The 144,179-nt window shown below is 40.1% G+C and overlaps 8 protein-coding genes across 19 annotated transcripts in view; 6 read left to right on the top strand and 2 right to left on the bottom strand.

Annotated features, from left to right (window-relative positions):
* Positions 1-20,640, top strand: part of LOC145446386 (proton-coupled zinc antiporter SLC30A2-like) — a 22,832-nt gene extending 2,192 nt beyond the window's left edge. The window contains exons 2-10 of the mRNA XM_080324671.1: positions 6,136-6,350; positions 7,496-7,636; positions 10,800-10,946; positions 12,162-12,315; positions 12,773-12,915; positions 13,294-13,409; positions 16,288-16,393; positions 16,456-16,590; positions 18,179-20,640. Coding sequence (XP_080180797.1) covers positions 6,136-6,350; positions 7,496-7,636; positions 10,800-10,946; positions 12,162-12,315; positions 12,773-12,915; positions 13,294-13,409; positions 16,288-16,393; positions 16,456-16,590; positions 18,179-18,348 — 1,327 coding nt within the window. The 3' untranslated portion in view covers positions 18,349-20,640. The remainder of the gene's footprint in view (positions 1-6,135; positions 6,351-7,495; positions 7,637-10,799; positions 10,947-12,161; positions 12,316-12,772; positions 12,916-13,293; positions 13,410-16,287; positions 16,394-16,455; positions 16,591-18,178) is intronic.
* On the bottom strand, positions 1,673-5,283 carry LOC145446387 (uncharacterized). 2 transcript variants are annotated; one of them, XM_080324673.1, is made up of 5 exons: positions 4,772-5,283; positions 4,411-4,573; positions 4,063-4,123; positions 3,086-3,251; positions 1,673-2,161 (listed from the first exon to the last, which is right to left on the bottom strand). In XM_080324673.1, exons 2-5 carry the CDS (start codon positions 4,411-4,413, stop codon positions 2,089-2,091), a joined length of 303 nt encoding a protein of 100 aa, XP_080180799.1. In that variant the 5' UTR covers positions 4,414-4,573; positions 4,772-5,283; the 3' UTR covers positions 1,673-2,088. The 2 variants fall into 2 exon arrangements, with proteins under 2 accessions (XP_080180799.1, XP_080180798.1); XM_080324672.1 differs by lacking the exons at positions 4,411-4,573; positions 4,772-5,283 and having other exon boundaries at positions 4,063-4,387.
* A 1,535-nt stretch (positions 20,641-22,175) lies between the features above and the next one.
* Positions 22,176-54,632, top strand: LOC145446376 (multiple PDZ domain protein-like). Of its 3 annotated transcripts, XM_080324650.1 has the most exons (33): positions 22,176-22,485; positions 22,553-22,631; positions 22,687-22,783; positions 25,535-25,632; positions 28,330-28,404; positions 28,467-28,565; positions 30,411-30,539; positions 30,596-30,728; positions 30,780-30,831; positions 31,926-31,993; positions 32,063-32,229; positions 32,297-32,450; positions 32,953-33,099; positions 33,175-33,319; positions 33,571-33,659; positions 33,726-34,026; positions 35,415-35,550; positions 36,953-37,114; positions 37,179-37,347; positions 37,806-37,932; positions 38,005-38,104; positions 38,958-39,159; positions 42,689-42,904; positions 43,606-43,814; positions 45,513-45,621; positions 45,688-45,842; positions 46,001-46,141; positions 46,246-46,396; positions 50,130-50,235; positions 50,294-50,416; positions 51,055-51,130; positions 51,624-51,842; positions 53,412-54,632. In XM_080324650.1, the coding sequence occupies exons 1-33, from the start codon at positions 22,466-22,468 to the stop codon at positions 53,643-53,645; spliced, it is 4,488 nt and encodes a 1,495-aa protein (XP_080180776.1). In that variant the 5' UTR covers positions 22,176-22,465; the 3' UTR covers positions 53,646-54,632. The 3 variants fall into 3 exon arrangements, with proteins under 3 accessions (XP_080180776.1, XP_080180775.1, XP_080180777.1); XM_080324649.1 differs by having other exon boundaries at positions 30,596-30,831; XM_080324651.1 differs by having other exon boundaries at positions 22,415-22,485; positions 22,694-22,783; positions 30,596-30,831.
* A 3,011-nt stretch (positions 54,633-57,643) lies between these two features.
* On the top strand, positions 57,644-65,468 carry LOC145445824 (uncharacterized). The gene is made up of 12 exons (XM_080323965.1): positions 57,644-57,915; positions 58,208-58,326; positions 59,504-59,665; positions 59,734-59,880; positions 59,942-60,316; positions 60,384-60,562; positions 60,621-60,891; positions 62,363-62,597; positions 62,662-62,829; positions 63,259-63,368; positions 63,804-63,953; positions 64,262-65,468. Exons 2-12 carry the CDS (start codon positions 58,227-58,229, stop codon positions 64,423-64,425), a joined length of 2,061 nt encoding a protein of 686 aa, XP_080180091.1. The 5' UTR covers positions 57,644-57,915; positions 58,208-58,226; the 3' UTR covers positions 64,426-65,468.
* Positions 65,469-70,015: 4,547 nt separating this feature from the next.
* LOC145445827 (uncharacterized) lies at positions 70,016-71,842 on the bottom strand. The gene has a single exon (XM_080323968.1). The coding sequence runs from the start codon at positions 71,773-71,775 to the stop codon at positions 70,048-70,050; it is 1,728 nt and encodes a 575-aa protein (XP_080180094.1). The 5' UTR covers positions 71,776-71,842; the 3' UTR covers positions 70,016-70,047.
* A 25,715-nt stretch (positions 71,843-97,557) lies between these two features.
* Positions 97,558-106,913, top strand: LOC145446435 (dual oxidase maturation factor 1-like). Of its 6 annotated transcripts, none has more exons than XM_080324723.1 (11): positions 97,558-97,717; positions 99,058-99,194; positions 99,253-99,426; positions 100,479-100,536; positions 100,807-100,941; positions 101,001-101,132; positions 102,195-102,348; positions 102,420-102,634; positions 103,434-103,568; positions 104,199-104,257; positions 105,115-106,913. In XM_080324723.1, the coding sequence occupies exons 3-11, from the start codon at positions 99,262-99,264 to the stop codon at positions 105,268-105,270; spliced, it is 1,209 nt and encodes a 402-aa protein (XP_080180849.1). In that variant the 5' UTR covers positions 97,558-97,717; positions 99,058-99,194; positions 99,253-99,261; the 3' UTR covers positions 105,271-106,913. The 6 variants fall into 6 exon arrangements, with proteins under 6 accessions (XP_080180849.1, XP_080180853.1, XP_080180852.1 ...); XM_080324727.1 differs by lacking the exon at positions 97,558-97,717 and adding an exon at positions 98,262-98,676 and having other exon boundaries at positions 99,257-99,426; XM_080324726.1 differs by lacking the exon at positions 97,558-97,717 and adding an exon at positions 98,264-98,676 and having other exon boundaries at positions 99,260-99,426.
* A 5,078-nt stretch (positions 106,914-111,991) lies between these two features.
* On the top strand, positions 111,992-120,926 carry LOC145445829 (neuropeptides B/W receptor type 1-like). Of its 3 annotated transcripts, XM_080323971.1 has the most exons (11): positions 111,992-112,369; positions 112,431-112,475; positions 113,129-113,264; positions 113,338-113,500; positions 113,868-113,966; positions 116,258-116,497; positions 117,072-117,398; positions 118,041-118,212; positions 118,884-119,011; positions 120,399-120,488; positions 120,554-120,926. In XM_080323971.1, the coding sequence occupies exons 1-10, from the start codon at positions 112,315-112,317 to the stop codon at positions 120,480-120,482; spliced, it is 1,449 nt and encodes a 482-aa protein (XP_080180097.1). In that variant the 5' UTR covers positions 111,992-112,314; the 3' UTR covers positions 120,483-120,488; positions 120,554-120,926. The 3 variants fall into 3 exon arrangements, with proteins under 3 accessions (XP_080180097.1, XP_080180099.1, XP_080180096.1); XM_080323970.1 differs by having other exon boundaries at positions 111,993-112,369; positions 120,399-120,926; XM_080323973.1 differs by lacking the exon at positions 112,431-112,475 and having other exon boundaries at positions 120,399-120,926.
* Positions 120,927-121,054: 128 nt separating this feature from the next.
* On the top strand, positions 121,055-140,434 carry LOC145445823 (dynein regulatory complex subunit 11-like). Of its 2 annotated transcripts, none has more exons than XM_080323964.1 (22): positions 121,055-121,202; positions 122,647-122,737; positions 123,211-123,297; positions 123,363-123,512; positions 123,579-123,698; positions 127,337-127,528; positions 128,024-128,095; positions 128,152-128,214; positions 128,863-129,008; positions 129,695-129,779; positions 129,844-129,981; positions 131,009-131,084; positions 131,149-131,297; positions 131,792-131,848; positions 132,632-132,766; positions 133,227-133,356; positions 133,422-133,621; positions 134,940-135,088; positions 135,164-135,276; positions 138,616-138,764; positions 139,110-139,199; positions 140,249-140,434. In XM_080323964.1, the coding sequence occupies exons 1-22, from the start codon at positions 121,192-121,194 to the stop codon at positions 140,366-140,368; spliced, it is 2,523 nt and encodes an 840-aa protein (XP_080180090.1). In that variant the 5' UTR covers positions 121,055-121,191; the 3' UTR covers positions 140,369-140,434. The 2 variants fall into 2 exon arrangements, with proteins under 2 accessions (XP_080180090.1, XP_080180089.1); XM_080323963.1 differs by lacking the exon at positions 140,249-140,434 and adding an exon at positions 139,692-140,052.
* Positions 140,435-144,179: the final 3,745 nt, after the last annotated feature.

Raw genomic sequence — 144,179 nt, 5'->3', positions numbered from 1 at the left:
TTTATAAATTATTAGAAAGTAATGCACCGCTGAATTTAGTGCCAACCTTTGACTTGACTCGCGAACGTAACATATCAATTCGTTGCTTTCAATTTATAAATTAATAGGAAGTAATACACTGCTGATGAATATAGTACAAACCTTTGACTTAGCTCGCGAACATATTTTCTGCCTGTCATTCTCAGAAAATAGTTGCATATCTGTGACGTAGGCCCTCCCAAGTCATTAAAGGTTAGGAACCGTACATAACTGGATTTTATTCTCCTAGTCAACACATTAATTTTTATTTTATCGGAAATATCAGACATTGAATACACATTTCAAAACAACGGGGTTTTGAGTATGAAATGAGAGATTCTGACCCCAAAAGGCCACCCGCTGGCTACGTCACACTGTTAGCAGTGTTGGCTTTGAGCGAGCAATGCCTATGCACAAACATCGTTCAACAGAACACCGGCATCTCGATTCGCCCAAAACCACGACACGTGTTTCTAGTTGTTCGGCAACCTATATATTTTTTCAAATGTTAAACTAGAACTACTGAATTTTCAAAATCCGCAACTAGAACTAGAACTAGAACTAGAACTACTCAATTTTCAAAATCCGCAACTAGAACTAGAACTATACTCAGAAAACCGTTAGTTGGTTGACCATCAACTAACAAAATTTTTAGGTTGTACACTAGGGCTGTTCAAAAATAACTTTTTTTTCCTGATTCCAGCCATTCACTGATTAAATTGTCAGGTTGCCACAACAAAGGCTGCACACCAAATTTGGTTCAATTCGAACATGTCTAAGCGTCGGCAGAGCCAATTAAAGTTTTTAATTTACTACGTGAGATTAAAAAAAAAATTTCAAATTTTTCTCTCAACCCCATGAAAATGTTGAGATGTCTTCGAAGACCATGTTAATAAAATTTGAGTCAATTCCAACCAGTAGAAGCGGAGTTATTTGAGTTTTTCGTTGATAATTCTCGGATTATCCACCAATCAAGGATAATTGGAGAATTATCAACGAAAAACTCCAATAACTCCACTTCTACTAGTCCGAATTGAGTCAATTTTTTTTTGCATCGTCTCTGAAGACAGCTCAACAATTTCATGGGGTTGACAGAAAAATTTGAAAAAAATTTTATTTCAATTTTTCTGTATAAATTAAAAATTTTAATTGGATCCGCGGAGCACTATACTTGTTAGAATTGAACCAAATTTGGTGTGCAGCGTTTTTTAAGGTAACCTGGCAATTTATTCACTGAATGGCTGGAATCCAGAAAAAAAAGTTATTTTTGAACAGCCCTATTGTACACGTCTTGTCGCACGCAGGAAGGTCCGGTATCGAAATCGAAGCCCCTTCCTTCTGAAATCCTGTATTAAATCTCGAATATGTATGAACTCCATTTGCAATTAAGCGAATGACGCTGTTGTGTTGAACCTAATAACAATGTGATGACACTTTCTGTAATGCGAAGTCTCGCGTTTTAAAATGGCTTAGAAAGGAAATGGCAGCAGTTATATTGATTTCTGTTCATTCACAGTTCAGTTTGTGCACCAGTAACCTGTAGTTACACTGTTAAAAAAATACCAGTAAATTTACTGCTCAAATAGCAGGCAGCAGTTTTACTGCTATTTGTAAATGTAATTACTGCTTCCAGAAAGTCAATTAAATTACGGTGTTATAGCAGTAAGATTTATTACTGGTTTGCTAGTAAATTTACTGACTAAATGTAAAACTAAATACTGATTCCAGTAAGATTTATTACTGGTTTGTCAGTAAATTTACTCCCTATTGTAAAACTAAAAACTGCTTCCAGACAGTCAATGAAATTACGGCTAATAACAGTAGGATTAATACTGTTTGCTAGTAAATTTACTGCCAATTTGTAAAGCTAAATACGACTCTTTGGCGCACTTCGGAATCACGGCACAATCACAGTAATAGTATGCCCGGTTTGCTGGTAAATCCACATACAATTTCCTCGACTCCTAGACCGGGTCATAAACCCACACACTAATCATCAATTAATGATGCAGCGTCGAAGCATTTATTGATATATTCATGGAGCTTTTTTCAGCAACTTTGCAAACTTTATCACTTAAGGGTGAACGTCAGTTTTCTTCTTTTAGATGTCTTTGAGCCCTGCTCTGCGATCCCAGCAAAGTACCTATAAATGAAATAGGCTGGATATTACTAACAGGCACAAAGAATCAAAACGATTGCCAGCTGATAGTAATAGTGTATTCTAGTACAATTCATGTCAGGGGTGGCCAACCTTTTCAGCCGAAGGGCCGCATAAGATTTTCAAACCATTGCGCAGGCCACTTCAATATTGATAACCTTTTAGTAGTCGTCGAATTAAGAGCGAACCGGATTAGGTAACGGCAAAAACGAGACTTATATTACAGCTCATCAAAATCGATAGCAATTATGTTATTAAAATCCTGAATACATAGCCGCGTAAGCGCAAAAATTATTCAAAGTTAATGAATGAATTCGGTCAATAATGATGGCACTTGAAATATTGTGGGTCGCCTCTGTATAGAGCTAGGCTCATTTGGCTTGGCAAGGACTGGGTTATATTCATATTTTAGTCATCAAGATCCTGCATTTCGCAACCAGGCTGATCAATTTTTTGTTTGGCCTCGCAAGTTCACAATACATCACCTGGGTAATTAATTTTTGGAAATTATAACTAACTTCAAGAATTACTTAGTGGGCCCCTCTAAACCTTCTCGCGGGCCACGATTTGCTCATCCCTGATTTACGTAGACCAGGGTTGGCTAATTTAGAAAATTACACCGTGGGTCACTCTCACGGGCCCGCGATTTGGCCATTGTGAAGCACTTCTACACAAGTACTCTAGTGGTTATGGGATGCATCAATTATGTAATTGATTACTTCTACTTGAGTAGCATCAGAGACTGCTTGGGACAAGAATTAAAGATAGAAGTTGTTGTCTTGTAACGCATATAAAGGTAGGCATAGTCGAGATCAGAACGTGTTTCGGGGAGTCCAGGTGCATAATTAGTATCAATTAAATTTAGTATAATCTGTTTCAATTGTGGTCTCCCTCTCACTCATAGCTCACCTTTGCATGAAATCCAATGCAGCTGTTGCTTCTTCTGAGTACTCCATATTGAAGACATAGAAGCAGGCGAAGAAATAAGCTACTGCAGAGTAGAAGGATTCCGTCGAATAAATGGTCGATTTTTCGGCGGTTATCAGAAACTTGTCTGTACAGTGGACGGTCGAGCCTAAAAATGCACGGGTATTGTAGTCAGATTAGCATCCTAATAAATCATACCAATTTAGAGGTGGTTGTGGTAAACCAGTGTTGGGATGACTCCAGTCAAGACTTGATTCGAGTCATCTTTTTGTAAAACTTGACTTGACTCGAGTCAATTTGTTAAAACGACTTGACTTGACGTATCAGAAATGTGGATTGACTCGTGACTCGGATCAAAATTCAGGAGTCAATTCCAAGTGATAAAGTTATCGGTGTCGATGAAAATAAATGAATCTTGCATATGTTCGGATTGTTCGCGCAACGCTGGTGTAACCAGGGACAGCTACCAATCATTCCATTATGGTGTGTTTTACTGAGCCGCCATTGTTCTCTCGCAAATAAATTGACCACAAACGAAGTGTTCGAAGCTTACAGTTTACTTTGTGGTAAACAAGTAGTAAATTAATTTATTAGCAAAATATCTGTCTCTGTTCGGTACGACAGATATTTTGCTAATAAATTAATTTACTTGACCATTAACCAAACATATTGTTTTATTGAAAATGAATTCGACTATAGTTTATATACTCCTCAACTATTGGCGCCTACTTGAATTGTGTCATATTAGTTAATATTAATTGGTAATGTGACTTGACTCGCGACTTGACTTGAATCGACTCGAATCACCTCCAAATTGTGATTTTTATTAGATACATTCCCGCTAACTTTCCACGCTAATTCCTAAAATTATATAGCGCATGCTGACATGAATTGGTGTAATCGTAAGTATAAAATGTCACTTCCAAAACTATTGCATTGCAATCTAAACAATAACTTACCGATTGCGATCAAGAACGGATGATTTGGAGCCTCCTCCACAAAGTCTCCTTGAACACTTTCCTGAAAACAGATATGGATTGGATTATTACAACACACCTTCATTGACATCATTTGGACTTGTTTGATTGTTGGAGTCATCTATCAAACAATGGTAAATGGCAACAAATGACTGCAATGATTCGACTACTCGAATCTGAATCAATTATTATTGTAATTATTTGAGTTGAGTAGGAGACATTTTTTCGTGTACTGAAACTATACGCGTCTCTCCACTGAAAAGTGAAAGGTAATTTATTAACGAGAATTATAAACTAACAATTATGAATAAAAGAAGGCTTTTTGCTTACCATTCGCCTGAATATTTGCGAGATTGGCTCATCAAAGTATGAACATAGTAACTAGTGCATGCCAATAGAAGCCATGTATGATTGCGATTGAAGCATTTTGCATATTGTCGAAATTCTTTCCATTGTGGTGACAACCCTCAGTGACTTCACCTTTTTCAACGCCCTGAAGAGAGAACGGGTTCCTTTTATAATAGATAACAGTAAGATAGCTGTCTGCAAACATTCACAACTGAATATTGAAATAAAACGAATTTTGAGCTTTTGTCTGCGACAAGCAATATAATCACGACCGAGTCTGGGGAGTCATGTAGTGACATAGCATTATCTATATCAAAATATAAGGATAGCTATTTATACTTACGTTTGAATGAGGCACCATAGCTACTGTCCATCATGCGAATGATGTGTTCCTTTCCATCAACCCTACCAGTATGCTTGGAATAATGTGCAAGCATATACTGATCTTCCTTATTCTATGAAAGAAACCCTTCTGTCACACCCGCAACTGTTTGCCGAGAACAACCGCTGTATCCCGTCGGGCAATTCTTAACCTCAATCTTCCTCGCTAATCCCCTGGGATATCGAACAAAAGAACTATCGCTGGCTTCCCGCCTGATGAAAGTCACTCAACTATGACAGTTGCGAGTTGAGTGACTTTGCACCTGATTAGCTCCTGTTATTAAATATAAAGATGACTATAACCCTTAAAGTCGATGTACCACCATACAATCTATTCTTAAGCCTACTTGGTGTTAGAACGGCTGGCCTACTGAAATTATGTCAACATGAAACTATTGACTGTTGCGATATTGAATTCCTATATCTATAAATGCATATTTTCAAAATGTTGATTGTCAGCAATCTCTGACACGACGTGCTAAAATCGTACTCGCAAAATCGTAATACTCTACGCGTTTATGTAACCCTATTGTATATGGAATTACAATTTTATCAAAATCTTTCTTTTTTGGCCACAAGAAATGCCCACCCATACGTGTGACAAATGAAATAATTTACGGATTGATTCGGTGAATCGAATTGCGATCTCATGTCCGTAAATGAATACGGCGGAAATAACAGTAAATTTCGTTACGACCACGCATGTAAACTCGTTTACTGCTCAAAAGGTGTAAATTTACGGATTGATTCGATGAATCGAATTACGATCTCGTGTCCGTAATTGACTACGGCTTCAATAACAGTAAATTTCGTTACGACCACGTATGTAAACTCGTTTACTGCTCAAAAAGGTGTAAATTTACGGATTTTTCTAACAGTGTATGTATTTGTTGCGTAGTTAGATGTGTAATGCGGTAGATTTATATGCTCAAGTGGCCATGTTAGTAGACTGTTGCCACATTTACTTCACAGCGTAATTGTTTAGGCACAGCTACGAAGTTTTTCTGGGATTTGATGAATTTAGTCGATAAAATAGTAACAGGTCACAGCAAACCCGCATCACGGCAATTGAATATAGTTTCGAAAATCGAACGTGTTTGTATTTATGTTGTTTGTCATTAACTGCTTAAATTATGCGACCGGTAACTAATACCTAAAACACTTTCAATACTTTTTCATACCATCATTTTGTACTTCAGCTGGTATAATAGCTTCAACACGTTTTGAGAATGGCTACTTCCACTTGTCATTAACTACGGCTACGGGGTTACTTCTATACTTCTACCCGAGCTACCTTAATCACCTATGACCCGGAACTATCTACAGACAGCCGCGACGAGAGTGCCAGTCGGGATGTGAAGTCACCCCATCGGGCAGCCAGGCAGAATCCAGTTTCACGTCCAGGACTCCGCTACAATCGAGCTGCGGCACTGCTAATAGATACGGGGCTGCCGAAAATAAGGATAGCACATGCTCATTGCAAGAATCGCATGAAGTTGGCAAGGCCGCATCCGAACATGACCTTCATTCCAACGATTCCGGTAAGTTGTCATCAAATGATCACCAGGGCAGAGCACAATGATCCGAGTACTCTAATCTGAATCGGGTTTTAATTCTCACGATTTGCGCCTCGCAGTAAGAGATGATTATTTCGAGTACTGAAATAATACGACGAAAGCTACGTTTTCGATAGTATTTTCAACTGTGGAAGCCTTGAAACCTCGATTGGTTGTACCGCACAGCATACACGGAACATGTAGTGCATGTTAGCACAAATCAGATATATGTGGAATAATGATCAACCCACAGCATTATTGTCACAACGTGCACCTAGTCGTGACGTTGCCAGCAATACTCAACTTCGTAGGCCATCAGGATATCGGTTGGTGATATCGATTAGTGCAACAATGTCTTTCATACTTTTCGCCCACACAAGAGCCCTATTTAGACTCGGGGGTTCGCTACGATCACACGAAAGGCTTGCAACCAATGCGAATCATGTTGAAGTAATCATCCTTTGACAAGCAAAGCAATGCTCAATATCATCATATTCAGCGTAATGGCGTCATTGTCGAGTTGACTGATATGCGACTGAGGACGTATTCTATGTTCCCTGAGGTCGACTCCAAAAAATCATCTGTAACAAGACTGGCCTCGTTCAGTTAGTTATCGGTATTTGAATCTCAATCTCGTATATATTATATTCATCGATTACCGTGTGAGGTTTCTGTTGAACCCTAGAGCCTATTACTTTGGTGAAAAGGATTTGTGATTTATCCAAATCTTAGGTATCCACGTATGTTTTAGCATATAATTTCCTATCACATCTCCTCCTCGCTATTAAACAGATAAAATCACTGTTACCGGTATCCGTTTTTAGAGAATTTATAAGCAGAAAATATTTCATAGGCATATTGACAGGGAAAGTAGTCTGTAGAATTTGTCCATATAGTATTATCTCCTTTTTCGAAGCGAGCCCGATATGAGGAATAATAAATCTGAAACGGTTGAACGCTATATAGACGAATACATCTATATTTCAAATGGGCATAAGTTGTCACAATATAGACATTTTAACTTGTAAGGAAACTCACATCACTGCTCTATAAAATTTGTCGGCACCGACTATATAGAGTGCTGACTGCATATTGTAAAAGTAATTCTCATTAACCCGTTTCCATTGCAGATTCCGAGGTAGAATCGGAACACTGCCACAAAGATTCCGATAGTCGAGAACGAAGGGACGAAGAGAACCGGAAAAAAGCCGTCAAAAAACTAACCATCGTCATGGTTTTGAGTCTTTTCTTCATGTTCGGAGAACTTTTAGGTGGGTCAAATCGATTACCAACGACCGATATGCAGGCATATATAGTTCACTGGTTCACGAACCGCAGCTCAGGAATTTCGCTGTGCAAACGTGTTTTGTCGCTGCTTACCAAGTCTTTTCAATTATTGTCGACCTTCCTAATAATGATTTTCATGCAAATCTACTTTCTCAAGTATCCTTATTTTTGACATAACCAAAATTTTAATTTTGGCTGTCTCGGCCAGAATTGGACAACTAGAAAGTTTTCTGCTTTTCAAAATTGGATTAGGAGTTATAGCTACATGGATTTTCCGAATTAGAATAAAATTATAATTGTTGCTACAGTTTTTTCTTCCAGATTAGATTAGAATTAGAATTACTGAATTCCCGAATTATAAAAGAATACAGAATCGTTCAACTTCCGTTCATTCGAAAATGGGAACCATTAAAGTCGTGCACATAGCGTGAGATCGAATAGGCCAGGGGTGGCCGACCTGCGGCCGTAGAAGCAAATTTGTGCGACCGTCGACACGTTATTCAATGAGTATGCGTTGGCGGCCGTCGACATGCAAATTGGCTTTTTACGAATTCACTCCGGAATTGTTGAGAGATTTTAATTATTATTGAAATTTTCGTCGCGCTGCGCGCGATTCAATGCGACTACGATTTTCGACTTTGATATAGTAGCGCCCGTTGCAATCTGAGCAGTACACAGTACAGATGTGAACAGCAGAGGAAAATGATGCGCCTGTTATAGAAATACCATTTTGGAATCGTGAGGATTTGTTTCTGGTACGTCTGGGTGATTCCAATATCTTTCCACTATAACGACAATCCTGATGGGAATTCAAGAAATAACAGCATGTAACAAAGCGACTAATAACAAACAATTGGCCCACCGGAAGATCCATCATCATTTGTAACTTGCCCTAAATTTTCGAAAACACTCCCTCCATCAACTCTATACCGGTGAATCTGATCACATAGACCGAGAAAGGATATATGTTTGATAGGAACATATGTGAAACTGCTAATATTAATGACGAAATTCATATGTGAATATTCAAGAAATTTCGTGCCTGGCGGGCTGGCGCGACCATAACGAATCCCACTTACTATTCATAACAGGGCCACTCACGATTTCCGCGCGTATACTAAGCTAATATGAACAAATAAATCTATCCGGAGTTCACCGGAAATGGACATGGACAGTTTAACATTGGTATTTGGCGTCCAGTTAGGCCATTATGAATATGCTCTGGAATGCGGCCGTACGCTGCGTGAGCAAACGAAATGCGGTTGTGAATAGCAGAAAGGTTGGTCACCCCTGAAATAGCCCAACAGGCCAACTTCCGTTTCTAAAGAGGTTGATTTGTATTTGTAAATATCGGCGTCGTGACGTCATTCAGATGTGAAAATGCTTGTCTGACGATGCTCACAAGCCAGTCATAGTTCGTTATGACACTGACATACAAATAGTGTTCTATGTATGGACGTATGGGAAGTCGAGCATGGTGTTTTGCCTCCTTGAATCGATTATACGCATGTACTGCTGAATAATTTCCCGCAGTAATTAGCCCTATACTTCAGCTCTCAAGTTGTAGCAGTTCAAACATAGCCTTTGAGTTAGCCTTGGGCATTAGGGTTCACTCAAGTTCACTTGCATGTCTTCCACTCTTGACATAAGTTCCGGCTGATTTATGCCATATTAATACATGCTGATGCGTAGATTTATCATAGAGAGTATTGATGTCAGTAAGTTTATGGCGTCGACAGCTTTCATTTGCATGATTGTGTAAGTAATTATTTCTGTGTAATAATTCATAGATGGTGATTTCGGGATGGTGTGAACCTCGGAAAGGTTCAGGTTCGTGTGAACGCGAACCTTTTCGAAAGGGTATGTCACATGTGTGAATGCAAATCCGAACCTATGGCGTCACGTGACGTCATATTGCTAATTTCAAACCTACATTTCAGTGAAGTGATCTATTATTGTACAGTACACGATACCTAGCGACGACTCGGGCCAGATTTTGAAACAATGTTGAAGTACATGCTGACTTTTTAAACGTCGACAAATGTATCAACCGGAGCAATCAAATGCTATAATAATCCCATAAAATCAATATTTTACGTCGCTTTGCCAACAATTTGGACGAGGACTTGCTAGGTAATATATGCTTCCACCGTAACGGTCTGTGCCAGACCGGACAATGTATTCGGCGTCTGACTATTGCTACATTGATATTGAGTAGAGTGTGAAACGGGTTTCTATATTTGCTTCCGATATCACCCCATTAACAAGTTATACAGTAGCCAACACCCCAATTTCACGGATTTGGTTTTTATGATACAATAAACATATAAAATCAAGAGAGATCTAGCACGCCTGCTACATTTTTTACATTAGTCAACGATGGATTCTTTATATCAAATTCGGTTGATTGGTTGAATAAGCATCATTCGCTGACTACCTACAACATGTAGCGTATTTCGCTCTAGACGTTGTGTGATTGCGGGTCAAGCTCACAGCAGAGAGTCACTAAATATTCACAAACGGAAAGCTGGATATTTCGATCGAAGTAATGTAGAATTTTTGAGATTGGCAAGGTGCATGCTCGTTATTGTTGATTTTTTATGTTGTCGGCGCCATATATAGAGTGACCCGAAGTTAAAATCCAAATAATTTCTACCTTAAATGTAATAATGACGTGAACAATTGTAATTTGTGAAAAGGGTTCACAGTGCAGAACTTACCAAGGTTCGTCTGTGAACGTGATCCTCTAAATATCCGAGGCTCACGCACAGAACGCGAACGTGAACCTCCCGTTCACACCATCCCTAGGCCTGTACTTTTGTTTTTCGGACTAATCAAGTTTTGTCCTTGGTGGTTTTACGATAACGAGTTTAGCTAATAGCCCGAAAAAAAATGAAGTTTTTCAATAATAATTCTTGGATTACCAACGGTAAAAAAAAACTTTCAAATCGAAGATTTTCCAATCCAATAGCTTCTCCTCTACCACTTGCAATTGAGCCAAATTTGGAGTACAACGTTATTTTAGCCAACCTAAAAATTTTAGCTAGTATTCGCAAAAGATAAATTTTTAAGTAACCTTATGGTACATACTTCTATCGCACACGATCAACAATCACAAACCGTTACGGCACGCGATCAATTTTGCAGGCGGCTATTTTTCGAACAGCTTGGCCATCTTCACGGACGCGAGCCACCTTCTTGCAGACGTGAGCAGCTTCTTGATCAGCATAATCGCGCTCAAGATGGCGTCGCGACCGTCCACGAAGCGTTTGACCTACGGCTGGCACAGAGCAGGTGTACAGTTGTCGGTTTGGTTTTCTGCTCATATACACATGTACCTTACATATATATCTGCGGGCGTTTCTACTCAAGACGTAGTAGTAACTTCATTAATTTTACTTGATCACAAGTTGAAGTACAAGACACGTCAAAGCTACTTCACGTGGATATAGAAAATGGAAGGTCTGAGAAGCATCCAAGTAGTCTAGAAAAACATATTTGGTCGTTGGGGCGCATACTTTTAGTATAGGTAATCTGGTGTGGGCACTTTCGGAATTACAAGCTGTATCTTTGAGCGGCTATAGCGTACATGACTAATGGCACTACAAATAGGTACACAGTTACAGTTGCTATTTCACGCCTTCCTATGACAAATTAATTCGCGAAGGGGATGTTAACTGATTATAACGCTAGTTTCTATTTTTAAAAATCCAAAGCTTACAAACTAAGTACTTTGGCTAAGAAACAGCTCACGTAGAAGTGGAAGTGGTCCTAAAAACATACCACTCAAATATACCAAGTATAGGGAAGACCTTCCTCAAATATACCAAGTATAGGGAAGACCTTTTTAACTACTTCGGAAAAATGGTACTGCGTTGCTTTCCAGATTAGCGTATTGTATAGCAAGGTGAAAGTTAACGACAGGAAACCATGACATGAACATGAACATGAACATGAACGGCATGAAAATTTAAATACGGCACTGCGTTGCGAGTAGCGTGTATAATTTGAGAGCGCCATAAAGCGTATTGGTATGGTTGAGGGCAGTAGTTCTCATCCTTTTTGTTACCGCATATCATGCCGATGTTGTTGCTGAGTACCGACCAATCATCGAAAAACTCAACTTTACTCCAAATGTAGATATAATTAATTATTCACATTGGTGGATTATCAAATTAGTGGACCCGGAAAATTCGAAACAAATGCGGCCCAGCTAATCCACCCCCGCTTATTGATAGCACACTAATAAGGCGAAATTAATGTGATGGTTACAATTGCTATTGCAACTTATAAAATATTTACCTCTGCATTCGATTAAGACATTTCTTAAATTAGAAAGAATACGTTAACGATTTGCGGAAACTGTAATTTTACTTGAAAAAGAAATGCGTTTGCTGTGTACCATTAGATGAACACGTACCACAGTTTGCGAACCATTGGTTAAGCGCGATTAGTCATCGTCGCGTCCCCTTTTCCTGAATATTCCGATTTTCCTTCCCGTAATTCTAGAGGTCATGAGCGCCATCGTGAGTGTCGTTTCCATCTGGGTGTTGACCGGGATTCTGGTATACCTGGCGGTGATGCGACTCAAAGAGGACGAATACGATCTCAACGGACTGGCTATGATAATTGCGGCGCTCTGCGGCTTGACTTTCAATTTGATGTGAGTTATTATACTATATATATACGAGAATTTTAGTTTCGATGCTGTTTTCCAACGTGGGTGGCTGTAAACCGGGGTTGGCCGTATCGCAGCATATGAAACGTGTAGTACAAAGCTATACCCACATTGGTGGGAATGACATATTTACGAAGTCGTGAACAACCCTCATCGTTGTAACAAAGTGCTATGAAATAGGTATGATTGAAAAAATACAAACTGATCCTTACTGTCATGTAGACTGTCTTTTTATGAGACTACTAGAATTAATGGTGTGTAACAAAGCGAAGGCTATAGTATTTTCTATGACGAAACTTTTGGAAATATACGAAGTGCGGTTTGGAGACACACCAGAAGCAATGTATGCTTGCCGCGAAGCCTTTACCCCGCAATATTTGTATTTTGACAGACAGTTGCACAAGTACACATTTACATTTTCTTGAATGTCACTTTCGTCTAGAAATATCTGCGTACTCAACCATGGTCACGGGCATGGCCACGGTCATAGCCACGGACATGGTCACAGCCACGGTCACAGCCACGGACACGGTCATAGCCACGGGCACGGTCATAGCCACAGCCACGGACATGACCATGACGAAGGTGAGTCCATTTATACACTGGGCATTTCCCATACAATTGTTGAAAATAGCGATGCATATCAAATTTCGCTCATTTTAATCCGTAGAAGGAGAAGTGTGTGTATTTGGAAAGTCACAGAAACTATATAGAAGTGAAAAATATTAGTTGTCAAATATAAGGCAATGCATCAGGGTTCCAGGTGATTACGAACATCAAGACTTATAGATAAACATTACTTCTTGCTCACACCTATTGAACAACAATAACGTCTCTTCTACGGGTCGCAATTGCGGTAAATTTATAAAAAGGTGTTATTTGGGTAACCCTACTGGTACCGATGGTAATAACCGGATTTTTTTCGAGTGACGTGATTGATGATCTCTCTGTCTTTATCCGCAGGGCATCAGAACGATGTGAACAAGAACGTTAACGTCAGAGCCGCCCTTGTCCACGTTATCGGCGATTTATTGCAAAGTGTGGCGGTGTTGATCGTGTCCATAATACTATATTTCAAGGTAATTATGATAGTATATTTTAAGCTCAATTCGAGCTAACAGAACGTCAATTAGATTAGATTACGCTTGAACCGATTCGTGAAGATCAAATTACGACGCACCTGTTAACCCGGTTCTGTCAAGGTTTTGATGCGATTTGCGCAATTGCGCGATTTCAAATTGAGGCGCGGTTGATAACGCGACATTAGAATTCGCAACTGCAATGGTCAAGCATCGGCGCAGTCGCTATTATATTCATACCCGGGCGAAGTGTAGGTAATTTCATCTAATCTAATTTGTGAAATGTTTCAAAGCTCAAAGCTTCTTGAAAAGGTGGGTGTCTGATTCCATAGACAACTCCTAGTCGCTTCGACATCTTCCTGTCTTTTCATTGTATCGCATTTTTTGTGGTGTATTGAACCGATAAAATTGCTAATAAACCAATGATGATGATGAAAATACTACAGGAGAGCTGTACAGCGCGAAACGAGCCGGGTGTGGTGTACGCAGGCATTTTCCATTCTCGTGATTAGGAGAACGAACTTTGCTATGACATGAACTTGACATGATTTTTGTTGTTTTTCGTCCTAATTAGGATTTGAAATCAATTTCCAAGAATTCAGTAATTCTAATTACACTCTTATTTGAAAAAAACTGGGTAGTTATAATTCTAATTCTAATCAAATTTCGAAAATCTGAAAATTTTCTAGTCCAATTATGGTTGTCAGTGAATCGTACGTATCGTACGAACTGAAATCGGTCGAAAAAGTTCGTTAATTAGGAATTGAAATCAATTTCCAAGAATTCAGTAATTCTAATTACACTCTAATTTGATAAAAAATGGGTAGTTATAATTCTAATTCTAATCAAATTTCGAAAATCTGAAAATTTTCTAGTCCAATTATGGTTGTCAGTGAATCGTACGTATCGTACGAACTGAAATCGGTCGAAAAAGTTCGTTAATTAGGAATTGAAATCAATTTCCAAGAATTCAATAATTCTGATTACACTCTAATTCGAAAAAACTGGGTAGTTATAATTCTAATTCTAATCATATTTCGAAAATCTGAAAATTTTCTAGTCCAATTATGGTTGTCAGTGAATCGTACGTATCGTACGAACTGAAATCGGTCGAAAAAGCTCGTTAAGTCAGAGCGATAATGTCATGACCGTCACCGCTTCGCCCAGCAGTCCGTCATATAGAAGTTTTGACATCAGGGCAACATCAACATTCAACAAACATACCCGCGCGCGTGAACTATGGAACTTTTGCGAATTATGGAGGCTTTCATTATTCATGGGCGTAATTGCACCGGGCATTTCACGAACAAATTGACACCGCGTGCTGTACAAATGAGTAAATGACGCACGCCGGCGCGTACGACGGCACGCAAACGGTTATCGCGCGGGGATCAGACGTAAAATGTCAAAACCACTTGCTCTCGGACTACGGAATATTACGCGAACTGGCCAGATGACATTGGCGAGGGGAGAACTGTTAGCTATATCTGTATATATAGGGTTGCATTTAAACCAATTGGTTGATTAACACATATTTTAAACAGTGTTTTAAACAAAGGCCTTAAGTTGTATAATTATGCCATAATTTACAATGGAATAGTATATTCATATTCAAATAAACCCGAATATTTTCGGCTGACACTCGTCAGGGGTAATCGTCAGAAACTAGTAGAGAATTTGAAAGAACATTGTATATCAACAATCGTATCACAAAATATGACGTCACCAGCATGAAATTTCAAACGAGAGAGCGTTCAATGTACTATTTTCAGGTGGTACACGAACTCTTTTTGTCAACATCTTTTTGTGATACGATTGTTGATATACAATGTTCTTTCAATTCTCTACTAGTTAATGACGATTGCCCCTGACGAGTGTGTAGCCGAAAATATTCGGGTTTATTTCTATATGAATATACTATTCAATTGTATATTGAAGTTCTGAACCTCCAAGAAGCTCTTCAATTATGCCATAATTGTGTTAATACTTTTCGTAATACATTTTGTACGAGTCTACGGACGATTACCACCCGATATAACCGACGTATAGGATATGGGATGGTTGGAAACCTCAAAATAGTCGGTTCAACAGCTATAGTACGTAGATATTTCATCAAAGGAGCTGTATTTACCCTATATTTTAAATTGTCAATGTCAATCAACTACGACGTCACAATTGATTATCCCTGACGTCATGGCTTGAAAAATACAATGAAATCATGTTTTTAACAGGGGTCTTGATTTAAACATGTTTGTTTTAAATTGGTTTTAGTTTTAAATGCAACCCTATCTGTTAGATATATAGATCTGCCGTCGCGGTTAAACAATTGTTCTGAAACTCGCTGTGAAACGCATATAAGCGATCTTCCCAAAATCACACGTGGCATATACTCCCACATGATCAGTCTAGTTGCCTCTAAGGCGATGGGATTTGGATGGATCGTGTAATATATATGGTAGGTGTTCATTGTTATTAGGTATTAAGTGTGGAAGGGGGGGTTAGTAGTAGAGTACACTCTCAGAGAAAAGGTGGGTATTTTCCCCTGTGAATAACCCCTGATATACCGGTGTGAATATACAGTACCCATGATACGCGAAACCAAGAATAGAAACCAGTACATTTTAATCCACATACACAATCTTCGTTGGAGTGCATTTTGCGGAATCACCGTAACTGCATCACATCGCGCACTCGCATTGATCAAACAGCTGTCATACCATCACCGGTATTCTCTTTACGTTATACATTCCCCAAGTCATGTTTTGTGAATGAGTTTGGAGGGAAGTTTTATGTTTTCGGGCAGAAGATGAGTCACGGAAGATGGAAATGAAACCGTTATAACTGAAATATGCATGTAACATTCAATATCCATTTGCAGCCGGAATGGAAGATCGCCGACCCGATATGCACGTTTATATTCTCTCTAATTGTTCTGTATACCACGTTTTCGATATTGCGCGACACCATGGTAGTGCTGATGGAAGGTATGCGTTCAGCATGAAAGAACGCCACTCTTCAATATTAACGATTGTACGCTCACATTTAGGAACGCCGGCAAACATCAAGTACGAAGAAGTCTACGACAGGCTCCTGGTACTTGAGGGCGTGGTGGCGGTGCACGATCTCCGCATCTGGTGCCTGACAACCCAACAATGCGTTATGTCTTGCCATTTAGCGATCGGTAAAAATTATTTACGATATTTTATATCTTACAGTACTATACAGATAGGTTATTATAGGGCTGCAAAACGTAGTGTTAAAGTTTTTGGCATTGCTGGGACAAGGCGTGGAATAGGTCTGCTGCATCTTGTTTCTAAGAGGGAAAAGTAATAAAAATCAGTAAGAAAACTGACAATATGTCACTGTTTTATGGGCAGGACTCCAACTGCACGTAAATGATAATTAGTATTGCCATGAGCGCGGTTGAGCTGCGATTACACGCAATAAAAATGTCGATTGATGCGGGAAGATGCGTTGATAACAAGTGTCGCCCTCGCGTAGGTGCTGCGAAATAGAATTGAGTTCGACAGCGGTGCGGTTTCATCAGTCACCGTTGTTAGCCCTTTGACGCCCCTCAACGATCGACATTATTTGTATCCCTCAGCTCGTTGTCGTTATAGTCGACAAACGCCGCGTTAAAATGCAATTGCGACTTTGAATGTGACGTCCGGTTAAAACTTGATCGGGACTGCGTTGAGCATTGAATTGTAAATCTAATATGTGAAATGGTTGAAATGGTCAACATTTATGCAACGGAAGGTAATTGTGGATTGTGCAAACGTTCTGTTCACGTTAATAGTTGTCATACGATCGAAGACAATTCAGAAGATCGCGTTCTCGGACGACGCATTACTGTTCTACATTGTGAAACTATAAATAAGGCTTTGGACAGCGCAGATAAAAATTACAGACATCTTTACCGAAAGGATGACTGCGCGATGTGATATATCTGATATTGGTTACGTTCGAGGTTGTAATAAATGAAGCTTCGCGCTTGAACATGTACTTGGTATTAGGACTACAGTGAATCGCTGCGGGAAGTCGATTTTCGTACCTTCGCGCGAATTGAATAATGGGAAACAGCGGGAAAACGAAGGGTACGGGAAAAAGCGGAGTACGTGCCACAATAACTACGGAAAACGATGGAAAACCAAACGAACCACAAAAGACGTCGATCAAATCCACGAAGATACTTTCTATTTTCGACGGGTGTTTATAGGGTTGCATTTAAAAGAAATGGTATTCAAAACAATTTGTTAAAACACGTTTTCAACAGTGTTTAAACACAGGCCTTTTAAAAAAAATTGTGTGTTTTTAAGTTGTATAATCATGCCATAATTGTGTATATACTTTCCGAAAAACATGATGTATGAGCCTACGGACGATTACCACCACCCGATATAGCCGACTCATGTGATATGGAATGGTTAGAACCCTCAAAATTGTCTGCTCAGCAGCTGTAGTTCTTAGATATTACATCAAAGGAGCTATATTTACAATTGTCAACGCCAATCACTATGACGTCACAATTGAATATTCCTGACGTCATGGCTTAAAAAAACAATAAAAAAACATGTTTTCAACAAGGGCCTTCTTTTAAGTATGTTTGTTTTGAATTGATTTTTGTTTGGAATGCAACCCTAGGTGTTTGGAACAGCGCACCTGGCGAGGCTGTAACAGGTGTCACACATTATCCTGTAACTAGCTCATCTAATATTCGGTGTGTAGGCACATGTACTGTATTCATTATTATACAACCTTGATTGCAGACAAATCTTTCAAATCGGGCTCGGTGTTGCGGCAAGCGACGAAGAAGCTGAGATCCTACAACCTGCACTCTCTGACCATACAAATCGAGACGTTTTCGGATGACATGAATGGGTGTAAAAAGTGTAGGTCTATCGGCAGCGAGGACGCCGTTGACTTGCAATCAAATTGATTACGTTCACGCTTTTCCAAAGCAAGCTCATTCACGACTAAGAATTCGAAATGGTGTTTAGGTTTGATATAACCCTGATCATATCAGGTCGTCATTCAGGAATTTCGATTTCCACGCGTGGTACGTTTGTGCGATACTATGCCCCTCGTGTAAAATTTTTCATAAAAATTGCAGGGCATGGCGTGCCATTCTTGTCTGAAGTTCGATTTCTTGGTATGCGTACAAGATAAATTTCATCATGTAATGAATTGAAAAGTTAAAATCGAGTTCGACGGTCATTTTCTCAACTCCATATCCTATACCAGTGGTTCTCAACCTTTTTGTCGTCGCCCTTTCGGACCGTCACGGACCCCGCGAACCCCCAACGAAATCTTTGGTCAAATTTATCTCAATTATCGTGCAATCGTCATATTTCTTGTGCACGTGACAGCTGTAAGGCTTAGTGATAAACAGCAACTACATGAATTTTCCTGGTAATAAAATCAGACTATCCATGTAGAAATTGGGTGGACATCTAATACTGGGTATCACCGCAACAAATATGGCCCCAAATTTGACAACCAAATTTTTATTTAACGAACATATGACGTCAAACCTGTTCATTTCTCTTCCATCAGCTTATCTTGAAGTTATTATGGATTATGGTTTTTAATATCACTGGAGAAAATGGATTTTTTAAAAACATTTCGCAGTTTAAACATTTCCGTGATTGACCTTACTTATCCAACTTTGTTCCACAATCTCCGACAAAACATATCCAAACAGCAAATGTTTGTAACAGTAGGCTATTGGCAGTTTAGCAATTGAAATGAGTCTGCACAGTAGAACATTTCATCTCATACGGCCATTCTGTTGATGTGAGCTCTGGAGTTCTACTAGTAATGAAGCGAAAATGCCTCGTGATTTTCCGAATGTGAAAGAATAAAAATGATGTTGTCAACTATTTTGAGACTTCGCGGACCCCCTGAAAATGCTCAATTCTCAATCCCCCGGTTGAGAACCACTGTCCTATACTTTCTAGTTGCAGTACCATGTAGTGTCCCAGGTCGGATACAATATTGTTATTATTTAAACTTTCGAAATGGATGCCAAGTCGCTCATTTATTCAATGCTGTCAAATCCAAAATTCGATTACGGTACAAACTCAAATCCGTCGAACCATTTAATACATTAGCGTAAGTTGCGTACCCTCTTTCTGCATCCAAATCGTTTGCTGTCCGGTTTAGGCACTGCCCGCGAACACGTTCTGTCGATTTTTGATTTGTCCCTTAGCATTTACGTTATTCATAGTAATATAATATATTACGTAGGGTGCCGTTATAGCTGTTTTATGTTGTATTGACATTTGTCTTGGTACTTGAGCACGGAGATTCGACGGATTTATTTCTGTTTCTGTTTTTTTGCGTTCGCAGAAAAATCGCCTCGCACTGTGATTTCATGCATAGATGTTATTTATCTTTATTTTTGAAGCGTATGTTGTTTGTATCTCGAATGATTATTTTTGACGTGACGCAATGCAAAAATCCGACTCCGAATAGGTTGCACTCCAGGATTGTTCAAAAAACTTGTATTTTTTCAAATTTTACAGACCATTTCGGAGAATTGTTAGGTTGCTTATAAAAACGCTGCACATCGAATTTGGCTCATTCTCAAATAGGAGCTATAAGAGTAAAAAATTATAAGCAAATTTCACGGCCCACCCTCTAGAATCATTCCGCTGTCTAAAAATACGATCGGTAACAAATTTAGCTCAATCCATTCCGTAGAAGCGAAGTTGTTGGAGTAACATAGCTATATGATATAATTTTCCGCCGTAAATACTATTTTTAAACAGATCGATTTTTTACTCTCACAGCTTCCCTCCTACATGAGCCAAACTAGATGGGCATCGTTTTAGCCCATCCAACAATTTTATCGGTTAGCAAGTGAAATTTGAAAAACAGTTGCAAAAAAACGTTTTCTGATATCCACGGTCTACCTCGAATAAACGTTCTGAGACTGTTGGCAACTACGCAGTTCTATTATCTAAATGCGTATGCTGAAACGTCAACGAAGTTGGTTGGGGACATTTTCAGTATGCAGTGAACAAAATCGTCAACATTCCACCCCCCCCAAATCGTCATCTGAAATTCGATGTCATTTTCCATGTTATCCGTTACGCTCCGGTGCCATAACTGCTTTTGTTTCACCCGCTGTGATGTCTTTTTAATGTGAAATATGTATGTTCCTCGTGAAAAGCGCCGCGACAGATTGTAGTGGGATCAAGGTTGTCCGAAATACATATACTATACATATGTTCACATATGCGACACGGGCAAGTGCGGTTATAGATTAGTCTCAGGCGGTAAGTTGTTATTGCGAAAGAGTAGCCTGCATGCTATGCAACTGGCTAGGTGTGTTTCAAACTAGTTTTGCGTATACCCGCGTTTTGTGAAAAATTTCATCGTTTCAAAACACCACAAGACTGCGATACAATCAAAATATAGGTGTGAAAACGACTTGAAGTAGTCTTTGAAATCTTTGACACCAAGCCGGTCCTAGAGATGATGTAAAGAAGAGGCATGCACAGTGCACACTGAATGAAAAGTACAAAGGTGATACAAAAGGGCTTGCGACAAAACGAGGTGGAGTGTGACGAAAGGCGAGATCCATATGGCATATGTCAGGTCGTGGTCCGGTGAACTTGAGGGCTGACTAGTAGGCCTATTCATTCAGTAGAAATTGCGTTTACAATTACCTAGTTTGCCAGTGTCGGTTAGTCTTCTAGTATGATTTATTGGATTTCAGAATTTCTTGAGCAAGCGGTTCTAAAAGTGTGTAGTTAAGATGAACTCATTCTAGTATATGTATCGAAGCGGGAGATATGAATAATACGATTCATAAATATTTTCATATCCTGTTGCTAAGACTATTAATCCAAATTCGAGGAAATATAAAACACTTAAAAGTACTGGTGTAAGTTACGTGATACGGCTGATACCGCTAGCGCGCGTGCCACCAGGTATTATATATCATAATAATAAAGTGGCAAAGCCTATGTGTCGAGTAAGTCATGCATCGTTTGCGATTCCGGCTAGGAATATGCCGCATAGAAAATGTCAAAATGACTTTATATGTGTTATCACTAGGGTTGCATTTAAAAGAAACGGTGTTTTAAAACACTTTGTGTGTTTTAAACAGTGTTTCAAACAAAGGCCTTTTAAAAAAGATTGTGTTTTTTTAAGTTGTAAAATTATGCCCTAATTGTGTAAATACTTCTCAAAAAGCATGTTGCATGAGCCTACGGACACTTACCACCCGATTTGACCGACGTATATCGATATGGGATAGTTGGAACCCTCAAAATAGTTAGTTCAACAGTTATAGTACACATATTTGATCAATTGTCAATGTCAAATCATTATGACGTAACAAATGAATATTCGTGACGTCATGGCTTAATAAAAAAAATGTTTTAAATAACGGCCTTGTTTTAAACATGTTTGTTTTAAATTGATTTTTGTTTTAAATGCAACCCTAGTTATCACAGTACCTTTGCATCATGGTTGAATGCGGCCGGTGACAGCTAGCTCCACTGGAAAGTGCCGAAACGACTTGGAGTAATCTTTAAATCAGACACCCATTTTGGTATATTGTGGTTGTAGGAAGACCACACTGTCGTATCGAGATTCGGCCTACAAATATTGAATGAATTTGTGGACCGATACGCTGTCCTATCACAGCCCGGTGCTGGCCATGAAGCTTCCGTTTGCGCGGTCGTCACAAGGAGGCTATAATTGATAGTGTAAGTTCCCGATTGCCTCGTCAAAACCTTACCAACCAACATGCACTTCCAGGCTTCCAGCAATCACGTCATTGTAACGCTCTGGAGATCATCCAAAAGCGGATAATGTTATTTGTAGCGGTATCGTTGCCTGCGGCGAATGCTTGAATAGTTGATTTGGTTTCTCGAATGCTACGAAAAAACCCGCAGGGGCGCCCATTTCCTTTGCAGATTAGATACACCAGTACAGCAAACCACCCTCGAGCTACGTCTAATCAAATGTATTCTTCTTCGTGATATAGATGCGGTTTGGTTGCTGCATAGTGCATATAAACATCAAATAGGCTTGTAATAATGAAAGCCGTCACGAAAAGGTAGGTTGGGAAGCTTACATTGCGCTGTATGCAAAGACATGGTTGCATCTGTTTATATATTTCTTAGTTGCTGTTGCAAGGCAATACGGAGGTCATCAGTCGGAAAATTGAGAGTTTTGGTAATTATAAGCAATATCTTGTTATGGGTAAGTCGAAGTTGGGTGTTCGCATTCGCTAGCAATGTTGATAATTCCAAGAAAGTTTGCAGGATGTGCGATATTGAGCCTTGGAGTATGGCTTCGTTTCATTGACGTGACGACCAAAGATTTCTTCTCTCGGTTTCCACCAATTGAGACAGGTACTGAAATATACGATTTTGTTAATAACTTCGGTAGGCCAGGTTTTATACGAAGGTTTGTATCAGTGGTTCTTAACCTTGCCCCCAGCGCCCCCCAGGGGGCGCTGGCGATTTTGAAGGGGGCGGAAACGCTCAGGGGGCGATATGGGGGGCGCTGGACTCAGGGGGGCGGTATGGGGGGCGCTGGAGAAAAATGGCTTCGCAGTAGATGATGTGGTGATAGGACATATCCTTAATGACTATTCACAGCAAATTAACACCGAAAACTTCGTTACATATTGCCTTCAAAATACATATAGGTTTAATTGTCCATGGGCGCCTAACTAACTGACACCAAATGTTCCTGTCTTGGCAATCTGAACCCCAGAAGACGAATTCCATCTGGCAGGGAAAAATTTTATGTCAGTGAAGAAATACCAATCTGAAATCGTGTGCGTCTTTTAGTTTAGTGCGATTGGGCGACATGGATATTCCTGTTGGGCGATATCCCCGTTAACCGATTCTATATTTTTTGATATTGCAGACAGGGTGTCACGAAATAACATCATGCAACGAAGTCATACCAACGGGTTCGCCTGCCCGAATATGTCTAATTATTAGTAACAGGCCCTACAGTTTCCAAGAAACCTCACAATGTTTGCTTTAAGTTTTGTTAAGTCTGCGCACACGCGACAACTCACTGCGCTGACCCCTGGACAACAGTGCGTAACGACTAAAAAAAGGTAATAACTTCGGAGTTGTTGTGCGCAACTTGGATTTTCTGTGCGCAGAGACCGTGTCAGCACTGCGCAGGTGCGCAGCTTAGAGGGAACATTGCACCGCACTCAGCTCTACCGGTCAATGTGTTTACGTGAGCAGAGAGAGGATAAAAATTAATCTCAATTTACATGCAATTATCGATGATATTGACCAATTCAATCATTAATTAGTGAAATTTTTCGCGCTTAGCGCGACTATGCGAGAATAGCTGCCTCAGTAAAGGGACACCTAATGTAGATACCTAATAGGCTATCAGCAAATAGAGGATAGCCTAATCGGGGTCTGGGAGTGAAGTCCCCCGGAAGCTTGTTTTATCACCCGATGGGGGCCCAGGACCAACGTTTTTTGTTTGGTTGGGGGGGGGCTGACGAAGTCCTCTTACGGCCCTGGTAACGAATAATTGTACCTGCGGACACGCCCGAATATGTTTAATTATTAATTAAGTGCCCTTTATTTTCCTATACAACAGCTCACTCAGTGCTACTGGTAAATCTGATTACGTGGGCTGAGAGGATAAAAAGTTTATAGTGACTTATATATGTAATTACCACCTATTCATTGATGCATTATAAAAAAAATTTGGTACCTAGGGCGACCAGGCCACACAAACTTTGCTGACCATCGAAATCGCGATATGGGGTTCGTGGGGGCGATGCCCTCAGAAGTTCGGTTTATCACGCTATGGGTGCACAAGGCATTCGTTTTTAGGGGGATGACGAGGTGCCCTCCCTCTTATTCATTGTCTTTATTACATTCCTTACATTATGAAGTTGGGGGCGCTGGAGCACGATTATTTTTGAAAGGGGGCGCTGGAGGAAAAAAGGTTAAGAACCACTGGTTTGTATCAAGGGCGCGGCGCTGAGTCTGGTACGCAATAGATTTCAACAACGAATTCGTAATACAGTCGACACCACTTAATTCAGACAGTTTGTTTCCGAGCACTTTTAGCTTGTCAAGAAGAGGACGGCTTTGTCCAAGTAAAGTGGAAAATCATTTGTTCGTTTCATTGTCGTGCGTAGAGGACTGGGAGTAGGCCTACACAACGCATTCAAAATACGGAACTAGGTATAATAAATTGATTGCAGCTGCACTATACTGCAGTAATTGGTACAGATTGCATAAAACGCACATTAGTTATACCTTCAGGTGAGTTGCATCGTACAGTATTTCGATACCTAACCATTCAACAAGTACAGTATTCTCTAATACTGTGTAACACACGCATATAGGCATCAAATAGTACCCTATCACCAACGCAACTGCCGAACGTTAATAAATCGTCTTTACCTTTTTCTTCTCTTACTCTAGTGAGTAATTTCACTTCACTGCTAAACCTTTCTGCACTAATCTATTCTACAAGATGCACGCAATGCCACCCAATTAAAAGCGACTATGAAGCTGGCACGGCCTTGTATGAGTTCATTGTCGATTGTTACTGCACCGATCATCATTTTCCCACTATAATCAGTGATATTTTAATCACTCATCCTGAGTTAATACGAACGAAGTACTGTTTATTGTGCCATTAACCTAACGATAGGTATCACGAGCCTGTGTCCGAATTAAGCGGATAATTGCCCGAATTAGCCGCCATTTTTACGTGTAATTTTAACTTTTGTTCCGTTCCTGAACATTTTGGCCGAATAAAGCGGTTGTCCGGGTTATCCGTGCCCGAATTCTACGGATTCGACTGTACTATTTATTTATCTATCATCACAATTGACATCTCCATATACTGTATATAAAATACGAACTCCTGCTCATGCACCTATTTATACATTGACCATATACCCGTTCACGTATATAAAACTGATTCTGAAGCAATATGTATATATAGCTCGAGATCTATTATGGTCCGACTACCGACCAATAAAATGCGGATTCAGGCTGTTGCCAGCCAAACAATTATTGCGTGATATAGAAGCTCGCAATATCTGGATCTGGACGGACAAGCGGCTATATACCGATAGCATTGTTTTCGCTCTTTTACAGCTATGGTCGCTGTGATGTCAATGTCGATTCTGCTACTTATGGTGTCTTGTTTCGGAGCATTTGCGGCGAATACCAAAAGAGAAAGTTTGTTGGCCGTAGTAAGTTTGTGATATTCGCAATGATGTGTTTGCAAAATATCAGTAGATGCCGGTAACATCGTGCGGTATAAAATGATTCAACCGTTCCGTCGGGTAAAATGATTTTAAAGACGTTATGACGGTTGTGCCACACCACATTTAGCATATAGCAGTGGCGGCTCGTCCTATAGGGCAACTGGGGCATTGCCCCACCTAAAATTATGTTAAATAACAATTCTTACCATTTATAGACGCACAGCAATCTATATATACCGAAATCACAGCGAAAATCGTATTCTTTTTGTCCTTTCGCTTGTAAATGCCCTATATAGCGAAGTCTCTGCGAAAATCGAATTCTCTTCCGTGTTTTCGCTTTGCGAATGCCTAGCCGGGGCACGCCCCAGTAGCGCTCATAACAAGCTTTCACTGTCTATTCTCTCAAAGCCGCGCACAATAAAGAAACGGTGATTTACTCTCTCCTATTCATAAAATTACCGAGCAACCGGGGCAACATAGCCTAGTTGCCCTTAAGGTGTGATGTAACAATCGTATCTATATCTGAACTCGGTTACCGTCGTATGCGTGGAGTCGATCTTTGCCGGTATAGGTCGATTTTGATGGTGTTTCACTCCATGATAATTCTTGAAACTTGGTATGTCATGTCGTGATGGTGGTATTTAACACTGTCTCAAGTTTTAGGGTTTCTACTCAAAGTTTAGGGTAGTAATTCCGTTTCCGAAGTTGAGTGTGTGCTGATCCGTCATGTATATCGCAAACAGATTTTACTCAAAAGCCGGTATTGGTGTCCATTGATTTTGACGATGTTCCATACCGAGATCGGTCATGACATTTGGTACGGTAAGTCTTAATGTTAGTATCGAACGCTGTACCAAGTTTCAAGTTTGTCACTGAACTATGTTATTTGTAATTTCGTTTCCTAAGTCGAGTGAGAGCTGACTCGTCATTTATCGCAAACATATTTTACGCAAAGCCGGCATTGGTCTCCATTGATTTTAACGATGCTCCTTAGCTAGATCCGTCATGAGCTTTTGCATGGTATGTCTCGATTTTAGTATCGAACGCTGTGCCAAGTCTCAAGGTTGGAACTCAATGATTCAGGCAGCAATTTCGTTTTCAAGGTCGAGTATGGTAGAGATGTGCGCTGATCCGACACTTATTATAGCCTATACCTAACGCATTGCGGATTTCACGCAAAAGCCGGTGTATCTGTGTTAACGCTAACTGTGTTCCATACTGAGATAGTTGATGAGATCATGAAACAGTTTACTAACATCCTCGGTTTGCATTCAAATATTTAGTTTTATTTTATATTCTTCAATGTCAATTTCACCGTGAAATTGTGGCCTTCAGACCATTTGCTTACAATTACAACCCCTGTCAAGCGCGATAGCTGTTTCGTTTTCGATGGCGGCTAACAGCTGATCGCTTGATCAGCCTATTCCTCAGTAAATTTTACGCAAAATTCGCTGTTGATCTGTTCGTATTAATTTTGACAGTGTACCATACCGAAAACGGTCATGAGGCTACTTCTCGATGATTTCATGTAACAGTGTACCAAGTTTCCGGCTTTCAATCACGTATTTATTCGGTAATATATTTTCCAAAGGCGATTTTGCAGCAGACATATAGACACTATAGACTGTAAGCCGTATGTCCGTATGACAGTCTCCAGCCTCAAGGCCAAAATCTCCTATGCTGTACCGGAACCGAATTTCCGAGGCTGCTATCCGTAGTTCTTCAGAATGACGTTTTGTATTCAATATGACATGTCCAATGTATGAGATAACAGTTGCGTATGTGTCCGAACTCGTTGACCTTTCCCGTTAGGCTTACGCAATCTCTTGAGTCATAGTCATTTCCATTTCTGCAGATAATTAGTCAGGTGTAGTGCGAACATGAACCGTGTCGAATCTTTGTTCCGCACGCCGTTTACGCAGTTACCACACTTCAAGTCACAGCTCACCAGCAGACCTCTCGCGGCACATACGTTAAAATCATTGTTGTCGTTCGTGTTACCGTACCACCAAGTTACTTGTTTACTTTGGAGAACGCCATTGTGACGTCATCTTGATAAAAAAGTCGCTTGCAGCCCTTGCCCCATCACCCGATATTGTCACGCGCCGCCACTGGCATATAGTATTTACCCTATAGCATCAACTAGCGGTGGAGTTTCTGCAGTCAGTCGTGTGTGAGATTGCAGCTACATCATGAAATCTGCCTCTTTAAAAATCGATATTTACCATATCCTGTGAAGCCGAGTTCGCACGGGAAAAGAACGACGTAAATCACGCCGAAAAATTTCCACTTATCAATTCATGAGCAGATCGTTGTTGTTGATCAATATTGAAGGCCCTCTTCCCTGCCAGTTATCTTGTACAACACCAGTACTTATACTGCCTATTTATAGATGTCCTTCAGCTGGCCTCAGCTCAACGTAAACATTTCGATAATTTAGATGAATTATAAGCTTAGCTAGCGGTTTGGGTAGCAAATAGTTTTCCCACATCATGGTAGTTTTATTAAGTCCGTGCGTTCTACACATCAAAATGATATTGTCGATTAAATCTACAATGAGTCCATTTTTATTTCAATTATACGTTTCCAGCTGCAGCGTAGATGCTGAGCGCGCGATTTACCGCACTCCCTAGATTTTAATTCCGATTCAAATAATCTCAACGTTTGGTATCTCAATTTTAGTATATAGCTGCGGTTTTCGTGATATCACTTGCCGAAGTTACTTCGCTTGCGGTCTATTCGTCTAAACAACGCGAGGTCAGAGACTTGTATTTCTAGACGCGTTTGAACACGTCGCTATCGAGTATTTCTTCACACAGATTCAACAAGATTTTTCGGATTGGTTTGAGGAACATTTCCGGAAATTCTATTCCAAAGCCACAATTCACCAGAATGTAGTGGAACACATACAATCGAAGGTAGATATGATATATACAGTGGAACTCTTTATGGCGATATCTCACCATGTATACAGCCATTAGCCAACTATGTTTAATGATGAAATTTTTAGCAATAAATTGAATTGAATTAAAATTCGGGGATTTTGGTACCGCTCACTTTTGGTCGAATTTAAAGGGAATCAATCAATTGCTCATTTCATGATCATTGGTCAATTGGTCATGCAAAAATGCAGGCGATGCACTTATATGTAATGAGTTCCAGCTGCAATGTACTGCAGTTATACCGTCAGGTTAGTTGTATGTACAATATTTCTATATTAAGGTATTCAACAGATGCTGTATACCGGGGGCGGGCAACTTCTCCAGTCGGCGGGTCGGATATAGGAAAATTAAGTACTTGGCGGGCCGGATTGCTGAATCGATGCATTATTCGCCAATTTATTCACATATATAGAGGGAATAAATCGTATTTAATGAATGTATTTTAACGACAGCAATGTCACTTCAAAACCATTGCCGTGTCTGAAATAGGGCGTCAAGGGAAGCTTGAATAACTGTATGACGATGCCGCATTTTATTCAACAGCAGTAGCTAAAAATCTGCTTACTCTGTAACATTCTGTTTTACAATAGGGACGCAATGGTGTCGAATTAAAAGCGACTATGATGCTGGCACGGTCTTATATGAACTCATTGTCAATTGGTACTGCATGGGCCATTCTTTTCACCATTATCACTCATCTTGCGGTATAACGAACGAAGTACTGTTTATTTCGTTATAACCAAACGATAGAAATTTCGAGACTGTGTCCGAATTAACCGGTTTTTTTTACGTGCATTTGCAACTTTCGTTCCGTTCCCGAGCATTTTAACCGGACAACTCGGTTATCCGTGTTGTCCATTGTCTGAATCAAGCGGAGTTGACTGTATTTAATTAACACAACCCTTATAGAATGTATATTGTAACAGGCTACGTCATAGTTGTATTTCATTTCGCGATCTGGAATCGCGTACATCTTTTGCGATGTTTCATATCTCCTAAAATCACATTGTTGTTGTTGCGTGATATTCATGGTGTTTCGATTACTTTGGTCATTTTACACCAGGCCGATATTCACTATTATGTTTCCGTATTTATCGACCTGTATCACGGCTAAACTTTTTAAGACACCGTTTACGGGGATCACGAGGCGAGGAGGTGCCTAGATAAACCTCCGACTAGGGTTGTATTTAAAACAAATGGTTGTTTAAAACACGTTTTTTAAACAGTGTTTTTAACAAAGGCCTTTAAAAAATTGTTTTTATTTTATTTGTATAATTATGCCATAATTGTGTAACTACTTTCCAAAAAACATGTTGTATCAGCCTACAGACGACTATCACCCTATACATCCGATGTATACGATGCTGGATGGTTGGAAACCTTAAAATAGTCGGTTCAACAGCTATAGTACGTAGATATTTCGTCAAAGGAGCTGTATTTACCCTATATTTTCAATTGTCAATGTCAATCCACTATGGCGTCACAATTGAATATTGGCGACGTCATGACTTAGAAAAATATGTTGTAAACGAGGGTCTGGTTTTAAACAGGTTTGTTTTACATTGATTTTTGTTTTAAATGCAACCCTACCTCCGACACTTAGGTAGGAAACCTGAATCGACCTTTGTCTGACTGGAACCCGCAACCCATCATGTCGCAGCCGTGGAACGTACCACTACGCTATCTCGCCAGAACTTAAATATCCAGTCGGGCCCCCCCTCTATAGCTCGATTTGTCGCTTTATTTTGTCGCCCGTACATTTACTGGCTGTCCAATACGTATACTCATTATTACTCATCATCTTGTGGTCGACCTCTACAGATGAAATGTTGCGGTTTGAACGGTAATCAAGACTACTCATCAATCCTGGGAAACGATACAATCCCTAACAGTTGCGTCAGTCAAGTGAAAGTCGCGGAGGATATTTTTCGACCGGAAATCTATCAAGCGGTATTTTCATGATCAACCATACCACGAATGATACATACAAACATGATCATTTTCAGGGATGTGCTCACAAGCTAGGAGAACTAATCGGGTGGCTACTGAAGGGATGGCCCCTACCTTTTGCTGCGTCCCTTATGTTTGTTTTTGAGACGATTGGGGTCATTTCGAGCGCCTTGCTTCTGCAGCACCTCGGTATTGATGTTGACGTTTCTAAATTTACATTCTTAATATCATCTGAAATAGTTTTAAGGCGAACTCTTGGCCGCGAGGAGAATGAGAAATCCGGTTTGATAGAGTAAGTGTGATCGATGTTGTTGTAATTGCTCCGTCGAGTATTGCCATGCAGTTTGTGCCGTCGGTTTGCTATTTCAGCATGAGATGCACTCGCCTCGTGTGCCATTGCCCACTGCCCTGGATCGCCACATGATGAAAAAACTTGCTCTCGGCAAATTGCTCCATATATCGATTCCTTATATACCTTAACCATCCACGTCATAAGCATGGGTTGAATTTCGGTGTTGACCTTGATTTGAATATCGTACCGTGACTATTCAAATAATACCCCAAATCAAGATAACTTGAACTTAGCTTAAGTCTAGTAAGACAATGGTGATCGGGCCTTATTCGTCGTTGTTGAGGTTCAACCATAGTTTGGTTCAGCTCTCTCGGTGCATAAGACACGCCCTAAATCCACCCTAGCCTGTCCTTGATCGTATATGCAGGCTCAGAGAAACTATATATACAATAATTATAGATACCATACATTCTGCATCCAAGTTGTATTTTCTATAAAGATATCTGTTACAGATTCGCGATTTATTTAACTATAATCTATTGATATCGAAACAACGACTAACTGTGGTTTGAGATATGCGGATCCGGTAGCTTCACTTATACCAGTTGGAATTGAGTCAAATTTGGTGTGTAGCGAATTTTAGGCAACCTAGCAATTTAATCAGTGAAACCCCAGAATATGGAAATAGTTATTTTTAACAACCCTGGCCATATGGTTCACATCGAACAATTACAGTCATATAATTACATGGTGCGCACCGTGCACTGTGCAAGTGTGCATGAACTGAACAATTGTACATCTAGAATCGAATATATTAATCTAGTTGGGCAAAAACCCCAAGAACTGCTGCATCGCCAGTCTTGTAGTCAAGCTAAAAATGTTCTGTACATACTTCCCCCTCTCTCTCTCTCTGCCTCTCTCTTTCTCTCTCAGCGGTAATGACAGATTCAGAAAGGCAAGGGTATCAAATTCCTCAGCATTTGAATCACGTCACTTTCTCACTGAAATTACAGCCCATTGGATACGCTTGTCGTTTATCGCTTACGCGACTTATATATAAGTCCTCCGATGACGGTCTTATTTGCAATTTTCAGCTCGTCAAAAACAAAGTATTATTCCAATCACACAATCTCTAAAAGACTGGGCAAAATTTCTATTGATGGTGAGAATTTGTCGCTAATCATCGGCAGTAGTGTCCAAGCCACATCCTGACCGTCGTTTTTCTGCACAGATCTGCCGCGACCCAAGTTATTTAGAATTGTGAGATCTCCTACTGACGAAAGTTACGGATTCGATATAGAATACAGTATGGCAAGGAATTGCTACGTAATTGGAACTGTTGCAGTCAGCTCCAATGCGGAATACGCCGGTTTGAAAGAAAGCAGCCAACTTGTGGAGGTCGATGTCGCCATCGGAACTTAGGCGGGATGTCTGTTGCAACGCGTTTTGATTAAACTTATTCCAGATGAATGGGGCGATACTTCAAGGTTTAGCAAGAGATGACGTGAACGATATGATAGAGCGAAGCTCGGTCGACATGATGATGGTTGCCTTGGATGAGGTTACGGAAAGCGTGTACAGGAATCACAAGATATTCTTGAATTTGAAGAATCTGGAAGGTATATTACATCAAATTCAACAAATTCTTCTTCTCGAAGAGATCAACTCGCCCATGTCACAAACGTAAATATATTTATGAGTATATACTAGTAATCGAGTCAAACTTTTAAGACGGAATCGATATTTGGAACCTAGATAGTATGTTATATTGCAGCCCAAACTACGAAAGGCAACATAAATTCTTACTGCTTCGGGATTTACTAAGTACATTTCATTGTTCCAGTGACCCGGGTTGTACCTTGTACTTGTAACTGAATGTATTATACCGACCTTCGATTAAAATAGGGTTACCATATTTTGGAAATCTGAAAAGAGGGTACTTTTTTGAATTTTCAGAGTTACAATACTGGAGTAAAATCCGGAAAAATGGTAGATTTCTTCCCACTATATAATTAACCAAAATTTTCAAAAAAGAGGACAAGTTCTCAAAAAAGAGGACGCATGGCATCCCTAATTAAAACAACTCCTACAAATCTTACTTTCAAATCTGCACGTAACCAGGCTCAACCAACAGCAGCGATTACAAGCCTCGTCTTTGCAAACTCATAAAAGATTCGAACGGATTTGGCTTCCATCTTCTTTACCTCGAAGACAGAAAAGGCGAATATGTCGAAGATGTGACTCCTGGCAGTCCTGCCGACAAAGCGGGTAGATTGCGTTATATCGCAGAAGATGGTAAATATTGTTAGCACCAAATTAAGGTAAATTATTTCACGAACGCAGGACTATGTGTTGGTGACCGCGTTATAGAAGTGAACGGCGTGAATACGGAAAAGCACAAGGCCAGTGATGTCGTGAAAACAATTCGCTTGAGTGGTAATGAAGTCAGTCTATTAGTTGTGGATCCAAAGACTGATGGATATTACAGGTATACAATTTAACGCGAATAACGATGGCGTAATTTTATATATGGAGTCATATTAGCTCGATTATATTATCTGCAGCCAACTCGAACCGAATCTGTAAGGTGTCATATGTGTATTCTAGTAGACTTTTCTTTTCATGACTCGGCGAAAATCTGAGGTTCCCGAAGGCCTGCTGATTAGCGTGTGTGTTCTCAGTGTTGTAAAGGTCGAGAACCAATGCTTCATGTGTGATTAAACAGCGTGATCTATTTAGGAAAAAGGGCGTGACATTGTCAGCATCGCTTTCCTCTAATTACTTTGACGGAAGAACATCGTTAAGTACTATGGCCCCCACTAGAGCAAGTAAGCATTGACCAGTTAAAGCCACCATCTATACACGCAACTCAACCCGATCTTGAAACGGCACAGGCAAAAACATCCGCGCACGCGACGTGAAACCCAGATACTGCAAATTTATCAAGTCCGAAACGGAGGATTACGGTATGTACGTCGTGATAGACAACAACCGAATCGGACAGGTCGTCAGATGGGTGGACTGCGGGGGACCGGCGGATCGCGCCGGTCTACGGATCGGAGACAGGATAATCGAAATCAACGGACACTCCGTCGAGTACGAGTCTCACGAGAAGCTCGTCAAGTGCATTTCGAACCACGACAGCTACCTTCATTTCATCGTTGTGGACGAAGATTATGATAAAGTTTGTAAAAGGTATGGTTTGTATGTGTCGCGACTGAATGCACAGGTGGTCAGTGGTCACTGATCATTAACGAAGTACTCTAACTTTTCCAGAGTGGTTTCGACGTTATACTACTTATTTTGCTTCAGGGTTTTCAGTTTGAAAAACGGTTACTTATACTTGAGTATAATTTTTCGACGATGCGTCTATACTTCGGCTTGAGTACCAACGATAGATACTTTACCGACCTGTGCTTGTTGAACGTACCCAAGTGGCAACTTTGTCAGACGACTTCTGATTCTACTTGATATAGACTTTTAGGTGAAACTATTTACTCCGTGAACTTGGATATCGTAAATTAAACAGCAGTTTTGCGATATTTTAGTATCACCCTTATCAGTGAATTTGTCATAACAACTGGTATAAACGGCCGCGTATCACGGGGACTGTTTATTAGGGCTGTTCAAAAATAGCTTTTTTTCCTGAATCTTGATGGTTACGTGATTAAATCGTTAGGTTGCCTTAAAAAACGACGCACACCAAATTTTAATTCATTCCAACCAATAATCGCTGATTTCGTACAGTTTGAAAATTTTGAATTTACCCAGTTTCTACTGGTTGGAATTGAGTCAAATTTGTTTTGCATCGTCTTTGAAGACAGCGCAACGATTTCATGGGGTTAACAGAAAAATCTGACAAAAATTTGTTTTGCATCTTTGGGAAAATTCAAACTTTTCAAACTGTACGAAATCAGTGATTATTGGTTGGAATGAATTAAAATTTGGTGTGCGTCGTATTTTAGGGCAACCTAACGATTTAATCACGTAACTAGCAAAATTCAGAAAAAAAAAGTTTTTTTGAACAGCCCTACTGTTTATATTAGGATATTTGCACCTATGGTAGCCACCTCCAATTAACTACAAGCGGTATACGAGCCCGCTCGACCAAACCTACTTTTGAAATTACTTCCTTGAGTAGGCACTTCATTGTCTGTATTTCCACTTGAACTTGTTTTACATGTCTTGGAAAGCACTTACTCTACTTGTAATTAGGTATACATTTACCACCTTCTTCTACTTGATTATAAACGATGGCTAACTATACGACCGCACCTCTGTGTGTTTGTTTGTGTTATTCATGGTGTTTGTCGACTGCTATGGTCATTTACACCAGTCCGATATTCTTCATTTTCATTACGTTACTGCCAACTTGTAGCACGGCTCACTTCTAGGCTTCTATAAGACACCGCTTACACGGCTGAGATGGCGGGAATGAGCCTAGATAAACCTCCAACACTTAGGTAGGAATTCTGGAGTCGACCACGGTCGGACTCGAACCCGCAATCCATTGGTGATGCAGCTGTTGATTATACCACTACGCTATCTCGCCGACCGCAACTGTGGTTGAATATGTTTTGCAGAAATAAACCAAGGCTGTGTAGAATATTCAAAGAAACAGCCACTCTCGGATTTTGCGTTTGCTACGACAAGACGAAAGAAGGGCATTACATCGAGGAAGTCGAAGAGGGTGGCCCAGCGGAGATGGCAGGTTTAAAGGTAAGAGCACATTATACTTTTAGCCACCGAAGGTGGTCACTGGTCTACAACAAGGTATACTAGCACTTTGTCAGAGTACCCTAGTCGCCTACTCGTACTACCCACTCAGACCAGGGGCTCTCATCCTTTTGGACCTCGCGGGCCGGTAAACTTCAAAACAAATGTACCGGACCCGTGAACCTTCAAAAATAATAATTATCCTGAGAGCTCTAGCTTGATTGTGAATCTTCCTTTTTTCGTTTCCTATAGCATCTGTTATGCTGGGTGGAAATTTAACGAAGTTTGTTTAAAATTCTCCGTATCGTTCACCCATATTACTTACCCGAAACGAGTTGTAGGCGACTTTTAAATACTCTCGTATACAACACTTCCACCATTGTGGCGTAAGCAAAAAGTAGACCATTGACTCTCTATATCACGACACCATTCAGAAGAAATACGTTCCGAACTTATAAATCAACTTAAAAATTGATGTTTTATTCCTCTAATCCAATTAATGGAAAAGCGTCTTACTTCTTGCATTTTGGAATTGAGATATAAATTTCTACATATTTCGCAGACCGACAGGAAACTTGTTAAGGACCGGCACCGGTCCGCGGACCGACGGTTGAGAACCACTGTTTTACACTGCTTCCATTTCTACTTGTCCAGTGCTTTAAGCAAAACTACTTTTCATACTTTGGATTTTGAAAAGTAGAACGTAGTTTATGGGCATGTTTGTAGAGATTCTTGAAGGTACGGAACTTCAATATCCAATTGAATAGTATATTCATATTGAAATGAACCCGGATATTTTCGGCTGACACTCGTCAGGGGTAATCGTCAGCAACTAGTAGAGAATTGGAAAGAACATTGTATATCAAAAATCGTATCACAAAATATGACGTCACCAGCATGAAATATCGAAAGAGAGAGCGTTCAACGTACTATTTTTATGTGGTACACGAACTTTTGTTGACAGAGTTTTGGTTAGTTGGTAAATACCCAAAACGCAAATTATTATATAAACCGTAGGATTTATCCCCTGTGTCACGATAACAAAATGTATATTTGAATATTGCCACCTATTTGCACAGTCGTTAGTCATTTGGTATTTGGTAAGACACATCTTGCTATTTCGAGGGTAGCCGCTCCGAATAGCTTCCTAAAGTATGCGATTCCGGGACCAAATATACGTTTTGAAAATACTTACTTGAGTGCTTTTCTGACTTTCCTTTTTTACTTCTACTTCAAGTAGTTTTGACATGTCTTGAAAATCGATACTTGTAATTTAGATGGGGTAGAAATTAACGTCGTCACTTTTACTTCTTATACTCGACTAGCAACGCTGAATACTTTGACCCCATCTACCAACAACACTCTCGATAAATTGTATTTGCAAGATTCTACATTAAAATTTAAGGTAGGAGACAGGATCATTCACATCAACGGACAGAACGTGGAGCGCCATCCGTATCAAAAGGTTTTGAACCAATTGCGAGCCTGCCAGGCGCAAATCGTCCTGCTGGTGATCGATTCGAAAGCAAACAAACATTACAAGAAACTGGCCGCTTTTAAAGCCGAAGTATGTGATATCAGCATTTGAAGATTAAATCCATCATAAAGTCGATGAATTTTGGTGTTTTCAGGGAATGAATGACGCAGATTACGATACTATATCATTATCCGACGAGCCAATATTCCTACAAGATGATGGCGATAAAATCTCTCTGTCTTCGGATTTGATGTTTGTCAGTAAGCGGGATTCCCTAAGGAGTCGTCAATCACAGATATCGAAATCTTCCGCAGCGATATTTGGTAAAGACACCCGTAATTTGATCTAAATGCTGCGTTTTGATTTAGTGCAAATGATATTATAACCTATTGGATTGGTATTGTACCGCGGAAATTATCCGTATGATACCAACTGAGAAGATTACGCTCCGTATACTTATAAATATAGAGTTGAGTCTTTATGATAACAAACTACGGGAGGTTGGCAAACATGTTTTACTAACTTGAACATGAGGAAACTCCTTAGAGACGCAACTTCCCTATGTTTACCCGTACTGTAATCAACATAATCGAGCATATGTAATTTCGTATAACTCGTGGTAGAACAGCGTCGGTCACTATTATCCTAATACGAATGCTAATGTTCGTTTTCACGAACAGTGGTCTTGACACATTGCTTCATCTAATAAACGAATTAAATCACAAATGCATTAAAAATCTCTAAGGCCATCAATGTTGATCGCAACACCATTTTGTAACAGGTGACAGCAGCTCAGTGATACCAGAAAGACAAAGCTGCAGAAATATAGTTATCCTAATATCAAAATACGAAAAAGCGGGATTTTCATTGCATCTTGACAGAGACCGAAATGGAATAATAGTGAAGAAGTGAGTTAAAATGCAATCTTCTTAACACATTCCCTTATAGTACAAGAAGTCAAAACCCAAAATCATGTTCAGTTTGAGAAGCAACGGGCCCGGAGAAAGGGCTGGCTTGCAAGAGGGCGACCGTATCATCGCCATTAACGGTTTTAAAGTGAACGGAATGAGCTACGATGAGGTAAATTAAATAATAGTACATTCATATTGAAATGAATATTCGGATCAATATGAATATACTATTCAATTGTATATTGAAGTTCTGTACCTCCAAGAAACTCTTTAGATGAGGTAAATATAATTGCACACCAGCACCAGCATAACATTCTTGAAAAATTCAAATATACTGTACACTGTAGACCAGAGGTTCCCTACCTGTGGGCCAAGAGCCTTGTTAAGGCGGGGGGGGGGCATGGAAAAATTTAAAAAAACTATAATCTCCAAGTCTACCATTACCATTAGCAATTCTAAGCGGGGCTTGCAGCTTCTAAGTATGTGTTCTAAGTCTACGTGTGACCCGCTGTCTCAGCACACTTCTGTAATATTTGAAGAGCTTCTTGGGGGTACAAAACTTCAATATGCAATTCAATAGTATATTCATATTGAAATGAGCACGTATATTTTCGGCTGACACTCGTCAGGGGTAATCGTCAGCAACTAGTAGAGAATTGGAAAGAACATTGTATAGCATCGTGTTTCCGGTCCTGTAGTGACCTTGCGATCATAGACAATACTGCTTGATTGCTTGATTTTTATTAATTAAAATTCGGATACAATCAATTACAACGAAATAAGACATGCACTTCCAATCACAGACCTATGCAACTGATTGACGAACACAATCCACGGAAAGAAGTAAGCCAATTTCCGTAATCAGAGCCTAGACACCAAATGTCTTGAGCAATCACCACCAATAACATGTCACCGAATTAAAAAAAATAATAATAAAAGAAAGTCTACCATTTGGGAATTTATTTTATACAATTTCATTCTAGCAAACGCGTATAGCAATAACCACGCAATGATTATGTCAGGTACTCGAGAGAGTTGAACGTGGCGGCAAAAACTTCACCCTCACGGTCGTGGATGAACTGTCGGATGACGTGTCCGTGAAACACCGTCCTTTCTTATACCGGATAGCAAAAGATGAGGGCGGGTACGGATTTTATTTATGGCACGACGAATACGGGCATTATGTGGAAGACGTGACCGACGGAAGCCCGGCGGATCTCGCAGGTATGTCTGGGTTACCATTCTATACACCTGGAATTGGTCTATGTGTATGTGTAAGTGTAAGTGTATGTGTATGGTTTAAATAGGTCTCCAGGAGTGGTCAAACTGCGGCTCGCGAGCCGCATGCGGGTATTGAATGATTGCACAATACACATACGTTTCGCCTTTTCGCTAAAGAGGTTTAACCATATTATATACTGATGCGCTTTATCGCGTATTAACAATATGCGTGTTGTTTTTGTGTTGTTTCTTTCCTTGTGGTTTATGGAAAATTTGTATATTTAGAGCGGGTGTGGGCAATTATTTTCCTACGCGGGCCAATTGAGCAGTAGAAAATTCGGTGGCGTTCCGAGTGAAAATTTTCAGCTATATTCTCCAGCGTATTTTAATTTTATTTCTAAAATTACATAGTTATTAAATGCTGCTAAGTGAATGTGTTGATATTAGGTAATAAGATAGTGGCGGTTAATTAAAAAATATGTATTTGCCGTCATGATTCTAAACAATGTTAATCATGATACATTTTTAACTCTATTTCAACCCCAACCCACGTTCGTCTATTAGGAAACTAAAATTGCTTCTCAAACTGTTCTAGACACGCTCTCCTTAATGATAGTGAAAAATTTCACGCCCCCACCCCCATCATGAGATCACAACATATTAGAAAGAGCAACCAGCATGTTAGCAATCCCGACGGATAGTTCGATGGCATGGAAGGTTATGGTTGTTGATGAGATAATTCCGTAATATAAAAGTCGGACAATACACAGAGCAATAAAGTATACGCTTGGGTTAAATCGCATTTTCATTTAACTTCAGCTTCGCGCCTCTCTTCAGATGCATTCACGCCCCCAGTTCGAAAACCACTGCACTGAAAATGTATACGGGATAGCACAAAGCTTGTCTTGGTTGCTGCATTCCGAGCAGTGTGCAGCTCAAATACCCTTGATGTTGAGCGAAGTTAGCAGTTTTTCTTGAATTCGCCGAGTGTTTCGTGCTCGGCAAAAACTGAAAGGACGGGTTTACCCCTAACTCCAGCATACAAATATTTAGTGCTCCAAACCATCTTTGAATTTCACCTTTCGACTTTCTCTTTTTGACATGTCCGTCCATCTTTAAAGATGATAAACATGATGAGTCATATAGTAATCGCGAGCACTGATTGACTTGTTTTTCGATTCAGGATTTGGAAACTCCTCGCGTAACAATTTGAAACACGTACCCGTATAATGCGTACTGTGACAATGGCAACAAAGAAGTTATGACCTATACTATATGGAAATAGTGATTTCTTGTGAATTCAATTGTTACTCATACTTTGCCACATTGCCAGATTGCCTTTACTTTGAATCTGATTAGGCATGCGGGGTACGTAGGCAGCGTAACATTGTCATGTTAATGAACAGGCTTCAAAGTAAACGAATTTCCTGTTTAGTTGATACAGCCTATGGTTTTAGTCCACGCATCAGCATTCAAAAAGCAGGTTTAATGTTATGAATTTCAAGCAACCTTCCGCGGGCTGCACTTTGCCCAGGCCTAATTTAGAGGAAGGTGGCACTACAGACAGGGTTGGAAGTTTGCAATTGAACTCTGGAATCGAGTTCACATTAACGTATCACCCGTAACAATGAGTGCCTGCTGGTCATCAATCAATGATAACTCATTGTGTTCAACAATGAACTTGATAATTAATACGGCTCTTCCATTTGAATAGTGAAGGCCAGCAATCGCCGCAGAGTTTGGCCAAGTAAATGTTGTTTAGGTCTAGATTACCGAACTGAAATCTTCCTCAAATTCTCATTAGCACTCGAAGGAACTGATCCGCACTGCTTAAACGTCATATCAGCCTGATTTCAAACACCTTGCTGCCCAGGTGGAGACGCATCGTATCACCCCACGATAATAAACTTCATTCGATAGCCTACATTTCATCGTTACGTCATAAATTCGTAATTTTGGATTTTTGTGCTGCGGCTCTTTTGAAGATAAGATTTTCGATATGCGGCTCGCGCATGATGCACGTCTGCCCATCGCTGTTATATACTTTGTACCAAATACTCTGATGGGTGGCGACTGACTCTGAAGCAGTGTTGGGATCAAGTCACTACCTTCGAGTCACGAGTCATTTCGAGTCATTGCACATTTTGACTCGAGTCAAGTAAAGTCAATAGATTTTCGAAGGTGACTCGAGTCAAGTCAAGTCACTCGATTTCTGGAGGTGACTCGAGTCAAGTCGAGTCAAGTCAAGTCAAGTCACGAGTCAAGTCACAATTCAAGTCAAGTTGCCTTTTCGAAGTATGAGGCATGATTACGTCATTACATTTTGCGAGCTGTCTGAAATACGGATTGCATGGTCATTGATTTTGAACAGATGAACGAATGTAGAGTTAAATATGCACGCAAGAAGGCATTGTATTGCTCACATATACGTAAAACTGCTAATTGCATAGCCCCGTTTACAGTTACCAGCCGAAATAGAGAATAGAGAAAGGAATTGATAAGATGCTATACATCACCCATTTACAAATTGATATGATACAATTCGAGCCGGCGCCAATGGCTGAGGACTATATAAACTATATTCGAATTCAATTTCAATAAAACAAGAGGTTTGGTTGAGGTAAGACAACAGAAATAGACATTTTGCTATTAAATTACTTTACTGTACTCGTTTACGACAACGTAGGCTGTAAGCTTCGTTCACTTCGTTTGCGGTCAATTTATTTGCGAGAGAACAATGGAGGCTCAGTAAAACTCACGATCATTGAAGGATAGGTCGCTCTCACGGGTTACACCAGCGTTTTGCGAACAATCCGATGATATGCAAGATGCAGCGATTTTTATCAACACCGATGACTTGATGACTTGAAATTGACTCGTGAATTTTGCTCCGAGTCACGAGTCAATCCACATTTCTGATACGCCGAGTCAAGTCAAGTCAAGTCATTTTAGCAAAGTGACTCGAGTCAAGTCAAGTCATACGAAAAAGGTGACTCGAGTCAAGTCATGACTCGAGTCATCCCAACACTGCTCTGAAGGCCCGTCGGCGTCTCATATAGTCTGCGCTGAAATTTTGTCATGTATATGCTCTCTTTATTTATTTTGGTGAGACAAATACTATCTATTTATCTGTTATATTCCGAAACTACTTTCCCCATTTCGTTACCGAAATTGTAAAAAGTATACAGTTTTGCCTTAAAACTGTAGAATTAGTCCAAGTAGAAGTGTAATTCCGGTCTATAACCATAACCATTTTAGCCAGTAGTGTAAGTATATAAGCAAAACCTACTTGAGTACTCCGAAAAGGTAGAAGTACTTCGTTACTGACAATCTCTGATTCAGATGTGGAGCTTAACTATAAATTAGCTTGGAGATTAACATAGGCTACTCCATGGTGCGTCTAAGGTCGGAGCCGTCGAGCCCATTCGTATAATGATATAGATCTTTACGTTCTCTATTGGATGTCGTCATAATCTCAATTACAAAATCTCATCCTCCTTACACTCACGCCGTCAAACGTTACGCTTTACAGGTATGCGGCCTGGCGATCGTATTATCGACGTGAACGGAGTTAACGTGGAAGAGGAGAACCACGAAGACGTGTTTTACAGAGTGAAAGCGAGCCTGAACGTAGTGACTCTATTAGCTGTGGATCAGAAGACGTTTACTTTGTACAAGAAGCATCAGATTCCAATCAGTGTTTTGAGGGCCGAGACAAACTTCTCTGGTATTACAACAACCGTAAAAGGTGATTTGGAAAATATATCGTCTCCTCAATTACTCAATTTAAAACTGGGCAAGCTTAAGAGATATGGTATTACGACCATCGCGTGGATCCAAAGTTGCTCCGAGTAATCAGCGTTGCTACCCAATTAGAAAAAGAAATATCGTAACAATTTCAAAGACATGTCCATACTAAAAGTAGATGTAGGAAATGAAGATATAAATATTTTCAGTTAAGTGCCTTCAAACAGTAGATTTGGTCAAGGGGTCGCACGCGTTTAACAGTTAATCGGAGAAGACCTCTTTCGAAATTGCAGGATGCATCATCGTTACTTGCGCAAGATAACCAATGGCCCTGCATATAGAGATGTAATCACCGAAAATGTATTAAGTTACCGTGATGCAGTGGTAGTTTCGAGCAGTTGGTATAAGAATTTTGCCGTAAATGTGAGTAGAAGTACTGTAAACACATAAGCACTTCAGTAAGTAGTGCAAATAGGCAAAAATGACTTGAATATACTTGGAGAAAGTAGCAATACGTCGTTCAAGACGACCACTGGGTGTATCATTATACAATACATAACATTATAGGCCTATATCATATGATATATGTCCATCTCCATGTAAGACAAATTCTGGAATTCTCTTGCCTCAATGTTAGTTAATATACCCGCATGCTGGTCGAGCTTTGACAGGGAGAGTGTGAAAACAAAACATTGTTTTCAGATTCGGAAAAGCGCAGACCGCAGAAAACCCGAATCGTAACTCAAGACTTGGAATTAAGCCGCAGGCGCGGTGTGTTCGGCTTTAACCTGGCGTTTTCCAATGCGTTCACGAGCGACAGCGGCAACATTGGATCGCACATCGTGCATTGGGTCGAAGTAGGAGGGCCGGCTTATGAGGCTGGTTTGCGAGATGGCGACAAAATTGTTGCGGTAGGATGAATAGCAAATTTCATATTGGTCGGGCAAAATCGGAAATGTATTTGGTTGATGCCATGCCTTTTCACCCCGATCTTTGTTGCTATGACTTGCTTGCGTGCTGGTCACCTTGTGTCATTACATAAGATTGTGACATGAAGGTCTGCGCTATTGCGTACTTCAATTGACATATCACATTTGATGATTGTATCAAAGCCCCATCCCCCAGCACGCTGTTGCGCTTCTATTGTGTAATAGTATAGGGTGAACTGGGACCTATGATATATCTTAAGTGTCCTAGGCATCTGGTCAACGCTTGGTATAGGCAGGTAGAATGATAACACATAGACTACGCTACACCAGCAATTGTATTTATTGAGGACAAATTTCAGCAGTACCGTATCACATAGGCACGAGATTATAGAGAAATCGGAGTCCCCCTATGCACTCCCACGTATAATCTATATTACAGGGGATTCAAATACGTATCTTCGGATCTGATTTGAACTTGCCACGAGTCTTGTTGCAAGCGTATCGAAACTTAACAAAGTTTAACTCTAAAGCTATGTCCGATTAGATCCATTCTTCGATTCTTCTTGTCACAATTGTTTGTTGGCGCAATAATCATAGCGGCATTCCTATTATTCATGTGTTTGGCACAAAGTCGGAGCTAACAAACGAAACCAGTCAGAGACTACAACGCGAATGAATGTTTATCGCGGCCTAATCTTGTCTTTGTTGTTGGAAACTATACTTTTGTAATGTTGCGGAATTTCTGTCAGCGCGGCTGCATCACTGGTTTACGCGCAAGCACGATCAGCACAATTTTGGGCGCTTATAACATCCGTGGACCACCAACCAGAGTAAACCACTTTATAGGTTTCCAATACCTGTGTCATCGACTATCCTCATGGGTGGTCAAATTGCTGTCAGCGTTACTACTGATATAGAAGCAGAAATAATAAGTAACGACGTGAATTTCCACTCAATTGCAAGTAAAAGCAGCAATATCAAAGACATGTCAAAACGACTTCAAGTGGAAGTCGAAAATGAAAGGTCTGGAAGGAGTTCTAAAAATAAATTTGGTCGCGGAGACGCGTACTATTAGGTATTAATCGGAGACGACTTCTCTCAAATTGCAGTGACGCAATATGACTAATGAATAATGGCACTAGAAATAGGCGTATTTTGTGAAATTCTATTCACCTGATGGCGTAATGCAAGGGGATATTTTCCCAGTTGGTGTGACAATCTAAATCAATTTAAATAATACAAACATATCTCGAAACTACTACAAAGTGTTGAAAGTAAATAGTTTTTCCTGAAAGACTGATAAGTAGAATTGGAAGTAGAATTCAAAAGCACAACCACTTGAGCGAGTAAAGTGAAAGAACACAAAACTTACTTGAGTTCACCGAACAATTGAATAAAATATTCAATTGTGTACTAAAGTCCTGTACCTCCAAGACTCTCTTCTCCGAAAAAGTAGAACTGTACCTTATTACTGACCAACTCTGCCAGTAGCTTTGTCTGTACTGGTACCACCATCCAAAACAAGTCAATTCCCATAACGTCAACCCGAAGTCTTTCGCGATTGCAGGTGATGTTCGCTGATATTTTGCGCTTGATCTGTTGGCATATCACTCCGTTATTGGATTTCCAATGTTCACTGACTCAGTCAATTAAAAAATCAAATCCGTTAATTTTCATAAGGTGTCCGGAGCCGATGTCAGAGACGAGGACCAGGATCAAGTGCTCGACCGTATTAACGATGGAAATAAGCAAACAATCGTCCTCACAATACAGTACGAAGAGGAGAAAGGTTGTTTAGATTTACGTGATTTGACTATACTTGTTAAACGGCATCAAAAGAAATTTATTCGCTCAGAATCTCACGATCCACACCTCGTAACAATCACGAAAATAGACGGAGACTTTGGATTTCATCTATGGTTCGATCAAACCGGACACTACATTGAGGACGTGACCATTGGCTCGCCCGCCGACAACGCCGGGTTGAAAGTGAGGGATCGGTTGATCAAGGTCCGCGCCTTCACAATATTGTTTCTCAACACTCATACCGAGTCACAAACATCCAATTTTAACCGAGTAATAGCCAGTATCACGATTTCGTTGCCAGAACGGTGACTGCTCTTTATCGGTCAACGGTATTAACAACGCCGCGTGACGAAATGTTGCAGATCAATGATGAGAGCGTCGAAAATTACACACACGCAGAAGTGGTTGATGCTGTACGTAATAGCGGGAACAAAGTGCGGTTTCTCGTGTTCAATAATCACAATGATACCGCCGTCGACTTTTCCTCGCCTACAGAACTGACGGTAGGAATGTGTAATTGAATTTATTACGTTCCCTGATTGAATACCAAATTGCCGGCTACCCGTTCAAGCACGTCTTTAATTTCTTATGCGCCGCTCGATCGCAGTTGCTGAAAGAGAATGATACGTTCGGCTTCACGTTGTCTCAAGACGAAAACGGCTACCATTTTGATTACGTGGCGCCGCTCTCGCACGCTGGCAGGACGGGGATCTCTGTCGGGGACAGATTGCTCGAAATAGATGGGAGAACAGTCACCGGTGGGCATGATCTTGTAGGATTTTACACTTTCACGTAATTCGGATTTGGGATGTATTTACGAGCGTAATTCCAGAGGTGGTAAAGATGTACTTCTCATTTTCGAAGTGCACAAGTGGCGAGAAAGCGTAGTGGTATAATCCACAGCTGCAACACTATAATGGGTTGCGGGTTCGAGTCCGACCGAGGTCGACTCCAGAATTCCTACCTAAGTGTTGGAGGTTTATCTAGGCTCTTCCTTGTCATCTCATCCGTGTAAGCGGTGTCTTGTAAAATCCTAGAAGTGCATGGGCCGTGCTACAAGTCAGCAGCTACGGAATAAAAATGAAGAAAATTGGACTGGTTATTATTATTATATTCTTTATCCACAGTAAAATTGGTAAATACACACATAATCCGGGGAGCAACCTGCGCGTGTCGCCGTTTCCGGCCTTGTGCACCACGGACAAAATATGTTATCAAGGATTGAGTTTTCGTGCTCTGGGACATATGCTTATAATAAATTTCAAACTATATATACAAGTTACATGAAATAATAAACTCGGCGACCGGCGTAAATAATTGCGGCATAGTAAGTAAATTGGTTAAAGTAAGCGGTACATTGAGCCTGGTGTAAATGACCATAGTAGTCGACAAACACCATGAATACCACAAACAAGTAGGATTTACCTTTTTGCGCTATTTCCTCGTGTGGTTGTGGCTTCAGACTACAGTTTTCAGTTTTTAGGCTAAACTATAGGCCTGGAACACTTACTTTTGTACTTACCCGGAAATCTCTACTTGTACACGTCGTTGATTCTACTTCTACATGGGCACAAACGATAAATATTTTGACGACCTCTGCCTAATTCCGAGCAAGGCATGTCCAAATCCAAGGCCATGATCTGTAGTGAAATTCGCTCAAGAGCGGCCTCACTATTTCGGATCATAGATCTATCCTTCAATCCAATCACTGATCCAGCTCCCCCGCGTAGTGAAGTCCGGAATCAGTCCGGAAACTTTTAAAATAGCCAAATCCATCGGATCCAAGTCCAATGAATACTACACAGTCTGCACTCCAGATTACCGGACCGTAAGCTGACATATTTATTTTTCATCCGCCCACGAATGCCATTTTCTTCGCTTGTCTTTTTTGTGTTATCTTAACTTTTAATTCGTTTTATAATGTACTATTGTGCATTGTAGATTTTTACATGCCTTTTATTTACATGTTTTGGGCTAAGGGGTGTTTGATAGAAAGACATAGTACAGCAGATTCGTCTCCTTCCCATCTTTTCAGATCATCGCAATTTCGAGGTGTTTTGAAACGATGATGTTTTTAGTAAACTGAACTGAAATCTGCGGTACGTGTAGTTAGTTGCCTACAGGTATTTCGCCATCTCTTCAGTTATATTCTTAGAGTTCTTAGCCTGGGACCTATGGAGCTTTGTGCGCCGTGGACTATCTCTAGCTCTAAGGCAGGGGTGGCTAACCTTTTTGCTATTCACGGCCGCATTTCGATTAGTAATGTAGCCCGCGGCCACATTCCAGGGCATAATGAACAAACTAAACGCCAAATACCCATTTTAAACCGTCCAGTGTCCATGTCCATTTTCGGTGAGCTCCAGACTAATAATTTATTCATATCGGCTTACTATACACACCGAAATCGCGAGTGGTCATGTTATGAATAGATTCTTGGATTCGTCATGATCGCGACAAGGGCGAACAATTTTCATATTCACGAATAAATTTCGTCAGTTCATCATGTTTGTAGTTTCACATTTCCTATCAAACATTTATCCTTTCTCAGCAAGGCCCTTGTTTAAAACATGTTTTTTTATTAATTTAGTTAAGCCATGACGTCACGAATATTTAATAGTGATGTCATAGGGGATTGACATTGACAATTGAAAATATAGGGTAAATATAGCTCCTTTGACGGAATATCTGTACTGTTGCTGCTGAATCTACTTTTTTTAGGGTTCCAACCATCCCATATTGATATATACGTTGGCTATATCGGGTGGTAATTGTCCGTAGACTCATACAACATGTTTTTTGCAAAGTATTTACACAATTATAGCATAATTTTACAACTTAAAAAAAAACAAATTGTTTTAAAAGACCTTTTTTTAAAACACTGTCTAAAACATATTTTAAAGAATGTGTTTTAAAACACCGTTTGTTTTAAATGCAACCCTAGACGCGTTACTTCCCCTAAACGCGAGTAGCGCGAAAATTTTTTACAATTCTTGATCGAATCGGTCAATATGATCGTGAATTGCACAAATGTTGCTTTCAAATTTTCTATCCTCCCTGCTCACGTAATCAAATTTCCCGGTAGAGCTATGAATGAGGTGTCTTGGAAACTGTAGAGCCCGTAAGTGATAATTATACATATTCGAGCGGTATAATAAATTCATTACATGATGCTGTTTCGTGACCTCCTGTCTGCTATACCAAAAGATATTGAAATCGCTCAAACGTACTAAACTAAAATACGCACACGATTTCAAATCGGTATTTCTTCACTGTCAATTAAATTTCTCTTGAGGGTAGGCATTTGTCTTGTGGGGATCAGATTGCCAGGACAGGAACATTCGGTGCCAGCTATTTAGGCGCCTATGGACATTGGACAATCAAACATATAGGCCTATGTACATATATCGAAGTTTTCCGTCAGCATAAGAGCAGTCCTTTTCGGCCAATGTTTTCTCGCCGCCGATCGTTCTGCCACACTTCTTAGAGTCGCATGTTACATGGACCAAAACTGTGTATGTATCGGTGCGTCGTGGCGCGGTATTGACCGACGCCGAAATGCCCCTTTTGCATAAATCATGCGTATTTTTTCTTTGGGGGGGGGTGTACCCAATAACCCAGATATTTGGCAACATTTATTTTTTTAAAGTTGCATAAATTTCTAAAAAAACGCTATAATTTATGCTAATTTACGAACTAATTTTGGGCCCCCTTCGAGCTCTCCCCCCCCCGCAATTGGGGGGTTTGGGTTGCGGCAGTTACGGTCCTGGTGGGAACGGCAGATTTGCAGCTATATAATTCTCTCGTTTTATTTGGTAATCATATTCTAATGGCTTTGTTTTCTTACCACTCTTTCGGTGAACACTGCACAGTTCATTTTGCGCACCAGCAATCTCGGCAATGTATTACGGTAGATGTATACTGTGTAGTTAGGGCTGCATTTAAAACAAATAGTGTTTTAAAACACTTTGTTTAGAACATGTTTCAAACAAAGGCCTTTAAAAATTGTGTTTTTTCAAGTTGTAAAATTATGGCATAATTGTGTAAATATTTTCCAAAAATACGTGTCGTATGAGCCTGCGGACAATTACCTCCCGATATAGCTGACGTATATCGATATGGGATGGTTGGAACCCTCAAAATAGTCGGTTCAACAGCAATAGTACAGATATTTCGTCAAAGGGGCTATATTTACCCTATATTGTCAATTGTCAATTGTTAATGTCAATCCACGATGACGTGACAATTGAATATTCGTGACGTCGTGGCTTGAAAAAAACAAAAAAAGGATTTTTGTTATAAATTGATTTTTGTTTCCAATGCAACCCTATGTGTAGTTTAATGTGTATTGTCGTGGATTTTTTGCGGGTTCCTCGAAAGCTTGTAGATTAGCGTAAGTGTTCCGCGGGTTATTAAAGGTTAAGAACCCCTGGTATACATGCATTGCCTAGAATTTAATTGCGCGTGCAGCCAGCGGAATGTTATATTTTTCAGAGATGAGCTACGAGGAAGTGGTGGATACGGTGCGGCAATCGCGATTTGTGGTCACAATCACCTTGATCACTGCAAATAAAAGTTTCGACTGTCAAGCCGATTTAATGTAAGTGTCGTATAGGGTCGCATATATAACCAACTCCATAAAATTGCGCTCCTCAAAGGAAACCAAATTCATCCAATGCGAAAAGACTGGTGGATACGATTAAGCGCGGATTTTTGTACCAGAAGCAAATCAAGGCAGACACAGAAGACTTCGAAAGGCAAAACGAAAACGATTGTGACGGGTAAATCGACGTTTTGTGATGTCATTCTTTAATTGAACCGTGAGCTTCAAGGACACCGCTGACTAGATGTTACGGAACCCAGTCCGTGTACTACTATATATAGTCATGTCGAAAGCGATGCGATCCCTTGATATTGTAACGGGAAATAATTTGGCAGCTAATTTCCCCGGCGTCTTTCCTTTGAATGCGTTGACGATATTTCGAGCCAGACCCTTATATAACGTAATATGATCACGAGAGCCACAGTGATCGATGCATACTTGTACAACTAGATAATTCTAGTTGTTGAATTGGTCTAATTAGAACGAAATGCCGGTAATATATTTCTAATTTGATTTGTGAAATGTTTCTATGTTCCGAATTTTAATTCGAGTCTATCTGGTTTCCTGAAAATGCTACAGGACAACTGTATAATGTATATAGTGAGACACGATCCAAGTTTGGAGTATACGGACATTTTCCATTCTCGTGCTTGTTAGGATGAGCTCTGATTTGACATAAACTGAACTTGATTTTCGTTGCATTTCTTTCTGATACGGACTAAAATTCAATTTCCAAGTTTTTGCGAATTCAGTAGTTCTTATTCAAATCTACTTTGGAAAAAACTGTGTAAGTATAATCATAATTACAATTTGCAGAGGTCAAGAAAACCCAGCGTTTGCATCGGACATCAACGAGAATATACGTGAAGATATTTCCGTGGGGGAATTCAAGGCAAGAATATGTTTTATAGCAATTGTAGTCATAGAGAATATATCGTCTTACAACTATCATTGAGATATACGTTAAATGCATCTGAAATAAGCACTAAGGATTTTAGAGGCTAATTTGATGCCATTTCCGTTTCATAGTCTACATCTTTTCAAACTGTATGTATTGCGAATTGCGAGCAGCTACCTTAGGGTCGGCAGGGTTGATGTGCCGTCGTGATAGTTAATCCACGCGATAACCGAACACCTACTTATCCGAAGAGCTTCTTGGAGGTACAGAGCTTCAATATACAATTGAATAGTATATTGATATTGAAATGAACTCGAATATTTTCGGCTGACACTCGTCGGGGGTAATCGTCAGCAACTAGTAGAGAATTGGAAAGAACATTGTATATCAACAATCGTATCACAAAATATGACGTCACCAGCATGAAATTTCGTGAATGAGAGAGCGTTCAATGTACTCAATGAACACCTACTGATCGATTGAATAGGGGAGGATCTTGGACGAAAGATTGTTGCCTCGAGCAGCATCGCAAGCTACGATGAGAATATATCCCCGCACTGTCTGTCGCACGAAACGGAGATTGTTTCGAAAACCGAAAGTAGGAAGTTACATGCGACAGAGAAACCTGAAGGATATTGAGAGAAGGTTTGGAGATGGCGCGAAGAAAATGCAGCCCAAAGATCTCAGCTGTGTGAAATACTCTCGGGTATGTCGCCTACTAAACCATCGGTGCACGAAGCGAGTGTGTTTTCATAAATAGGCTTTCGGCAGCATTTCAAACCCAAAATGAAACAATACGTTTGTCATATAACAACGGCATACTAATTACTGTATCGTGCTCCAAGATCACAGTAATTCTCATCATCTCATGAGTACTCAAGTACTCGAATCTTAATCGAGTATTTATCCTAATGATTCGATTCGAGCAGTGAGAGATGACTTTTTCAGGAACTGAAATTGTAAGCATGTCACTACGAGCTAATTTATCAACGAAAATTCTAGTTTCCAACATATTTTCAACTGTAATTCACAATTCATCGTAATAATTCGACGTGGACATTATTTCCATACTAATGTCTTGTCTCGGAATGCGAAGAACATTCGAAGAAAACTGTTTGAAAGAATTATATTTATTTACCTTATGGTCGATTGATTCTACTTCACAACATTTGCCATCATTCCATACAGTCCTGTCATCACTCGCAATTAAGCGTGTAAGAAAGTACATGTTATGGCATCACACTGATGCAGTTAAGGATCTATACTGCTGTATAACTACCCCATGTAACTTCCCAGCTAAATATCGATCTAAACCAGTATCTAAATTCAGCACTGGAAAGTACTTAATCGGTAATGTAGGAAAATCCGTTGTGACGATATAACGTAAACAAAGATTATCAATTACGTATGTTTACTTCGTGTAGCTCATTGTTTATGGTTGCATTATGTACGAACTTATGCTTTCCATACGGCATTGGACAGATTCGCGATGTCTATAGGTGTTGATTCGCAACGGAAGGTAGTTGATACCTTGGTCGTTGAAATTTCAACGGGCTGCTCAATCAAACAGACTTAATAAGTGCTCACAAATAAATCAAACATACTATCGTATACATCCTTATTAAGGTATCACATTAAAGACACATTATTCATCGGCCAATATTGAATTCAGTTGTAAATAGCTACCGTTAAATATAACATTATTAATATCACTGTGTCAAATATATTTGTTACAGCTATACTGATAGATTCACAGACCCGTTCGTTAACCTAAACAAGAATTATACTGTAATTCCAAAAAGCAATGCCTATTATTATACCGCCGCGTGTGTTATAGCGTGGAGATTCCGGTATTGTCACGTAGACAAGGATCGTAGCTTATATTGCATCCTATATCAAATCTATGAGAGCGATTATGTCCGTTCGATATAGTAAGTCCGACCCAATATTCTTTAAAACCTGACATAATACCATGCTCCGAAAGTTTGCGCCAAAAGTCTTCAAATCCAAACATGTATTCATTGTACTGACTAGACTAGTGATAAGGGTTTTCGCAAACAATAATGCTGAGTGCATTTGCTCCTCCTCATCTCTTCAGTGATGTAAAGCTTTCTTTTGATTATATTATCCCAAGTCACGTTGTTGTCGTGAAATAGATATACGATCGGTGCTATCCCCTTGTTGTTTTGTTGCGGAATATTTTCATCTTCGTCATCGATAAGATGACAGATAAGCTGCGATTAATTGCGATTATCATCATTGATACTAATCTCAGGACGCCGGTTCAAGGTCGAAGGAACGGCGAAAGAAGCATTTTCATTTGGTCACGTCATCGCTATCGCAGAATTGGAATTTCGAGGAGGGAGATTCCAGATGTTCGGATGGAAGTTTATTTACGAACCACGCCGTGCCTGTCCGTCAGAGCGATCGCGTCGAGAAAAGCGCGAAAGGCGAATTTTCATCGAAAAGCGCAAACCATCCCACTACGCTACCGAAATCCCCACAGTGATTACAAGTGACTTTCTCAGCTAAAAGACACAAATATGACTTGACTCTGTATGATTTGAATGTGGCGAATACAGCGTTTGAGTTTCGAAACCCCACTATCACGAGCTACAGGAACGGACAACGTACTAAACAGGATATCTAATGGAAAACCGAAACAAATTTTGAGTGTCTCTCGCAGAATTTTATTTCAACTTTGCCGCGCGAGGCCAATTTTGACGTTTATAGTCGTCAGAAGTCATATCTCGCCTAATAGTATGCGTTGCAGTGGTGTTTCGGGAATTTGCGCGTGGGAAACTTGACAGATATATAGCTGCATTTGTGTATTTTGCTGTCCCGCGCATAACAACATATTTGTTGATAAGCATCTCTTTAAGCAGTAGAAATGATAGTTTCGAATTAATTTAGAGCGTCGGAAAGATGTCACATCAGTTGTTACATATAGTTTACATTTGCGCTCGTTTCCGAAGGTGATATGATATTGAATTATTATTTTTATGTTGTCTAGAAGAAGAAGCAATCTCTTCGCCGCGATTACTCTTGACGGTGACGTCATATATGGTGAATTGGTGATACGTTTGTTGATATACAATGTTCTTTCCTATTCTCTACTAGTTGCTGACGAGTGTCAGCCGAAAATATTCGAGTTTATTTCAATATGAATAGATTATTCAATTGTACATTTAAGTTCTGTGCCTCCAAGAAGCTCTTAGCTAGAAGTTTCCGGAACAGTATCGTCTGACTTCTTCTTATTTTGCAAGGCCAATTTGGTTTTGGCATAATAGCTTTGACTTTACTTTAAAAAATGTCCGCTTGTGGTATGTGGGTTATATGATATGAGTTTACATCGTTGTATAGCATCGTTTCTTGTTATAGTATAGCATACATATACGTGCATGAGGTGAATGATTCTATAAATTGTGGTGATTTTACAAGTACTGTTGTTTTGCATAAATTTGAAGACGAAAAATAGATCCGTATATGTTTTGGATGTATGAGGACTCCGTGATTGTTACCACCATTTTGCTTCAGAGTTATGCACAATTGCACATATATAGTTGGTTTCTTACACTCCCTGTAACACGGACCTCTCGAATTGGATGGCTGAAAGCACTCGACCAAAGGATCGGAATTTTGCGAGATATGCTATCAAGAGCGCTATTTCAGTCTCGATTGTAAATGCTAAATGAGACTAATCGTATAATCATATATCAGTACACGATTCAAGTGTGCACCGTCTTGATATAGTAACAGGGCTTGGTTTCACTAATTCTGCTAATCTTACTTCCATTATCAAAGCAACCACCCTAAAGGCGAATATTTGAGTTGTTTGTTTGGAGATGGTCATTTACCAAAAGCCGCTTAAGAGTCTTTAATTTTCATCTATTTCTGTTGGCAGTTGTGGCGCGGGGTGTAATCAAGTTGCTGATAACTGAATATTTAGTGGTTTGACTGATAAATGCGGGTTCGTTACTAACGAGCAATTGACTGACTGATGTTATACTTCGGAAGTCCAACCTTTAATCAGGATCTAGAAGGGCGAGTGCCGTCCACGTGCAAATTGGCAATTTTAATTTAGAACACAATTTAAAAGATCCTTTCCATAACACGGGAATCGTGTAATTTGCATGCCACGACTGGTAAACTCACGTCACATCTAGTTAGCGAGAATTAAGCGCGCAACGATTCGTTTGGGATGCGCTCATGTCGTATACCTGAGACTTGTCGCGTGGAGTCGTTAAATGCTTCTGCAATATATATACACTCATGACGCATACCAGGCAAATGGCATTTCTTCTTCCGCGTCTACGTATGCTGCAGCTTATCGCATAAAACATCCCTTAAAAGGGACATCGTCATCATTGGTTGTTGTAACATATCATTAGCTTTACCATCATCGCGCAAACCGGCATCGGCTTTCTGGTTTAAAGAGCTATTTTTAGTTATTCCTATACTTCGTCACATTCCGTTGTCCTGCACATCAAATAACAACGTTGTATAAGGAATTTCCTATGTAATGTCACGGAAATCATCTCACAACAATCGCATATTGCTACAAACGGTTTAATTTTTGTCTTATCTCCTCTCCTACGAATGATGAAAACTCGTTACAGTGCCTTGGCCGTTATATATTTTATTTATAACCAGGGGGAGTGTGTAATGAGAACTAAATAATATATCTTTTCAGCCCCAAGCCTCACTGAATACAATTTGTGAGATGCAAATTGATTGAGTTATTGGTAGCGTGCTGTTACCTCAAAACATGGTCACTGGTCAGTTTCTGCTCAGCCGAAAATATTAGAGTTCATTTCAATATGAATTTACTATTCAATTGTATATTGAAGTTCTGTACCTCTAGAAGCTTTTTAGAAACTAGTCTGTAATGTCAGTAAACGGCTAAACTCGTGATGTGTTAAGAGTTAGCTTTTCGTATAACCATAGCATCTAATTCGCCGTAAATGCGCGCATTGCTTTCTTCATATTTATTCATATCTATGATTTCACTCACCGCGTCCGAGTTGGTCGCAAATATCTTACAATCAGTACAAGTTTTGGGAAACTGTATGGCACTACTGTGGCCTATATCGTAAAATAGCAATCCATCTTCCGTATTAAATGAATGTTCTGCTAGTACCATTCATAATTTACACAAATTAGATTTGCTGCAGAGATAAGTAATAAAGTCTATTTAAGCTAGCTACAGGGCACACTCCATAATGAACACAGATATTCAGCGCACGCGAGCCTTCTTCCTTTTCGGTCAATTTGCGGTTTGATGTATCATCCTTTTTTCGCCGCGGTCATTTCACACTTACGTTTATGAGAGGTCTCACCTTTCCTCTGTAAGAATCATTATGCCCGCTAAAATTAATTATAGCAGTTTATATTCACGGGCGACTCGAGTCTGTGAGGTGCTATGAAATATAAATAGAGAGATAAAGGAGCGAGTCCAATACATTTATGAAGGCGCGCTTTGCAGAGTGGAGATCAATTAGCAAATTCCTCCAAGTCGTCCTGCTGTTCTTATACTACACGAATTAAATACTACTAGACACGGCCGCCCCCAGGTATTGAAAGCGTGAATACCGCGTAATGAACAGTATGTTGTGTGGCTTGTTGCAAGCGTAGAACGTTTCAGAAAGCGAAACATATCGTCCACCGTGTTTGTTTGTTGCTAACATTCACGTACAAGGACAACATCAAGATACCTATCGCCTATGCGCCACCTTATACCAGAGGAGACGGAATTAACAATAATATTGTCGGGGATTTGTTTGTAACCTCAACACTGGTGCCTAGCTAGTTGAAATGGGATTCGTGAGGTAGATTTGAACAGATTAGATTGAAGCAGAAGAGCAAACTAGCTGACTGGGCGTAAATGGTGGATTCACATCGATGTTTGACTATAATTGTATGGGATATGTGTTAAATCGTGATTTGACAAGGGGATCGGCACAGTCCAGCGACGGTTCGGGAATTTTTTGTACCAAGCCTAATTAGACCGTTAGCGGAGTTCTGTTGGCAATGTCTCGGGACCGCACGGAGAGATAGATAGTCGTAATGCTGTGAGATTGTCGCTTATATTTGTGAGGTGACAGGCAAACGCGGGATATTTGAGTGTTTTGTTAAGGTCAGGGATATTGGTGGTCTGTCAAGTACATCTTCAATGTCGGTCACTTTTTTAGAGCGTGGGCTTTGCGACATACTTCTTTTTACCATGCTGATAAACAGACTTTTGCCTTTTGCGAAATGCAAATATAGGCCTGCTAATGTCTCTGCAAAAGCGTTTATAGTTTCCTCGTCAGCCCTAAGACAAAATGTTTCCGACACCCGTTGTTTATAGAGATTTGGGTTGGAGCATAATGGCATCACAACATTAGATGACTACGCTGTCTGCAGTTGACATTGTAATTAGAAATCACAGTAGCAGCGGTTGAAAATATCGAAATTGTAACAAAGTTCCGACAGTGCGTGTTATTGTATTAGAGTTTAGTCAATCGTAGTGTTATTCGTTGATATTTTATGCTGTGTTGGCCTTGAGAGCATTTCGGATCGTAGCGATGGCGCAAATGAATTGGAATTGTATGCGTGTTATTGCTACTAGTCTTCTAAATTGTTTTCCTAACGGAGCTTGTTAACTTTTATTGTCGCAGACGCACGTTCTGTATTGATACAGTTTACAGCGTTCCTTGCCAATATACCAACGACGGATTATCATCCATTTGACGATTTCCGATACAGCTGATACTCGGGGATTGGACTCTGGTAATCTGGTAAGATCTTTAGTTTAGAAAATGGAACGGCGGAGTGATCTCTTTTCTTAACGACTTTACCCTAGTGACCTTTAGCTTATATACTTGAGTGCTTACTGTTTCAAATTCCCATTCATGAGGATTTAAAGCAAGGGGAAATCTGTTAAGGTTGCACATTTTAAACAGAGTACGTTTTTTGATTTCAGATCGCGTCGCACGACTATAATGTGTCCGTATTGTTAATGTGATATATCGAGAATTTATTCAAATACCGGTATATTCCAACTGATTTGAATATCGTTCGCCATTATAGGTCGATCAATTTCCTGCGAATGGCACCTTATCACAGATTACGCCGAAGAATCATCATTGAAATGATTATGAGAAAATTATTGATTCCATTCCATATTGTCATTCTGGTCGCGAGTACAGGTAAGATATATTTATTGGATCGTTTTCGTTTCTCCGCAATTGTCTCTATTGTTAATGAATGCTCCCGTCACAGTGTAATTTAACGTGGATTATTATGGTATCAATCAATGTGTTCAGTCACTGATGCCTTCATTAATGACAATTATGTGATTATGCAAATACGAATCAAGTCAAGGTAGTGTGAAAGATACAAATAACATAAAAGAATGTTAGTATTTCAGGTTTCAGCTTCCAAGAACTATATATTGAATTGATTCAGTTTTCACCAGAATAAAAGAAAAAGGGAAATAAAATTAGATTGTCTGCGAATGAATAACGACATACATACGACGCTTTCAAAGCCTACAATAATCATCGCGCACTAACCATGGCGATGTCTTTTATTCCATATTTTAACGGGTTCCGGAAACCAAAGCGCATAGTGTATTATTCGCTTAATCCACATTATCGTGTGACGAAGTACTAAGGCATTAATGCCGTAATTTGAACGCTTTAACACTAATACCTGTACTTCCTTATCGATATAGGTGTATGCAAATACAATAGCGTGATTATGCACCATGACAATTGAAACCTCAACAGGACAAGGATAAATTAACCGGATTTCTTTGTAGACTCGCATGAGCGGTCACGCGTTGTGTGCAGTATATCAAATCTCACACGCCCTAATATTCTGTTTTACTTCCCGTTGAATATACCATTAGAGGATTACCAAGCAAGTGCATACGTCATATCGTGATTGATGTTGATACTTGCGCTTTAGAATGCATGTACAAATTATAAATTCGATACGATATCGCCGCATTTCGCTGAAACATTCGATTTTACAGCGTACTCAATTTCACCAAAATTACCTTTATTGCACGTAGAAAGGCATCCGCTCCGTTGAGCTGAGTGAAAGTGCTTTCCGCACAGCAGCATTGACACAAAAACTGAACCATTAGGCTACCGACTACAACCGGCAATAAATAGCAATAAACTTATGCAACCGTAGTGTCGCTATATGACCTTGTGCCCGTCGTAAAGAAATGCCTATTTGGCCAAGGATTAACAGATATTTAACGCCGTAAAGGCCCACAGAAAATATTATACGCGCCGGACCTACGATATCGTATAGGCCCCGTACGCGCGTCTGTTCAATCCTTGTACATTGTACAATGTATAATGCACTATACAGGATACACCTTTGCGGAACAGCATCAAACATGTCAAGCTAATTTATACCGACGAAAACACTGCGGCTACAGAGGAATCCCGAAAGCGAATTGCGAACTCCGCGGTTGCTGTTACGAGCGTACCATTTTCTCGACAATCCCGAGATGTTACAGAAAGGTTTCAGGTAGTTAAAACAATGCATAGCGGATGAATTGATATCATTTTAAAATCATTACATCCTTGAACATTCAGATAATGTCGTGGCGGTCTGCCCGACGTCTGAGAATGGACGCAAACCGTGCGGCTATAGAGGAATCGGCCGGGTGCAATGCAAGGTCAGAGGTTGTTGCTTCGAAGAGATTAGACTAGGAATTCCGAAATGCCACATGCCAGTATTGGGTGCGTATATGTTCATAGTAGTACAAAAAGAGTAATTATTCTTTACATTGTCTTTTGACAGTTCCAATATTACTGGATCAGTCAAAAACAACCACCACCACAACAACAACAACTACGACAATAACTTCTCCACCGAAACCCGCGGTGCAAAGATCTTCACGTGATCATGAACCTCAAGGAACTCGAGACAAATCACGAAGTCCTACCGCAGGTGACGTGTTAGATGAAAAAAGCCTGTCGTCTGTGATGGAGCTGTTGCGAGACGGTGATTGGGAGAACGCTACGAAATCGTGCGAGATCGATTTCGAATCGAGGAAATACTGTGGAGCTCCGGGCATCAGCAGAAATGCGTGCTCACAACAAAATTGTTGTTGGGACGACTCAACAGGAGTAACACGCCAGCCGCTATGCTTTTATCCTATCTGGAGAACGATAGGTAAGCATCGAAACCGTTTCATGTCAAGACCGCTGACCATAATTGTGCATATGTGCAATCGCGATAGCTCAAGCATCAACACCTGGTCGGAGTGATGTTGCATCTGTCCCCACGCTACTAAAATTACCCGAGCGATCTACCGGTAGCACTACGGCACCCGCGCCACACGATAATTACGATACCACAACCGTTCTTCCAAAGTTTGTGCCTCCTGAAGGTGATTATCACACGGAACACCGCAACTTGGTGAGAAAGCATTCTAAAATCGGCGTAAAACAACCTTAACCAAAATGTATACATTCAGACACTTATAGAAATCGAACCTCCGTATAATGACTCTGAAGAGATTGTGGATCCTCCTATTAAAGACGGAGAACTAAATCCTTACACCGATTACACGACTATCTTACCGGTAACGGACAGTCACCCGCCACGTCAGCCGGTAACCAACTCCGCAACCAGGGGCGTCGGCGTCGGGGGCCTGAATACGGCGGCGGGAATTTACACGCTCTTCAGGTACTTAACCTTCTACAAGGAAAAGCCTCCACCGGAGTCGTCATGTGCCATGGATACTAGTAAGAATCCCTATATAGCATATACGGATAAATAGTTTTAGATATTGAGCATGTGCACTGTAAATGAAAATCGTGTATCTCGTCAATTTGCACGATAGCTTAGGGTGAAAATCGGGTAACCGGCACTTTCCGGTGCAAAATATTGCTTTCACACTTGATTTACTGCCTGAAAACCAGTCAAATATACCAATTCTATATGACGATATATCGCGGTGGTTCGTGTGGGTGATCCTTTCGTGTTTCACCACAAGAAAGCGCAAATTTGATACACGTAATACGTGATACGCTCTTGGGATATATCTCCATAAGGATTGGTGCTTTAAACAGTGCTTTAAACAAATGCCTTCAAGAAAAGTGTTTTTTTAACGTTGTATAAAGGCACAATTGTGTAAATGCTGTCGAGAAAAATGTGGCATGAGCCTACCGACGATTTGCACCCAATGTAGTCGACGTATACGTTGTGGAGTGGCTGGAACCTAGAAATCGTCGTCGTTTCAACAGTTATTGCAAGTAGATATAGATTAATGGGTGTTCTGATGACGATGACCGCCGACCGTAAAAATGCTGCATAACGATGTAGTCCCGGTTAAAGAAATTTTTATACTGTTTATGACAGTGGTCGTAAGCCCTTTTCGTCGAAGGAGCCAGATGTATCCTATATTTTTAATTTTCTCTCTATGAAGGCCAATGTGACGTCACAATTAAAGACTCGTGGCGTCATGGCTAGAAGAAGAAAAAACACACATAAAAAACAATAAAAATATGTTTTAAACGAGGGCCTCGCTTTAATCATGTTAGTCTTAAATTGATTTTTGTTTTAAATGCAACCCTAGCCGAAGGGGGATATCTGGCGAATAAACCTACTACTGTTCCCACCCGTGTATATTATATTTACAGTGTAGAGCTATGCGTGTGTAGCCAGCGAGGTTATAGATAGCGACTTCGCTTGCGGGCTTCTGTACTAATCTTAATGGGCCTGTAATACAAATCTGATACTGCATTATTATGACCATGGCATCGCTTCAATGTAGACATTACGGCTGCTTCCTACCTTTTCTTCTATTATTACAGTCCTTTGGACATTTAGAATTCATGAAATTAAACTAACTATTTTTTGCTTCTGATTCCGAAATTCATCCAACGCTATCGAATGTTTCTGCTTATCATACTGGGTGCTCTAGGGATATTTTAAGGCAGGCTGTCCTTAAAGTTACAATTTGGCTGTAGGTGCGAAATTGGTATTAACATTATATCGTAAAGTCCGATACGCTGTCATGGTACAGTGTTCACTATTCAGCGTTCATAATATAGATTAGTTGCAGCAAGTTTGTTGTCAGCCATTTTGTCTACGCCTATGCTGTGCGTATGACCTTTCTGGTACGACTCCATAATTAATAATATTACACCAGTAAGCATATTGTAATCTTGCGTTCGTTGGGCGCAGCATTGATTGCGTGTTGTTGAATTCCAGGCTCTTGCTGCAGACGGCCGTCATCGCCCTGCTGTGAGTACGCGAACGCACAGAAGCGAGCGTCCGACCCCGATCGCAGAATTGTCGGGGGTGGCACAGCTGGATTTCTTAAAGTCTCAGTGGCATATCTGACAACCGAGATGTACGCCAGCCAGTTTTGCGGCGGCACGTTGATAAAAGGGAACTGGATAGTGACAGCGGCTCACTGCGTGCTTGACTACTGTCGAGGAAACAAGTATGGCAACGCGACTCCGACATTGTGATCGCTCCGATTAACTGAATTCATTTTGCTGTTATAGAGATGCCAGGCATATCGTTATCAAACTCGGAAAGGAATTGAAATCAAACGGGCTGTCAGGTGAACACGAGCAGAAGTTTACGGCGAGCAAGGTTGTGTGCCATCCGTCCAATTGCAAACGAGGTAGTCAGCCACGGTTGAACGACATAGCGCTGATTAAATTAGCAGGGTAAGATTGTGCGACTGGCTTGTGATATGATTGAGCACAATATCTTTCCTTGTGTAGGAAGATGGAAGATTTGTAGGCCTATTGGTGATCAGTCGTATCAAGTCTAAGTACTGAATTGACTGTGTTTTAAATACTATGTTGCGTTCATAACAAGATCATAACCTGTAGGATAGAGATCATTGTCAAAATAGGAGTCGACATACGGACAAAATGTTTACTATATTGCTCCATCATCTCAATCGATCAGTATATAGTATTCAAAATCGAGTAACTCGAAAACTAGTGATCTTTTATTCACGAAACAATACCGAAATCAATGTGGGCTTTACATCGCAATGTCTGTTTTGTGCAAATAAACTATGATATCGCTGGTTCGCGAATCGACTTCCATATACCTCATGATTAATCATGTCCATTTCTTCCGTTCAGATCTGCTGCCATGGATGATTCACACATCGGCATAGCACCGCTTCCATATCAAGGCGAGACTCCTGTAGAGGGACAGGACTGTTATGTGCTAGGGTGGGGAGAAACCAGAGGTAATGGAAATAGGTAGAGAAAAGTGGTTCTCAACTGCCAGCCCTCAGCACAATTTAGCGAAATTCGATAGTATAAAATAGAAACTGTGGGAATCGGCGAAGTCGTATTTCTTTGAAAGCAAACCAAGCATTCAAAATCGAGTCGGTTGCTCAAGACTTTGCCTTGCAGGAAATGCAATGGAACCTCGCGTGATAGCTGAAATATCAAAATAACAAACTCAAATATTTCAACAAATTAAGTTTCAATTTCTTTGTTTTGCGTTGCATACTTTTGTAATGATTGCATGCTGGGTTGAATCTTATTTTTAAAAGCTCACCGGTCCGCAAAATTTGATTTGAAATTGTCGTTCTCCTTAAGCTGAAAAGGTTGAGAACCACTAGTATTGAATACTGATTCTGTTTGATATTCCATTGTAATAATTTGATCAACCACAGGTAGCGGGCCGCGAAATGTCTTGAAACAAGTGAAGGTTCCTTCCTACTCGAACGAGCAGTGCAACAAGCAGGACTGGAGGTCGTGCATGGTGCGGGCGTGCATGATGTGTGCGGGAGAACTGAATATGGACGCGTGTGAAGGGGACTCGGGTAAGTTGAAATAGTTCGATGTGATGATTTACATAAACGTTTGCGCAACGCCACTGCTCTGCTACTAGGCTTCATGTTCTTCATGGTCAACAGTACTGAATGCTTTAGCGAACGTTTTGAATTTGAAAATGCTACTACGATCAGAGTGATCAACTGATCATGTCATGAAAGCAAACCTGATATGTATGTCTACGCGTGTCCTATAGCTCAGTTGGATGAGCGGTGGCTGTAGTGCAAGTTGAATTATGCGCTGTCAAACTTTCTGCGATTGAAATTTCCCGTGCTAATTCAATGTTTTTTTTTATCAGGAGGACCGTTGTTCTGCAAACGAAGGAACGGCGCTTACGTTCTTCACGGAATATACAGCTGGGGGCGCTGTGGCGCCGAAGAGAAGAAGCCGGCTGTGTATACAAGATTTTCATACTACGTTAATTGGATGAAAAGCGTAATACGGAAGGACAGAACAGGATGAACAAGGGATTACTCTAAGAAAATATTCCTTATCGTCATGTAAAAGCACTACGTACACCACTGTCCGTAATCAAACCTCCAGAGTAGCTCAAACACCATAGTTACTACGTTCCTGTGGTCAGATTTACCGAGTTACTTTGGGAGATGAGTAATGTTGTTTGATTGGTTGATAGCGCCGGCGTGCGACATCGCCTATCCTAAGACTGAAAATGCATCTTATTTTGTTATTCGGTATTTCTCTTGTCACTGTGGCCCATACGCGTGCAAGTCCATCCATCCTAGCCAGAAACCTCCGCGTGTCGCCGTGCGCGACACTTACAGCCGCATGCATGTATAAAAAAGAATAGATGAACATTGAGCAATTGAGAATATGAGCATATACGTCATCATCAAGAGCAAACCGTGACTACCGCACTACAGCACGACGAAACCTGGTGATGTTCATGTTTATCAATACTGACGTCAAGTAAAGGTTAAGATTTGCATAACAGAAATGGCGGTATTGCTACGTATGTGATCGGTAATATTATACCGCTCATACGATATCCATAGCTTCATGTCATGTCGATTCGTTTTGTAATATACACTCACATGCAACTTGCCAGCTGGAAGAAAATTCCATACTTCTTCTCGCTTGTTTGCGTGAATGAGTCTGAATACTAATTCTAATATGAAACTATCCGTGATCTTTCCCGTATTAAACCCAAGTAATGGTTGCATGACACGGCATATTATGTTTCCGTAAGTTTCTGCCACGACCTCTATGAATGTACCATGTACGTGTAGTTGGACGCATCATTTTATCATTGCATTCATGGGTCCGCAACTGCGGAGATGCATGTATCCGTTTTGACTGTGTAGATGGGATATTTTCGGTATGTTGAAATTGATTGTGCTTGAACAGATTGATTTATGTTTTAACATGTATTCGTTTCACTTGACATCAATCATAATTTTGAAAAATCGATTTTGTAGCAGTTTCGATAATAGTATGCGAAAACGGAATCTACTTGAATGATCAGTAAAAATGCCATGAAAGTGCAATTGTTCTTGGTGACGTACTTTGTTTACTATTGTCTAAAAATGGAATTTGGCGATTGACGACGCGCCAGGCACTGTTTGTTGCTGTTACAAGTTGATAGACATCTTGTTGACGGGTAACTAGGAACCGCTCAATTTCCGAACATCAACCGCGAAGCACTAAATATTGATACATCAGTTTTAACCAAGTAAGATGGTGTCATACATATATACAATCTTTGCCGCCCGCCATATCGGTGTTCGGTATACCTGATGCGAACTAGATTGCAAGATTTATAATATGTTCATTGTTCATAATAGACTGCAACCGATTTTCATGCTACTGAACGAACTCGCCAGTTCAAACGAAGACGGGGCTGTAGTGGAAGACAGATTCATACCGATATTTTGGTGACTTTTGAAGTCGTAAAGTGCAATTCTTGATATCAGCATAATGAGATGCCATACTGGTCTCTAGAATGGACAGTGGACGTATATAGGTAAACCATGCTCCAAGGAATTATCTTATTTATCGTCATCAGTGGATACTCATACTCATATATGTTTAGTTTTAGCAGTTCAAGGCACTATATACATGAGTCAATACTACTTGGTAAAGTCTATCAATCACCTCGATCGTCCTCGGTCAATGGATTGGTGTTCGTTGCCGCAATATGGCGGCTCACGAATCAAGTAGCAGACATAAATTGCAATTATGTCAACTATCCTTCTGTTTTAGTAAATAGCCCACAGCTACTTTTATAGTGGAAACGCGACTAATATTACTAAATTTTACAAAGCAATAACTGACTTCCCTGGATCTATACCCGGTCTTGGCTATATAATCGAGGGCAACGGGTTTGAGTCCTAGCTCCTTCGTGATCTCTCTCCTGTAGAACATCAGTTTCACGATTCCGAGAGCAAACATGTGTATTTCCTGACGCCTACTCGGTAAGGGTGTATCAGCTGCAGGGGAGATTTTGAGACGTGCTTCTCAGACTACGGATGTGCTCGTAAAGATTTGCGTTACCACGAAGACATAATATATACGCTTATTTGACATTGCCGATTCAAGGGATTTCACGCAGAATTACAATGTTTCTATTCCGCAAATACAGTTAGCTGAGATCATAGTACCATATCGAATGGCATAAATGCATATATAATTTAATTTTAAATCGTATTTAATTTTACGACCACATTGGTGTTGGTATTGAGTTAACGGGTATCACTGCGACAGAACTATTTATTTAATTTAGTGTACGGTAGCCTACAGCTGTTCACGTTCTATGGTTATTGAGTACAATTTTTCGTGAAACTTTTCAATGTAATGATGCATTTCTATAAAATATTTTGGCCGAGCACAAATATATAGGACTAATATAGGACTACATTGGCGCAAACCAAATCAGTAGGCTATTGTAGTTGTAGCTATATGCCTCAGCCCTCAAGAATTCATGTATATTTAGTGGATATATAACATTTTACAGTTCTTAGTACACCTTAGTCTGCAACTATCGTTCCAAACAGCTCAAGCTTGGAGATACAGATGCACAAAATGCCACTTTCTTTCTTGAAGATATTGGTCAACAACTTTGCTTCCTTCACTATATGCTGAATACTGAAGGCCAATAATCATGAGTGGTATATTTATAGCATTGTATTTCCTGTTTTTTATTAGAAATAATTCTCCTGGAGCGTGCATGAGGTCGGCAAAGTGACTTCCGGAGCAGAACAAGTAAAATCATACGATAATTTGATATGTTCAATCGAAAAAATCATTGTAACGTGGAATATCTGAAACTTAAAACAATTCATAACTATTATGCTAATTCCATTGAAGATGCAAGTATATACTTCAGTTAGGTTACATGGATAGGGAACATATAAATGCCAGTGAAACAAGGAGAATCCCTCCGTAGTCAATAACTTCCACATCAAGCATTATATATTGAAAACCAATGCAATAATGCAAAATATAAAATAGATTGAAAACCGCGTTCCGCCATAGAAGTCTCAGCAATACCAAAAAGGAACGAGAAAATTTGAAATAAAATACATAGTGATTCCAGTCATGCTGCAAATGAGGAAGAGCTTGCTCAATTATCATTCGTAATTGCAGATATGGTGCATATACGGCGCACATGTTTCAAACCTATGGCTTTCCCCATGACAATAGAAGTGGCCTTCAAGGTTTCACGAATGCTCTTGGCTGGGCTGCGGCACATATCCACAATTCTCACGTGTGTCGTTCGCAAATGAATTGCCTATCCCAACGTTTATGGATCATTAATCGAAGGCATTTCTCGTTATATGCGATTTATTTACACCATTTTTGATCACTTTTTGGTTGTGAAGCTAATTTCATTTTTTAGCAAAGTTAATCGTGACCTATCCCCATGCGAGTTCGTATGATGCAATTCATACTAATTGACGGCAATGGAAGTTGGAAAATATTGACTGCTAAACAGGGCTGTGGAGTCGGAGTCGGAGTCGGTGGAGTCGGAGTCGGAGTCGGGGTGATTTTCGCTTGATGGAGTCGGAGTCGGAGTCGGAGTCGTGAAAACTGTAATAGCTGGAGTCGGAGTCGGAGTCGGAGTCGGTGGGAAAATACTGACTGGAGTCGGAGTCGGAGTTTGTGAGAATGACTATGATTTCGACTCCGACTCCGACTCCAACTTCTCTATCATGAAAACATTTGCTCTCAAAGAATTTTCAATATAATTTTTATGTACCACCAATCACTGTTATTATTAAGCATAGAGATCAGCTGCGGCCAGCCCATGGCACGCAGGCCAAATTTGGCACACGAGAAGGTTATAGGGTGTGGCCTGCGAGGTAATTCTCGAAATTATTTATGACATCAGGTACAATTGCAAGGCCAACCAAAATTTGATTACCATGGCCGAGAAATTTGATGATGACTAAAACAACAGTTCTGAGGCATTGACGTATTCAGGGGTCAGCCACATTTATCCCAGATCTTCGTATACGACCATGAAGTAGAATATTTCATAGAAGATTTATTTGACTTGAAATTTTTCTCGGTACTTCGCATGATTCATTGTCACTAGATTTCTTGCATTCAGTATTTGAGCCCCCTTTTGAAAATTATAAATACATATTCTTCACAGAATTGAGTCTAACTATATTCGCAATTAGGAGATACGGCTTTGCTTGTGCACTCGCAGCGAGATCGTCGACAAAACATTTGCCCAAAATGATAGAGGCATGTTCACTGATACCGTCGATTTTGCTATGTTCAAACGTCGAATAATCCTGTCCTTGCCAAATGAGCCCAGTGGTATACAGATGCGACCCCCAATGTATGTTAGCGACATATTTATTGATATAGCTATAGCTAGCTAATTCAGTCGTTATCTTGCAAAAAAATTTCGCGCTTCGCGCGACCAGGGCCTGATTGTGCACTGCACAGTCGGATGACATAATGTTATCAATTTTAGAGCGTAGTAATATAAGTCTTGTTTGAAATGTTTCATAATTCGATTCGCTCCTATCGACGACTGAAAAAAGGTTATCAACATTCCCGTTGCCCGCGCAATGGTTCGTAAATCTCAGGTGTCCCTTTCGCCGAAAAAGTTGCCCACCCCTGATATAGATAAAAGACTTGCAAATTACAACTCAGTTGCGGAGGGGAAGAAAATCGCAAGATGCGTTTTCGCGATGCAGTCAAAATTGATGCAATTTTTGGAATTATACCATGATACTGTGACAGAGAAAATGCATCGGCTGTTTTTGTAAAATTGTAAAAATATGTGAATATGACCAAACGATGCTTCCCATTTGACAAAATTAAAAATATTTGTAGTGTAGCTTAGCTGTTTGGGTCGAACAACTGATTAAGAAAGACTGCAAGTCCCAATCCTTGAATACTTGATTAAGTACATGTAGACTAGACATAGGCTATGGTCTTTGACTAGGCCTACTTAACTAAATTCCATTTATGACTAATGTCTATTACTAGTAGTAAGAGTGTTTGTGCTTGTAATCAGGATAGTGTGTAATGACAAAATTAGTAAGTTCAATTTCTTTATTAGTTGCTGAGTCATACACCAGAGCTTCACTTGGATTTTTTATCTACATTTTTATTATACAGGATTGGATACCTGCCATATTTGAATGATTCATACATTTCAGGATATTAGAGAGTCCATGTTATAACAACTTGAATAAGGAAGGATATTTAGCAAATCTTTATTTCATGTTAATTAGATGGTGGATAATTCGAGCTGTGCAACAATGAAACAATTCAGCATGCCACAGTTAATCATATGTTTGCATATGTTTAATGGTTGTATGATAGTCATTCAACCGACAATGTGGCATATAATTTTCGAGGTAAATTGGTAATAATGCTGGAGTCGGAGTCGGAGTCGGGAGTCGGAGTCGGTACGTTTAAAGACCCAGGAGTCGGAGTCGGAGTCGGAGTCGGTACGTTTAAAGACTCAGGAGTCGGAGTCGGAGTCGGAGTCGGTATATTGAGAATGTGTGGAGTCGGAGTCGGAGCCGGAGTCGGTGGTAAAATTTACCGACTCCACAGCCCTGCTGCTAAACCACAGGATATATGCCTACGTAGCCTAAACTACAACGGTATTTTCTCCCCTGCTCGCCATGAATAGTCAGAATAGGGTGGTGTGATAGGGTTAAAGCCGATCGGAGGGGAATTAGATACATTATATTGTGGCGGAACAGAGTTTTCCCTTGTTATTCGCGAGCCATATTGAAGTCCAAACCCAGAAGATTGCCTGTGGCCTGGATGAGCTCGGTGAATGGGTTGGATCGAATGAGGACTAGAATTCACGCCCGTGTGATAACTAGGGATCACGGAATGATGTCCGTAGTAGGGATGTTCTGGGCTCGTTCCCACCGGGGAGCCGTGATGACGGGCATGGGAATAGTTCAAACTCATCGCATCGTTTAACATGTGACTTTTACATTCTCCGTAATTTGCCACGTGGTTACTTGGATTTGCTTTCGACATACCCCACCCGTACGACCCGTTCAAAGTTGGAAAATACTTAGAAGCCCCAAGTGCTGCTGAGTACGCAGGATAGCCGCCTTCCATCATACTTAGAACAGCCACTCTAGTGGGATCTAAGAACGAGTTTGATGCTGCTGGCCTGTAAGGACGTTTCATGCGTCGTCTTCTGCGATAGTTCCCGTTTTCAAACATGTCTTCGCAATTTGGATCCAGAGTCCAATAATTTCCTTTCCTCTCGCCACCGCCCTCTCGAGGAACTTTAATGAAACACTCGTTCAAGCTAAGATTGTGTCGTATGCTGTTCTGCCAGCCTTTGCGATTCTTCTCATAGAAGGGAAATTTTTCGATTATGTATTGATATATCCCCGATAGTGTTAACTTCTTTTCCTTCGAATCTCGTATAGACATCGCGATCAGCGCTACGTAGCTGTAAGGCGGTTTTTGATGTCTAGTTTTCTCAGCTTTATCTTGCTGGCGGCAGTCGTCTTCCCGCGCGGGTGTTGATTGGTCGTCATTGCTGGCAGGGAAAGCGTCTGGCGAACCCCCATCGTCCACGACATTGTGACGTTCCAGTTTTAGATCATTGTTGCTGCCTTGCTCAATTATGTCGTCATTTGAATTGACAATGCGCGCTTTCCTGTCTGACGACGCCAGACGCGGTGTTGTATTTGATAGCTGGTGGACACTATCCGGCGTTCTTGCATTTACTGAATATGAATTATTTCTCGTGACTTTATCATCTGAATAAGCATGTTTATTTTGCTGTTCGCACGATTGATTGGAATCTGTTGGAGAGTGAAGAATATGGTCTTTACTGCGCGGTGAGCTGTATGGTTGAATAAGGCGAATCGATGCATCATGTTTCATGCGATTTCCTTCTTGTTTCACTTCTCCCGGTGGTGATGAAGTTCTGGAACTGTGAGACAGGTTTTGTGGGGACAGTCTATAGTCCTCAGTATTTTGTGAGGTTGAACACTGGTGCGTGACGCTGTTGGGAGATGGGTATCCGTAATATTGTCCGTGTAAATGATTGCTTGTTATCTGATCACTATAATGCGGATAACTTGGCGGATATGTTGATCCGGCATATCCGTTTTGTTGTCCGTATGGATCAAAATGGTAGGATAACGAATCCGCTTTAGGCGGCGATAGCGACATCGCGCTCAGGTGGTTCAATGCTTCGGAAGAATACTGTTGACGCTCTGTAGAATGGAATCCTTGCGCCAGATGGTCAAAATATGTACCCCGATCATCAGGCAGCTTGCTATACCCAGGAACATAGGGGTCTCCATGTGGCGGAATAATCATATGCTGGGAATAATTCATCATTTTTGTCACGTACACACTGTTCTATAATCTGCTGCAATATCTGTCAATCTAGTTATAAAAAGAAAATATCATAAGGTTATACGTGTAAAATCTTGATTAATAACATAACGAACAGTGCAATTTCAACATGTCAATACTACTACAATTATAACAAATATTAACCAATTAAAGAACTTGATTAAGCCTTCAACCCAACAGAAATTCTACCATGAATATATTGAATTGGCAGGTTGGTGTGGGTCCACTACATAGTTGTTCTTCTATAAACTTATCCATCGTTTCAGTCAGATGACTCTGACACCTGATTCTGCGAACTGGTGTTCGAATCTTATCTACATACACAGTGTCATTTAGTCACACCAGATAAATTATATCCCGCTTTGAACGTATTTCGCCTGATATATTCGGCTACAGGGCCGTGTCGTAACAACTCTTTCCCAAGAATAAAAAAGCTGGTCGTGCGCCCCCTTAGAATGTTCAACCCAACTTCTAGGGAGCTTTGTCACCAGACACCCATTTCGTCTACAAGTCATCTCACAAACACCCTTCACACATACGATTAACAAATACACACAACCGTACATACTGTTTCCGGAGCGAATCAAGTTGGTATTACACAATACACGAATGATCCGATACCGGAAAGCCAACGCAAGACATATCTTTATTTCAATCTGCCTACATTTGTTACTTGCATACATTGCCAATACTTTTTTTTACTTTCCAGCCCATGTGATCAGATTCACCGGTAGAGCTGATGCATGCGGGAGGTGATGATTGCTTAGTTCGAAAATGTAGGTCACGTAATTGTACAGTACAATCAACATCGTAAGCCATCTGCATTCACACGGGTTATATCCGAGAGGACCCACTGTTATTCATCACCCTGTCGATGTGTAACCTCTGAAAAAGATTGTCGCTACTCGGATTATATTGGAATCGCTCACATCGTACCAGACCAAAAATCTTTTCGTGAGATGCTTAAAATTTCAAATTCTCAGTACTGCACTGCGCGCATTATTTTACTATGTGGGTCACACTTGTACCACGGGCTCAGAATGCAGAAACATGTATATTCGTCTTCGGCTATTTTTGCGAATGGCCATGCCAATTTTGAAGGTTTCGGCCAACATGCTATGGTCTTTTGTTGCCAAGGTTTAATGGCCGCCTATCCTCTTGACCGCGCGCTTGCGGAGTCGCGTGTTGGATGAAACTCCATTTATGTTGTAGTTGTTTGTGGTATTCGTGGTATTTGTCGACTACTATGGTCATTTACACCAGGTCAATCTCCTTCATTTTTATTCGGTTGCTGCCGACTTGTAGCACGACCCACTTCTAGGATTTTGTAAGACACAGCGTACACGCATGAGATGGCGAGGAGGGACCTAGATAAACCTCCAACACATATAGCCTATATATGGTGGTAGGTCTTGGGGCGGATATCATCGGCGCTTAAATGTCATTGTATGTTGGCATCACACCAGCAGGTTGTACACCAATAGAATATGGCATCAAAACGGCCCCTATAGGAATATTGATACGCCGTCTTCTCATAATGGCGAGTACAGTTGGGCATATTTCCGTAAATTACGCGTATATTTTTTATTTTTTTCGGTGGGGCTATCAACATTAAAATCTAGAAATATGGTGACAGTAAATGATGTATGCGCGAAGAAAAGTTTCAAGTTTAATAAATTTGCCCAATGGTATTCTACGTTATGCGGAATTACGTAATCATTTTGGGCCGTCTTCGAGCTCGGGTCCCGCCAATTGGGGGCTCGGTGCGGCAGCCACGATCCTGTGCTGCAATATTGTTGAAGTATTATTATAGTATGATAATTCATCCATTCTGCTGTAAATTCACCTCGTCCCGACCATAAATAATGCGACTACAGTATAAGCTATTTGGGACCGCTTCAACTCTTACTGTCATCGTACACGTTACGTTGATTTTGCGGCTGGCCAATAATTTTACGAAGAATCTATCGACGAAGCTGTAAGTGCTAAAAAAAAATCGCACCTTTACCAGTGCAATATGCATCTGAATGTTGGTAGGCGCTGAAATACATTGAAAAGAGCCGTAAGGCTCAGCAGTTACGTTGCTAAATGTCGTCTTCAGGGAATCTGTACTTTCGAATACAAGTCGCTAATCGCCCTCCGTTCAAACAAGGTTGATATGCTAAGTATTTTAGTCTTATATATTATAATACTCCTGTTACGAAATTATCGAATAAAGCACCCAGAATAGTTTCTGCGCGCTGCTGGCATTTCTATATACCTCTATAGTCCATTGGAAGCAGAAGTCTCTTTTTGATAATCCCTGCCTAGCTGTGAACCGAAAACGCGCAACGCCACTACTAAGTAGGCTAACCTAGGCAGTGACACAGTTACAGTACTTTTCAACAGTACTAAGCCGCCTATGGATGAGCTATGATACGCGACGGCAGAATGCGTGAAGCAGAAAATGCCATCGAATAGTGAAGGTGAGAAAAATCTTTAAAAAATCATTCAGCAATTCGCCGATGTCATGAAGCGGATTAAGATTTTGCGAAACGCGTCGTGAAAGCGCTATATATAGAACAATGATGGAGTGGAATGGATGGAGAATTTGGAATTTTACTCCATAAATTTTATTTTCGCAGCCATTTAGAAAAACACCCCAAACAAACACAAGACCTACGGGGGAAATGGTCGCCAATAAAGAGACCTTATTTTACCATAGCTAAACGTAGGGTGCCCCATAGAAAAACGTGACGTACCAGTCTACCAGTCAGTCAAGTCCAATCTAAATAGTTTGCAAACTGTGACCATATATATCTTGTATGAATATCTCATTGCATCGTATTTCATTGACTTCAGCGGCATGAATCGTCGCTCATGAATGTGGATTCATACAAACACGCATGTTTACTCCATTACTAATGTACATATCAAAAGGCGCAAATGTTTTGACGGTAATCTTACAATTAAGTTTTGTGACAAAACGGCGAAAATAACTCCGTTTTGTACTATATGCTGATGAACTACTACCGATTATAAAAATACGATCCGTTGTGACCCGAAATTGCTGTCTAAGCTTAGCGTGTGATTTGCATGCCCCGATACGACACCTTCGAATATTGTTCATCAATTGGACAGGTGTTACTGTATTGGTTTTTGTACCCGTGTAAGATTTTCACATATAAATATTCGTTCAAAAAATCAGGAAGTCTGGTGTCAAACATTATGCCCGTCCAGCGCGGTCGTATCAGGTGTTTTCGTCGGCCGAACGCCCCGATTGAAATCCAAAAGCACTCGGCTTATCCAATTGTACAGAAAGGCAATGAAGCGACACTGACGAGTACGGGCGATAGCAAAGCAAACAATACCCGACACGAACTTGCCCTCGCGGCTTCCTTGTTATATCTGTCACTGACGGGCCGATCTGCGATCTTACTAGTCGCTCAGCTTTGTAGCAAGAAAGTGTCACCCCTCGTCACCCTTCGTTGAAATCTGGAATGGGGATTTATTTTAGCGTGGACAGGTGCCTCCAGCGCTCGGGTAAAGCTGCAAAAACGCTTCACTATACAAATTGTCTCGAATATAGTAATCTCGGTTGCACCGCATTTTTTCCTGGCGTCCGCCACATTTGTTCTAGTGCGAACCCGATAACAACTGATAAGGAGAAATTGATCAACACAAACTCAACAATCTGTATGCCGCGAATAATATGGAAGCCGCAGGTATTTTCAACATGTGTATTACACGTTCATCGCTAACAAGCACGAATAGCAACTATATTTGCGTTTCGCAGGCAATTATTTCGCATTTATAATGATCTACGCCAACTATCCAACTCGAAGATGTGTAATAAAACGAAGATAAACTCTCGATATAACCTATTGGTTAAAAATAAATGCGGAATAGTGAATAGTGCTAACCTGTACACCAGATTGTACTTCCCGATATAATATTTAGTAAATGTGTCGCAACTAACATTAGAAGACATATCTGTACAGCTTTTAACATTATTAAAACTTTTATACGCCCAAGCTTGTGACCGATAAAATACACCATGGCTTTTTACAGAAATTGTCCTGCAACGTTTGACAATCCTCGTTCATTGACATTTTGGAAACCATAATGTTCTGAAATACGTATTTTAAAGTTGCTAATTTCAGCGTTACCACTAATTTGAGTCGTTTAATCCAGATTTTGGGATCTTTTACCTAAAATACAAATGTACCATTTAACGGAGCGTCAGCGTATCATGGATGTCTCGACGAATATTTTTGAATTATAGAGCCACTGGAAATAAAATTTTCGGAACATATCCCCAATCAAATCCGACAATTGCATGTTTACCGATTTGTCAATACACTGTTTGGCGGCCGCGAGTTTAGCGAAAACACTACATTTTACAAAATCGAGATCAACTACACATCTCATCATAGCTCACGAGCACAGTCGAGCACATGGACCCTCAAAACTGTCAACAGTGATAATCTCTTACTTTTTAAAATTATGGCATGGCTTATTTTGGACTGCAATAACGTTTATAACCCAGATCAAATAAATGCTGTGACCGATAATACAACCCTCCGTATATAAATTAGATCGGGGCCTGAACCGGGGCCGGACTGGACTTTTGGCCGGAGCGGAATCGTACTTTTTTGATATGATTAGAATCGCTATTGAGGCTATTGATGAGCGTTACTTTTGTAGCAACCAATTGCGCGCCTGTAGCCGCGAATACTAACCTGAGTTCAATACAAAACTGAGTTTTTATTGTCATATGTTTTTGTTGTTGCTATATACTATTCAATATATAACCTGAAATCGTACCGTAAAATCTAGTGTTTTGTAGTCTACTAGAAACAAGCAACCGTAGATGATTATTATCGGAGTTTCTCGGACCGGATCACGGCCATTTCAAAAATCCGGCCTATGAATCGAACCGGAGCCGGACCAGAGAATTCAGGAAACAGGATCGGAGTCGGACTAGAGAATTTGTCGATCCTCCCTGCACTAATATAAATGTAACAGAATCCGGTATTCATATTGATCGGCGGTCATATCTTCGCTCATTGGTAGTATATCGTGAATGAATGTCCCCATAGTCCCGAAGGGGGAAATCCGTGATTTTTAGTTGCATTCTAAAAGTCTAAAAATACGATGATTGCGCACTGTCTCGGTGACCGAACAAACGTGGATATTTTACGATTTTCAAATTAACCCACTATTTTTATAAGCATACATTTAATTATGGATAGGCATTCTGTATATCACAATGATCCAACCATCGTTTCCTAATTTAGATGATGCACACCTCGTCTCGATGGTGACGACACTATATTATTATAACACAGTGTCGGGATCAAGTCATTACCTTCGCGCCGCACGACACGCAAAATATCAAAGTCAAGCCAATTCCTCTAGGATTTCCCGATTTCGAGTTATCAACCATTCTCGATTTGTGTCGTTTCATTAAATATACGGATGCAGAAGTATATGCATATTGACTTGACCACGCATAACTTGTCAAACTTGGTTCCATGCCGTTTCTGCACTACCAAGACGATATGAGTCACAGGTTATTTATGTGAGTCTTTGAGAATGCTCCTCACGGAGATACTCCATGCTAAATATTGTGGGAGTATAATTCCATGTCAGCGACGTTTATTGACTGAGATGTTGCATGAAGGCTGTATGTGTATAGGCGTAGTGCCGAACTGCTATATACAGAGCATATTAGTAAATAGTAATCATGTTTGAGCTTGTAGGATAAATTTGCTTTTACCAATTAATTTCGTAGAAGTAGTCAAGAAAGGGCCAACTTGAATTCTTAATATAACAACCACTCAACTGAATGTTGAACATTGATACTATTGGAGCTCTGCGCAATGCTGCCTTCGCAGCATCCATGCAGATCATTATTGACCGACCGAAGCGGCGCATAAAGTAGCCTACAGCATCATTCCAAAACGAACTATCGCCCATCACTGGCGATCGTAAATCCTATTTATTCACAAGCCCAGAGATATGGCTTCAGATGGACTCGGGCATGTGTGAAATCCGATGTTCAACTGCGCGGAGCCATAGTAGGGCTATCACATGTAAAACACATGCCATGCAATTATTAAACAAGTTTCAGCATGATGATTGTAGTGATATGATATGATGTTGGTGCCTCTTGCGATGGAATTAACAATATAAAATACGTAAATGAAAATGGAATCTCGAAAATAAAGGATTGGCTTAGATCCAGTGCTTCGCAACAACCCTTTTCAATTCGCGACCTATCATGAGATATAATTGATAATCTTGTTTGTAGTTTTCTAAATTAGGAAATTCAAGAAGCAGTTTTGTTCATAACCACTAAAATTCAGGACTCACATCAACAAAATGACCGTCAGAGATAAAATATCCCACTGAGCATACTCATTTTAATTTCCAAATTACTGATGGTTGGGTTTGTGAAAAAAAAAAAAAAAAAAATATTTTGGATTTGAAGTTGTCAGTCTCAGAAAATTATTGAACAGTAGTTTGAAATTGAAATTCCTATAGTGATATTTTCCTGATGTCTTCCAGGAAAGATTATAACCTCGCCACAGAGTCCATTTTCTCCTGTGACGCAGCGGCAGAATTCGTTCTGAAATATTACAAACGCCAAATTTATACATATAGTATAATGCTATTTATAAAAATAAGGTCATCTTGCTGCTGTGTATCACTACCCTATCATTAAAATTTGCACATGGCAGATTACGGTTGCACCATAATTGAGCTAAATTTAAACTAAAACTTGTGGGGGTTCGCGGGGGTCCGTGACGGTAAAAAATGGGTCCACTACGACAAAAATCACTGAATTGGAATATTGCTGGCATTACATAACAACCAAATGCAGCCCTCGATGACATATTAAATAGAAAACTGTAACATTTAGAAATGCTTCGGGACCCGCCAATGGTTTTGGAAGCACTGACATAGATGATGTGGTCATTTCCAGTGCGGCTGAGAGGTTCAGACTACTTTGCAGAGTAAATGTGACTGGAGTCATCCCAATACTGTTATGGGCAATAAGCATCAAGACTACCAAACGTACTCTACCCATAGTATACTATATATGTGTCAGTACGGGATCTCTACATCGGACTTTCGCAATTAGAATGCTGCTTCAGGTGACATCAACGTATTGTACTGAAACGATGATTTATATTAGTTTGAAAGATGACACTCTTTTTTTATTTTCAACTGGTGGCAATAACTTACCAATCAGTGGCACCCAACAACTTACGAGGACATAGAATAGTAAATCCGAAGCCTTCTCACAGAACGCTCCCTTAACAGTATGTAGAAAATCGTGACTTCGTCAAAATCGTTCATCGGACCGAATTACAAGACAACAGTAACTTGAAATGTACCTGCCAGACTGTAAGCCAATCTTCGAATTGTTCGACAAACAATCATTTAGTTACACCAATATCATGAAATATTTACGCTCCACTTTCACTATGATCCAATAGATCGGGGGCTTCTTGAATTAACTCTGCATTGATCGTACAAATGCATTGTTAATGTCAGCATATTGTATTTTTGCTTTTCAGAAAGAGATTAACTATGCTGCGAAAGGTGCTTACCGGCCCACAGCGTACACACAAAATGGCGAACATATATAATTCTTTCTGAAGCAATCCGTTCTTTTCGAAACAATGTCGACTCGGGCGTATAAGAGCGATCTATTATGAACAAACTGAATCGATCGCACGATTGCAAATCATACAATGGAGAAATGATAACATGCCCAATGTCCACTCCATATAGACTACTACCAATCAATTTCAAATCCGGACCCATATATACAGAGAGATCCATACAAGATCGTATGAATTTATCGTACCGAATTTAATATAATGATTAGCCCGAAATTAACGTATATGTTCATTAAATATAAACGCAATGTCGAGACACACGCGCGGCGTATCTTACTTTATTGCTATTCACAGTGTATACTGTTTAACAGAACTTTTGCAATACAAATGAATATCGTAATCGCCCTCATTAGGAATGACGTTTGGAAATCGCGGGTTGCTGAGTCCCGTTCTAGTGTCATTTCGCAATTACCAACCGAAACGCATTCCGTCCAGAAATTTATCAAATCTACTGCGCAGGCCGGCCGCACAAGGCATTCTACCGTGTACAGAAAGCAGTAACATATCATTATATCTTAAAACAATGTACGTATAAACTATTAACACTGGAACAGCCTATACTTGATTTGCAGATATAGCTGCTGCAAATGTTTAATTTGCAATGAGGTATACGCAAACCCTGGCGGTAACCACCAAACTACCATTTTATGATTTAGGCGATTGACGTTTTCTGATATTCACTCATAAGCGCTTAACGTCATGTGATTCCCTCGCTGACTCCCCCACCGTTTCCCATCAAATCACTATCTATCTGCCAGACAACGGTCCGATGTACAAACCTTGTGAACCGCATTCGTTCATATTTTCTTGCGTTTAATCCACAGCGTAATTATGCGGTCGGGTAAAGAGTCTTACGGACTCAACAAAGCTCAACATATTGACCTATGCTTTCTTTAAAAACACATACGACACTTCACCGGAGGGTGAATCGAAGTATTAGAAATTGCAGTCACTCGTGACTCTGACCTGGATCGTTAAAAGCACATGCCTTCGCCCGCTCGAGTTGTCCAATTGACACAAACCAATAAGTGGGATTGAAATTAGAGAGAATTCCCCGCCATTTTGTGAATCGGCCAACCTTTTCTTGTATCGTTTGCATCGTTTTTCATTTTTAAGAGGGAGCTTTTACTAGCTTCATTGTGCAGGATTGAAAATAAACATAACCTAACGTTACGTTGCAATATGGAGTATTAGCTGCAAATGCCCGTTTAGATCTTCTGAAATCCACATCAATAAAAGTTGTTCTGCTGTGAAGGCAAGCATATATTCTACTCACTGCTGCTTTAACAGCGTTTTGCGAATTATTATATTTTCGATGCAATGCTATTTCAACAACCCGTGTCCTTTGACTGCGTGTGCTTGATATAGTATAAATAATTTAGCTGTTTCACGGTGAACTGTCCATTTTTTCGTTCGTTTTTTAGCTCACCTCTACCATAAAGTCTAAAACAATATATAAATCTTAGCTATTTCAATGATATCATCAGTAAAATATAATAATTAGTGTAACTTGCACTTAAATACAGACGATGAACCAACACGAAATCCATCATAGTATATTTAACGGTATTTATCGCCATTAATTCGCAGTGGATTTGAAACTCATGGTCAATGGTTGTGATTAATTAATGTCATGTATACATATTATCAAATTATCTTTTGTCCGGGAGTATCTACCCGAGGCATAGGAGGACATACTATGTACATTTCATTATACAATTTGTTGCAAAAGCCGTGCTGCGTTGAAAGCCAGATTAATACGAAAATCATAATCATATAGGGAATATGTGCCTCCTTATAATGACACGGATAGCCGTAAAATTAAGCGCAATCTCATCAACCTTTCACACTCAACCTACCGTACTTATAATTCAATTACAGGGACATAAACAACCCTCTGCATTCGATTTGCCACGTTTGCGGGAAAGAACAAAGTTAGACTTTCCTTGCCATAACAAAATCCCCTTAGTCCACTCCAGATATATTGACATCGGCGAACCCAGACGTGACACTTTTATTGACAAATGCAATATTTACCACCAGCAATGCTACGGGAGTCAATTATACAAATATATATATATTATATGCGCAAGCCGTTTACATCCTTGGTATATGCGATAATCTACTTTATTATAAAAGTTGAAAGACTTCAATAGAAAGTTTACTTCAAATATAACTTGTACAATGTACAAGTAGCCTAATTCAGACAATGATTCAAGTGTTTGACTCTTCTGGCACATCTACTTTTATCAGTCCGGTTTCAATAGTATTCCAGATGTGATCCAGGTCTGTGGTATTAATAATAACTTCCCAGTAGTGTATGAGTAACAGGAATGATTTATTGCTAATAATTATGATGCAACAAAAGTAAATATCTGCCTATGATTATTCCTTGTCCAGAAAATCAAAACATGTACATTTTTACCGAATGAATTCGAAAAGCGTATTAGAATAAATATTTTTGTCATAGGGTATACGCGAATGATAGGGGCTACAAATGCACTAATGATTGCAATTAGGACGTTACATCTTTCGTGACGCACATTTGTAAAATATCAATATTAGTTATCAACCATGTATCTGCGAAATCAAGTAAAATATGAACCATATGTTGCGACTGAAGTGCAATTCCAACATCACCCTCTACTTCAACAGGGTTGCATTCTCTATCTTCAGCTGTGTGCTTAATTTTCAATATCTCTCCGGAAACTGCTTGCAGATGTACAACCACACAAGCCATCATGGGCGGTAATAAGGCTAAAGCAATATTTCCTCGTTTAGTAATTATGTGACATGTGTGGTCTTGAAAAACCAAATATCTCTTACTGACGACAATTCCGTTCTGTCACGCCTTTCTTGCTGTTAGATTGTTATCACATAATTAAACTTGAAACGCACGAAGCGACACCTGCCTATACCTTCTTCTCATTAGCATTCGCGCGTTCATGGATATGAGCCTGAATAGTAACTCGCGCTAGTACAGCAACCAAACAAATTTCTATGCCTCTCCTTCGGAGGATAGGAATTCGTATCATTTTGGTCCTATATGAGGTTAAAAATATTGCATGCCACCAAAACATTACACATACACATACACATCAAAATTCAGAGATTAGATACACATTCCCACTTCTTATATAGAAGACAGTGTAACTACTCGTCGCATGTATTTGCAACCTAGGTCATTGTAATGGTGCTGCAAAGTCGGACCTTGTCCTCGATTTCGTGAAATATCTGAAAGATAAAACTCCGATAACATTTTATGGACAACTTTAATTCCCATTCGACAAACAAGAGTATCTCTGACTCAATCAACTCCTAATTGATGAGTAAAGGTCTAAAGGTTGCTTTAATTCACGTTCTGGAGCTGTGCAGTGTGCACCTGATCAATCTCCGTGTACGTGCAAGATCACCGCATGTAGTGTGGTCCTAAATAACGTATTCCGCTAGCTTCACGCCTATGCCCTGTCTATTCGAGATTGGCATATAGGTATTCAGGACCGTCGCGGGGCTTTTAATTAAGAATTGTTCATTGAGATGCAAATCTATTGTAAAGAGGAGATGTTCTTATGGCCTGTGAGGTTTTTTGCACGGACAATCGGATGTATATCATCTACCCGCCTGTAATGATGCGTTCGTTACCATCGATAATCGGCGCCATTTAAAGCATGTCATTCTATCAGAATCCATATCTACATAGCTTTTGCGCAAATGCAGATAATCCAGGAGGACAGGTTTGTAACTCTAATTGATGGTAGCCGTAACCATCCACGAATCATCAATTTTTTTTCACTCCTCTGTCTACTTATTCTGAACGGCATCCGACAATTGACTTTATCTGTCTCGGTTTGTATGCCTATACTTTCTGATCGTCTGACGATTAGTAAGTTTGGAATTATTTCTCTGTGACGTAACTCTCCTTTATCAGTTACAAGAAAAAAGTTCCGAAAGTCATGATAGCTGATTAATTGAAGCAAAATATGTCATAATTCAACGGTCACTCCCGATGCTCGCAGGCAAAACATCGGAACAAGTCAATACAAATCCCGGTGCAAGTAAGTTTCTTGTTGCAGTCAACCACGCCAAGATGATAAGCTTCCTATATAATTTTCATTTTAAGCATTGGAGGGAGGCGAGGAATTGCCACATTTGAAATTGGTCCGCGAAAATGAATTCCGTGCTCACATTTTGCAAAGTTGACATGTTTCATAAGATAACGGTCTTGGTGAATAGATTCAAAAATACATTTTGGAGGTGTATGTCGTGTGTCTCTGCAACAACCTCGCTCATTCGACCTTGTCGAGGTGGACGAAGATTCCAATTTGTGGTTTTTGGCTAGTTTGTCTACCTCTCGTCAGTACTGCACTCCCAATTCGCTGGTCAAATTGTGGAGATAATGAACCGTAATACGGCAAGTGTTGGCAGGGTATTATATAGAAAGGGCATCGTTGCTGTGAATGAGTGCGCGGTAGCAATACACTTTCCGGAGACTGGTGGATCAAATTTTTGCTAACGGTCTAATACCCATTTGGCACAAACATATTAATGATTTTCCAGCTTGAGCCTGTATACGATCACACATTCAATTTCACCTTTACAAAATCAGCGGTATTCCATATCCAGTTGGGCTGATGAAGAATAATAATTGCAAAATCCGAACACATCGTTAGATGTAGCATAGTATGTGCCAAAGCTTATCCTCACTGTGCTACTTCTTGCATTAACGTCGATGGACACCTTTTACAGACGCAGTGCTGTCTTCAAAATAAAATGAACATTGTAGATTCTTTGAACGGCATGTTCTGAGTCCTGAACTCATATTAAATGGCATGCTCGGTTCGTGGATGACTGATTTTCCAATTAGCACAAGCCTCGCGTGATCTGTGCCGGAATACCTTGAGTTTCAACGCCGCATGCCACTTTGTTACATTTGTCACACGATGTCAATTGACTGACAATAAATGACAGAGCTCACAAAGGAATCGGGTCACGGGGGAAATGTTGGGTCACTGCTTTCGTATAGCGCTGGTAATACTGTACCTGGAAATAATTTTATAGAGATATGGAGATTAATAAATTGTGGTATTTTCCAGAACATATTGACACGGAGATAAACAGAGGGGGTTATAGAATGAACCGTTATATGTTTCCTGGGGTGTTAGTTAGATTGAGAGAATTTGAGGGGAGATGACAATCTATGCGTGCAAGAGGACAATTTCGTATGAGATGATTATCCGAACCCAACGCAAAAGTCGATTTTGCGAGTCACAACGTGACGTTCACGATGTCACGAACCAAGAATACTGTTCGATTCTAGTACATCATTCCCTACATCGAATTTAGTTTGTCGAGTATTTATGCGTTCAATTTCCTACATCAAGTGATTGAAGAGTATGTCATATCCACACTCAGTCGCAAGTCATATAATTCCATTTAAAATACGAAAATCAAATTGATTAGTGCAAACTACACAGTCCGTAGTGCACACTAGTCAATAGCATCCAAAATATATGATTTGGCTTAACCATGTGGTGAATATCGTCGCCGTAATGCATCTGACGCGATAAGACCGTCACATTTAAGTTGCCGCTAAATCCAGAACAAGCACGTATAGATCAATTAAATAATGGACAAAGTGAATGTTGACAACAAAAACAGATGTACTCCATGTGGAATGCATCCAAAATTTATTTTGTCTCGTCTCTTGTGCGTCGTAAATTACGTTGACTTGAAAGACATTGCTCGAATTCCACTGAGCGTTGATATGATCGTAAAATACTTCACGATGCGTGTTAGGGGGGGAACCCATGTCACACGAATTTATAGGACACTTCTATACGATGTACAACATGTATGCAATAAAATTCGTCATACATTCCTCGATATTTGAAATTGTTTTGCATTGACCAAGGAATCTTTCACAGGTCACGCGAGCTCTACAAACGATCGCATTGCGTTGCAACGAGTGCAGACCAGACTTCCGATACTAACAACTAGTGCAATCGATATAATATCATAGCTCCATAACTTTGTTCATCGTTAATATTGTTGTTTGGTCTCATTCGTGGTATAGACCTTTAGCCTTATTTTCATTGCGATTACATTGAACGTTGCGCCATGCACGTCGAAGGAATAATTATTTATCTCAACACCACCAGTTACAATCCAAATACAAACAAGGGAGAGAAGTTCAGAGTTTTGTTGTATTTTGGGCTGTCTCGCAATATCGTTGACTAAATACGAGGACGGAGATTATCCTATTCGTGAAATCAGAACCTATTCGAAACATCGGTATCGCTCCCTGATCAGAAATCGTAAAGAAACATTTTCGAAGAGATACATATTTTTAGCGCTGACCATGTTTTATGATATTGGTCTCGAACAATAAACTATTTTTCGGCAGCTAGTGATTTGATTGGCCTGTCAAGTGGACCGTTTTGCCTTATAAGTAGGGCTGGGCGAAATCAAGTACCTGAGTGATTCGATTCTGAATCACGTAATATGCTTCGAGTCGAGTCGAGTAATCGAGTATCACTCATTATGACGTCACAACAGGATGTACCATGTCGAAGTCCAAATAGGAACCTTTTATGCCTCCACAAGAACGTAATGCCCGTTATCCATCACATTAAAGATACTTTGGTATTTTTTCGACCATACCGATTTCATTGCACTTCTTAACAATTTTGTTGGATGATAATGACTTCGGAAATGTGTTATTTCCAGTAACGTTCGTAGCTTTAAACTGTGCCTGGTATGCTCAAACACGGCCAATCAAGGTTTCACGGCTTCCTCAGTGGAAAATAGTATCAAAACTATAATTCTCGTCAGTAAATTAACTTTCAGTTGCGAGGCCCGTATAATTTCAGTACTCGAAAAAATCGTATTTTACTACTCGACTCGAATCATTAAAATTAATACTCGATTCAGATTCGAGTACTCGAATCATTTTGCCCAGCCCTACTTATAAGCAGTAATATAGTTAGTGTATTACACAGTTAATCTAAAACAGCTCTCAAAGCAAATCGTAACAATCGTCCATCGACAATTCGCGAACACCAATCATGCCAACATCACGGTTTGATCCACAGCTGCAACACAATAGGTTGCTGATCTCGGAAACGCGTGAATTGCTGGTCTGATATCTCAGCAATATATTATCAAATTGGAAATCAAATATATAATTACTTTGAATTAAAACAAGGCTTATACAGAAAGTTAAACAGGATACTTGACACCCGGTCAACGTTGTTAACGCTTAAGCGATGTGAATTTGTCGGACTTGCCAGTTGGATCATGTAACCCGTGAATTAGGCCAACAATAACTAATAACAAATGCATCGCCAAACGTTCACAAAAACCGCGAACCAATTCTCGCGTTCGGCAACAACATGACACGAAGTTACGCCTTGGTCAGAGATAATGAGAGGGGTTTAGCTAAAAACCTGTGCGCAGGTGCTGACGTCTTCACCCCACCCAGCATCGCATGCAAATACTTTCGCTCATTTTTGACACAACAGGTCTACCAAGATATGTTTCCCGGAATCGATTTAATGTAATTCCAACAACTTCATATCTTGCGATTTGCGTGAGCCTGGAGTGAGCGCCTTCTATTCATATTTATGACATTAGCACGATGCAAAAGCAAACGTGAATTTAATTGATCATTTCTGAAGTACATATATGTATACATTATACACACACTATATAGCTATTCGAATATAACGACACAATGTATTCATCGAAAATGGCACCCTCTTGGCATTGTACCCTCAAAGCCTAAAAATCAGTCGTTATCTCACTGACTATCAATTTAACATCCGAAAAGCGCCATGTTGGTAGGGAGTAAAACATCTCCTTATTTTAACGTACAGCCGAGGATACATCCATTGTCGCCATTCCCGTTTGTTTTCAATGATTTTAGTCTTAGTTTTCGTATATATATGGTGCTGGAATGTGCGCTTGACTTGATATTCTCTTTGATTGCCTTCCGGAAGCTAACTGCTGTTCGGGTAGTACCTGTCCGTCATATTTAATTTACGTTTTTCGAAGACCGTTTAACAAGGCCGGGTCTTACGTGTTTATTTAGCCGTATAGGGTGACACTCGAACGACAGGATATTTGCTCATTATCAACCGTCCACGGCAAAACGGAAAAGAGCGCTCTTGCGATAGTTTCGACAGAGCGCGCATGAATGACACGAATTTTTGCCATAGCATATTCTGAGTCTCCGCGTTACACGCGTTTAAATGATGTTGCTGCTGTAGTTTTCTAATGGCGACAGACAACGTGGGTTTTTTATCACCGTTATCGCACATTGGACATGCCTCTGGCGTACGCTAGGCGTCATCCATCTGCCTGTGTAGTATGCCGCGTCCATACAGCCGCACGCCATGTGATATTGGTATATTGATAGATAACCATGTCCGATAAAGTTCGGGGGATTTTGCGGAATCAGAAATCATTGAATAATTGAAATAAAGGAACCATTCGTATACTCGAAATATACTGACTTGGTAGCTCACACAAAGAGCTCATCACGAGGCCATTGCAATCTATACCTGTTCGACATATGCGACATACGATGTGGCTGTCAATTTGTTACATTGACATTGGCCAAATGTGTTTCAGATATATACTTGTTTATACCAAACGCATTGTTAGGACACCGTACTCACTACTGTCAATGGCAGGAAGGGCCATGGCATCTTCCATGCCAGATTTCGGACAACATGCTCCGGTTATATATGCCCTAAGTTTTAATCCCCGAACACAGCCATCGCAGTTACACCAATGTAACTTCCACCTTTCAAGTCTTTTTCATTGTTATACAGTTAGTGTACTTTTAACATCCATTCCTAGTGTGCATCTACATTTCCCTAGCAAGTGATTAGGTAACGGCGAGGTTCAAGATAAGAAATCATAATGGAATTACAGATAACCTACAAGTTACAATATTTGTGGTCGCAACACTGTTCACCTCAGATGAACTGTAGGAATATTTAGTGACTCGGGAGTAATAATGTGTTACAGCAGCGTGTTCGATTCCAATGCGATATGCGAGGTCTATTCAGTTATATTTTGATTTTCAATTTCATGTTTTCAAATTTCCTGACCGCTTGGCGGGCGACATTTACAAGTACGTAGATAAACATTTTACGTTCCATCAATACAGACGTAACATGCAGCGATGGTACGAACGTCCTGTTGAAGTTCGTGTTCAGTATGCGAACCTTGGTGGTTCGGAGGTTAGTGGTCGAAAACTGAAATTGCGCGGACCTACACTGAATTTCCCAGCAATCGTTGATTCAAATTCCTTCAAATGCAACTTGCCATCACTCTCTGCATCGCCACGGTAGCAGGAAAGGAAGGCGAAGAAAAAATATAGCATAGACGAAAATTTGATTGATTATCGAGAATTCCGCTTGAAATATCGCAATTTCCATGGCATAATGGCATGCCCCCATCGCTACGTGATTAGGCTCGGAAACGGGCGTTGGCGAAATCATGAACTTATGTTTGTTGGCTCGGATGATCCTCTTTGCAGCAGAACAATACTGGGTCTTCGTTGTCCGAATTAACGAAGTACGTTTATGTTTTCGTGGTACTCGATTAGGTTTTGCCTATTGCACTGCTACTCGAGGTGGCATGAATTTAGACATACGCAACAGTTTTAATTTATTTAGACAAAACTAGTCCTGGAATACTTACTTGTTTACTTATCTCGGACATCGTAATTACATGACCATATATATTAATTAGACCATGTTCGCATCTTTCATTCAATAAATCTGCAAAACGAAAAATCTGGGGGGCATTTTTCCTTTCGTGCCCGACTGGCTATAGTGGCTATACGCTCATGCCGCAGCATTGGAGGATGTTGTGCGATATGGAATCGCAATCTAATCGGGCATGAACAAAACAAGTTGCCAACGATTAAAATAAGCCTTTCCACATACGCTGAGTTCTCTTCCTTCCGTGCATTTTTTTAACAGGTCAGGTTGACTATAGTATATCAATCTCAAACCATCCGTAATGTCACTAATCAGGGTAAGAAAGGGTCACAAGCACTTGAAATCACAGGTGGCACTCTACAGATTGCGTGTAATTCTAATTCCGAGCGTATATGACGAAAACTGAGGAAATAGGAATTTAAATAGATTTTTGTTCTACTTGAAAATAATAGACAATAACATGGTTCGCGTATACTGATAGGTAAAAGTGAACACATGTGAGAGTCGTGTGTTGTATTTCAACGGTCTTGTTAGACCAACTTTGTGAGGCTCGAATTTCAAAACAACTTTGGTAACAGTTCAAGGATACACTCACCTGAATTTTTTGCTCAGTCATGGCCAATTTAGCGTGAATATTTCGCCACATCAATATGCAACTAAATATTGTATGCAGACGGGGTGGGGGAACGATGACTAAATGTGATGAAAAGCGACAATATTATAATTTATATAAATGTTCCCTGTCATAAATTTTATATTTTTGAATATCGTGATTGTTATTGAATTCAGGCGTTCCGTACGCAATCGTGGTAATACATATACTTTCGCCGACATTTTTTCAGTGATTTGCTAGAAATTGTCCATCAGACTGAATGTTTGTTATCATGTGCTCATAATGGGAGGCGCATCACTTTCAAATATATTTATCAAGTATTATAAACACAGTTGGAGTGTTACGGGTCATCAACATAAATACGCCAGCGTTTGGGTTTGGGAAAATTTCGGGATACCATTTAATTACGGTTTTCAGGTACACTCCACTTCAGCGCGACATTAATCCTGGATCATTACAGAGAACAGCACCCGCCCGATCAAGTGCGTAGTAGGGGGCCGATCTATGGCACCCAATGTCACCAGGTCAACATTCTCCGAACTTTATTTACAGCAATGCACTTAGAAACCGTGAAATGGTTCTTTTATGTGGAGAAGGCGCAGATGTTCCTCAGATAGGATCAAACGTCGATGCATTGAAAGGCATTCTTGTATGCGAGGCTTGGCTCACTGTCAAAATGGGGCTCGTCGCATGACGAATGCTGGGTAAAGCAGATGTCGAGGATCCTGTGCGCCATTTTGATAACTGCGGTGAATTCCTGAAATTCGAATTAACGAAATTATTGATTTAAATTGTGCGGTTGCGTTGCATCAGTGCCGATGAATATATAATTTATATAGCTTCGTTTTTACTCCGAGTCGATTAAAGTGTTTGGCCGTGTAATCAACAATGAACATTCACATCCAGCTTCCAACGGCTTCACACACCAATAAACTTCAATCGACAGATAACGATGTGGTTATATCTGAGGACATCATAATTGACAGTGACTGTTGAAAATAGCAACTATTTGCTGAAACAATATACTTGATATTCTACGATATCGCCCAAACCTTTCGAGCTATTTCCTACATTAGTATTTCATTTGTATTTATCCCTGAATCATCGTAACTATTCGAACCGCGTACAGTACACATAAAGCAGGCCAGTGGTATGAATATGTAATCAGCCACTGGCAACAATGTTCGAAAAAATGCATATATGCCTTTATGTGTATATAAATTACGTGCTGGTCAAGTTCAGATATAAAACCCGAAATGTGTTCGGCCTAGTCCATAGTTCGATTCATTTGATTCAGTTGTCCAATCGCACTATATGTAGCAATTGGAAATATAAATTCATGCATGTACCCAGGGATATCAAAAACTGCAGATATCAACTCCGAGCACCTCTGTCTGTTTAGCACTGACTGCTTGAAATTTCCCAACACATCTCTTGTTACGTCACAGCTTTCAATCGGTGATCAAGTTGCAGGTGATCGGTGATCAACTGATCATGTTCCCTATTCGCCCGCCTTACGGCGACTGCACTTAAACTTTGATAACCTTCATGACTTGATTTACAAGGCAATCTGAACCGAATAGCATCTAGCAACGAAATCCGCCCGGCGGTAACTGCTTTTTCTCACAACCCTTGTTGTATATTGTGGTACACGAATAACGTTGGGGAAGCGAATAGTACGACTAACTATATCAGTGGTTACCAAAGCAGGAGCCAGCGCCTCCCTGGGGCGTTTGCGGCAGAGGTGGTCAAACTAGTCATCGTCGCTACTCAAGTAGAAGTAGAAGTAACACCGGAATTTCTACTCAAGTAGAAGTAGGAGTGGTGGTTCACAAGTAAGTAAGTAAGTAGGTATTCTACGCTTATTTTTGCCTACAAAACTAAAAAGTGTCAAGTAGAAGTAGAAGTGGTCTAAAATCATACCTACTTAAAAAATAGTATGAGTAGGCAAAATCTACTTCAAGTAATTCAAAAAGTAGAAGTACTTCGATACTGACCACCTCTGACTAGAAGGGGGCGCTAGCTACAAATTGAGCGATTGGAGGCGATGAGAGTAAACATAGGCGCCATAGACTTTTTGAAACTAGTTGGGAAAATCCGTAAATGTGAACAAAAGTCAGATTAATGAATATATCATGACATCGTTTGCGGTCCTACATGGAGCATTCAATCGAAAAACGTCAATAATACTCTCCGTGTATGTTGATTGTTTTGCAACATTGAGTGTTCTAACTAACCAGGTAATCAATCAAACAACAGATGGACTTATTTTTCAGTGACACTTATGAGCACGCATTCAAACACAGGTACAACGAGAAAGATGTAGAGTTAAGCGCATATCGCGTCAAAGCAAAGTACAATGATTTGGAAGAGAAATAGCCTTGTACCATTGTTTTCGCTGGTTATGTCTGTCCTATAATTCGTGCAAAATGTGACCCTAACATAGCCTATAGGTTACATAACGCATGTCGGACTGCCAAAAAAGTCTACGTGAAAATGTAATGACAGTGCAATAATCCAACCAACTTTTTGGAGGGCGTTCGCTACCTGATATGCGGCCCAGGGCGCGTTGTGTAAAGAAAGTCTGGGGAACACCGGGTTATAGCATGATCTGAGGTGCGTGACTGGGGCATCCACCAACTATTTTGTGACAGCTATTGTTAGATTGTTGGTGTATAGTAATTTAATCCTAAAACTGTATTTTTTTGACCACTATCGCAATTTGGATCAAGTTTAATTTGAAAAACATTGATTATTTTTTGTTTTGATTATTTTAATTTTTGAATATTAAATCGCTGTGATCTCTACGACACAAAACTATAACTAAGGGCAGAAATCTCATGTGTAATATTCTATTTAGTGAATGACTTGATAAGATTGAGCTAACGTGCATTATTAGATTTTTTTAAATCCCACGACGATTTCTAGGCAATGCTACCATTAAATGGTACAGGCGTAATTTGTTTCGTCACAGAGAAGTGAGATTTACATGTTGTCATCTGTAACGTCGAGAGCGGCACCTGGTGACGAGGCATGCTTCAGCGCTGGCGTACTCCAGCAAAATTTGTCAAAGTTTAAAGCCATTGCCGTGGCTTGAAGTTTATTCGAGCTCAATTCATATCTCAAACTTGGTAATTAAAATCGTGTGAAATAAAGCATAGATATAGTGATGGAAACATAGGTTATGTAATTTATATATAGGAAATACAGAAAGATCTGGATATGGAGAGACACCTATCACCATGAGTTTGCGGGTTGCGGCAGGGCATTAAAATGGTTATAGCTAACCTGTGGCGAGGGCATTATTGTTATAATTTGACTTGGGGCGTTTTGCCTGCGTTTCTTGCGGACTACTGGATTAAGAGGCCACATAACATACCATATCAATATATATTGTGTTCAATTGTGTGCATTGGCCAATGCGATGACGTAGACTACAACGTGGAAATTCGTATTCTTGATCAAGAGATTATTTTCGAGAATCGCCCCTTGGATCAGTTAGGAAATAAGCTATTTAGCATATATGTGAAGAGAGCTCGTTTTCGCGATCAGGATCCAATTTCAGTTCTTTCAAATCAGATTCTGTATAAACCCCATCGGAAAATACAAATCATCAATTCACCGTGTCCTCGAGAATTCCCCTCAATATACCTTAGCTGCTTAGCAAGTTATGAAGATTCTGTGATAAATATCCTACGGAAGTGTTGTTGTTGTTGTTATTTTGGTATGCACGGTGTTTTGAAAACGATAGTCGTTTACACCAAGTGGATATTTCTAATTTTGAATCCTGATCTGCCTACTTGTAGCATGCGCCACCTTTATTCCAGGCTGTTGTAAGACAGCGCTTACGTGCATCACATGAAGAGGAGGAGCCTAGATCAAGCGCCAACATTGAGAATGTATGATGCATAGCAGAATCATTGCCAAGTCAATTTTAAACTTAAATTAAGCAAATGGAAGTCAATTTCGTAGAGTAGAACATCAGAATCCAGTCCTAGCCCGGATCTGCCGTTTTCGGTGACCGCAGTGGTTATCAGCCTTTTTTAGTCACGCCCCCCTTTATGATAGTGAAAAATTCCGCGCCCCCTTATCGCCATATCACAAAATCCAACCGGATGCTAGCAACCCCAACAGATTGTTTGATGGCATGGAAGGTTATGACTGTTAATGAGAGAATTAAAAAATATGAAATTCGGTCTATATATAGAGAAGCACGCGTGAATTGGAGGTAAATCGCGCAGAGCGCGAAAAGAATTTTAGTTGACCGCTTCTTCGCGCCCCCCTTTAGATGCTTTCACGCCCCCCAGTTCGAGAACCACTAGGTGACCGGATCTAATCCTGCTTCCGAAATACTTGCAAGATTCCTGTATCGTAAGAAGTCCGAAGTCAAGGTGGCTGTCTGATTGAGAGACAATTTTAAGTCATTTCGACAGCTTCTTATCTTTTTATGGCATGAGTATCTTGTGGTGTTTTGATATTATGAAATTATAACAAACGAACCGAAAATTCTGACCATTTATACGTAATACGTATAGAACGAGTCACCTTGCGCCCGTTATCATGTATCTTATACAACCGCTTAATGGCGCTACAACGTCTGAGACAGAGCATATTAAATTTCAATGAGATTGTAAAGCAGTGGTCCTTAGCCTTTGCTAATCCGGGAGCCCTAAGTTAATCTGCAAGCAATCGCGAATCCAAAATTTTCGCTGAGTCGTAAAAATAAAAATCGACTGCAATACACACCGAACTCATAACTATGGATTACTGGTGCATAAATTGAACTGTGCATCAACCGAGTTTTAAAAGAGCAAAAGCATTAGAATATTATTTTCTCAAAAAAACGAAAACATTTTAAGGACAGCCGGGGCCTACGATAAGTTATCGTAGGCCCCGGGACAGCTATTGCAAATCAATGCGACTTCTGCTGTTCTGCTGTGCATTGAGATTTCAGGAAGATGGGGTTTCTATTTCGGACCCCAACTTCCCCTGCGTACTCCACTGCGCATGACGTGCCACCACAGCAGCAGCAATTCGATTAATGATCGCGCCTAACTTCCTGTAGCCAATGATGACCAAGACGGGCATGTCATCACAAATCGTATGTATTTGTCATGATTAGCGCTTGAAAAACAACTTCTATTATATATTCCAATTTAAAGTAGCGACAAACACGTGGTGAGATAGCGTAGTGATATAATCCGCGGCTGCAACACCGATGGGTTGCGGGTTCGCGTCCGACCGCGGTCGACTTCAGAATTCCTATACCTATTAGGTGTTGGAGGTTTATCTAGGCTCCTCCTCGCCACCTTATCCGTGTAAGCGGTGTCTTACAGAGGGCCTAGAAGAGGGCCGTGCTAGAAGTCGGCAGTTACGGAATAAAAATGAGGGATGTCGGCCTGGCGTAAATGACCATAGTAGTCGACAAACACCATGAATACCACAAAAACAAACAAAAAGTAGCGACAAACTGGTTTGAGATTGTAATTGAATTGTAAACCACGTTCACGTCAATATTGACCAATGGCTATAGGTTAAACTCACGCGATGAGAAGTCGAGAAGAAAAATCTTGACGAACCGTTTTTACAGTACAAATTTCCATATTGTTGCTTTTCGAATACACTGGCAATTTACGCCAGGCCGGTATTCTTCATTTTGATTTCGTGTATTCCTACTTGTAGCATGGCCCACTTCTAGGCTGCGGATCATACACCTACTCTATCTATTCGCTGATTTAATTACTCATTGTGACTATAAGATGACGTACAAAACAGTGTGCCTGATTTGTAACCAAAACCCGGTTGCGTAAACCACGAGACGGCATTCAAATATTGAGACCGCCAATTTTGTCTAAATCTGCTTAGGGTTGAGCATGAGCAAGCTCTGTCCAATGTGTAGGATAATGAAGGTTGGAGATGTACTTGTACGTGCGGTACGTTGATTGATTCTGCATTGTTATAATTCAAGATTTTAAGGCGCTCTCGTTTTTGTGGTGAATTTTTAGTAGGGACACCAGTGACGTGCGGCGAGGTTCGTGGTTGCTGTGGCACTGACCCCTTAGAGTTGGGTTTGCAAATATATAAACCCAAAAAGGTAACTTATTCAGTTGGCTACTGGTTTCTTTTAAGTTAGCGCTCTTCACACGCAGGCTACGTGCGAAGCTACTACATATTCAGAATTGAAGATAGGTATGGAATGGATGTAGACTTGGAGAGTACACACCTGATATACATCATTAGGGGAATGTATTTGCTCTGCACTATCCTGGCCGTCGCAACTCCACGATTGATACTACACCGTCGGTTTGCGAAGTCTAGAGCGCGTTGTTTCAGTGCGTTGCCATTGTCGTGTTCTTAGTCAACAATCCGTGAAACAGATTAATCCGTGTCTCACCTGCTGGTTATTATTCTGTTCGCTGTCAATGTACGCAACACAGCCGATTTTCAAAGTCCCTGACGATTTTGAGGTGGTTGTTAAGATATGACATCATTGTTATTTCGATTTTCGGAATCATTGCCACAACAACACTCGATTATTACGTCAGCTATTGTATATTCTGAACTATTTTTGATGTATTGCGCTATCACAGGTGAGGCTTTGCCTGTCCGTGCCTCGCCTCTCCTTTCATGCTATATGTTTGCACAATAATTATTCAAATTGCGTGATTTTGGGTGTACAATGTTCAAAATTTCGTCATTAAGGAACATCGATATAAAATACCAATAATAATTATTGATGATTTTCAAAATTTTCTTTTACTTATCCTGACAACAGGTAAGAGACACTGCCTCACTTGCCTCCCCCGAGCACACGTCACGGCGGCCCAACCATTCTGGTCTGTGGCCAGGAGAATTGCACTCACCACAATGCGTCCAGTTCGTTGCCATCGGAAAAGCTCCTGACGTGGCCTACGTGTATAGGTCCCGTTCCTAACAATATTGTTTTAGAGCTCGTTCCCTAAATCGGTTGGATTGTTTTTAGAGCGAAAAATAACACAACGGCCATTGTCCAGTGGTGGCCTTATCGAGACTAGTGTATTTCGTCATCAGGAGATGTCCTCTCGAAACAACATCTTTTCTCTTTGAGGGCGTCTATGGTATTCCCTCATACCCACAATAGTGTCATATCTTGAAATTGATATACGACCAAAGAATGGACTGGATCTGCCATTAATAGAACTTTATTCAATATTTACTCGTTAGTTGGTCGCCACTAACTACCTACATTATATCGAATGAAGGCAACACGGCGTGGTATCAAACCTTTGGGACAAACACGTGATCGATGGCCTATAGATTAAAATATCTTCATCTTTGTTTATCACGGAATACGTATGGTATATATATGTCGTATGCAATTGTACGTGATCACCTGGAAATACCCGGTGGATAGCACGTCACCAATTGAATGTGTCGCAATCGAGCGGATCAAAAGTATCCAAGAATGAAAATTAAAATACATGTTTTCAACAAGGCCCATGTTGTAAACATGTTTGTTTAAAATAGATATTTGTTTTAAATGCAACCCTAATCATATTACATATGCTCATCACATCATAAATAAATCATATATGTTGATGTTGATTCTTCATATCCGAGCGTAAAAGACGCGAGGCAACTTCCAGTTCAAAAAAACAACGAAACCGTCGGTCGCATTACTGTTCTGTTTCGATTTTATGCATCGGAAATAGAAAATACCATTCCCACTAGTTGCGGTGAAGAAGAGTGGTTAACGCAATAGGGCAAATATGTCTGTTTAATGAGTTACAGCGAATATATGGACTGTGCGGTTGACGCTATAGAGTAGAGTCGTTACCTGCTCCGTAGAACTATCGGTATTGGCCAACTCGAGACAATATTTATCGGCCTGTCCTGAAACGTCAACTCTCCTAAGTCTGTTCCAAGTGAGAAAGTCTAAATTAGTGCTGGATTGATTTATGAGAACCATAGAAGTTCACTTCAGGTGAACAGGCTGAAAACTTGTGTTTCCTAAACTGCAGGCGCGCTTGTTGAACTGGAAATATTTAGTTTCTTGGATATAAGCGGGAAACGTAGGCTTATCCACAAAAATATGTTATATCAGTATAGGCTCAAAATTCTGAATAGCTCTATTGTTGTCGCGGTGCGTGCGAAAAAGCGTCAAACTCGTGTTGGACTTGATTCTACTGTTACGTCATCTAGAAGGACCGCATACAGCTAAATAATTAGTCAGCCTGTACCACATAAGTTTATATCTGAATCTGATTATAAATTGAGCAGAATATCAATTGAATATGCTATCATACTTTGTTAGTCACGATGTGTCCTATACACCAGCGATCCCAAACTTTTTCAATATACAAGTGTACTGGTCTCCTCGTGTGATTTTCTCAATAGATCTCGTTACAACCAATATGTGTAATATGGTAAATTCACTCATGAAAATGCGTAGAAAAAATCGAAAATCAACACAAAACGGCAGATTAACACACATTCATCCGATTCGACAGTTTTCCCCATTTAAATGCAGGCGTGTAAATTGTTTGAAGGGCGAGTTGTGATGTACCGATCAACAGTAACAAAAGAGTGAGCGTCACATGCAACTCCGATCTACTTCAAGTTTCTATTTATCCAATAATGCGATCAAGACTATTGATGGCATGTACAGAACGGACGGCTCGGATGTTTGAAGCACTCAGTTCGCTCAAGAAATCTAAAAGTGGACGCGAGGATTGCACCACTTGGCAAATAGATTCCAATGCTATTGGTTGTTGTAATAAGGGAATAATAGGGTATATAGATTGTATTTGTAACAACTCCGTATCATTGTTCGCTGAACGCGTGCCGATTGAAAGATTGGTGGCTTCTGTTGAAATATTAGTAGGTGAGATGGTGTTGCGTTGCGCAGAGATATCTGTGGCTTATCCCAATTAAAGCAACGTTAATTGGTAGGAAGATAAATAGTTTTTGCAATCAATAAATAATTAGACAATGTCATCAATGTTACGATAAAGTACCCTTGTCATAATTCGAGGTGTATTGATTTACTGACTAGCACAGATTAATCTATGGCTTACCAAAACCAATCTATGGGATCGCAGAAACTCTCGTTGTTAAAACGAAACTAGTTGTATCTTCTGCCGGAATCGATGAGTAGACAATGAGCCCTTGACGAATTCTACCAGTAAACTACCACGTAGGCTACCATGTGTACGTGTGTTGTAACTATGTTTCGCCTGTAACACAAGGTGGAACTTTTTTTTAGATACGAGAAACCGCACGCTCTTTTACCGTATATCAAGTTGGTACGTTGAAGGGGCCTGGGAAACACCGGAAGACACCGATACACATACCGATCGTATTTACGGTAGAAGTTGAGCAATCGTAGTCTCTTAAAAGAAGGTATTTCGCCTGGATTGGCATTCGTGGTACAGTTACAGCAGTTGAAAGATATCATTAGTCAGCAGACATGGGACATACATACAGTGCTTTTCGGGTAAACGGGGGTCCGACGCAATATGCTCCGGCCTATCACACCGCTGTTGTGGACGTTTTGACTACCGGGTTTATACTAGCGTTCTGCATGCTCGGGCTAGCATTCTTTCTCATCGTGCCAGGATTTCCTGGGATTAAGGTAAGTCCTATATCATTTAAAGTCATAGTTGCATTCAACGTTGTATGGTTGAGTGAGATGTAGCGCTACGCTGAACAATCGCAACAGGTGCACAGTCAGTTTTAAATTTCGGAAAGAGATTTCGAAAACATCCGTTACATTCCTTACTGTTCACCGCATGCACTTATTCTGATTGTGAATATTAAATAAAAGACATTAGCAAGGTTTGAAATGCGGGGTATACCTTTGAGCTTAGCGAAGCATGACAATGCATTAGTGATTGATCTTGACTTCGCCATTTCATAACACACGGTTAACAGCGAATCACCAGCATCCATTGCTTTGTGATTGCATGACGCGTTACTATACTATACTTGGAAATAATTTGCCAGTATCCAATCAAACAAGCATAGTGCTCTTATTAGGTACGATCAAGTTACGGTGAGGATTGTTAATTATTCTCTTCGCCGGTATAGACAAAAGAACCATGGGTTTGTATGCTACATCACGAAATTCATTCAGTATCGAATTGCAGTCATTGATTTTCAAGCTTAGCGTGCGTCCCATAAAACATAAAGCGGCATCAAATAATGAGCCAAACAAAAATATTGTTACGTAGTGCGATTATAACTATATAAATTGAAAAGAAAACTTTCACGTACATTTGAGAGAAGAGCAGAGTACGGTACCATGGTTTATTCTCACCTTTGGAACATCAAACTGTAGGATTATGGTCATTTCAGTGGGGAGTTGAAAACCCTGTCACACTTCGGTGATGTTGACATCACAGGTGTGGAATACAAGGCACATGTTTATTGTGTCCGTTTTTGGCAAGCCGCACAAATTTTATTTGCGAGTCGCATTTGGTAAGCAGGATGTACAACGTGCAGTACACACTGCACACTTTGGGTTTTGTTTAGTAGGCTACGCCTGTCTTCATTCTTCGGCAAAATCTATTGCAAATATATAATAGTATTTCCGGCGATTGGATCCCTATCGAAACATTTCGACTGAATACGCGAAAAACTAATACCTATTTTACGATTATTGACTCCTATTGCATTTCGTTCCAGCGACTGAACTTTCTAATACGCGTGGTCGTGAGTTTGTTCATCGGTGCTGCGATTTTACGTAAGTTGCGTTACTTTCACTTTGAGGGTACACTATTTTATATGCTCTGTATGTCAATGTTAATGAGGAACCAAAGTTACTTTTAACGTCAAATACTGTATGCATAGCGAGCATACCGTCATTATTTATTTATAGTGAACAGGCTTAAGTTCGACGTTCGCCATTTGCTTCCACTTCATTAGCAAACACACAGTTACTGACTACAGGCAACGCAATGATCATTGCGGTATTCCCCGCTCCGTTTTGCCACCGATTCTTTTGATTACACAGTGGGTGTGCTCGGTCAGGACTGGGTTTCCTCGGAGCTATCTACAAAGACGCCGTATAAAGCTTTCACAAAGACCGAGATACACGCAACCGTAGGGGCCAGAATCGGGTTGGGATCGGTAAACGTGACTTTGAAGGGTGCGTTATATAAAGATATTACTAAAGACGAAACAATACGATTGCGACTTACTTTCCAGGCGATCCCGTGGAACAACTAGTTGAGGAAACTGACCTCGCCGAAAATAACACGCATTGGTCGGAACATATTGACTACAATGAAAGGTTTACGTGGGCGTGGCGACAGGGCCGTTTTGGATTCGGTCCTTACTGTAAGTTTACTTAAAATGACTGCAATGTTTTCTTTGGTCGTGTGAGCAGTGCATTCTTCCATAATATGTCGAATCTGAGCGTGAACAAATTCGAAGAGTATATGTTGCGAAATCATAACTAGATTGTATAGTTGCATTTTTCCAGATTCCTATTAGGTAGAAACGTACATGATCCGTGACATTATGTGCACCATTATATTACCAAAGCGAACATACAACGTCACCGACACCATCAATCTATATGTCAATAGAACAGAACCTATCGACATACATGATAACTCTTCAAAATAGCCCCGATACTGTCAAAGTATGATTAGAAACATCGTTAATGTCATTTGTATTGAGCGCAGTATAGTAGCCTAGATAGAATAGACGCACGGCCCATTTGAATCAGTTACAGTAACAATGGCGTAGTTATTAAGGGGTGGCAAGTTTCCGATCATCCAGGACTTTCTCCCTTCATATTTACAACGCGTCACAATCTATCTGTGATGTCTTATCAATCGCCCGCATGCGGGTTGGTCTGGTCAAAGTATTCTTAATTGCTACTCGAGTAGAACTAGAAATAACGCCGTGAATTTCTATCCAATTACAACTATAGAACTAGCAATCTCCACGACATGTCAAACTTCTTCGAGAGGAAATAGAAATTGAAATGTTTGAAAAGTACTCAAGTGCTGCGTCCCACATATTTAGCTGTTAATCCGAATTGCATCATGCATCTTCGCAACTAACGTAAAATGACTGATGAAACCACAAATACGTGCAACTGTCAAAAACATCTTGAGTTAATGTGATATACAGATGATATTTTACAGTGACAATCAAACTAGTGAAGGTGATGCAAATTTATCCGAAAACTACTTTCTACTTTCCAAAATTTAAAGTGTAAAATGTACTTTTGCCTAACATACTATCCAAGTAGAATGGAAGTAGTCCAAAACAGTCACTTGAGTAAGTAGTTTAATACCCTGAAAAAGTCGAAGTATAGCCTACTTCGTTACTGGTTAGCTCGACCATAGTGTCACCTCTCGGATCTCATAACCGCTGTTAATCTATCAGCTGGCAGAATCAACAGGGAATTTCGCGACGCGCAATACCGGGGACTGCCTCTGCCAATACTTTGGGTGGCGGAATACTTCACTCTGGACGGGGAGTTGATACGCTGGGGGCGGTCGTTCCGACAAGCTGGGTGGTACACCTGGCAAGTACTGTGGTAAGTAAATTTCCAGTGGTGTAGAACTTGTTTTTAAAAGTACGCAAGCAGATGAAAGTGACTAATTACAGGACCGCATTTCCACTGTGGCTCATCTCTAACGCGTTATCGGTGATGGTGCTGTCGTACTGTGGAATCGGTTTCATCATGACTGGATTGTTTATGGAGATTAGCGTGGTTGTGTACGCGACAATTCGCTTCGGTACTCAGCCGCTTGAGATACCATTCGAGGACGGGGTTATGCATTTCCATTACGGACCTTCCTTCTGGCTCACCATGGCTGGCGGTAAGTTACAATCAAGTTGTAAACCTGTTGCTCTACGACTGTGGTTCTCAACCTTTTTGTCTTTGCGGACCCCCTTTTGATCGTCACGTTTTTGCAAGCATTTCTTTTTTTCAAAACCCCAACAAAACATCTCTAAACAGCAATATCTTTGGCAAGTTTTGGCAATTTGGCAATTAAAATTAGTTTGCACGGTAGAATATTTCATCTCAGACAGCCATTCTGTTTATGCGAATTCTGAAGTTTTAACAGTTATGAAGCGAAACTGCCTCATGATATAATTTAAAAAATATAAAAAACACAAAGAAAGTGTGCTCAGTTACGTACCACATTAAAGATATGTGATAGTTTTTGGTCATACCTATTTTATTCCGCTTTGTGGGAATATTGTGGATTGATCGCTGCTTCACAGAAATGTCAATCCCATTAACATGCTTTGATTTGTGCTGGATGTTTGTTGTTACAAACGCTAAAATTCTCGCTGATAATGCAACTCTTACTTGCCTGGGCCGTGTAATTTCAGTCCCTCGTTATTAGACTCGAATTATTGCGATTAACACTCGATTCGGATACGAGTAGCATCTGTACTCCATATAATTTAGGTCACATTTCAGTTGAGATGTGTCGCAGCTCGCAAGTCAACAAAGGTTGAAGAAAACAACCTCATACGATGAGACGAGAAGCCTAATTGATGCCACCTGTAGTTTTAAGACGTAGAAATGCATAATGTTCTAGCTGCTTTTTAGTATCACGCCATATTGCATTTGCTGTAATGATATAATTTATGTTTGTAATTATGCAGGCATCGTATCTATTGTCTACGGCGCGTTGATATTAGCGACTGACTTTTGGTATCCGCACACGGCCGCGGATTTCTTCGGAATCGACGTGTTGCAAGACCCAGAAGAGTTTTATCATAAAGAGAAGGAGCCTGAAGGTACGAGTATAGATAACTATCACATGGTAGAGGCAGAAGGTCAATCTGTAGTACGAGCGACGTTGTATGCGATTTTCACGTCACACTCGCGACTTCTATGATGACTGACCTCCGCAAGAGGGCGTTAGGGTACTTCGTATTGTCACCGGCAGAGATGGATAATTGAACAACTACAAAATTTTCAGCTTTTCCAGATTACATTGGAATTAGAATTATAGCTACAGTTTTCTTTTTCAAATTAGATTAGATATAGAATTACTGTATTCGCAAAAACTTGGAAATTGAATTAAAATACATACAACAAATATCAAGTTAAGTTCATATCAAATCAAGAGTTCATATTTATAGACACGAGAATGACAAATGTATGTAGCAGGCCTACACCAAGCTCAAGCTTTGCTTGATTCTCACTGTAAAGTTCACCTGCACCAATTTCAGGAAAACATTGAACCATTTTCACAAATTAGATTGGAATTAGATTACCGGCATTTCGCTCTAGTTAATCTTATGAGACCACTAGAATTAGCTATTTGTCGAAGTCTGGTCACCGGCGGATTTCTCGAAGAGTGGTGAAAATACAGGAACACATATCATCTATGTTGCGATGTAATCATATTTACTTTCTTTTAGCCGTTGAAGAACCAACCAAACAGTCGTTCCATACAGCAAAGGGAGGCGTCGCCAGGCGGGTAAGTTGGTCAAATGTTACTGGGATTGAACATGTCAGTCAAGACACTGCAGGGCACGGTTTCCATGGACTCTTTTGGATCGTAAATTCGATTGCGAGAGCGCATTGAGCTTTTGTACCGTATCACATTATTGAATGTCCATACCCGGCAGACTCATTGGGTTACCATAATGAATGTCCCAAAAGTTCACCCATTAACTCTGTCGGTTCTTTCAGAAGATGCGGTCAATATATCAGCATGTGTAAAGTAGGCTACTCAATTACATGTCGAGTCTCTTGTAGTTATAGAACTTCAATATACAATTGAGTAATATATTCATATTGTAATAAACCCGAATATTTTCGGCGGACACTCACCACCAGGTGCAATTCCATGTAAAGTAGCGATTTCCAAGACACGCCAAAACCATACAGTGGAAGTAAAATATGAGAATCTAAAATATACTCAAAGAAATAGTTTCATAATGTAGATTCGAATGAAGGTCTCATTGATGAAAATTTCACCAATAAAAGTGATATTTACCAAAAAAAACACGAATTACTCCAAATGGGGTTCGAATTGACGAAATACCGGTATTTCGGAAGTCCAGTTCGAAAAATGACTTTTTTTTAGTCAATTCGCACATCGGCGCTATAAACGGGTCTTTCGGAGTAAAGTTGGTGAAATGACCTTTTTTTAGTCAACCCTAGGACATTAGCTGTATAAAAATTTTTTAAACACCCCTTTTGTCGTCATTTACAGATCTTAAAATATGGTAACCCTACTGTATGTATGTTTTCGACCGTGCGGCATGCCATGTGTATGAGTTTGAATCAAGAATCGAAATCTTACACCCCGGTTATACTTCAATTTTACAGCTAAAAACCCGTCGCGACGACTACAGAGCGGGCGTTTCCAGCAGATTCAAGAAAAGTAACCGACGCAAGTCAAATCCGGACCGCGCGGTCCACACTAACGAAGCCGTTTATGTTGATGCGGACGAAGAGTCGGGCCCGTCTAACACCGTCGTTTGAGCGCGCCTAGAAATTGTGTTTGTTCTGCGATGCCGATCCAAAACAATTTCCTTTCAGTATGCAGTTATTATTTCCCTCTGAAGCCGCCTTTCACCGAACGGAACCTTCCCACGCGCCGACTGCGAATCATTGCGTCAATCGACAGAACGCTGTTATTTTACGCAGTTTGAAATACGATCTTAACGGCGGAAAGCAAATTTCGAAGGCGTATCATGATTATAATGCCCGGCATATGGCTTGGTGACCTTAAATTCACGCCTGTGTGTCCAATTTTACTCCTATTCTACGATGCCATAGCTCGGATACGAAACCAGCATTAATTGTAATGATAATATAATAATGGTTGAGTTATATTCTTCATCTTCATCTTCATCAAGTCACACACAATGTACAATGCGATAAGTCACAAGGGGATGTCATGAACTTATAGGAGGATGTCGAACGACAGGCATCAGTAGCGATCATTTTAATCTAACATCCACCTCGGCCTATAGAGTACCCGATGTCACAGTTCTTTTCGCTGTTGATCTTTTTGTAGCCGCGGCCCTTTCTACTAGTTCTTTCCATTCCTTGCGAGTGCTTTCTTTCGTCGGGTCTTTTTCTGGGCTTTTTTGTCGCCGTAAGTACGGCAACGGCGGGGGAAGAGGAGCCCAGATAAACCACTGACGGGAATCGAACCGGATCCGCCAGATTTGTAGGTGCTTATCGTCACCACTACGCTATGATTCGACAGTGAGAAGCAATTTCTTCGAATACTGAACAACAGACATATACGCTTCTATATACACTATGAGCTATATCTTCAACGATAATTATTATAGTTTCGATACTTTCTTCCCCATCCTGGAAACCTTCAAACCTCGATTGGTCACAGCATTTAAAACACAGCACAAACCTATGTACGCGTGAGTGGAAACGATATTTTGTGAGATCTTGATCACGGTTGAAAAAATACCAAATGTATAATGTAAACTGGCATTTTTATCTTGGCATTGCATAAAAGCACTATTTGAAATATCGGCATCAACAGTGCTATGGTGGCGCCATAACGAGTAATACTCTATTTCTGATCGAATGTACTGGATTTTGCCCATCACAGCCGAGCAGACGCTATAGCCTCACTACATACTTGCGATCCGTCACTCTATTTATAGGAAGCTCAAGATGAACTGGAGTTTATGTCTTGCGTTTCCGTGTCCTCTATCATTACTTTTCGTGCTACAATGTATTTATGCGGATTGCGATACTATATCAATGCCAGAAATTGAAAACCGAAATGACGAAATGTGTGCCTTCTTGAAAGTATCGTCCTTTGTTGTTCTCTTTACCTTTTTCTTCACTGGTTTCGGGGTTGTTGTTTAAAAGTTCAAGTACGGAAATAGTTCAGACAATAATGCGTTCTGAATTATTCCGATATAAACACGTGTATGTTTAAATATTGCTTTTGGTAAACCAAACAGTGGGTATTGTCGCGTTTTAAACACACTTTCGCTAAATCCTACATGTACAGATCTCTTCCTCGTGCCAATGCAATGATTTTGTTTTCTCTGCTGCTTTTGTCATTGACAATATGACGATGATAAATCACTCGGGGTATCTGATCATTGATCATTTACTTAAAAAATATACTGGCGTTTCACAAACATTAGGTGTCTGAAATTGCTTCACCGTGCTATCTCTCGAGTATCAAGAATCGGGGGCTGTTATTTAGAATCCGCAGGGCGAATTTATGCCGCTTAGAATCAAATAATATCTCCTCTGCTATCGATCAAGCAGGCTGCAGAATGTGTTTTATCAGAATCATATATTACTCTTCATATTATACGTAGATCCCTATGCTTAAATTCGGTGCGACCAAAGAGCAACTGAGTATATCATGAAGAAATCTATGCTAAATTAATATCATTGTTGACGTAAGGTCGGTCGAGAGCATATGTACCAGTGACATATTTAGTTCAATTCAAATATGACCATTGACCAATGACCATCGACAAATTTATACATACATTATTATTTGTATCCGTACGTATTGAGGATATTCAATCTGCCTCTTTTCACAATTTGGCTTATAACTGCCGCAAAGGGAACAATATTGGGTGAGAAGGAAATAGACATACAGGTTATAACCACGAAGTGCTGAGATTAATAGCATGCTGCTATTTAGAGTCCTATTTTCATGCAGGCCTATTCGCTAGCTGCAATTGTGCTACCCGCTTATAGAGGAAATGACATCTTGTATTCGGAGTATCATTCATGCTACGAATAGGTATTGAGGCGGGTGACAACTAACCAATGATAAAGTTTCAGCTAATGCGGATCTGAAACAAGAAGGTAGCCTTGCGAGTGACAGAGATTTATGAGAATGACCGACTATTGTGCAGCCTTATGTGGCCTTCAGAACGTGTTTGACATAACGACCAATGTGACGTAACAGAATCTGTTCGCTGCGACGCTCGCTTCAACCTCTGCGCGCGCGATGCGTTTGCCACCGGAATTTGTAAAAGTCATCGTCATCATCTATCATCAACATGTTAATTAACGTTTCATCTCAAGATACTACACGGATTGCAATACAGTAAAAGGAAAGGAGTCTATAATCGACTTGGTGCGGTAGAGTCTATCAATCCAGCTCCTGTCACGGCCTACAAATAGTAAACAAATGGAGGTACGTGTGAAGCATGAGGCATGCACATTTGCTCTCTGGATGAGAAATACCCCACATAGTACTAATCAGTAATCACTAATCAAAAGATGGACAGGGGAGAAGATGGATATCAAATTATGCACATTTTACAGCACTGGCTCGCCTATATCGACCGCGTCGGGGGCTAAATTCGAGATAATCTCAACACGCACACTATAGTATTATCCAGCAGAAACTCCTTGAGTTTAGACTAGGAAGCGGACACTATGGGGAAGTGATATTCGGGGAAACTCTGATATATGCCATAATACAGTTTCAAACGTCGGCCCGATCCATTAGATCAGTGGTTCCCAAACTTTTTCGGTGTGAGGGCCAAATTTAGAATTTCAGAGTACGGTCGGGGCCGCACGAATACTACGGCTATGAATCGGACCCAAACAGTCATAATGGCTATTTCGGAGTAGTTTTATTGCCCTGGCGAGATTTAAAAACTGTACACCGTTTACCGCTACTTGTCTGCTGCATTGGGTGTCTGTTGAGTGAATCAGCCCTTCTGGTCTGAACGCGCGAAGCGCGAAAAATTTCTTTAGTTTCATGACTGAATCGGTCAATATGATCGGGAATTGCATGTATTGCTATCAATTTTCATCTTGTCTCTGTTCACGTAATCTGATTTACCGGTAGAGTTGAGTGAGGTGTGTTTGTAAAGGTATATGCCCACTCAATAGGAATTAAACATATCCGGGGGTACCCGTTGGCAGGAACGTAACGGCACTTCGTCAGGACCCCGGGCTCCCATAAGGTGATAAACTGACCCCGCATGACGTTGTTCGCTTTTGCCACGAAATTAAAGTTGTACTGTTTATTGAGACAGCGCGACGCCCGAATATCTCGATAATTCATAATAAAATCGGCGAATAAGATGGGGAATTGCGTGGTTGTCCTCTTTGCCCACGTAATCCAATTTACCGGTAGAGCTCAGTGAGAGGTGTCTTTGAAACTGCAGAGCCCGTACAATTAAACATCTTCGAGCGGGCAGACCCCTAGGTATGACTTCTTCACATGATGTTATTTCGTGACATCCTGTCTGCTATAGGCCTATCAAAATAATGTAGAATTGCCCAAATCTACTAAACTGGAAGATTTCAGATGAATTGGTATTTCTTCGCTGGCATATAATTTTCTTTCCTGCGAGATGGCATTTATCTTGTGAGGTTCAGATTGCCAAGACAAGAACATTCGGCGACAGTCATTTAGGCGCCTATATGGACAAATAAACCTATATGTATTTTGTATGTATAACGAATTTTTTGGTCAGCATAAAAGCAGTCCTTTACGGCCATGGCTTTCTCGCTGCCGATCGTTCACATTTATTGGAGTCACATGTTACATGGCCTAAAACTTTAAATGTCTTGGTGCGTTGTGGTGCGGTCATGGCCAACGCTTATATGCCCATTTCTATAAATCTTGCGTATTTTGTCTTGGGGAAGAGTAAGTAATCAATAATCAAGATATGCGGCGAATGGAAATCGCATAAGAAGTTGCATAAATTTTCCAAAAATACTCTATAATTTATGCCAATTCACGAAATAATTTTGGGCCCCTTCGAGCTCGGCCCCCTCAATTGGGGGGTTCGGGGTGCGGCAGTTACGGCCCTGAATATAGTACTACCAATTATGCTGCTTTTAGCCGACTAAGCAGTATGCATCTCGGCGTATTCAACCGTGAGTCGCGTGTTGCACAGCTAGTTATCATAGGGTTACCATACGGCCTCTTTTAAGATGATTTGTCCTCTTTTTTATTTTTTTAAAGTGTCCTCGGAGGACGCCCAAATGTCTTCTATTTTGAGGATTTTGGTTACATGGGGCCAAATTCGACTGATATACATTAAGTCAGCACTGTAGGAACGGTACGGTGGCTATTTCGGAGCTGGACCTGGAAGTTTTTTTCAGTCAACCACCTAATAATGTGAAAGAAAAACTGTATTTTCCGGGAGTTGAGCCTCTTTCTTTTTTAGTCAAGCGACCACGAGGGAGAGATTTTCCTTTGGTTTTGAAAGTTATCAATACCTATTTATATCTATAGCTACTGCTCGTTCAACTGGAAAGTTCGGGCACATTGCATTGAAACAGCAGTGACATAACGTTAGCAGTCGATACTCACAATTCACAACTTTCCTGCAATTCTATAATAAAAAAACCCATAGGTCAAGCCAAGCAAGAGTATTTTATAAATATAAATTTTATTTTTGTCATAAATCGACTTCTTAATATATGTTGGGGGCCGCAAGAAGGCAATCTGGGGGCCGCACTTGGGAATCACTGCATCAGATGATCATTGATCACTTATTGTGTCGCTATAATTCTCGCCTATTTTGTGGTGATTAGGCTACTTCACTTTTTATAATGTGCCCTGTGCAGTAAACTATTTACCTGCCTTTAGTATACGCGAGTGGACATTTCAGTTATATAGCAGATAAATTTTGACATGCATCCCGCGCACACAGAGACGGATATTAGAGAAATACCTTGTGTAGGCCTATCTTGAATTCGCATTCAAGCGTGATACCAGGGCATCGTATGGAAGTATGGTATGGTATGGAATGGAACAAAATTTCGGTATGGAATATGAAAATATCCAAGTATGGTATGGTATGGAATTTTTTGAGTATGGTATGAAATTATTTTTCCATACATTCCATACTTTGGCAGTTTTGACAGCACCACGACATTGATCCTACTTTCGGTTTGTCAAATCGACTGCATACCTCAGAAAATCGTTCACTGACGCAGGTTTATGTTCATTTCTCAAAATGCGACTCAGAGTCACCCATTCCGATAGACATCTATTTGAAGATAAAATGTTATGCAACGCGCATACGAAAGAAAATAATATTAATGATAATTGTGCCAATTTAAATACCATAAAAAAATACCGCTGTCGTGTTACAGTTAGCCTAGATTTCCCTTATCGTAACTTCCACTTCGTAGACTACCAAGAGTAGTTTTAAAATCGTACACTCTGAGAATGTAGCAGTTATGTTGAAGTTGAGAATTATTTCCAGTGCTTTGCTCAGATGATCATCACGCAATATTTTACGGCATATCGGCCTCCAACACGTCGGCATCCAACACGCACTGTAACTTCAATTGGTTATCCCTGATGACAGAATGGACACCCTGGTGTTAGCTAATGAAGCTATAACGAGCATGACCCACACATTGGTGGAAAAATCAGAAATGTGACCCGCTGTCTCCAAATACTTAATGATTGTAGCGATGTGAAAATGCATTACGAGTTGGGGGGCAATAACTTTGTTCTACGTCACTCTGTATATATGATAGCAGTGCGTTACCACAATCGTTTTACATGTAGCGTTTCACAAATAATCTGGTATATATTTTACGCTCCGTCTTCGATGATAAGGCAATCTACATCGCTGAAACATGCCACGAAAAAGTTGGGGATAAACATCAGGGGTGTTTAAATGGATTATTTCATCCAAAGTAATTAAAATATAAACGCCGGAAAATTTCCACACATCAAAAATATAATATTATCTGAGAGGCTGGGCAACTGTGAAAGTATGGAAGATGTATCAAATATGGTATGGAAGAATACTGCTGTGGTATGGAAAATTGTAAGTATGGTAGGCCTATATGGAACGATTGATGCAGGTATGGAGTATGGAAATTTCCTATTTCATTCCACACCATAACATGTCCTGCATGATACTTTCCATCACCTTTCATGGTAGGAATCGAATTATTGAACAACATACTTTGCCAACAACAAGAAACCAACGTCGAATAAGTGCTATCGCTTTGATTAAAGCTGCTGCAATAATATTGGACGGAGTTAACCCGCCGTTATAGGGGACAGTCTTCGAAATCCACATCCCTTGAAAACTGGGACTTACCTTGTTGCCAATAAGAATTCTATGGTTGAATTTAATGCCTACGCAACATTCATGGCGCGATATGTTAGAACTTAAAACCGACAATGTTCCGACACCTACAAGTAAAGTACAACCGATCGATGCTATAGGCCTATATCATAATAACAACAAGAACCTTGTTTTCTTACCCAAGATGCATAGGCTATGTAAATAAGATTGATTCTGCAAGAACAACAGATTTCACTAACGAAGAAGAACAATCTAATCGCCTGGCGGAAGGAAGCAGATTTCCATGATCATTATACAGTTGTTGATATTTGCGGGAACTCCTCCGCGTGCGTCAGCTATCTATCCTCTTCGAACGCTGTCAGATAGCAGTCATATTTGAACGCAGATCATCTCGCGATTCGTCAGTTTCTATTTCTCTGTCTCTGTTGCGTTTGTCGAATGTGCGACATCATTGTAAGTTACATATATACTATACCGGCTTGACCTGCAACTAATGATGGATATGGATTACAATTTGGATTCTCCTGGACTTCTGGAGGAATATACAGGTGAGATGTCCATTCATCATATAACAATTCAAGTGTATTTACTCTGTAAATTTGTTATTAGATAATCCTGACTACAATGAGGACATAGATTGGTCTGAGCGATCAGGTAATCTGAGCTTAAATTTCTACTACTTTTAAAAAATAATATCACATACGAATGTCTGATAAAAATCTTTGGGCGTTAGGGCATGGCTGTGAATCAACAGTAACCCCAAACGGTTGGCATCTATTTCTCCGGTAAACTTAAGCATATTATTATGCTGAAAGGTTCAGGTGCGATGTAGGAAGTAGATTTAGTATATAATTATAGAATAATTATTTGATCTGTATTAGGATCATTTTATTACCATGTTGTCAATTCAAGATACCGCAATATTTAGAATACAATGAATAGAAATGAATCAGTCAAAACGGCTTGATGCGGTCAATCAATCCAACTCCCTCACTGGCCTACAAATATTTTAGCAGAAATGGAAGAACATGTAAAAAAGAGGAATGCCCACTGAATGAGAAGTATCCTATAATAAAGAATGGATGAACGCAAAGTAGCCGTGTTACCATATACGAGGTACTAGTTACGTGTTAATCAAAACTCTGTCTACAAACAGACATCCGGTTTCGAAACAAATGTGAATCCATACCGAAAGCGGTTAAAACCTGGAAGCCCATATCTGTCAAGTGCAAATTCATATTCATATACGTTCCGGTGAAAACTACGCACACATGCACAAAGCTGTTATTTTCTCTTGAAATTTATAGACATCACAGCAAATGAGGAATCGGATTCGAGAACGCCTATCGTCATGTGCGCGATTGCTTCTGCGGGTCTGATACTTAATCTCGTCGTCATTATTATGATATTGGTGCTGGGGGAATACAAGAAAACGTCTCACTGGTAATGAAATAATGTGCTGAACATAAATTATGATCCATCTCAAAGTTATGTAACACAATATTCATGTCTATAGGTATGTTCTCCAACTAGCCATAGCTGATGGGATCTTCCTCATGATGCTACCTCTGGCAGCAATCGACGAGTTGACGAATGAGTGGAGATTTGGGTCTCTATTATGTTGCTTGTATAATGGCATATTCCACGTCAATTATTATGCAAGCATCTTCTTTATAACGGTAAGCTCGTCAGCGCCCACAACCCTACACCGTTATCTCGCAACGCGCCAAACGCAGCCTCCCGCATCTTATTGAGAGATTACCTTGGATTCAACTCATGCAGTTTTGGTTCATTTCGCTATACTTTTTATTAATTTATTTTAGTCAATACGCCCTCCATTTGGCAGATGAACCGAACTATCGAAGTACAATCTAGAATATTAGTCAAGACGTTTCCTTTTCCTTTCCGATGATTGCATTACGAGCTCACCTCATACCTATTTATTCGAACAATAGTCATACTATAGTAGCAGATGCATTGTTTATCCACGAATATTTGTGTCATCGAAGTTTACAGTCTACGTTCAGAGCCTACGTGTTGTTGCAGGTGATGAGTTTCGACCGCTATGTCGCCATAATATTTCCAATGTCTCCGACGTGGAGGAAACTCAGATCTAGACTCGGATCAGCAGTGGTGACATTGTTTGTAAGTAGGCCTCGTATTCAAGTCTCACGAAGTACATATCAGAGGTGGTCAAAGTAGTTAAGAAAGCTACTCAAGTAGAAGTAGAAATAGCGACGAAAAAATTTACTCAAATACGAGTAAAAGCACTTCTTCCATAAGCCACCTGAAACTACTTGAAGTAGAAGTAGAATTGACTGACCATAAATCTACTCGAGTAAGTAAGTAGTTTTGAAAACAGTCTTAATTCGTTCGCATGGACTGTCAAAAGCTGCAAATTGAGCTATGCGGAAGGTGTAGAGAGCTGGATTCGTATTGATGCATCCCGGGAGTTATCGATTTTCGACAGAAGAAACATTCTTTCGCGTCATGGGATGCAAATTATAGTATTGATATGAAAATGCGATACTAACCCTTTGTTTACTAGAAGACCCTGTTTTAGAGAATATCATGGAATGGCGCTCTATACCCCATATTATAATGCCCCAAGTTTAGGCGGAGAGCAATACGGAGAAGTTGTATCGGATACGGTTTCAACACTTTTCGCGATTAATAAACGGTAATAGCAAATATTGTGGATCGTAAAATTTATATTGAGTGTAGCTTTATTTTCGGAAAATAGAGGCATTACTACACTTGCTTTTATGCTCCAACATGTATGTTCTGCAGACAAAAAAACTGAGAGTAATTGGAACTCAAAGTATGATACTCCAAGTATCATACTCGGAATTGAAAGTGAAATACAAATACCACTTCTAAAAAGCGGAAATATATATTTCATGTCTTTTGTCCATAAAACTTCAAAGATAATCTATTAAAACAGGTGTAACGTTCCAAAAATCCGGATTTTCCAGATTAGCAGGACACGTCATGGGCTGCTAGATAACGATATGATAGGTAATTGCTGGATTGCGAAACGGTAGTTTCAAACGTTATGGTGGGCCATATTTACTGTGATGAAATATTGGATATGGGCGACAATGCGGTGTGAGCGAAACCATTAGCAACCCGGTACCTAAATTATATTCACTAATTCGTTCGTGAAAATATATTTGTCACTCTATAACTATACTGTGCGCAAAGCGCAGCAAAATTTCTGAGCTTTACTTGACTTTTATGAATATTAAATGTTGGTACTCCGTGAAAACAGCACCGATATTCCTCAGGCTATCTTTCGTATTGGGGGATTAAACTACTTCTACTTGACAGACTCAAAATTGCGAAAAGTAAGTAAGTAGATCACAAAATATTACGAAGTAGAAGTAGAAGTACAGAAAGCCAGATTTACTTGAGTAAGTACCAGAAGTAGATGGAAACTACTTGAGTACTTCCAAAAAGTAAAAGTACTTCGTTACTGACCACCTCTGGTACATATGCACAATTACAAACATTACAAACACTTCATACTCTGTAGTAGTGACTGGAAAATTTTGAAATCCAAATTTTTAATAGCGGAAAATAATCGCGTTCATTTTAATGTGAGTGCCGACGCGATCTATATGCAGGCGGCCCGGGTTCAATTTCCGCCGTCGGAGGTTTTTATGGACTCCTCGTCCCCAGTGTCGTTGTTCTTACGGCGACAAAATAGCCCACTAAAAGACTGTAACATCGGGCACTAGGCCGAGGTGGATGCCTGATTGAGAGACCGCAACTGGTCGTTTCGGCATACTTACATATATACATCGCATTGTGTCTTGTAAGTCGCATTGTACATTGTATGTGTCTTGGGCAGGTAAAAATATAAAATCTGGCGATTATTATTATGCTATTACATTGAATAGCAAATAAAGAGTCGAAAATACATATGCGTGCCTGTTGTACTACAATTTCGTATTCCATTTCCCACGTCCACGATCCAAGTCAACAAAAATTTCCTGAAACCGGCGTACATCTGACGAGAGTAGTATACGTTATATAGGCTAACCCATATTAATGCACCATGTAACTTTGTGGATTAAGTGACATTTAAACTTGGAATTATAGTAAATTAAGTATTGTAAAATATTCAAAGTAACTTATAAGTAGCGAAGAGCAAGCTTTCCATAATGAATACATCTTCTATCCTTGAAATTGTGTCAGTTACAAATTGCTCAAGATCCCTAACTATGTAGGGATTATTTTGTAGGCTTAACTATTTTTCTGCATATTCTGGATTTTAGATCTGGAGCACAATCTATAAACGAGATATCATGATAATAGCTACCAGTGATCGTTGTAGTTTAAGGGGAAAGGCAAAGCTTAGGCATGAACCGGGACACGCGTGATCTTTCTTGTGATATCACCAAGCAACGTTTTCACAAGTCAATAATTCGCAGGTGTGGATTTTGGCGATAGCTGCATCCATACCTATATTGGCCCACACGAAGCTTGTGGAAGGGAACGACCGGCAAAGTAAGGCGACTAAATGTGTAGTCGATTTCCATGACGAGAGCATGGAAGAGCATAAATGCATACGCCGAAATATCCCATTACAAAACTGCTCCAAAACTTTGTCTTCGCTGGATAACGTGGCGAAGAATCTATTTTTAGACGAACATGAACCGGCCGAGATCACGGTGAGTCATTGCCCTGTCTGCTTGCGAATGTTATAAGAGATGCCTCACTAACTTACTCACATCGGACTAGTGATATTGTAATAATGTGAATCCGACAAGTGGCATCATATTTGTGTGTAATGCTGGATGAATATATACAATATACACGCACTGCGCGGTGCAACGAAACGCGTCGGGCTGATCGAATATGCGCTCCACCGCATGTGCGTAATGCATAGCTATTAGAGATGTTTTTTTAGTTTTTTTTTAGCCATGACGTCAGGAATCTTTAATTGTGACGTCACATTGGAATGAACTTGACAGTTGAAAATTAGGGTAAATGTGTAAAGAATGTAAAGAATTCGTGGGGGGTAGAAAATTTATGAAATTTGCTGCATACGTCCCAGTCCCAGTGATTGCTTGTTAAGTAATTTTGCAACCTAAAATATGAAGTATGGAATTGTTTTTGTGATACCGCAGTTATTTTCCAACCAAAAATTTTGTTCTTGAATCTTGTTAATGGAAATTACACGCGCGCACCATCATGCAATACCTTTACACGCCAGATACAGAAAAGTAATATGCTCTTATACAGGGGGATGATTGGATGGGTGATTTTTCGGGAGACATGATCGCAATGATGAAAGATAGCGGTAAACAGATGGACGAGGGTTACTGCTACCATGAACCATATCCGGAGTTTATCAGATGGATCTACGTGAACATTGCCGTCGCGTACATTATTCCTCTGACGATCGTGGCGTTTTGTTATGGGTGTATTCTATGGCGCATTTTACATCCACGAGTAAAAACAGCGCAGTCGTCTCTGAGAAGGGAGGCCACTGGAAAAACATCATTTTTAAGAAGAAGATTTTCTTCTTCTACGAGCAAGAAGAGAAATTATAGGGCAACGGTTCTAGTGGTGAGTATTTTGTGATAGAAGCATATCAAAACCTCTGTTACTTGTATACAGTGTACAGTGCACTGTACCTGTACTATAGTGTAGGCTACTTGTACACCTTATTTCAAAATTAACTCGATTTGATGTAATGATTTATCAGACCACGACTTCAGATGACTTCGATCCTCAACTTGGTATATCGCTATATGTAATCTAGCAACCTCCCGATGCCGAGAGTTGACCATCACGACCCAGTAGCCCTATATAGCCCTAAATCAAATCAAATACAGCAAACCAGAAATCAGACTGGATTAAGAGGGGGACTGTGATATTGTAAGAGGGTGAGAATAAGCAAAGCTGCTGAGTGATTGAACATGATCACATCACAAGTAATCATCACTCGTAATGACGTAATCTTGAATAAATCAAATAATTGATAATTGTACAAAATAATCCACTATACGAGAAATTTCAATCGGACACTTGCGTGAACACAAGCGTATTGGTAAATTCCACTGTTGTAACTCGACTGAGTTCAAATTTGATTCCGAACGAGCCCCAGGGTAGGCGAAATTGGTGCCTTCTGGACAATTTTACATCATCGTTGATCAATCTCTGCTGAAATTACTGGAATTTGATCATAATCACATTTCGGACCTGCAGGTATCATTGGTAGCAGCATTCCTCGTATGTTGGACACCCTTTCAAGTAATCAATGCGCTCAGAATCACAAAACTTTCTGAGAACCCATCCACGTGCAGAATCGCAGTGAAGGTCTCTCTCATCCTCGCGTACATCAGTAGTTTGCTAAATCCGCTTTTGTACACATTCCTAGGTGAGTAGGCTAAATTTATTATCTTTTCATCACTGACAGAAAAGCTCGTTTTAGTGTTATGGTGTGTATTTCTTGTTTAGTCAAAATCAGGATTGAATTTTGTCTATAATATTGGTAATGTCATATATTGCTATTAATTTCTGGCATTAACTTATTGCACATTAGGGCGCGTCTGTTATTAATTATTTTGTTCAATGTTGTTATTTCGTGACATATAGTCAAGAGATATTGGAATCGTCTAAACGTACCAGATCAAACTAAATGTAAAACTTCAATCGTAATATGCACTCGGGCCCAAATTGGCATTTCTTCACGGGACGCAACATTTTCCTCCGCGGGTGACAGGGTGGTATTTGTGGGTTACTATGGGGCCAAGATAACAAGCAAATGACAATTGAACAATGAACCTATATCGATGGTATTCGGTCAACATGCGGCGGTCATTTTCGGCCAAGGTTTGATTTGGTGGCCCACTTCGCGAAGTCGCATGTTAGCCGAAACTTCATAAGTCTTGGTGAGTCGCAGAGTGGTAGCCGGCGCCGAAATGTTTATTTATTTTTTATAAATGCAGCAACGGTCATGTAGGCTAGCCTATGCATCTTAATTATTAATGCAATTATGTCGAATACATACCTAACCTACTCTATTTATCATCTGTGCACATATATCAGGAGCAAATTTTGGAAAACGGGTGAGGCGTGTTTTCAATAAACTCAGAGGAAGTCGTCCAGATCGACCTATAATTCGTCGAGTAACCAAGTCAAACGGACGCTCGTCACTGGCGACGAGGTCAACAAAGGTAATAAGACTTGATGCATTATGCACAGAGGTGATCAAAGTAGTCAAGAAATCTACTCAAGTAGAAGTAGAAGTAGCGACGAAAAAATCTACTCAAGTACGAGTAGAAGTACTTCTTTTTTAAGCAACCTAAAACTACTTGAAGTAGAAGTAGAATTGACTGACTTTAAAAGTACTCAAGTAAGTAAGTAGTTGTGAAAACGATTCAAATTCGTTCACATGGATTGTAAAAAGATGCAAATTGAGCTATGCGATAGGTGACGAGTATGATTCATATTGATGCATACCAGCAGGTATCCGATTTTCGATAGCATAAGCATTCGTCCGCATGATGGGATGAAAATGATAGTATTGATATGGAAATGCGATGCTAATCCTCTGTTTACTCGAACAGCACGTTTTAGAAAATAGCATCGTATGGCGCCATTCCCCATATTGTAGGGCCCGTAGTTTAGTCGAAGAGCAATACGGAGAAGTTGTATTGGATACGGTGTAAACACTTTGGGCGATTAGTAAACGGTAATAAAAATTATGGTGGACCATTAGAATGCCATATTATGTAGCTTCATTTCCAGAAATTAAAGGCATTACTACACTTGCTTTTATACTTAAACATGTACGTTATCCAAACAAAAGAACTGATATTAATTATAACTCAAAGTATATGATACTGGGAATTGAAAGTGAAATATAAATACTACTTCTAAAATCCGAACATGTATTTCATGTTTTCAGTCCAGAAAGTTTCAAAGGTGGTATGCTAAAACCGCTCTAAAACTAAAAAAAAGTCAGAGTACACTTTTCCAGATTTGGACACGCCATGGACATGCTAGATTACGAAATGACAAGTAAATGCTAGATTGCGAAACATCAGTTTCAAACGTTATGATGAGCCATATATACTGTGATGAATTATGTGATATGGGTGAAGGGCGACAATGTGGTGTGAACGGAACCACGCCAACCCTCTACCTAAATTATAGTCACCGATACTTTCGTGAAATCACACTGGTCACTCCGTATCCACTGCGCGCGAAGCGCGACGAAAATTCTGGGCTTTACTAAAATTTTATGAAAATTGAATGTTGATACTCCGTGAAAACAGCCCCGAAATTCCTCAGGCTATCTTCCTAATTAGAAGATTGAACTACTTCTACTTGACAAACTGAAAATAGCGAAAAGTAAGTAAGTAGATCACATAATATTACGAAGTAGAAGTAGAAGTAGCGAAAATCAGATCTACTTGAGTAAGTACCAGAAGTAGAGGACAACTACTTGAGTACTTCGAAAAAGTAGAAGTACTTCGTTACTGACCACCTCTGATTATGCAGTATGGAAGACATAACTTATTGAAGCAGATATGCAAAGTTATTTGTCAACAATTTTAGAGTATTTCGGAATCTGGAAATCTACCGCATATCAATATGCAACTTCTTCCGCCTCGAAACAAACACGAACCAAGTATGTCATGAAAGGACGTCAGGAAGATGGAATACAACACACGTCCGCAAATGAATTGCTTGATGATGTTGCTCCACTTCGGTTACCGAGAAAACGCTACTGATTATGACGCATATTGAAATCCTAGTGCAGCCACAAAGCAATGGCGTAAACATTACTGATGTCGTTGCGAGGATTCAGCTTAATCTGAAATATGGTTAAGCAGCGTTATCAAGTATCACACGGCCACTTTTAGCGGCTAGATATAGATTTATCATACCATGTACCGCTATTGTGGACACAAACTGCGTGACACTGAGAACAACCATGGTTTTTGTAATTTCGAACATTGGAATTTTGGTTATGCGGTTGTATATAAGTTTGACTACGTATGAACGATTGGAGGTGTATGAATCAATAATTTTGATTACAATGGTCGGGAATGCAGTCAGCCAATAAATTTTATTCTGATATTACGAGGTAATGGATTATTTCACGACTGGGGTGTTTTTTCGCGTGGCGCTGTGGAAAAATGACATTGTATGAGGTCTCAATGATGTATCGATTCAGTTCATCGCGCATAGTCATCACTATGACAACAATGAAGCGCGTTAGAGTTCTGATCATAATAGACAGGAACAGTACCTTTATATCACCCACGACGTGGGAATGGTACTCGTCCTTTGCAGTAAGGATTAGGCTGGCTTGAATTGGATTTCGTCTGGATTTAATTCATTAATCATGTCACACAGGTGAGTATACACGTTTATCAAATAATAACCAGTGCGTAACTAGTATATACTGCTGCTTGATTTAAAAGCCTTCTCCAAGTTGTTTCGACTCCTTCCAATCGTTTTATTCTCTTTGCGGTGTTTTGATATGATGAGTATATTAAGAAACTAAACTATACTGAACCACGTCGCAAGGGAGTGCTGCTAATTTTTGAAGTATCGGAATTGGTACCGTGAAAGGTAGCATTTCAATGAATCATTCCGTATATCTATTGAAGATTAAATATAATCATAATGAAGGCAGGTTATCAAGGAAGGCTAGCCAGCACCACCAAAACCAATAAACTGCATGCAATCCCATCGTGTTGAGCCCGTGGCGTAATAGCCACAATCAAGTCTTTGGTCTGACACTGCCGTGTATTGAGGTCACGGCGTACCGTACCGAGCAAGCAGATGGTCACTCTAGCATTAGAGTTGTACAAACTTCTGGATTTTCAAAATGCGCAACTAGATCTAGAACTGGAACTGCACACCTTTCAAAATTCTCAGCTAGAACCAGCATTATACAACTAGAACTAATGACCTTTAGAAATTCGCTACTAACTAACTAAAATGCAACTAACTACTTTCAATCCCGAATCAACTCATGAATGTTTGTTTTATCGGAGACGGATTGGCTCTCCACATGAACATCAGTACAAGTTAGAACTGGGAGGGTTTTCGGCCCGCAAAACCCACCCCTGGCTACGTCACTGTTAGTAGTGGTAACTCTTGGATAGGAAGGGCGACAAGAACATCACACAATGGCACTCTGGTGTCCCGACTCATGCCAAACAATGACGCCCGTTTTCTAGTTGTAAGGCAACTAAGTTTTTCTTCAAGTATGACTACAGCGAGAACTAAACCATACTCAATTTTTATAATCCGCGACTAAACTAGAACTAGAACTACTCAAAAAACTAGTAGTTAGTTGCATGATCATCAGGCAACAATCAAATAGATTCAGGTAGTTTATAAAAGTCTGTCTGACATTATACTATCTTGTCGATACCTTTTATACCCGTACTGTGTATGATAAACCTCACAACTCAATGCACAGCATATTCTCTCGATGAGAGACCACTCACTGAATCAAGATAAATTTACGATATACATTTGCTTCATTAAAGCAAATGAGATCTCTCAATTCAGTGCATATGCGTCCATATTTATGCCGTGCAAAATTTGCTCATATCTGTCAATTAAATTACAATAAATTTCTCTTGATAACAAAATTCCGAAGAATCCTCTGTGTGTTTAGCTGAATGCAGAAGTAAAAACGATTTCGTCAGTGATGTTGATAAATAATCATGATATGCAAGTATGCGGGAGACTGGAACTACCACATAGAGCGTGCATCTTTATTACGCATAATTGTACGTTTGCAATTTTTCCTGACATTTCACCCTACAACGTTATGTAACAGCACCTATAATCAACTATGGAGCGAGGCGCAAGCCAGCATTACAGATTTGGTTCCTTTGGAGCTGCCGGCCGAGCCACCGAAACCAGAGAAGGTAATCGAGGTGTCATTAGAAGTGCAATTATTATTAAGTTTTCATTTCCTGAAGTGTAGTAGAAAATGTTAACAAATGTACCATATCCAAATTTTGAAATCTTTGTTATTCACATCAGCAGACTGCTGATGCAGATTTGGCAGTGGGAAAAATTCACCTACTTTAAACCTGTAATGAGATATGTACTTAAACAAACATCTATCATTGCGACTCATGGCCTTGCAATTGCAACGCGCTTATGTATACACATTATACCCTACAAACATTTGAATGGATTGATCACATTTAATGTTCAATGAAATCAGATTCTCACGAAGCAGATATTAACTTTTCAGCCCGCATTGAAACCTACGCTATTTGGCTTTGAATACTTTAGTTACCGGTATGCTGTTAATGCCAATATGTTTTCCAGTTTATAATATCTGGTTTCATGTCGACAAGCCACTGTCATGCATTTTTTTCTGTTTTCAAAGGACCGCAACACTGTGTATCAAATGCTGGCAACTCTGTACATTAAATATATACAAATCCTTCGAAAATTGGAATCGTGTTATGATCAGGTGATGCATTTCTTTAATCGTGTCATTACATCGTCGACGGCGCATAATGATCAGTATTTTTTAAGATTGTCCATCCTCAAAAGCGCCGAGTACTACGGCAGGTTCTCGATGGTACAATTGGCCGTCTGCTTGAAGTGAAGAATGAAATGGTCAACTTGGAATTCTCCGAATTTCATTATTTTGATGATATCCTTTCCGATTTGAAATTGACCCCGGTAAGAATGAATTGCCCGTCGCCGTTTGGGTCTTCTTCAAGTGATCGTGGGGATGCTTGAATTTAGGACGATATTGAAATACCAGTGCCAAAATATTACGTGAATGAACGTAAAAAGATTCTGCAGCAACGGGAACAGATATTGGGAAAAATACTATCGAAGATGGGTCCAAGCGATAGTGATAAAGTGAGAGCATTAATTTTACTAGTAATAATTTGTTGGAGAAAGCTACATTACAATCCTAATGGCGTCATATTTTTAACGGTATTGTTATAGTCATTATCCAACATGAATCCTGCTAGCTTTAAGGTGTTGGATTTAGAATATATTTCAGAATGTGACCGAGAATGAACCATTTCCTTCTGAATTTTCTGATTTTCTACAGTTTTAGCTAGTCCCGGTACTCAATCAGTGTCTTTAATACTCCCTTCAATTCTGGCTGTGATAATAAGTACGTGGACATCAGAGTTGGATCAATTACAATATTTTAATTCAATTATAATTACTTCCTTGCATGTTTCAATTACATTACAATTACAATTACTTCAGATGCTTTCACGCCGCCCAAGGGGGCACGCTCCCAGTTTGAGAACCACTGGTTTAGCATATATTATAATTCAGAAAGTTTACTGTTTACTAAAGGCCTTAAGGCCCCTCGTCGTCATCCTGGTTCATAACAGATTTTCACTGGTGCGACGAATAAATGATTGATTAAATCAGTGGTTCTTAACCTTTTTTCTTCCAGCGCCCCCTTTCGAAAATTATCGTGCTCCAGCGCCCCCCAACTTCATATTGTAAGGAATGTAATAAAGACAATGAGTAAGAGGGAGGGCCGTAACAGCACTTCGTTAACCCCCCTAAAAACGATTGCCTTGCGCACCCATAGCGTGATAAACCGATCTTCTGAGGGCTTCGCCCCCACGAACCCCATATCGTGATTTTGATGGTCAGCAAAGTTTGTGTGGCCTGGTCGCCCTAGGTGCCAAAATTTTCCATAATGCATGAGTGAATAGGTGGTAATTATATAAGTCGCTATAAACTTTTTATCCTCTCAACCCACGTAATCGGATTTACCAGTAGCACTGAGTGAGCTGTTGTATAGGAAAATAAAGGGCACGTAATTAATAATTAAACATATTCGGGCGTGCCCGCAGGTACAATTATTCGTTACCAGGGCCGAAACAGCACTTCGTCAGCCCCCCCCCCCCAAACAAAAAACGTTGGTCCTGGGCCCCCATCGGGTGATAAACCAAACTTCCGGGGGACTTCACTCCCAGACCCCCAGTAGGCTGTCCGCTATTTGCTGATAGCCTATTAGGTATTTACATTGGGTGTCCATTTACTGAGGCAGCTATTCTCGCCTATTCGCGCGAAGTGCGAAAAATTTCAATAATTAATGATTGAATTGGTCAATATCATCGGGAATTGCATGTAAATTGAGACCAATTTTTATCCTCTCTCTGCTCACGTAAACCCATTTACCGGTAGAGCTGAGTGAGGTGCAATGTTCCCTCTAAGCTGCGCACGCGCGCAGTGCTGACACGGTCTCTGCACACAGAAAATCTACGTTGCGCACAACAAATCCGGAGTTATTACCTTTTTTTAGTCGTTACGCACTGTTGTCCAAGGGTCAGCGCAGTGAGTTGTTGAGTGTGCGCAGACTCATCAAAACTTAAAGCGAACATTGTGAGGTTTCTTGGAAACTGTAGGGCCCGTTACTAATAATTAAACATATTCGGGCGGGCGAACCCGTTGGTATGACTTCGTTGCATGATGTTATTTCGTGACCCCCTGTCTGCAATATCAAAAAATATAGAATCGCTCAACGGGGATATCGCCCAACAGCAATATCCCTGTCGCCCAATCGTACTAAACTAAAAGACGCACACGATTTCAGATTGGTATTTCTTCACTGACATATAATTTTTCCCTGCCAGATGGAATTCGTCTTCTGGGGTTCAGATTGCCAAGACAGGAACATTCGGTGTCAGTCATTTAGGCGCCCATGGACAATTAAACCTATATGTATTTTAAAGGTTATATGTAACGAAGTTTTCGGTGTTAATTTGCTCTGAATACTCATTAAGTATGTCCTATCACCACATCATCTACTGCGAAGCCATTTTTCTCCAGCGCCCCCCTATACCGCCCCCCTGAGCCCAGCGCCCCCCATATCGCCCCCTGAGCGTTTCCGCCCCCCTTCAAGATCGCCAGCGCCCCCTGGGGGCGCTGGGGGCAAGGTTAAGAACCACTGGATTAAATGATCATTTTATGTTGTGATTGTCAGGTTTCCATGAAAATGTAGGCCTACTTGAGATTGTAATTGAGCAAAATTTTGATCAAATTACAATTACAATTACAATTACATGAAAAAATGTATTAATTACATTACAAATTACAATTGATCCAACTCTTGTGGACATATGAGTTTGCGACATAATAGAATGAGACAATCGGGCATGCCACACAAAAGCTAAATTTTGGGTTTGGTTTGGATTTAGGGTTAGGTTATGGTTAGGATATATAAGGATTAATTTCAGGGTTATGGTTGGGGTTAGAGTTATTTTTGAGGTTATAAAGTAACATGCTGAAGTGACGCATGCTAAATTGTCCCATGCTCAACTGTTGTTTTTGTGTCGCATTCTCATATGTCGGGCAAACGTGATGGTAAATTGAAAGATGGAAACGATGATTTTTATCAAGCAAGAGATCGTGAATGGTCTAAAACAGCGGTTCTCAACTTTTTTGACTTGTTGCATTGCTCTATCAAGTATGCCGGACCCCAATTGTGGAACAGCATCTCGCCGGCTATCCGACAGTCGTCGGGCATGTCTGCATTCAAGTCAAAATACAAGCAATTTCTTCTAAATCAATACTAGCCAGTCTTCAGGATTACCGGACCATGACCTCGCCCTCCGCCACATGCCACCTCATTTTGTCGCTTACGTCTTATATTCTCTGCATTGCTTTTCATTCAGTGTGCTTGCCTCTTCTTTACTTCGCCTAGGCTAAGGTGGGTGTCTGATCTTAATGGCTGCTCCATGGGAGTGCTCCAAGTTGTTTCGACACCTTCCTATCTTTTCGTTGTATCGCAGTCTTGTGATGTTTTGAAACGATGAAAATATTAATAAACCTGATTGATTGCCCCCTTACGAAGCTCAACTTGTCCTACTGCCCCCTAAAAGTAAGACATTAAAATTCAGATATAGCATTCAAGTACTTATCTACTTGCATTACTTATTTGTATACTGCTTATTTTGCATACTCGCTTTTGTCGATCGAGAACTAGTTTTATGATGGTCTTAATCACTTTTTCAAGAGAACGAATCAGCGGACACGCGCAGACACACATAGGTTATATATATATAGTTAAAATCTGTGGCTATGAAGATCAAGTTCGGCGAGGTAAAAATGCATTGGAGCCTATTGCTTTACCATCAATGTACAATTTCTCCATCGATCGAAACTTTGCAAGAAACTGGAAATAAAGGCCTGGAGACTTGGCATTTATACTCGTCCCCTATCGTCCCTTCGGATTATTTTTTTGTCCTACAAATCACTCCTTTATCTTCTAGACTCCTTGTACTCCAAAATCAACCGCAAGGGGTGAAATCACCCACTCCGAGAACAACTCGTCTAAACTTATAGCATGTATTGTTGATGTTACAGAGCTTCAATATTGCTTTCAATGCATTTATTGTAACTAAAAACTTTTCGAGGTCCTCCGATAAGTTATTATTGGCACACTAAAAGGATTACTTAGCAGTAAAATCCGACACAGTTTGCTTCCTGAGTTGCTCATAAACGCGTCATACTTTTCCCAGGCGAAAGACGTGAAGCAGATGTCGCTGGAGGAAGCCATCCGTCTCATTCAAGTGCACGAACGCGCCAGGCAAGGTCGTCTGCGAGCCAAATTCATGAAAGAGATCCGGATGGAGGAAGAGAAGGACAGGATCGCTCAGCAAAGAGGCGCGCCGACGCTGGACCCCGACGTAGCGGCGACAAAAATACAGAAGGTGAGCTTCTCTCTTTCCAGAATTCCCTATCGTTCACGTTGTAATCAGAGCTCGGCTGATTTATCGGTTCACCAATAATCAAGTCAATGTCACACTTTGTAAGAATAATCGACAAAAAATATCGGACTTTTTTGTGATGTCACAAGATTCAGTTGGGAATTGGAGAGCTATAGTCTGTGATCGCCAGACTGGGAGTATTGATTAAGATTATATAGCTTTGACAGGTGTCCGGGTTCAGCCTTTCCAGTTTATTTCATGCACAAGAAAAACAGTGGCTGTAAATTGTATGTTACTTACTATATTAGTGCTTGAAAGCTGTTCGAATATTATGTTCCGAAGTTTTGGAAATCCATCCTAAGCCACGTGCTATGTCTTTTGAATGCCGGCCGAATATCTCGGTGCTTTTGGAGAAGATGCCAGTTATCGATCATATTGGTATCGGCTCAAAAACCCAATTAGGTCGGACTCTGGTGGTAACCGCTTCGAATATTTCAGATTTGGAAAGGGTTTGCCAGGAGGAAGATCACGAAAAGGCAAAGAGACGAGGAGATGATATTTATCGGAATGGTAAAATTGATTTTGCGACTGTAAGGCGTGTGTAAGATTTCTTTGACTTGCAACAGACTCCGGCAAAGGAAGAACGAGTGAAAAAGAATCTCCCGCAGACAAAAGCGGCAAACACAGAGGTTGGTTTTTTATGCAATCAGAGGTGGCCGGTGACAAAGTACTACTCTTTCGTGCTCAGAATATTTCGCGTACTTCCGTTACTTACTTTAGAGAACTTCCAGTTCTACTTGAACAGTTTTTGATGCAAAACTCTTTTTACACTTTAATACACAACCCAAACCCTGCCAACAAAAGGAGTTCGTGTACCATCTGAAAATAGTAGGCCTACATCGAACGCTCTCTCGTTTGAAATTTCATGCTGGTGACGTCATATTCTGTGATACGATTGTTGACAATGTTCTTTCCAATTCTCTACTAGTTGCTGACGAGTGTAAGCCGAAAATATTCGGGTTTATTTCAATATGAATATACTATTGAATTGTATATTGAAGTTCTGTACCTCCAAGAAGCTCTTTTTACACTTTATATTTTGGAAAGAAAAGTAGTTTCATGGTCGGTTTTGTGTTAGCACAGGAGGACACTTCCTATGGCCTGTCATCGTAGGACGATGTGAAATACATGGTTTTGAAGTTATAATCGAGTTGCGAGTCGATATGGCTTTCTCAAACGACTGAGGTCAAGGCCATCGCCATTTTTTTCTCCAGCTGTATCGGAGCTATGCAAAGAGCCCCGAGTTTACAATAATTCATTTTCTAATCATCAACCAGGTCATACGTCGCGGAAAGCAAGAAGAACACGAAATCGAATATCAGCAAGCGCTCGTCACGGTAAAAGAGAAAATCAGGGAGGTCGAGGGCCCGGACATGAAAGAAAGAATGCAAGATCAGATCAGGCAGTGGTTCATCGAATGCAGGTACGGACAAGCAAGCTTGACTTAGGGCGTGACAAAGTACTTCTATTCATCAGGACTAGTCCAGTAACATATTTTTATTTCCATGTATAGTTGCATCGCCTTTAGACAACTTTTGATACAATAAATACTTATCAGGTGTTCTGATGTGACATCTAACGACAATTGATAATATCGTTGCCGTGGAATCAGAGTAGGCCTACCTTATGTCCATTATTAACATCTTAAGAAAATCAAGTTTTTGTATAATTTTCATTTTCTTTCGACCGTATTCTGGCCGTGTTTACTGTTTATGCTTGACACAAGTGACAACTTGATTTTACCAAGATATAAAAAACGTACATGAGCTACTGAGATTTCTCTGTGATGATATATTGTGATTAATTTAACGAACGATCTATTTATATCCGAACAATTGTAGCTTGAGATAAATCTTGAATTCAAATACTTAATGCAGTGATGGGGATAATCTATTGTAACATTAAGTTTCAAATTAACACAATCACATGTGTAGCCTACAATTGAATTGGAATACTTGTTACAGAAACTCGGATAATATGCTGCAAAAACATTTGCAAATATTCACGATCCTATATATCGTGTATATCCTACTCTTAAATTAAAATACTTCTCACAAAGGCTCAGATAATATTTTGCAAAATAAAAAACCAAATAAAAATAAAATTCAGAGACGCGACCGGAAAGTTTCCGGACTACCCGGACGAGGAAGACGGAGGATCGGCCAAGTTGTTCAAAGAAAAAACCCCGGAAGAGGTGAATATGTCGCCGGTTCTCCATTCAGCATTGGGAGATTTAAAAGTCTGTGTTTCTTCGTTAGGTGGAAGCGGAATTAGCGGCCAAGGCGGAGGAGAAAGGAAAGAAGAAAGGGAAAAAGGGCAAGAAGTCCGGGAAAAAGAAGAAGGGAAAGAAATCCGGCAAGAAGGGAAAGAAAGGCAAAAAGGGCGGAGACGACGAGGTAGTCTCGTTTGCAAAACTGGAAGCTACCATCTATTCTAAATATCGAATGACGCTTTGGTTCAATTCAGTTTATTAACAATTTCATCATTTCAAAACCGCTGCCCTACCTTTGAGCATGCGAAACAGTGAAAAACATGAGACATTATAACCCTAAGACTAACCCGAACCCCAAAATTAACCGAGTGGCAACCAAATTTTAACTTTAACACCCACCTCAAGCGTAGGGTTACCATTTTTGTCCTCATTTTTTTCAATGAATTGACAGTGTCCTCACTGTCCATTTTTTTGGAGAATTTGTCCTCTTTTTATAAGAAAAATGTTAAAATGCAATTGAGTTGGCATGATAGTCAACAAAAATACGGCGCAACGGGTATTTTGGGAGTATAGCTTGGAAAGATGACCTTTACTATTTTTTAAGTCAAAACCGCTGAAATAGGATAAAAGTAGGTAATTCAGGAGTCGAGTCGTAATGATTACCTTTTTCTTTTCAGTCAACACTGCTGAAATGTTGCACTATTGGTCGAAAAATTTTCAAAATCACCATTTTTCTTTTCCGCCAGTAGAGCTTTAAGAACTTTTCAAAAGCGTCCTCTTTTTCTGATCTCAAATTATGGTAACCATACTCAACCGTCCACAAGCATCACATGCCCACGTATATCATGTTATAGCACATAGTGCTATTACTCGTATGTAGTATTCAAGTATGTTGTATCCACTTGTTCAAGTTGTTTTGCTTGTATACACTACTTCTGTTTTGACACTAGGCAAAATTGGTTGGCAAAATTGATATTTCCTATTGTGGTCCGGTACTATCTACGTAGGCAGCCCGACAAATGTTGCTTGTGCCCTGTAATTAAGCACCTTTTACTTTAAAGGTTTTATATCGTATAATATATTCATCGATGGACAAAGAGGTCGCCAATCTCACGTTGATTTTCCGGATAATTAATAAATCCCTTCGATATCTCTATATGTACTTATGAAGGCTCTGACGGAAGCATTTGAAACGAATTTTTGTGTAACAGGAAGAAGAGCCAGGATGGAAAATGATGCCGTCCAAATTTCTGCCGGATATCTCCCTGGGCAGCAACGGTTACAAAGGTATGAAAGAAAAGCAAGTGATTCCCTGCGTAGCTGTGAAAGGTTTCGTTATTTTTCCGTGCAGACGTGTGGCAGAATCGCGACGAATCAGTCAACTTCCAGCAGCAGCACGACGTGGAGCTTATAAAGGAAGAGAAGCGCGTTGAGGTGGAGGATGAAGTCCGAATTCAAGTTGATGAACTCATGCGCGAAGAGCTAAACAACCTCAAAATGGTACGCTCCCAACATGGGTCAATCTACCCACTGCTGCTACTTTGTTGGTGTTTCGGTCAGTATTTTAGTAAAACCCAAACTGGGAATAGGAGAGGTTCGGTTTTTAGGAGGAACTTCATGAAGTAGTACAATGATATGTCCGTTTCTGTTGTGAACCACTGTTGGCATGTGGGTCTGAACAATTTGGTCAGTGTCACAAAGGTGTGCGAGAAAAATCAAGTCAAGTAATTTGGCATCTACATCCAGAACTCACTATTAATCACTGTCAACGTTTGGTAATATATTTTCAAGGCTGAGGTATGTGCCTCCTTCGCAGGAACCCGCCTTCTGAAATTTTTAAGATCGTAGAGAAAGTAGCCTACTGTACTTTAATAGAGAATTCAATGGAAACTAATTTGTTACTCAATACCTCGGCTTAATGAACCTTCACAAAAAAATATTGTGTTGTTGATAACTGCTACTGGTGCTGTTGGTGATAGCTTTGTATTTTTAAGGCTCTCGATCGCGATAAGGGGAAGAAAGGAAAAAAAGGAAAGAAAAGTGGAAAGAAGGTGGGTGCAATAACATGTTTATATTTTCGTTGCATAGATTTATCAGCAACCTATTTACGCCGATATTGGCCGAGCCGTTTCTGGAATTTCCAGTCTTCAGATCATGATTGCAAATTCATAATATGTTGATTACGTTCTGTCGTAGTCTAGATGCCATGATTACTCCAAGCATCATCATCATCATGCTCCTGTCCCGGGTGGCTCGGCTCTGAAGACTATGTCATATCGAGCCTCCCGTCTACCTTGCATGTCTCATTTCACTGTTACATTTTTGTAGTGTTATGTTGATATGTAATGTATACGAATAAAGATTCTCTCTCTCTCTCTGACCTTTTTCTATTTCAGCGTGCATACCTCAATTTACAGACATATATTTTTATTACTATCTGTGTTTGATTAAAAAAACTGTTCCAAGTGGTTTCAACTCCTGCCTATGATTTCATTTTTTCATAATCTTCTGGCATTTTGTACTCATAAAAATAAAAAAATAAATTAATAAAGGAAAGAAATAATGAATGACCTTGCCTAAAATTAGTTTACCATAAATATCTGATAGAACTCTTTTCTGTCATTGGCAACATTTCCTTATATTCAAGTATGAATATATCAATATGTGGAATTTCATTGTGATATCATGCTTAACGACAATGTGCGATATATCAATTTCTGCTAAATTAGCTTTGAAGCTGATTCAAATTTCCAATGAGATAGCCATACGGAATCAGGACGTACTGTTCCAAATTACATGATCCGATTAATATTAATAATCACAAATATTCGCAGAAAAAGAAGAAGGGAAAGAAGAGCGGCAAGAAAGGGAAAAAAGGCAAAAAAGAAAAAGATTTGACCGCGGACAGAACATTAGAATCCTTGTACGAAGAATTAATTCAGCAGGGTATCTTGAAGCAATGTCCAAAGGTTTGCAACTATAAAATCTTTCAAATGAGTACAGATTGCAACTCACTCTTTTCGAGTGAGTAATATGCTTAAATACTATGAGTAATAAGCATAAATACAGTCACTCATATTCAAGCGTAAATGTATAGGAATTTGTTTTTCTATAACTTGACTTACTTGGCCTTCCATTTGATACAAACTCAGAGAAATTCAGATACCTTTGCCTTAGCTGCATATGCTTTTGTGCTAAATCTGTCTCGTATGCGCATCGTTTTATTTTAATGTGACTTTTCGCTTACAGCTTTTGTTGCCAAGCTCAAGGAAGGCCATGACAGCCCTGGTATCCAATATTAAAAAATATTCCACAGCCAGAGCTCTAGGCTTTTCGTGAGGTCTTGACAAGATATGTAAATTCTGACAAATTCACTATGCTCTCCACAATAAGTCTACAAGCCATCATCATGAAATTTCATCGTTTCAGATTTATCTTAAAGATTTCATCGGTGACTACAACTACCTCGGCAGTACCCTGCGGCAGATCGACATTGAGCCTCAACCGTCATTATCTGATGTACGGCAGCTCGTAGCCTTGTATGGAATCTTACCATTAGGTACCAAGGAGATATGTTGTCTCCGAATCTTCCAGTCCTCCTATCGACCACCCTTGTCTTTGCAGGGTCTCCGTTTGTTCACGAAAACATGCCGCAAATCAAATCAATACTGATTTCCGGCCCGAGAGGAGTCGGGAAGAAGATGTTGCTGCATGCCATCTGCACCGAGACCGGGGCGAATCTGTTTGACTTGACGCCAGAAAATATTGCCGGAAAATATCCGGGAAAGTCAGGTCTCGCTATGCTGATTCACATGGTCACAAAGGTGCGACAAATAATGAAGTGTTTTTATGTCGTACGTTGACACAATTATGATAGTTTTATCATTAAGCATTTAATCAACGGTAATTTCAGAGGTGGTCAGTAACGAAATACTGGTTTTACCTACTTCCACTGTCTACTCAAGTAGTTATGTATTGAGACTACTTACACTTCTGCTTGCACAGTTTTAAAAAAAAACTAACACTGTCGACAATTTGGATTTTTAAAGTAATAAGTAGTTTTTCGATAAGTTCCCATCACTTTTATAAGTGAAATTGTCACAAGAACAGAATATATGTTATATTCTGGCTATTTGTAGTGTAATTAGTCATTTCGCATTAGTCGCGAAGACATATCTTGCAATTTCTGACGTAGCCACCTCCGATTAAATACTGAAAGTGTGCTACCCCTCGACGAAATCTACTTGAATACTTTTACGACCTTCTATTTTCTACTTCCACTTGATGTCGTTTTAACGTGTAGGAATATGACGTTGTATATTTTTGTCCTATGTTTTGCGGTATAAACACCGAATCATAATATACATGCACACGATCTGCACATGCGCAATGCATACCATGAGTGCATGATGTGCATATGCCGCTGGGCAAGGAAGTTGCAGATATAGCCTTGTAAGGCTTTTTACTTCTTGCACCACCCCTCCATGCTATCCCGGTAATGGTGAACGCCATGCGGGAAGTCATGGATACCAGTGTTACTAATCAGGACTTTGATCTGACCCAGCCAGTGATCAAACCCACGGCGTACCGATCAAGAAGCCGAACACTATCACGCTATCATATCTTGGAAATCGTTACTTTTTAATTGTAAGTGAGTAAATTGTAAGTGAGTAGCAACTCTGACTAACTTGACCACCTCTCGGGATATTAGAAAAAAGTAGAATGTAATGTCACATCAAAATCTTCAAAAACATCGAAACAAAGTAGCACTTGGTTGCTAACCACAAATTCGTATATGTCACTATAAACAACGTTTCAACATCGCTAAACCTGAATTTATGTACTCGGCAAAAGCCAAGACAAATATCACATATCTGTATTCAGCTGTTAGTTTTATTTTGCACGGATAATCGCACTTTACAACAAACTTCTCCCTGCAAAATACAACAAACTCCTCAAGTCAAGTACTGTCGTCCGGCGTGAGACCCACTCAAGTACAAATGACCAACAATGGAGGCACTTGTCCAGGCACACAGCACAGAAGAAACGTACTTATAAAACGACTTGAGAGAGACCACATCTGCGGCAAACCATCTTGATTGGCGGCTCTTACCATTATCAACAAACTTTATCCTTGTCCAGGTTGGGAAACTGCAACAGCCGTCGATAATATATATCGGCAATTGCGAGAAAACTTTCGTCAAGAAAGCTCCCAAGGGAGACAAAACAGATCCGAAGAGATTGAAAAAAGATTTGCCGAAAATACTGAAAGGTTTCAAACCCGAGGACAGGTAATAGCGCTGATCAGCGGCGTTTAATTTTGTTGCATTGGAAAAAGTAATCGTGGCTCACTTGTCTATTTCCAGGATCTTACTCGTCGGTACTTCGACAGCGCCATTTGAAGCTGAGCTGAAGCCGTTCGTTAAAAGTTACGAGAGAATTATCATGATACCAAGACCCGATTATGCATCCCGATTTTGTAAGTATATCTGCTAAGACGTTTTATCGGCACTAGATACTCAACAAAAACACAATGCCCAACAAAATATACTTGTGAGTATATCAAGAGCTTCTTGGAGGTTCAGAACTTCAATATACAATTGATTAGTATATTCATATTGGAATGCTTCTTGGAGATACAGAACTTCAATATACAATTGAATACTATATTCATATTGAAATGAACCCGAATATTTTCGGCTGACACTCGTCAGGGGTAACCGTCAGCAACTAGTAGAGAATGCGAAAGAACATTGTATATCAACAATTGTGAGTATATCTGCTAGACTTTTATCTGCACTGGATGCTCAATAATAAGTTCACGTGATTGGTGAGTATTCATATGAGTTCGCAAATCACAATAATTCAAGGAAAGTTTGAGATAATATGCTGTATCGAGGTACAGTGAAATAGAGAACCTCTGGCCCCACAATGCAATTCCACGATCTACCTCAAGTCGTCTTCATGATGAATGGTGCAGTTATCGCTTTTGGTTTGCAGTTAGAACAGCCTTCTTTGAACTGAAAACTTTAAACGGTTTAATTAAACAACAGGACGTGTCCAAACATAAATTTGGTGAACTTGTGACAATACAACTCGTGTAAACAAGTTTGCAGGGTTGTTTAAACCTGACATCGGCAGGCTACGGGAAATTGTGCATAAGAAATGCCTTTTACAGCTCTGGTTGAAGTCAAGTTGGTGTATACAACTCTACATTTAGAATCTACAGATTTATTACATGAAGGAGCATAGGAACATGATATTTATAAATTAAATGGTGCACAACCACAAGCCTATAACTTATCGTAGACCCGCACATGCCTTCTAATTTTTAGCTTTGTTGCAATAAAAAACTCATCTCATGACAGTGTAATAAAAAGTTTATTAGTTTATGACAGTTTTATTCAGCAGTACTGAATAAGGTTGAAGAATATCCATATTGGCATATATCAGCCACACATCATTGACACGTTGAACTGAGCATTCTCCTCTGCATTCATTTATGACATCCATGACTCAGGGGTTCTGAACATTTCTATAGTTGTTGCGCACTTTCCGTTGTTAGAAGATTCGGTGACTCACTTCTCAAAGTTCAGTTCTAAATATTGAAAGAATTATGTCTCTTTGACATAATAGTGATAGGTAAAGGGATTCCTGAAGGGCATATGTAGCATATAAACCGAGATGGTCAAAGTAGTCAGCATTGGTAATCAAGTAGAAGTTGCAAGTGGAAGTAGAAAATGAAGGTTTGTAAATTACTCAAGTAGTTTTGAGAAGTAGATTTGGTCCATGAATCTCATACTTTTACCAGCTTCTTAATATATCTTCGAAGATATATTCATTTTCTGTGACTCTAGGGCAGGGCTGGCCAACCTTTTCAGCCAAAGGGCCACATTCGATCGGCGAAATATTGCGCGGGCCACTAGCCGCGCTTTCGCGCGAAGCGCGAAAATTTTTCGAAGTTCATAGCTCAATAATATAGTCACTTGACTATATTGCGGGCCTGCAGTATATCGCTGGGCTCAGTTTGCCAGGACTGGACTGTTCAGCGCCTGGACACATCAATTTCGAAAGCTTCGACCAACATGCGTCAATCATTTTGTGCCTAGGTTTCATAGTCGGCGGTCTTTCTGCGAGCGCAAACGCTAGGTCGCATATGTTGAACGACACTTTGTCTCGTAATCGAGAATATAGTTAGCCTCAATCTGATACATTAGGCGTTCTTTCATTTTCAAAAAAGGGGTAACAATATTAAAAGCAAGAAATCGAGTGACAACATCTTGCGCAAAGCGTGTAGAAAATATTTACTTTTGATACATTTATCGCAAATTATTCTGCTTTATTGTAGTGTACGAAGATCTACCAAACTGTGACTGGCTCATGGAAATGCCAATGCGTCGTAACTGATATTTTAGTCATCACATCTCAAGTGTTGCGAAAAGACTATTCAAATTTTTGGTTGACCTTGCAAGTTCACAATCTGTGCAATTCATTTTTTATAACATTACCAATTTCGGAAATTACTTCGCGAGCCACTCAAAACCTTCTCGCGGGCCACATGTGGCCCGCGGGCCACAGGTTGGCCGGCCCTGCTCTAGGGCTATATCACGCAATTCCTATGACAACTTCAATCGTTAAAGGGATTCAAACTTATCCCAAAACTACTTTCTACTTTTCCTAATCTAACTTGTGAAAAGTAAGTAGTGTTGCTTAATAACCAATCAAGTAGTAGTGGATGCTGTAGGCAATACATTCTTAAGTTCTCCGACTAAGCAGAATTATTTTATAGCTCGTCCTGATAACCTCTGATATATAGCATATGATATTTATGCTGTGTTAGCTTCCAGTTGTTTCAAAATCGAAGTTGGACACATATTAGACACTGTCACTATGACCAGTTGACCACCGATTAGCCACTGATTGGTTAGGGGTTATAGATGTATCACGATGACACTATGGGTGGGGTATCTGCTTCACTCCACCTCTTACTCATTCATTTCGCCCATTTCCGGCGCACATGATTTCTAACGTGACTGTACCCACCTTTACACCATACCTCGGAAATATTTGTTGCTGGACTAACATGAAAAATAAACTGAAACTCTTCAAGATCCTCTTCATTTTCTATGTCTTCGTGTAGCTCATGTTCAGCGTTGCATCGGCCGCTGAGTACCGCACGTGAGCAGGGTTGTAACCAAGTCACAAGTCAATCTCACTTTTATAGTTTTGATTCGAGTCAAGTCGAGTCATTTTCAATTCACCACCGAGTCAAGTCCGAGTCCAAGTCAGCGAGCAAAGGCATGAGTCCGAGTCATGGTATTATCACTCGAGTCCGAGTCCAAGTCATTGTGTTGACTGCTCAGTTTCCAGTTGAAATCTTGTTAAACCTACTTTTTACAACTATGTTTGGTGATATCGAATGTTTCGCATTTATAATATACTAATTTTCCTCACTTTTAGAAGTTTCCGGTCGAATTTTCAAGTACCATTACCAATAGACGAAATCCCAATAGTGTGGTTACTTTACTGTTCTTCGAAATTACAATGAAATCTCGGTCTTGGCCGTCTGAGTTTCGAGTCATATGACTTGGTTGATTGATCGATTGATTAGAGTTTAGTTTGATGGACTTTTACAATTGGCCTTCAGATCGCATATGACGGTGGAGAGAGAGAGATCGACTTTTGTTGTTGTATTGCTGCTGTGCCCTTGTGGCAATTTCTGCTTTAATCATCGTAATAAACTTCGCATGTTTTAGAAATTGCTCTGTGGCCCACCAGTAAAGAACCACCAAGCTATCTTGTATTGTTACAATTACAGTGCTGTGGAGGCATCTCATCCAAGAGTACAATGGTATAATCACTCAGCACCTCGACATCAGCAGCTTGACCAAGATCACCGACGGATACACACAAGGGCATATTATCGACGCTGTGAAATACATTTTGACGGAACGAAGAATATCACAGGTATTGGCAACTTACAGAGCACAGTTCTGAAAAATTATGGTCTTGTAGTTACTTCTTAAAATCCTGTTCCGTAAAAATGTCCCAGACATTTGAGTTTTTCCGCATTGAATAATTGAGTATAGGACACATGAAGTGATAGTGCTTTTTGTTCATAAATCGGCCTGTCTCGAGTTATCTCTGTGTCGATTCTAAGATCAGCATCAGATCTGATATCTGTAGAAGACAATCGATCCAAAGTTTTGGCAGAAAGAAAGATTATATCGTCAATGTTTTTTTTTTTTATCATTTCTCCCTCTCGGTGGGGTGATTAAATTGCAATGCAAATGTAAAATCGCGATTTTTCAGCTTTCCAAAAAACCTCTGGCCGCCGTCGAATTCATCTCGCCGCTGGCAAGGATCGACCCGATATACAAAGAAGAGGAGACGGCCTTCAAGGTGAATATTCGTCATAACTATTTTAAGGATTCTGCCGGGGATATGTATGATATATTCATCAGAGATGAGCAAAATGAGTATGAATTTGGATTCGGGATTGAACTAGAACAAAAAATGTCCGATTTTCATTCTTCTGTTGAGCAAAGTTGGTCAAAGTAGACAGTGTTACAAATCAAGAAGCAATTCCGTGAATTTCTCAATTATCTCAATCTAAAACCATATACCCACTCAAGCAGGTATTGCAACCAGATAAACCTCATTTGAGTACTCCGAAAAAGCAGGCTCGTGACTTATCACCGCCTGTCAGTTGCGAACAAACTTCGGTCATTACTGGATTTGGATTTGAGAATATCAAATACGCTTATCTCTTATATACATTATACATCTATCCCTGGATTCTGAAAGTGTCGGCGCATGTTCAGTAGAATCTCCAAACATTTCATTTGATTTTTCGCTAATATTTTCGGTTCTATCTTTATTTCACTCGATTAGTCGTGGTACGAAAAGACCCCGCTGGGTAAAAAGCGGAGCAAACTCGCCAAGCCCGCCGATGGCGAGGATGGTGGAGGCGGCAAAAAGGGAAAGGGGAAGAAAAAGGGCAAGAAGGGCAAGAAGAAGAAGAAATGAACTTACCTTATTTGCGATTGTGTGTTTTATTTCTTTTCTACCGCATTTGTTATCCTAATTACGATTATGCAGACTACGCGTCTGCTTTGGCAATAGTCGGGGTTTTTTTCTCGTATGTAACGGGCGGGTGATTGAATGAAACCCAAAAGGTGGCGACACAGAGCAGACGAAAATTCATTCCAATGAATTTAGCATCGGATAAATGAAATACATGTATAATACCTTGCTGTCGCATCCAACTGCTTTGCTAAATAACATTTTAGTTGAGCTGTTGTCGACTTTATTTTAGTCAGGGCAGTCTTAAATCAGAAACAGTGAGATAGTCAGTGTTACTTTTGTAACTTCTATAATCACTTCAGAGCGCTACGGAATAACCGTCGGTCACGTAACGTATCGCAGGCTGATGTGACCTTGTTTCGCAGACTTGGTACGTGAAAACTCCGCTCGGTAAGAAAAGGTTAGAAGCTGCCAAAAAACTGGACGATGACGAAGACGCTGGCAAGGGGAAGAAAGGGAAAAAGGCAGGGAATAAGAAAAAATGAGGAATGAGCTAGTCAGAATCGTCGGTTAATGAAATTGTTTCCTTTAACATGGCGGCATTTCGACAAGATCGCGTCGGTCAATTGCATAGGCAGGCTCAAACACTCGGGCGTCGGAGTTTAACACACGGCGTGCGCACAATAGGCTAATTTATTCTGGAGAAATTCCTCAAGCCTGTTGCGTAGGGTCTAACGTTTACCTTTTCAGGTCAATCGAATCTGTGAGCTTGAGCAGCAGCTTCTGCAGCGACGTGTGGGTGTGTAAGCTGGGCGTTTTTACCAAATCGACGCGCCCATCCCAGTAACTGCTGTGAGGCGCTTAACGAAAGTCGTAGCTCGCTACTAAAATCCAATCACTACTCTACACTCGTTTCGTTATACCTCGTTTAATAATGATCGATAGTATAACTCAGGGTGTGCGAGTCGTAGACAAAATTTTTGTGTCCCGCTTAGCGTTGCATTCAACACAAATGGTTGTTTATAAAAACACTTTGTTTAAAAAACAGTGTTTCAAACAGAGGCATTTTAAAAAATTGTGTTTTTTGTAAGTTGTATTGTGTAATTATGCCATAATTCTGTAAATACTAGGGATGGTGTGAACGTGAGGTTCACGTTCGCGTTCTGTGTGTGAACCTCGGAAATTTAGAGGTTCGCGTTCACAACAGAACCTTGTTAGGTTCTGCACTGTGAACCTTTTGGTAAATTGTAATTTTCACTCCATTATAAGATCTTTGGCTCAAATTTATTGCATTTCAACTGCGGGCCACTCCATGCATGGTGCTGGCGCACAGAAAATCAACACTAAACGAGCATGCACCATTCACCTCGACAACCTTAAAAGTTTTACTTGCTTTGCTGCAAAAATTTTCTCGGAACATCTAGCTTTCCGTTTGTGAATATTTAGTGACTCTTTGCTGTGAGCCTGACCCGCAATCGATATACGTAGTCAGCGAATGATGCTTATTCAACCAATCAATGACATTGATATCGTCTTCTGATGTAAAAAATCGAACTGGGTCAATCTTGACTTCATATCTTTACTGTATCATTACAACCAAATTCGTGAGATTAAGGTGCTTGCTACTGCTGCATAACTTGTTGTTTGTGGTATCGGTAGCGAGTATAGAAACCAGTTGTACACTCTGCTCAATATCAATGAATCAATACTCAGACTCCGAACACATTGTCCGGTCTGGCTTGGACCGTTAAGGCGTAAGCTTATATTCCTTGGTAAGTCCTCGTCGAAATTGTTAGCAAAGCGACGGAAGGTACTGATTTTATGCAATTATTATATCCTTTGATTACCGCAGTTGATACATTTAGCGACGTTTAAAACGCCGATATGTACTTCATCATTGTGGCATTATGTGGGCCGAATCTTCGCTAGGTATCGTGTACATTAGTATAGGGCATAGGCTATCACTTCATTGAAAGAAAGGGTTGGAATTAGCAATATGACGTCACGTGACGTCACGAGGTTCACGTTCGTGTTCACACAGAACCTTTCAAAAAGGTTCGCGTTCACACGAACCTGAACCTTTCAGAGGTTCACACCATCCCTAGTAAATACGTTCCAAAAACATGTTGTATGAGCCTACGGACGACGATTACCACCCGATATAGCCCCCGCGGGGTGGTTTGGAACCCTTGAAATAGTCGGTTCAACAGCTATAGTACGTAGATATAGATCTTTGGTGCGGAAAGAACGTTCTGGTGATGATGACCGCCGACTGTTAAAACGCTGCATGACGATGTAGTCCTGGTTAAATTGGTCCGTACACTCCGTATACGATGCGGCATGGTTGGAACCCTCAAAATAGTCGGTTCAACAGGTAGATATTTCGTCAAAGGAGCTATTTACCCTATTATTTAAATTGTGAATATCAATCCACTATGACGTCACAATTGAATATGCGTGACGTCATGGTTTAGAAGGAGAAAAAGAAGAAGAAGACATGTTTGTTTTAAATCGATTTTTGTTTCAAACACAACCCTAGTCCCGCGAAGTAGTAAAATGTTGGTGTGCGGCCAATGAAATGCTCTTCAAATTAACTTGATCCGGTAAGGTTGAGCTGTGAGCTCACTGGTTGTGAATGAAAGGCCAAAATAACTTTAAAATATGTATATGCTGAATTTGCACATAAATAATAATTCGACAATATATTTATTCGTTAATAACCCGGAAAATATTCACCACTTTTGTGTACATAGATACAATGCCAATTTCCAATGACATATAGGGCGTCTTAAAAGATGCAATTACTATGAAGCGTGTGTGGTGCCGTCGATTTTGCGGCATTATTTAGGCTACATCTTTCCTACCGGCTGTCCACCCTACCATTATGCGTTTGGCTATGAGTTCGGTGTTGTAAAGTTGGAAGATAAATTGTCTCGCGATGATACGACACTGCAAAACTGTTCAGAATTGTGGCAAATAATTGACTCTTTCTTCGAAGCGTTGACTCAAATACAATGTCATCAATATTTTATATGAGAAGCGTTGTCATCAGCATCGTTCAAAGTTGATTAAAAACAAATGCGCAGACATGGATCGATGAATAAGCAATCTCACTTCGAAGCAGAAATTTCGACATATAGTTCGCCACAAATGGATGTCGGACGCGTATGAGCTTGAAATCGCAACTGTCACGAGTCTACCTACGGTCATGAGAATCAATCCATGTAACGGATGATACCATTTCCACCGACTCATCTAACAATGATGATGTAGCAAAATGCAATGAGTCAGCCGTATCGAAACTTTAAAAATGATAAGCAAGGGCAATATTCAGCTGAACAAGGTTGTTTAGTCTGTTACGCACCGTGCAAGTGCTTGTTATGCTGCGTCTCATGTTACAAGAATTAGACCTCCAACAATACGCGTATTCTGTTTCAAGCGTGTTAAATCTTCGCATGCCGATCGCTTGATATGGCAAAGCTTACAAACGAAAGACACTATCCCGCTATAATCCGTTTCTGTCGCCGCTATCCAGGTATATATCAATTCAACGTGTTATCTCGCTCCCCTACGTCCCATGCAAATGATGAGTGTAATACGCTATATACTGTGTAAACGAGATAAGTCAATGCTTAAAATGTGGTAAGCCAGAGAATATTTTTTTGCAACCGCATGAATTTAGGTATTACAAATGCAAATACTGAAATTAACTATGCTTTGTACTGGTGTTGGGTGCGCATTGAGCTAAATGTCCCAGATGAGCAGTGACTCAAGAGCCCTTCCCTAAAGACATTGTTACAACAGTTCAATGTTGACACCTGCAGAACAACAGCGCACCTACGTCGACAATTGCAGATAGCGTTTGCTGTATCGATAGATGCTGCGGGATTCGCGTGACGGTGCATCATCAGGCATACGTTGTTCATAAGTTGACCTATGACCTACCAAGCAAAATAATGTCCAATTGTCCATGTATGAACAACTACGCGCATTTTTACGGTATCTTTAATGCGCATCGATCTAGTTGCATGGTATACTTCAGCAGTGATATCTGGCGAGTCGTCGCCGTATAATTAATCTCACGCCGCCGAACAGCTGAACAAAACTGCGCGACATTCAATTCACGTGTCAACTCAACATTTTTCCAGGCAGACTTGTTGAAAGTTAAAATTGTCCTCGTCAAGGCCCATCACACCTCGTCAAGAGTACTAATTGTATTCTCTAAAAACCCTTATGGCCCTTCACCGACTCAGTTCGTAACACTCGACGACGCCCGCAGAAGTGTTTGTGCCGTATGCTCGCGATGCAAAGAAAATTAATCGAGTGTTAAGAAAATTAAGCGAATGTTGACAGAAA

This window comes from Botryllus schlosseri, chromosome 9 (assembly GCF_051294905.1).
Source record: "Botryllus schlosseri isolate E-star chromosome 9, Bs_hap1, whole genome shotgun sequence".
In the NCBI taxonomy this organism is placed as follows: Eukaryota; Metazoa; Chordata; class Ascidiacea; order Stolidobranchia; family Styelidae; genus Botryllus; species Botryllus schlosseri.
Note: the sequence above shows the minus strand (reverse complement) of the source record. Positions and strands in the feature narration are given on the sequence as shown.

Excerpts from the sequence above, each read along its gene's own strand:
- LOC145446387 (XM_080324672.1), bottom strand. The coding sequence starts at position 4,201 with ATGACTCCAACAATCAAACAAGTCCAAATGATGTCAATGAAGGTGTGT. Across the intron at positions 3,252-4,062 it reads TCCGTTCTTGATCGCAATCG|GCTCGACCGTCCACTGTACA; the intron begins GTAAGTTATTGT and ends GTGCATTTTTAG. Across the intron at positions 2,162-3,085 it reads GCATTGGATTTCATGCAAAG|GTACTTTGCTGGGATCGCAG; the intron begins GTGAGCTATGAG and ends TTTCATTTATAG.
- LOC145446376 (XM_080324649.1), top strand. The coding sequence starts at position 22,466 with ATGAAAGCCGTCACGAAAAG. Across the intron at positions 22,632-22,686 it reads TAAGCAATATCTTGTTATGG|TTTGCAGGATGTGCGATATT; the intron begins GTAAGTCGAAGT and ends ATTCCAAGAAAG. Across the intron at positions 31,994-32,062 it reads GGGCAAAATTTCTATTGATG|ATCTGCCGCGACCCAAGTTA; the intron begins GTGAGAATTTGT and ends TTTTCTGCACAG.
- LOC145445824 (XM_080323965.1), top strand. The coding sequence starts at position 58,227 with ATGGCACCTTATCACAGATTACGCCGAAGAATCATCATTGAAATGATT. Across the intron at positions 59,666-59,733 it reads ATGTTACAGAAAGGTTTCAG|ATAATGTCGTGGCGGTCTGC; the intron begins GTAGTTAAAACA and ends TTGAACATTCAG. Across the intron at positions 63,954-64,261 it reads CGCGTGTGAAGGGGACTCGG|GAGGACCGTTGTTCTGCAAA; the intron begins GTAAGTTGAAAT and ends TTTTTTTATCAG.
- LOC145445827 (XM_080323968.1), bottom strand. The coding sequence starts at position 71,775 with ATGATGAATTATTCCCAGCATATGATTATTCCGCCACATGGAGACCCC.
- LOC145446435 (XM_080324723.1), top strand. The coding sequence starts at position 99,262 with ATGGGACATACATACAGTGCTTTTCGGGTAAACGGGGGTCCGACGCAA. Across the intron at positions 99,427-100,478 it reads CAGGATTTCCTGGGATTAAG|CGACTGAACTTTCTAATACG; the intron begins GTAAGTCCTATA and ends ATTTCGTTCCAG. Across the intron at positions 102,349-102,419 it reads TACACCTGGCAAGTACTGTG|GACCGCATTTCCACTGTGGC; the intron begins GTAAGTAAATTT and ends GACTAATTACAG.
- LOC145445829 (XM_080323971.1), top strand. The coding sequence starts at position 112,315 with ATGATGGATATGGATTACAATTTGGATTCTCCTGGACTTCTGGAGGAA. Across the intron at positions 113,265-113,337 it reads TACAAGAAAACGTCTCACTG|GTATGTTCTCCAACTAGCCA; the intron begins GTAATGAAATAA and ends TCATGTCTATAG. Across the intron at positions 113,501-113,867 it reads CAAGCATCTTCTTTATAACG|GTGATGAGTTTCGACCGCTA; the intron begins GTAAGCTCGTCA and ends GTGTTGTTGCAG.
- LOC145445823 (XM_080323963.1), top strand. Across the intron at positions 128,215-128,862 it reads CAAAAGCGGCAAACACAGAG|GTCATACGTCGCGGAAAGCA; the intron begins GTTGGTTTTTTA and ends ATCATCAACCAG. Across the intron at positions 131,298-131,791 it reads AGCTAAACAACCTCAAAATG|GCTCTCGATCGCGATAAGGG; the intron begins GTACGCTCCCAA and ends TGTATTTTTAAG.